The sequence below is a fragment of the Urocitellus parryii genome, chromosome 3, assembly GCF_045843805.1.
Source record: "Urocitellus parryii isolate mUroPar1 chromosome 3, mUroPar1.hap1, whole genome shotgun sequence".
NCBI lineage: Eukaryota > Metazoa > Chordata > Mammalia > Rodentia > Sciuridae > Urocitellus > Urocitellus parryii.
Genome location: NC_135533.1, coordinates 152,754,460 through 152,898,638, shown reverse-complemented (window position 1 = coordinate 152,898,638; position 144,179 = coordinate 152,754,460). Strand labels below are relative to the sequence as shown.

General features: G+C 40.9%; 1 protein-coding gene and 4 pseudogenes across 1 annotated transcript; 1 reads left to right on the top strand and 4 right to left on the bottom strand.

Moving 5' to 3' along the window:
- Positions 1-51,851: 51,851 nt before the first annotated feature.
- Positions 51,852-52,700, bottom strand: LOC144253795 (KH domain-containing RNA-binding protein QKI pseudogene; annotated as a pseudogene).
- A 25,395-nt stretch (positions 52,701-78,095) lies between these two features.
- On the bottom strand, positions 78,096-78,987 carry LOC113178301 (SH3 domain-binding protein 5 pseudogene; annotated as a pseudogene).
- An 11,593-nt stretch (positions 78,988-90,580) lies between these two features.
- Positions 90,581-118,027, top strand: LOC144253794 (piwi-like protein 3). The gene is made up of 17 exons (XM_077796466.1): positions 90,581-90,604; positions 91,098-91,225; positions 92,776-92,884; positions 95,782-95,903; positions 97,812-97,997; positions 100,119-100,230; positions 102,784-102,910; positions 104,211-104,254; positions 105,046-105,224; positions 109,260-109,335; positions 111,570-111,770; positions 111,897-112,000; positions 113,851-113,921; positions 114,339-114,489; positions 115,131-115,256; positions 117,599-117,746; positions 117,911-118,027. The coding sequence occupies exons 1-17, from the start codon at positions 90,581-90,583 to the stop codon at positions 118,025-118,027; spliced, it is 2,025 nt and encodes a 674-aa protein (XP_077652592.1).
- Positions 118,028-124,871: 6,844 nt separating this feature from the next.
- On the bottom strand, positions 124,872-125,738 carry LOC144253793 (R3H domain-containing protein 2 pseudogene; annotated as a pseudogene).
- A 493-nt stretch (positions 125,739-126,231) lies between these two features.
- Positions 126,232-139,113, bottom strand: LOC144253792 (R3H domain-containing protein 2 pseudogene; annotated as a pseudogene).
- Positions 139,114-144,179: the final 5,066 nt, after the last annotated feature.

Genomic DNA, 144,179 nt, shown 5'->3' with positions numbered 1-144,179 from the left:
TTGACCACCTGAATGTCCTTCAATAAGGACATATGACTGTGAACAACTGTGATTGTATAGAAGTCGGTGACGAAATCCTACTGAAAAGATTTATTTCAAGTGACACAAAACCACAATATTTTAACTTCACATCCTTCACAAGATACATGTGCACAACTAAAAGAACTTTAAAATAATATTAAAAGGTAGCATAATTTTAGTATTAACAGTATTGTTTTAAAAGAAATTTATGTGACTATATAGTATAATGAAACAAATTATTATCAGAAACCAAAATCTCTCACATAAGTAAGAAGTTAAAAATCCTATAGACCTAAATCTGAGTTGAAAATATTAGTATAAACACCTGCCTTATATCTCTCATTTTATAGAAGTATATAAATAACATAAAGCTGTGAACACCAGAGCAATGACTGTGCAGTAAAATTAAACATCTTTGCAATACAAATTGCCATTTGCCATCAAAAAAGAAGAACCAGAAACATTGGATGATTACAGGGCTGGGACAAAAACTGTAAAAACAAACAAACGAAAACATAAACAGAAATCCTGAGGCTTCTTTATGTTCCAGAAAGCAAGTAAGCTATTAGAGACTAACAGGACTATGCCAAAAGGACTTTGGATGCCAGGCACAGTGGCACATGCCTGTATTACCAGTGAGGCAGGAGGATCAAAGTTCAAGGCCAGTTTTAGCAATACAGGGAGACCCTAAGCAATTTAATCATACCCTGTCTCAAAATAAAAAATAAAAAAGACTGGGAATGTAGCTCAGTGGTAAAGCCCCAGAACAACAACAACAACAACAACAAAAATAGATATCAGAGCCAACCTGAGGCCTAAGAAGAATAACTGATTCACAGAAAGTAAAACAGCTCTTGATATAACTTTATCTATGTCTATATTCAACATTTTATTATAACACTTAAGAATTTTAAAATAAAAGCATTTTAACACCCCCCCACCCCCACACACACCCAGTTACTATTAGAAATTACAAGGGTACCAACACTTTACTATTAAATCTGACAACAAAATGAATCACACATTTAACTTGCCTTTCTTGTGTGAATTGTTTTTCAGGCTAACTATGTAGATGATGAAAGAAAATTCTTCTTCACAGGAAAAAACAGAGAAGAAATGTAAAAAACAAACAACAACAACAAAATTTCATAATTCACTATAAAATAATGGAACTGGGAAATGGTCAATCCTGAAAACACAACAACAAAAATAAAGATTTTAGGTAAAAGATTGGCAGAGGTCTTCATAATGGAGGGATCAGCTGAATAATCTCTAAAAGATAAATCTTAGCATTATCAAACATGGGACAACCCTCTGACATGATATGACAGTACCATGTGAAGTTCACAGTACCTGTGACATGTTCTTCCCTCAAAAGTTAAGCTAGTTTCTTAGTCCAATTTGTGTTGCTATAAAAATAAAAACATGGAGACTGCTGATTTACTTTTTTTATTTTTTTTATTGGTTGTTCAAAACATTACAGAGCTCTTGACATATCATGTTTCATATATTAGATTCAAGTTAGTTATGAACTCCCATTTTTACTCCAAATACAGATTGCAGCATCACATCTGTTACACGTCCACATTTTTACATAATGCCCTATTAGTAACTGTTGTATTCTGCTACCTTTCCTATCCTCTACTATCCCCCCTCTCCTCCCCTCCCATCTTCTCTCTCTACCCCATCTACTGTATTTCATTTCTCTCCTTGTTTATTTTCCTGGTCCCCTTACAACCTCTTATGTGTAATTTTGTATTACAATGAGGGTCTCCCTCCATTACCATGCACTTTCCCTTTTCTCTCCCTTTCCCTCCCACCTAGTGTATCTGTTTAATGTTGATCTTTTCTTCCTGCTCTTCCTCCCTGCTATGTTCTTAGTTGTTCTCATTATATCAAAGAAGATATTTGGTATTTGTTTTTTTAGGGATTGGCTAGCTTCACTAAGCATAATCTGCTCTAGTGCCATCCATTTCCCTGCAAAATCCATGATTTTGTCATTTTTTAGTGCTGCGTAATATTCCATGGTGTATAGATGCCACATTTTTTTATACATTCATCTATTGAAGGGCATCTGGGTTGGTTCCACAGTCTAGCAATTGTGAATTGTGCTGCTATGAACATCGATGTGGGAGTATCCCTGTAGTAAGCTCTTCTAAGGTCTTCAGGGAATAGTCCCAGAAGGGCAATAGCTGGGTCAAATGGTGGTTCCATTCCCAGCTTTCCCAGGAATCTACATATTGCTTTCCAAATTGGCCGCACCAGTTTGCAGTCCCACCAGCAATGTACAAGAGTACCCTTTTCCCCACATCCTCTCTAGCAATTGTTGTTGTTTGACTTCATAATGGCTGCCAATCTTACTGGAGTGAGATGGTATCTCAGGGTGGTTTTGATTTGCATTTCTCTGACTGCTAGAGATGGTGAGCATTTTTTCATGTACTTGTTGATTGATTGTATGTCCTCCTCTGATAAGTGTCTGTTCAGGTCTTTGGCCCATTTGTTGATTGGGTTATTTGTTTTCTTATTGTTTAATTTTTTGAGTTCTTTGTATACTCTGGATATTAGGGCTCTATCTGAAGTGTGAGGAGTAAAAATTTGTTCCCATGATGTAGGCTCCCTATTTACCTCTCTTATTGTTTCTCTTGCTGAGAAAAAACTTTTCAGTTTAAGTAAGTCCCATTTATTGATTCTTGTTATTAACTCTTGTGCTATGGGTGTCCTATTAAGGAATTTGGAACCTGACCCCACAATATGTAGATTGAAGCCAACTTTTTCTTCTATCAGACGCAGAGTCTCTGATTTGATATCTAGCTCCTTGATCCACTTTGAGTTAACTTTTGTGCATGGCGAAAGGAGGGGATTCAATTTCATTTTGTTGAAAATGGATTTCCAGTTTTCCCAGCACCATTTGTTGAAGATGCTATCCTTCCTCCATTGCATGCTTTTAGCTCCTTTATCAAATATAAGATAGTTGTAGCTTTGTGGATTAGTCTCTGTGTCCTCTATTCTATACCATTGGTCCACCCGCCTGTTTTGGTACCAGTACCATGCTGTTTTTGTTACTATTGCTCTGTAATATAGTTTGAAATCTGGTATCACTGTACCGCCTGATTCACGCTTCCTGCTTAGAAGTGCTTTTCCTATTCTGGGTCTTTTATTTTTCCATATGAATTTCATGATTGCTTTATCTATTTCTACAAGAAATGCCGTTGGGATTTGATTGGGATTGCATTAAACCTATAGAGAACTTTTGGTAATATCTCCATTTTGATGATGTTAGTTCTGCCTATCCATGAACAGTTTATATTTTTTCATCTTCTAAGATCTTCTTCTACTTCTCTCTTTAGGGTTCTGTAGATTTCATTGTATAAATCTTTCACCTCTTTTGTTAGGTTGATTCCCAAGTATTTTATTTTTTTTGAGGATATTGTGAATGGAACGGTTTTCCTCATTTCCATTTCAGAAGTTTTGTCGCTGATATACAGAAATGCCTTTGATTTATGCGTGTTGATTTTATATCCTGCCACTTTGCTGAATTCATTTATTAGTTCTAGTACTTTTTTTGTAGACCCTTTTGGGTCTTCTAGGTATAGAATCATGTCATCCAAAAATAGTGATAATTTAAGTTCTTCTTTTCCTATTTTTATGCCTTTAGTTTCTTTCATCTGTCTAATTGCTCTGGCCAGTGTTTCCAGAACTATATTGAACAGAAGTGGTGATAGAGGGCATCCCTGTCTTGTTCCAGATTTTAGGGGGAATGCCTTCAATTTTTCTCCATTGAGAATGATGCTAGCCTGAGGCTTGGCATAAATAGCTTTTACAATATTGAGGTAAGTTCCTGTTATCCCTAGTTTTTCTAATGTTTTGAACATAAAGGGATGCTGTACTTTGTCGAATGCTTTTTCTGTGTCTACTGAGATGATCATATGGTTCTTATCTTTAAGTCTATTGATGTGGTGAATAACATCTATTGATTTCCGTATATTGAACCAGCCTTGCATCCCAGGGATGAATCCTACTTGATCATGGTGCACAATTTTTTTGATGTGCCTTTGTATCCGATTCGCCAGAATTTTATTGAGGATTTTTGCATCTAGGTTCATGAAAGATATTGGTCTGTAGTTTTCTTTCCTTGAGGTGTCTTTGTCTGGTTTCGGAATCAGGGTGATGTTGGCCTCACAGAATGAATTTGGCAGAGCTCCCTCTTTTTCTATTTCCTGAAATAACTTGAAAAGTATTGGTATTAATTCTTCTTTAAAAGTTTTGTAAAACTCCGCTGTATACCCATCAGGTCCTGGGCTTTTCTTGGTTGGAAGTCTTTTGATTGCTTCTTCTATTTCATCCATTGATATTGGTCTGTTCAAATTGTGTGTATCCTCCTGACTCCATCTGGGCAAATCATATGACCTAAGAAATTTATCTATGTCTTCACTATCTTCTATTTTATTGGAATATAGGTTTTCAAAATAATTTCTAATTGTCTTCTGTATTACTGTAACGTCTGTTGTAATATTGCCTTTTTCATCCCGTATGTTAGTAATTTGAGTTCTCTGTCTTCTTCTCTTCGTTAGCATGGCTAGGGGTCTGTGGATCTTATTTATTTTTTCGAAGAACCAACTTTTAGTTTTGTTAATTTTTTCAATAGTTTCTTTTGTTTCAATTTCTTTGATTTCCGCTCTGATTTTAATTATTTCTTGCCTTCTGCTACATTTGCTGTTGTTTTGCTCTTCCTTTTCTAGGTCTTTGAGATGAAGTGTGAGCTCATTTATTTGTTGGTTTTTCCTTTTTTTGAGGTATGACCTCCACGCAATGAATTTCCCTCTTAAAACTGCTTTCATTGTGTCCCATAGATTCCGATATGTTGTGTCTGTATTTTCATTTATCTCTAAGAATTTTTTGATTTCCTCCTTTATGTCTTCTGTAACCCATTGATCATTCAGTAACATATTGTTCATTTTCCATGTGATGTAGGATTTTTCCTTCCTTCTTTTATCATTGATTTCCATTTTCATTCCATTATGATCAGATAAAATGCATGGTATTTTCTCCACCCCTGTATATTTACTGACGGATGCCCTATGGCATAGTATATGGTCTATTTTTGAGAAGGATCCATGTGCTGTTGAGAAAAAAGTATAGCCACTTGATGTTGGATGATATATTCTATATATGTCAGTTAAGTCTAGGTTGTTGATTGTGATATTGAGTTCTATAGTTTCTTTATTTAACTTTTGTTTGGAAGATCTGTCCAATGGTGAGAGAGGTGTGTAGAAGTCACCTATAATTATTGTATTGTGGTCTATTTGATTCTTGAACTTGAGGAGAATTTCTTTTATGAACGTCGCAGCACCATTATTTGGTGCATAAATATTGATAATTGTTATGTCTTGTTGGTGAATGGTTCCTTTTAACAGTATATAATGACCTTCCTTATCCCTTTTGATTAATTTAGTCTTGAAGTCGATTTTATTCGATATGAGGATGGCCACTCCTGCCTGCTTACGAGGACCATGTGCGTGGTATATTTTTTCCCAACCTTTCACCTTCAGCCTGTGTATGTCTTTTCCAATCAGATGTGTCTCCTGGAGGCAGCATATTGTTGGATCTGTTTTTTTAATCCATGTTACCAGCCTATGTCACTTTATTGGAGAGTTTAAGCCATTACGTTTAGAGTTACTATTGATGTATGGTTTGTACTTCCAGCCATGTTTGATTATTTATCTTCTTTTAGTTTATTTCTCCAATATTAGCTTTCCTCCCGCCCTCTGACTTTATAGAGGCACTTCCCACTGATGGTTTTGGTCATTGTTTTTCATTTCTTCCTCATGTAATGTTTTGCTCAAAATGCTTTTCAATGCTGGTTTTCTGGCTGCAAATTCTTTTAGCTTTTGTTTATCATGAAAGATTTTTATTTCGTTGTCATACCTGAAGCTTAATTTTGCTGGATACAGAATTCTTGGTTGGCATCCATTGTATTTCAGTGTTTGAAATACATTGTTCCAGGATCTTCTCGCTTTCAGCGTCTGTGATGAAAAATCCATTGTTAACCTTATTGGTTTACCCCTGAATGTAATCTGTCTCCTTTCTCTTGTAGCTTTTAATATTTTCTGTTTGTTCTGTATATTGGATATCTTCATAACAATGTGTCTTGGCATTGGTCTACTGTGATTTTGTGTGCTTGGTGTCCTGTATGCATCTACAATTTGTATACCCGTTTCCTTTTTTATTTCTGGAAAGTTTTCTGTAATTATTTCATTCAGCAAGTTACTCATTCCCTTGGTATGAATCTCTGTGCCTTCTTCTATCCCGATGACTCATAAGCTTGTTTTTTTTAATGTTATCCCAAATCTCTTGGATGTTTTTCTCGTGATTTTTTACCAGCCTATCTGAGTTGGCTAGACTCCTGTCAAGATGATATATTTTGTCTTCATTATCTGAGAATCTGGCTTCTACTTGCTCCACTCTGTTGGTTATACTCTTGATTGAGATTTTAATTTGGTTTATTGTTTCCTTCATTTCTAGAATTATTGTTTGATTTTTTTTAGAATCTCTATCTCCTGATAAAGATGCTTAACTTCTTCTTTTATCTGTTTATGTAATTCGTTTTCAATGTGATCTTTAAGGTTCCTTTCCATCTGTCTAAGGTGTTCCTTGAGTTCTTTATATGACCATTTTTCTGATGACTCTAGGTTCTCCTGAATCTTTAGGCTGTCCTTCATTGTTTGTACTCCTTTTCTTCCTTGCTTTTTTATTCTCATGTTACTTCTTGTTCTGTTTGACTGCTGATTTACTGTGTACTCTTATAAATTTATTTGATGCTCGGGAGGAGAGATATTAGAAGGGAAGGGAAGAAGTCACTAAACAGAATGAGGGTAAGCAGGTAGAATTTAAGAAAGGGGAAATAAGAAAATTGAAAAGAAATGAAAAGACAAAAGAAAAAAAGTGAAAAGAAAGAAAGAAAAAACAAAAAAATAAAAATTTAAAACAAAAAAAATTACAGTGATAATAAAAAAATGGAAATCAAAGTTTAAAAAATAATAGTAATAATAATAGAATAAAAAGAATTTAAAAAAATTGAAACCATTAATAAGAAAGTTAAAGAACAACAACTACATCAACAACAAAAACTGATAATTAAAAAAATACTAATAATAATCATTAAAAAAATAATAATAATAATAAATGCAGTCATGGAGCTTGATTAACTTCTCTTCCAGTAGGTGGATCTATGCCCACTGGGCCAGGCTTCTCTTCTTGATCGGTGGGAACCAATCACTGTGCCTCAGCTCTTCTTCCCAGACTGTGTGGGTCTCCAATCCTGAGTGCCTAGGGCCTTCTCTTGTGGTTCCTCAATCCAGGCCCCGCTCACCTGTGACGCTTACCACAATACTGGCTACACGCTGGATCTGCTGCTCCTGGGAGCCCTGTTTTCATGGATGTCTGGGCACTCCCTTTCTGTTTGCCTCCCTCAGACCCTAAGTTTGTATGGCTTGGGGCTGAGGACCCCCAGCAAATTTGTTTGCCCTCAGGTAGCAACTCCTCTGGTCGCTGGTGCAAGGGACCTCTGATGTCAACACTGGTGGAAGCGATAGCTGGGATTTCTGCGCCGCTGGTCCCACGTCACTCCTGATTCCATGGGTCTGGCTATGATGCTCAGTTGGCTTTTACCTCTGTGAGTTCAGGTGGGCCAACTAATTATTTCAGCGGGATCGTTAGTGCTGAGTCATGAGTAGCAGGCAAACCAGAGCTTGAATGCAGGTGATTCATGCTCAGCGTGTGTTTTCTGAGGGGCCCAGACTGTACGCCCTCGCTCCACGTCAGCTCAGCATTGCCTAGTGATCCTGAGCAAACAGGCTTTAGATAGTTTACAGCTCCCTATGCCCGCGCAGTTGAAGAGGTCAGAGACTTGATCTCTCCGCACCTGCTGCCATGTTAGACCTCCTCAATGATATTCATGTTACCCTTACAGTTTCCTGGCATAAGCAAGATCTTGGGATTATACAAACTGCTACTTCTGTTTCCAGTCCAGCTTTCTATAACTGAAACCCTGCTGCTGTCGCCTCCACCTCTGGGCCTCGCTCAGGGGTGCCGCGCTTGTCTGCGACCTTATCAGCGCCGCCGCGACCTCTGTCGCTCCTTGGCTCGGTGACTGGCTCCCAGGGCCCAAGCGGCTGCCGCCGCAGCTCTCCAGCCCCCTCCTCGGGAGCACGGGTCCCCTCTCAGGGGGATGCCTAAGGACCCCAGAGCAGGCTCGGTCCAAAGGTGCAGCTGGGAACAGGCGACCAAGGCGCTCGAGGCCGTGGTCCCGCCTTCGGAGGATAGGGCTCGGCACGCAGCCCAGTTCCAGTCTCTAGATGCGGCAGCTGGACCATGTAGGCAGAGCCATTAAGACAGCATGCAGAAAGCAAATGGCGGCTCCTGCGGAGTGGATTTTCGGCCCCGAAACCACAGCCCAGCCAACAATCCCAATCCACTAACTCTCCCTGTATAGAAAATATTCAAAAAAGAAAAAGAAAAAAAAAGGCGGGGTGTACTGAGCTTTCTTTGTCTCAGGTACTTACAATCCGCTACTGATTACGCATTCAGCTTCTCTGCCGGGAGCGAAGTGAAAGAGGAAGCCGATGGGCGCAAAGCGCCCGCGGCTCTGAGCAGGAAAGCTTCCGGGAGCCAAGCGTCTCTCTTTCAATCTCTTTGTTTTTTTCTGCTGCTTGGCAAGGTGGTCCGCTACAGATTAATGGTGAAAGGAGCTCTAACAAACTGCGTGAAATCTCGATTAAAGCCGGTGCTCAGAGCACCACGCTCAGCACTTCAGCAACCCCCATACGCAGCGGCCATCTTTCACTAGGTACTTTGAGACTGCTGATTTATAAAGAAAAGAGATTAATTTGGCTCATAATTCTGGCAGCTGGAAGGCCCAAATAGCATGGTGCCAATATATATCTGGAGCAAGCCCTCTGGCTAAGTCACAACATAAAAAGTGGCAGAAGAGAATAGGAGGGAGTTCACATAGCAAGAAAGTGAACTAAGAAAGTTAAACTCACTTAATAACAACCCATTCTTACAAGACTTGACCCATTCTTGTGAGTCAGCATAAGTTCCTTCGTGAGTGTAGCATCCAAATGACCAAATTAATTCCCGCTCTCCCCCACCTCTTAAAGTTTCCACCACCTTGATTGCCACACTGGGATTCACACTTTCAGCAAGTGAAAAAAAAAACACATCTAAGCCATAGTAGCTGGAATCAAAATCAAGCCTGTTTACAGAAAATTAGGTAAAGGGGAGGAAGAAAGGCAAGGAATGACACAATAAAAATAGAAAAATGGCAGCATTAGATGATACCATAAGGAAACAATCAGCCACTTAAGAATGCAGTGTGTGTGTATGTGTGTGTGTGTGTGTGTGTGTGTGTGTGTGTGTGTGTGTTTATCTGATGAAGATGGCTTTGCAGAATGGTTGGAAGAGTATGGACTTTCGAATAAATGGTGCTGGGACAGGGAAATATGTATGCAAGGAAATGATATTGTATGTCTAATTCACAGTCCACTGAAAAGTCATCTTCCAGTGGATTATAAACCTAAGGTGAAAAGCAAAGCAATGAAATTTAAAGAGCAAGTATAGGAAATTAATATTATAACCATAAGGTGGTAAAGATTTCTTAAGTGATACCAGATAGTCAGAAATAAGAAAACAAATCTGCAGGGAGTTGAAATTTGTCCTGGGATTATATTCTGGTCCCTGTTGGTCTATAGCAGTGTCTTTCTAACTTTTTATGTGTTGATCTAATGTACATATATACAAATGCGCATACACACACAAAAAAAACACCCACATATGCATGCATGCACAAACACTCATGCATGCACATTGATACAAAACAACTTTATCTGTGATGTGTTCAAATGTTTTGTTTTTACAATATATCATTCTGATCTATTTATTAAAATACTCTTTGTAATCCATTAAAATAAATATGAGCAATAAAAGGAGGTATAACAGTCTATTTGAAAAGCATTGACCTGGGCTGGGGCTGGGGCTCAGTGATAGAGTGCTTGCCTGGCATGTGTGAGGTACTGGGTTTGATCATCAGCATTACATAAAAATAAATAAATAAAGGTATTGTGTCCATCTACAACTAAAAAAAATTAAAAAAAGAAAATCATTGACATAAAACAAGAATTTTAACATGCAACTCCAGAGCAGAAAAATAGAGGTAGCCTGCATACAAGGATGAGGGGGAGGCTGGTTGAAAACCACCTCGTTGATATGCACCAGAATGGGTGAAATGTGGCTCTCTCAAGCTCAGCTCAGGAGAGACTACCAAAAAAAGATATCTCTACAAGTCCTTTCTGTAATAATATGCCCTGAATACAGGCCTAAAAATTCTCACAAATTACTAAATCTCTCAGGGTAAAAACTATTATGAATGCATATCAATAGAAACAATGAACTTCAGAATCAGATTCATCAAGCCTGAGATACTGAAATTATTCTTCAGAATAGAGAATACATATTTAATATATGTAAAGACATAAAAAGGGGGTGGAAAGTAGGATAAAGGAAGATGAAACTGTAAAAAATAGAGCCCATTTTAAAGTAACAAACGATTTCCTAGAAATGAAAATCTAATAATAGAAATTAGAAACCCTATGGATGACTTAAGCAACAGATTAAGCTCAGATGAAGTAAAAGCCAGAGAATTGGAAAAAAATCTATAAATAGTCCAGATTGCAACATAGAGAGACAAAGACATACAAAATAAAAAAGAAATGGAAGAGGTAGAAGTGAAAAAGTCTTAACATATTTCAGAATTTGTTAGATAATCTGCTACCAAAATTACCAAAGGTAATTTTGAAAGTTAGATATATCTCCAGAAGTTATTTTAACAAAAGAAAAGAAAGAAGTGATGGCCAGGGGAAACATTTAAATTGAGGTGATAAAATATTAAGATATTCTAAAATATTAGACAATATTTGCAAACCACTAAGAAAGGAGATAATTGATTAGAGCTAAAGAATTCTAAGGTATTTTTGTTGTTCCACAATAGGATAAAGATAATGGTTAATTTTATACTTTGATCATTAAATATTCATTTTTAGGACTTCTGAAGTATCTACTTAACAGAAACAGATTCAAATGAGGGAAATTTTGCAAGAGGGGAAATCTCAATGAACTTTAAAAATTGCAAGAAATGAGGTGGGTAGAATAATGGGGAGGAAATAAATACTTCAAAATAATATTGTAGAAGTGACTCCAATATAGAAAAATTCAATCCTAAATACAAAGAATCTTCCAGTTTTTAAAAAAGGATTTCAAGACTTGACTAAGAATCAAAATTCCAAAATATGTGTCAGTAGGGGATAAGTAAGAAACACTATATTAATAGTAGACAAATGAAACTAATTTTAAAGGCAGAAGTAAATATAATAATATTATATATTATAGGGACAGTAATAAAATAGCTTTAGAATATTGAGTACAAAAATTAAGAATGGATGAAAAAGAAGAAAAATCAATCATCAAAATAAAATATTTTGATATACCTCTGTCTGAAGGTAACAGAGCTTCTCAAAAGTAAAACAAAAAAAAAATATGAAAAGAATAAAATAGTGATTAAAAATAAACTTCATCTAACCCACACATTAAGAAAGTGCTCCATCCATCTACTTTTAAACACAAAGCATGTATCAACCTATGAAAGCAGTCTTATGTCAGCTCACAGAACTGTTATAATGAAGAACATTTCTCTTTTCTCAGTCACTTAAGTTAGAAAAATAAATAAGAAGGAAGAGGAGGAGAACATGGTATGTTAGCCAATTTTCCAAAACTGTAACAAAATAACTGAGAATCTCAACTTTTAAGGAGGAAGTTTGATTTTGGCTTATGATTTTCAGTTCATGGTCACTAGTTTGGGGACCTGTAGTAAGACAGAACATTATGGCAGGGAGCTCATGACAGAGCAAAACTGTCCACCTCATGGTGGTAAGGAAGGGGGGGGTAGAGAGAGGAGGGTGAAGAGGAGCAGAGGTCCCAATGTGCCTTTCAACAACACACCCCTGATGACTAATTTCCTCCAATCAGGGCTCTCTACTTAAAAGTTTTTAACATCTCCCAATTGTGTCATCAATAGGGGACCAAGTTTCCAACACACAAGCTTTGGGGGGACTTTTAAGATCTAAACCACAGCCCAAAGTAATTTACCTCCTGATGTGAGACACATGGTTCAAACTGTGTCATTGGAGACTGAACAAAGCAACTGTATAAAAAAGTACAGGCAGAGTATATGTGGGAAAACAACAACCCCATGACACATCCATCACTGTCACCACTTCTCTTCTTTTTTAACTTTTTAGTACCAGGGATTGAACACAGGGGAGCTTAACCACAGAGCCACATTCCCAGGCCTCCCCCTTTTTAATTTAATTTTTTTGAGACAGGGTCTTGGTAAGTTTCTAAAAGCCTTACTAAGTTGCTGAGGCTGAACTTGCAATCATCCTGCCTCTGCCTCCCAAGCCACTGGGATTACAGGCCTGTGCCACCACGCCTGGCTACCACTGCTCTTTTTCACAGGGAGATAGATAATGCTCTCATTATACAAACATAGAACAGGGTTCAGAAAGTCTCATAAAAGCTAAGTGTTTTGCTCAGCATCAACTGTATGCTCATCGTTAACTGTGACATTCGGGGGCATAGAGTGTTTAAATATCCAAATAAATGATTAATGTAGATAAATTATATATAATTAATAGGTTAGCATGTCATGTATTAGTACAGTATGCATATTAGTTTATTTATATTTTCATATACATTACTATTTCCTTGACAACAACAAAACCAAATGAGAGGAGATAAAGAGACAAAGTCCTCAGCATATGAAGTATAATACACGGGCCCAATGTTATGTGCCCTAATAAAAAGAGGAGATTAGGACATGAGCACACTCAGAAGAAGACCATGTAAGGACACAGGAAAGACAGCCATCTTCAGGCAAAAGAGAGGTTGCCAAAGAAATCTACCCTGTGGACATCTTTATCTCAGACTTTCGGTCTCCTGAGTTGTGAGACAGTAAGCTTCTGTTGTTTAAGGCATCCAATCTGTGGTCATGGCTGTCCTTGCAAACAAACACAATGACCATATTCAATTTAATGTCCTGTACCTTAGTAAAGTAGAAATTAGACTTCTATTTGGATAATATAGTACTTAGCAATAATTTGATGTTAATGATCATAATGATGATGTTAATCTGATATTAATTTTAGCAGTGGTTTCATCATGTTCATAGCAGATCCTTTGATTAAATCCATACCAACAAAATGCAAAATAGTGACACAACATTCTGTCAGAATAAGAAAACAAGCAAGTTCCAGATCTGCTAACAATTTACTTTGGACATTCCCTGGGGAATTTTCTATCCTGAACTTCAGTTCCCTTTACAGAAAATGAGAGCATATGAGGCCTGATGCTGGATATTTTATAACTCTGTTAAGTACTTGAAATGAAAAATGACCTTTGATTTTACTCAATGAAACTAGTCACTGTTTTCATCTGAAACCAAAATGGAAATGTCTTGAAGGCTTACATTCTGGCACTAATCTCCTCTTCCATATTGATCTGCTATTTGAATCTTTCACTGTATAACCTGCATTATATCTTGTTTCATAAAGAAGAAAAAACTTATTTTAAAGGAAACGGTAGATCTTACAATTTTTTGAGCCTCTTCATGTAGCATTGCTCTATGATCATTCTATGGATTTAAATAATATATATGTAATGAGTTACCATAGTTCCCCCCTAGGTACCTAAAACCACAAATAGTACAAAACCTTACATGTTATGTTTTTTCCTATATGTATAAAATTACAAAGAAAAATCTTAATTTATAAATTAGTCACAGTAAGATTATAAGAATAAAGATTTGCTGCAATGAAATGTACTTAAACTTAAAGATTGTAGTTATTTCTGGAGTATTTCATTTAATATTTTGGGGCCACAGTTGACCTCAGAAAACCAAAACCATAGAGAATAAAACCATAAATAAGAGGGGCTACTGTAGTAGGATGTGTTGTTAGTGAGCACGTGTGTGTGCACCTGAGCTTGCATTACAATACCCTGGATTCTTGTGTGAAAAAAATTGAGAGGAAACTAACTTGAGTTGAGAAAGGATATTGGTTATTAAATCTGAGAGGTCCAGGAGTCAGGCAGCTCCAATTGTCATCGGAAAGCAGAGAGTTGAAACTCCAAACTTCTGTTCTTGTATTCTTATGAGAGAAGATTTAAAGTCAGACACAAAAAGCCAGGCAAGGGAACTTTATTACAGGTATAAGTAAAGTAAAAGTAAAGTGAAGCTTAAACAGAAAGCACTCACTCTCAAGAGAGAGAGGGGCCATCTCTGAGCAGAGAACAACAAAGGAGACAATGCTGTCTCCAAATTTATTACTTTACTGTTTACTAGTGAGGTGTTTACCAGGAGAACTGGGGACCACCTTCTGTACTGTTTGCCAATCAGGTGTTCAACTCCAGAACTCTCATGGTAGCCATCCCATTTAGGGGGGCTTCCTCGCATGACCACTGCTACTTGCATTTTCTGAAGAAGGGAGGTGGCAGGTCCTACCAAGATGTAGCTGTTGAGAGTCAAGTCACATTTGGTTAGGAACTTGACCTTAAACAGATCCCAATCTCCATTGGGATCCAGCACCTGACTCCATCTTGGGGACACCATTCTGTGAGCCTGGGCTGAACTCATTTGGCTTTGTCTTCAACTGCTTTTGGTCATGAAAAATAAAGGAGAACTCCATGCCAAATGGTGATGGATAACACAACTTTGGACAGTGAGAATTTGTTGTGATGCCTCCAAATGATGGGATGGTAGAATGGGGCTGAATTTGAAGTTTCATTCAAAGTAATCATAGCCTTTAATTACCATGTTAGGTCTAGTTAATGTAAAAAACAAAAATGAGTGAGACCTAGTTCTGGTTCTTTAATAAATTTAATAATTTTTTTAAAAAATTAATGTAATTGTTTATTTTTAAAACACCTGAAGCTGATTTCGTAGTTTTACTTGACTTACCTGAAGCTACTCTTGATGCAAATGGCCAGTAGTGAATGAGTAGTGTATGAGCTTTGTGTGCCACACCTTGGGCAGCCTTTGTGTGGCCTCTATTTCCTTGCTTCCCTGTGAACAGGGGATAAAGTCATTTGCATTTGGAGTGGTGTCGTGAAATTTAAATGAAATAAAGTATGAGAAATGGATAGCACCCTGTCCAGTATATAGCAGATAATTGATAAATTTTCAATTTTCATAAATATTGAGAACTACAGAGGGTAAATATCTGCAATGGAAAGAATATGACCTTTAGGGTTACCAAAATTAGGTTTATTTTCTGTTCTACCACTGTGTTTCATAACATCAATTTTTTCATCTATGAAAAGAGAAACAGCTCACAACATTCTTGTACATCTTAATAATAATGATTATAAAAATCTCTAATATTCATCAAACAGTGTGTTACAGTATTATCTCCTTAAATCCGTATAACTAACTTGATGTTAGGTAACATACATAAAATATCTAATATTGTAAGAGTCCGGCGAAAAGTAGGAGGAAGAGACCACCAAGAGACTGACTCATGTAATTGCAGAAGAGGATTTGTTGAGGATCCAATTCAGCTCGCTGAGGCTCCAGGCTCACTCAAGAAGAGGGAGCAGCCCAGAGCCCAGAGCACAGGTTAAGCAGTGCTTAAGTACACTTTTTGGGGAGGGCGGGGGAGGGGAGCTTTGTATACATCAGAACAAATCAGCATGAGGCACGAGAAAATTGAACAACAACTCTCATACATGATTAGCACATTCATTGGCGGGAACAGGTCGGGCGGGGGTGATTGGTCACTCCTAAGCGGGGTACAAATTCAAACTGATTGGTTCAGGCCCTGTATGCCTACGTGACAAGCTGCATAGGGCCCTAGGCTAAATGGCCAGTAGGGCGTTGTCTAAACTGCCTCAGGAATTTCAGGTTCTGGGTGTAGCAGAGGAACTTAATACCTGGTCCTTCACTTTTTAACTCAGGCCTTGCAGCTTAGAAACTTTACCCTTTCAATATGGTGTTGGTTATATCGCAAATTCTCTCTAAATGTCAATCTCTTCTGCATTTCTTTTTCTCTGTGATTAACCACTGAGTCAGAGATAAGGCAATGCCATTCTCTGATATATTTCCTCCTTTAAATGTCATGCATTAAAAAAATGAAAAGACAGGCAATGTAGAATATTGCACTGTATTTCCAGAAAGTTAATGGAAAATTACTCAGCATTTCAGAACTCTCAGCTTCATTGACTTTGCATAACAATGACTTATGTTATAAAGAAGAAATCTGACTGAATTTGATTGGTGGCCCACGGGTATCCATAGGACCAATGAGTTGTGAGCTTGGATTAGTTATTGTTTGGGCTCCTCTACTAAGTGAAGACAGAAGGCCATGGTTGGTCTGATGGATTGACAGACAATTCCCATTTTGATGTATATGTACTTGGTCCCCAGAGGAGTTAATTTGGATATCAGTGTAAATGTTGAGCCCAGACTGTCTCCATCTTCCCTCCATGTGAGAAAAATCATGCCAGTGAGTCCTTCAGGTCTCATATTTCTTGTAGGATAAAAACACGAAAGCTTCCTGAATGACTTTGCTGGGTCTTAAAATTTGTTACTTGAAACTTCATTTTCACCAGCATCATCACCATCTGGGTATAGAGTTCAAATACAGCTTGGACTGATTTCTTTGGTTCATCTGGTTTTAGATTTAAAAAAGAGATTTGTCCTCAGCAGACCCTGTTTCTTAGCACTGACCTTTTGTTTGTTTTTTTTTCCTGATTAGGGTAAAATTCTCAACAGAAAAGGATGCTGTCCTATTTGCACTGAAAGTATGTTCATCTCTTTGAAAATGTGCTATTAATATTTGTTTGACTTTTTATGATACAACAAGAAAAATAGTGGTGTGAGTTTTCTGCACATTTTAATTCTGTAGGTATAGGATGGGATTATCCTCTCTCCCTACAGACACTTTAAATCAATTGTAATACTCTCACAGAAGCACAATTGAGACAAATGTGGATATTTCCATCAGAATTTGTTGCTATGAGAAATCAAGAAGATAAATGATCTGATGAGGTTTTAAAAAACACCAGATAACTTAATGCACATTTTAACTGCTAATAGCATTTGCAGTCATAGCGGCTACGATACGATAATGATATCCAGTAAAACCAAACATACATAATCTAGGAAGGATTTTCCTTCTCTCAGTATAAAACCAAACAGCTGCACTTGCTCTTCCTTCACCCCTACCCCCACCTCTTCACCATTTCACCTGGCTGCACACACAGTTGCTGTTGGCAAAGAGATCACAAGAGGTCATCAGGCTGACAATGGGTTTGCAGTTGTTATATTTAACTGAGTTCTTGAAGGTTCTATCTAAACATGGCCTATTCCGAAAGCTGCTGGAGACAGCACTACTGATCACAGGGACAGAGCATAGCAACAGGTGTCATGTTTTCCCCACATGTAGATATATGCCTACATCTATTAGCAAATTGCCATTTTAGTCCTCCTCAAATTCATGTGATTTTGAGATAGCTTTTGGAAGTATTTCATTGAAAGAGGGGGATTAGTAATGCCTTGTCAAATTAGTTCTGATATATGATAAGCAAGATTAACAAAGCCAGAAAATCTATTAGAAAGTATTTAATGAGCCAGTTAGACTTAGAGAAGTGAACATTCATGGCAGTTGAAACCAGTTTTCACATGGAAACCGGTTTGTTTCTTCCATTTATCTAAATATCAGTGTTTACATTGCTAAGAGTAAATTTGTTTTTTGATTGGCTAGTGTCTTTGGACAATAGATAGGCAGAGTCTTTATATATATATATATATATATATATATATATATATATATATATATATACACATACATGAATATTATATATAATTGTTATTTACAATATATCTACTATGTATATTACTATTTTTAGAAATAGCTATAAAACAATTATGTGCTGGATAAAAGTGCTGGTTGAATTAACATAAAATAAATTATAGATTTAATAAAAGAGCCTCCCTTTGAAGATAATGAAGTACATAAAATAATCCAAAGGAGGCCAGTGAAATATGACTTTTAGAGTTCAGAAATTAATGCAGGAAGAATAATTCACTATGATTAACACATCAGTTGATTTAAAAGCATGTATATAAACTATTAGATTTAATCACCGCCCCCCCCCAAAAAAAAAAAAACTGCTTACACATGGCTCACAGGCTGCCTTTAGCTTAATTCTTTCTGGATGAGCAATCTTAAGCCTATGTTGAGGAAGATTTTCTCTGTATTCAGGCCCAAAGTTTGGTTTGCATTTCCCTATAAAGTGTCTCCTAATTGAAGCAGAAAGATCTCATCAGGACTCCTAATATTTTCTAATTCACCCTTTCAATGTGCCTGAGCACAATCATATTCTACTTGCCATTATGTGGCTGCTAGGCAAGATCACTGCTTATCAGCTTCGCAAGAACATATGGTGACCTCATATGGAAATAGCCCAAATCTTAAATTTCCTGACTTTCTGTTGCAAGGATCACTGACTATTGAGATAGTTGAGAGCAAAGCTAAGTTTCATTATTATTCTCTCCATTATGAGCTGGCCTTTGCATATCTAGAAGACTGGTGACTTAGAAAAAAAGAAAAGAAGAAGAATAGAAACATGGGCCTGATCAAATAGAACTGAGTCTGTGACCTGTTCTATTACATCATGTGTGGCATAACACATGTAAATGAGCCCATACCTTCCATCACTAAGAGAGGCAACTGGCAAGGGAGAAAGCCACCCAGCTGGAGGGGCACTGGGAGGCCACCGGCTGCACCTGCATCTAGCAGGCCAGAGCTGGAAGAGCCCAGGCATGCAAGTTCTCTGTCCAAATCTAAATTATATCATCAGATGGCTATTTCTCAATTTCCTTTGGTGTTCTTTCCATCTGTTTACTCTCACTTGCTCTCCAGCACTTCTTCCATCATTGCTGTAAAACACATTCTATTTGGCGAGGCTCATTTTTGCAGATTCAGTTAAGAGATGGGATGGCTTCCAGTTTTTTAAGCAATGCCCAACTTTTTCCTAACACATTCAGGTAGACTTAGTCTGCTGCCCTTTATATATGATTAAAGACCTCCTACTTTGAAATTCCTCTATCATTATACTTAGGATCCTGAACAAACCTGAGGACTAATTTTTTTCCTCCTCTGTCAATTATGAAATCTCTTCTGAGATATGGATTTCTACAATAGAGAAACCGAGGCTGAAACTATAAATTAAGGCCAATGTTTTCTATAACCAGGATAATGCTTTATATTTTATAAAAACAAAAAATTCTCTCTTGCAAGGGCACATACACACACACACACACACACACACACACACACACACACACTTCTCCAGGATTTCAACCTCAATCTTATCAGCAATTTGGACAGATAATTCTTTTGAACAGTCACATTTCTGAACTCTACCAACTACATGGTAGTAGTAACCACCTCCCCAAGTTTATGACAATTCAAACTGTGTTCTTGGGACAAAATTGCCCTGGTTGAGAACCGAAGACACTCCCAAACAGTGGAAAGGGTGTGGATGAATAAAAACTAAATCCCCCTGAGGTTAGTGGCAATGATTTACTCTCTTTGTTTGAGGATTAGATACAGCAGAAGGGTAAAGTACCCTTTTTATGATGTAAAAATTGAAAGACCAGCCAGGTGCAGTGGCTCATACCTCTAATCTCAGTGAGTTGGGAGGTTAAAGAAGGAGGAGCACAAGTTCCAGGCCAACCTAGGCAACTTAGCAAGGCCTTAAGCAACTTAATGAGACTCTGTCTTAGAAACTAAAAAAATTAAATTAAATTAAATTAAATTAAAAAAATAAAAAATTTTAAAAAGGGGCTGGGGATATGGCTCGGTGGTTAAATGCCCCTGATTTCAATCCCAGTACCCAAACCCAAACCAAACCAAAACAACATTAACAAAAAAGAAAGAATAAAAGCCTCTGAGTTATTTGTATGCTTTTGTGTTTTAATTCTCTAGCCCTATGAATTCATAATTAAAACTTGATTGATTAAAAGTGGCTGTCTTTGCTTTCATGGCTAGGAAATTAAACAAATGTGTGGCCCACCTAATGGCATGCAGTTTTTGAATAATAAGCTTAATCTGACTTCATTGTATTTATCCACTTTTAAGTATTTTGAATTATTAGTAAATATGCCTCTGCATTTCTTTAATCCTTTTTTTTGAGAGGAGGCAATAACCTATACATACACACAAAACTGAAATAGATTGGTTACAGAGCTCAAATACCCTAACATTTATTTTGATCATCTTTAGTGGTTAAATGAAGGCTCCATCATTTCTAGTAGAGGTGCCATTGCACTGTTTCTAAACTCTCACAGAATTTGTTTCTGCCTGGGTTCTTCTTAGTCTTGGGAGTGTTTGGAGGCCCTGTCAGATCTCTGAAAGGAGTAGCAAAGAGGAAACTGGGAGTAAATGGAATCACATTTCAATAGGCCCCTCTCTGCAGTAGTCAGTGATGACGGTAATTTGCAATTCTGTGGGTAGGGCCCAATAAGGGAGGCACAAAGCTGTGGTAGTCCCCATAATAGGACAGTCTTTTTAGGGTTGTTCTGGGGGGTCAATGAGGATTTTCTCAACACTGGGGGAAAAATCCTCTTAAAATCAGACCTGAAAAAAGTGTGAAAAGCATTGCTGTCTTTTAGTAACTTGGGGCCTACTCTCTTTCTCCCTTTCTAACAGAAAAGAATTAAATTTGGTTTGGATGATTTATTTAAAATAAAATATGTGAAGTGAGCTAAACAAACTTTATAAAGCTTTCAGCAACTAGGTCTCTGCCAAGGTATGAGGCTATCGCCTGAAGCAACTTGGCTTTGCCTTGACTGAGTGTCACGTGACCATGAATTAGGTGTCAGGAGGGCCACTTTTGTTGTGTGAGTGTAGCTTTTGGTTTATGGAAATGTTCTTTTATTGTGTGTTAGCAAATACTAGATGGAATCTTGATCTAACCACCCCACGGGGACCTGAATCTGAATAGTTCTTTGTTGGCAGAATGTGGGTTTTCAGACTTGGAAATAACACTTAGTGTCAAAGAGAGTTGTGTGTGTGTGTGTGGGTGTAGAGAAAGAGAGAGAGAAAGAGAGAGAGAGAGAGAGAGAGAGAGAGAGAGAGAGAGAGAGAGAGAGAGAGGTATTTTGATTATATGAGAGAATTTAATCTCTTAATTATTTATAAGACCAGGGGCAACCAAAGGCAGCCCAGAAGTGGATAGCCACCCCAGGTCTCTCAGATTGCTTCAGCTATACTTAGAGCTACCTAAAACCAAAGTTCACAGATTACATAACACTGAAGCTGGTAGGGTATGCTGAGCCCAGATGTGCATTTAATTGAAATAACCTCAACTGCACATCCCACAAGTAACAGGAAATATCAAATTTCAGCAACTCAGGGTACAAGGAGTCTCACAGTTGCCAGGTGATTTTTTAAACCCTCCAAGGGTTAGTTTCCAGCTGTGCACAACTTGGTGCATCTGTGTGAGCACTGGCAAGGACCCCATGCCTGCTGCCTGCACCCATGGCAGAGGTGGAACAGGTCCCAGCTAGTTTGGGCAGGTCTTACTTAAGCCCCTGGGATGCCTGCAGGTATCCTCAGTTAAATAGGGTAGATGTAGGAGGGGGAATAGAACAACAATTTCATTTATTCCTCTGGAAAAAAAGCATAATTTAAACAATGACCTTGAGGCCTATTTTATGAGAAATCTCCACTGACAAGAGGTTCTGCAAATTAGTGATTCTGTGTTTGAGCAAGGTTTCTGGCCTCAGAGTCTGTAAGCGACTCCAGGTTCCTTAACCCCGAAAGTCTGTCCTTAACTCAGGAAAGCAAGGAAAGTTTAAACCAGAGCTCAAGATGCTTGTAGAATAAGAATTTGTGGTGTTGACTTTAGCCCTGCCATGGAGGTGTTAAGCTAAGTGTCCACTGAAGTTTCTGCTTGTGCATCTGGAGTTGGGGTTTGATACTTCTCCTGAGGCCAGTGGCAGACAGAGGTGGCAAATGAAACCTGACCCGTGCCACACGCAGCGACCAGGAGATCCCACAGTGGGTGAAACAACACTGGGGAGTGTAAGGAAATCAGTTTGTTTTCTGTGTTATGTGCTGTACTGCTCTAAAGGATACTTTTCCTTCAGATTTTCTTGCTGTAAATGGGGGCAGAGTTGATGGAGGAGATTCATAACTTCAGTGGATCATCTTTTAACCACCACCTAGTGTCACTTTCTTTAGGGTGTACTAGATAATACCATTTACAGAGTTTTAGCACCTTGTAAAATTATAGATAGTTTACTGGTACTAGCAGGAGTTAGTACTGGGTAAATATTCAATATGTTAGTATTCTGTTAGAGTGTTACCATTTCAGTGCAGTGAAAAAAAAACCCAACAAGAACAATTTAGAGAAGGAAACGTTTATTTTGGGCTTACAGTTTCAGAGGTTTAGTCTGTGATGGGCCAACTCCATCCATGGCTTTGGGCCTGAGGTGAAGCAGAACATCGTGGCAGAAGGATGTGGTAGTGGAAACCTGCCCCGCTCATGGCAGCCAGGAAGCAGAGAGAGCAGATGAGAAGGGGTTCAGAAGATGAACCCTTCTAGGTCACATCCCCAGTGATCCACCTCCTCAGCCATGTCACCTTCCGGCCCCAACTTAGTTACATTCTATTTAGTCCATTCAAACTAGGATGAACTAATCAGGTTTGCAGCTATCATAATCCAATCATTCCACCTCCAAATATTCTAGCATTAACATAGGAGCATTTGGGGGACACCTCGTATCCAAACCATACATTTAGCAATGACTATCATCATCATCACATTGTCTTCATCATCATCCAATAACAATGACAGCAATAATTGTAGCAAGGGTAGCTGCACCAGTAGTTAGTATTTATTTAGCATCTGCTACATATCTAAACTTTGTGTGGGTTTTTCCATTTGATCTCATTTGAATCTCATAGCCATCTCATAGCTGTGAAATCTCAACTTGAACAAATGAAAGATAGGAAAGTCAGATAAATTAAAAGCATGAGTTCAGCTAACTCCTTCTTCTTTGAGATGCCAAGACTCAGACTTCTCAGTGTTCTATTCTGTGTTCTCTCTTAACTGTATTTTTACTCATTTGGGAGGTTTGCTTCAAAATATACATTGGATTTTTCCAATTTCCTTCTTTATATTCAGGAATGGAGACTTCTCTTTGAAAGCTGTTGTATTTGCTTACCTTTAAAAACATCTGCATTTATGAAGTCACTTCAGTCTCTGTGGTTACAAATCGTATGTTGTCCCCTATGCTGAGAGTATGGAGACATGACTCATCGGCTGCACTATTTCTCTTTGCTATGAAATTAATATTTATGCATGCTTTCCTTCTTTCTCCTACCACTGTCCCTTTCTCTGTTAGTACCCTCTGCTCTCAATCACTGTTCCCCTCCTCTGCTCTACCCTTCAGATCTCATTTGAGTACATAGATCTCTTCTTCATTAATTACATCTTGGGTAAATGAACAGCTCCACCTTCACAGTCCCTCTTCCATAGTTCTTTTCTCATTCTGGCTTCAAATTTATCCAAACTTAGAGGTCCTTAACATTTATCTCTTCTTCATAAGATGCTAATATGGTAGATCTCAACTTCTAATCTTTTGGAGGAACATGTTCTTCTAGAAAAGCACTGCATTTGAATTCTATTACAAGTTGCTAGCTTTGAGTCACCAAAGTCTGAGTTGGAAATTTGGATGGAGGGGTTAATGGCTGTTTCCAACCCCTATTTATTGACTGAATTCTGGCATCCACATGATCCCAGCTGCAGAGGTTTTGAGCCTTAATGTTATTTCTCATACTTCTGGCATTTCTTTCCCATGTTGGTAATCAGCCATCAAGTCTAGCTGATTGTCTCTTTCTGTTGTTTTCCTAATAAATAATTTCTTTCTCCTTCCCACAACAGCCAGACCCTCATCCTATTGCCGGCAACTCACCCCGTCTACTCTCCTTCAGCTCTTTTCGCATCCCACTGTCAGAACCCAAACTTGGCTTTCACAAGAGCCTTCTCCATCTTCCTTTTCTGTTGCAGTTTCCCCACATTTGTTTTATAAAACACTAGAGTTGAGGGATAGTTTTGAGTAATATTTTCAAAACAAGGTCCTGTGATTAAATACATTAGGGAAATGCGGGGTCAAGTAAACATAAATATGGGTCCTTGCTGCAGAATCCTCAGTGCCCTTTCCATGCCAGTGGGCATGAGAAACTTTTAGGAGGGTGATGGAGTAGAAAGTGCCTCCCAAACTAATTTGAGCTGCAGAGCTTTTAAAATTTATACTTATTTTGGCAGTGTAAGAGGCAGGATTGATGTTTCAGAGGAAACACGTTAAGAAATGGTGGTTCTTTGGAATATATTTAAACTTCTCAGGCTGGCCATAAATCTCAGGCCAACTTATTTAGACAGCATGAGTACCTGACATCTACTAAAGGTCTACAAGTGCCAATTCTGGTCAGACTGGTCTCCTCTTCCTCTTGTACAAACTCTCTTCCTTTCTATGTCTGTGACTAACATTCTTCTTTTGGTTTAGAAGGCTAACTTCATTTTAGCTCCTAATTGATACTTCATATGTCTTTATAGACTAGTTCAACTCACATTACATCTTCAATGTGTCTATTATAGTCTTATTCAACCTTACCTTTCCCAGCCATAGATATCTATTTGCTGGATTTGCATAACACTTAAAATGTATTTTTCATAATACAACTAATAATGGGCTTCTACCTGCAAGGTGATTGTCCTTGAATACATGTTATCCATGAACAAAATGAGGTATACAGGGAGTTGGTACATGATTTAACAGTCAGTACATGACAAGACCAGGATTCAAACAAAAGACTATCTTTAAAACAATAAACTCAATGTTGGCAATGCTCAAAGGGGGATTTAATTCTGTGAGCCAGTTTAATTTAGAGATGTGAAATCCAATTCTAGCTCAGGTACACAGGTTTCTTAATTGATAAATACAAAGTTCTAGTGCAAAGAGAAAGAAATTTTAAGCTAAGCATGGTGGCATGAACCTGCAATCCCCAGTAACTCAGGAGGCTGAGGCTGAAGGATCACAAATTTGAAGCTAGCTGGTCTCAAAATAAAAAATGAAAAGGGGACTGGGGACATAGTTCAGTGATAAAGCTCCCCTGGGTTCTATTCCCAATACTGGGGATAAAAGGAGAATTTAAGGTCAGAACTTGGATGATGAGGGTGGAAAAATACATCTTCCATAACAAGTTTATATTAATATTTGCTGACATTTTAGCATTTTAGAAGGTGCTCTTGGAGCTCACAGATAAAAAGCTGAAACTGACCCTGACCTTAGGGTTTATAGTTGGAAAGAAGAGATAGGAACATGTTATAATAGTTTATAATTAACTTCTAGATACATATTCTTTTTTCTAATGCTTATTTCTTTCATTTATTTTTTTTTAATTTTATTTTTTTATTGGTTATTCACAACATTACAAAGCTCTTGACATCTCATATTTCATACATTAGATTGAAGTGGGTTATGAACTCCCAATTTTACCCCAAATGCAGATTGCAGAATCACGTTGGTTACACATCCACAACTTTACATAATGCCCTATTAGTAATTGTTGTATTCTGGAATCTTTCCTATCCCCTATTATCCCCCCTCCCCTCCCCTCCCATCTTCTCTCTCTACCCCATGTATTGTAACTCATTTCTCTCCTTGTTTATTTTCCCATTCCCCTTACAACCTCTTATATGTAATTTTGTATAACAATGAGGGTCTCCCTTCATTTCCATTCAATTTCCCTTTTCTCCCTTTCCCTCCCATCTCATGTCTCTGTTTAATGTTAATCTTTTCTTCCTGCTCTTCCTCCCTGCTCTGTTCATAGTTGCTCTCTTTATATCAAACAAGACATTTGGTATTTGTTTTTTAGGGATTGGCTAGCTTCACTAAGCATAATCTGCTCTAGTGCCTTCCATTTCCCTGCAAATTCTATGATTTTGTCATTTTTTATTGCTGCATAGTACTCCATTGTGTATAGATGCCACAATTTTTTATCCATTCATCTATTGAAGGGCATCTGGGTTGGTTCCACAGTCTAGCTATTGTGAATTGTGCTGCTATGAACAGCGATGTGGCAGTATCCCTGTAGCATGTTCTTTTAAGATCTTCAGGGAATAGTCCTAGAAGGGCAATAGCAGGGTCAAATGGTGGTTCCATTCCAAGCTTTCTCAGGAATCTCCAAACTACTTTGCAAATTGGCCGCACCAATTTGCAGTCCCACCAGCAATGTACAAGTGTACCCTTTTCTCCACATCCTCGCCAGCACTTGTTGTTGTTTGACTTCATAGTGGCTGCCAATCTTACTGGAGTGAGATGGTATCTAAGGGTGGTTTTGATTTGCATTTCTCTGACAGCTAGAGATGGTGAGCATTTTTTCATGTACTTGTTGATTGATTGTATATCCTCCTCTGAGAAGTGTCTGTTCAGGTCCTTGGCCCATTTGTTGATTGGGTTATTTGTTATCTTATTGTCTAATTTTTTGAGTTCTTTGTATACTCTGTATATTAGGGCTGTATCTGAAGTATGAGGGGTAAAAATTTGTTCCCAGGATGTAGGCTCCCTATTTACCTCTCTTATTGTTTCTCTTGCTGAGAAAAAACTTTTTAGTTTATGCAAGTCCCATTTGTTGATTCTTGTTTTTAACTCTTGTGCTATGGGTGTCCTATTAAGGAATTTGGAGTCCGACCTCACAATATGTAGATCAGAGCCAACTTTTTCTTCTATAAGACACAGAGTCTCTGATTTGATATCTAGCTCCTTGATCCACTTTGAGTTAACTTTTGTGCATGGCGAGAGAAAGGGATTCAGTTTCATTTTATTGCATGTGGATTTCCAGTTGTCCCAACACCATTTGTTGAAGATGCTATCCTTCCTCCATTGCATGCTTTTAGCTCCTTTATCAAATATAAGATAGTTGTAGCTTTGTGGGTTAGTCTCTGTGTCCTCTATTCTATACCATTGGTCCACCTGCCTGTTTTGGTACCAGTACCATGTTGTTTTTGTCACTATTGCTCTGTAATATAGTTTGAAATCTGGTATCGCTATACGGCCTGATTCACACTTCGTGTTTAGAATTGCTTTTGCTATTCTGGGTCTTTTATTTTTCCATATGAATTTCATGATTGCTTTATCTATTTCTACAAGAAATGCTGTTGGGATTTTGATTGCCATTGTATTAAACCTATAGAGAACTTTTGGTAATATCGCCATTTTGATAATGTTAGTTCTGCCTATCCATGAAAAGGGTATATTTTTCCATCTTCTAAGATCTTCTTCTACTTCTCTCTTTAGGGTTCTGTAGTTTTCATTGTATAAATCTTTCACCTCTTTTGTTAGGTTGATTCCCAAGTATTTTTTTTTTTGAGGATATTGTGAATGGAGCGGTTTTTCCTCATTTCAATTTCAGAAGTTTTGTCGCTGATATACAGAAATGCCTTTGATTTATGCGTGTTGATTTTATATCCTGCCACTTTGCTGAATTCACTTATTAGTTCTAGTAGTTTTTTTGTAGACCCTTTTGGGTCTTCTAGGTATAGAATCATGTCACCTGCAAGTAGTGATAACTATATTGAATAGAAGTGGTGATAGAGGGCATCCCTGTCTTGTTCCAGATTTTAGAGGGAATGCCTTTAACTTTTGTCCATTCAGAATGATGCTAGCCTGAGGCTTAGCATAGATAGCTTTTACAATGTCAAGGTAAGTTCCTGTTATCCCTAGTTTTTCTAATGTTTTGAACATAAAGGGATGCTGTACTTTGTCGAATGCTTTCTTTGCGTCTATTGAGATGATCATATGGTTCTTATCTTTAAGTCTATTGATGTGGTGAATAACATCTATTGATTTCCGTATATTGAACCATCCTTGCATCCCAGGGATGAATCCTACTTGGTCATGGTGCACAATTTTTTTCATGTGTTTTTGTATTCGATTCACCAGAATTTTATTGAGGATTTTTGCATCTAGGTTTATTCGAGATATTGGTCTGTAGTTTTCTTTCTTTGAGGTGTCTCTGTCTGGTTTCGGAATCAGGGTGATGTTGGCCTCATAGAATGAATTTGGCAGAGCTCCCTCTTTTTCTATTTTCTGAAATAACTTGAAAAGTATTGGTATTAATTCTTCTTTAAAGGTTTTGTAAAACTCCGCTGTATACCCATCCGGTCCTGGGCTTTTCTTGGTTGGTAGTCTTTTGATGGCTTCTTCAATTTCATCCATTGATATCGGTCTGTTCAAATTGTGTGTATCCTCCTGACTCAGTCTGGGCAAATAATATGACTTAAGAAATTTATCGATGTCTTCACTATCTTCTATTTTATTGGAATATAGGTTTACAAAATAATTTCTAATTGTCTTCTGTATTTCTGTAGCATCTGTTTTGATATTGACTTTTTCATCCTCTATGTTAGTAATTTGAGTTCTCTGTCTTCTTCTCTTCGTTAGCATGGCTAGGGGTCTGTGGATCTTATTTATTTTTTCGAAGAACCAACTTTTAGTTTTGTTAATTTTTTCAATAGTTTCTTTTGTTTCAATTTCGTTGATTTCCGCTCTGATTTTAATTATTTCTTGCCTTCTGCTACATTTGCTGCTGTTTTGCTCTTCCTTTTCTAGGGCTTTGAGATGAAGTGTGAGCTCATGTATTTGTTGGTTTTTTCTTTTTTTGAGGAAAGACCTCCAAGAAATGAATTTCCCTCTTAAAACTGCTTTCATTGTGTCCCATAGATTTCGATATGTTGTGTCCGTATTTTCATTTATCTCTAAGAATTTTTTGGTTTCCTCCTTTATGTCTTCTGCAACCCATTGATCATTCAGTAACATATTGTTCATTTTCCATGTTATGTACGATTTTTCCTTCCTTCTTTTATCATTGATTTCCAATTTCTTCCATTATGATCAGATAAAATGCATGGTGTTATCTCCACCCCTGTATATTTACTGACGGATGCCCTATGGCATAGTATATGGTCTATTTTTGAGAAGGATCCATGTGCTGTTGAGAAAAAAGTATAGCCACTTGATGTTGGATGATATATTCTATATATGTCAGTTAAGTCTAGGTTTTTGATTGTGATATTGAGTTCTATAGTTTCTTTATTTAACTTTTGTTTGGAGGATCTGTCCAATGGTGAGAGAGGTGTGTTGAAGTCACCCATAATTATTGTGTTGTGGTCTATTTGGTTCTTGAACTTGAGGAGAATTTGTTTTATGAATGTCGCAGCACCATTATTTGGTGCATAAATATTGATAATTGTTATGTCTTGTTGGTGAATGGTTCCTTTTAACAGTATATAATGTACTTCTTTATCCCTTTTGATTAACTTAGTCTTGAAGTCGATTTTATTCAATATGAGGATGGCCACCCCTGCTTGCTTATGAGAACCGTGTGCGTGGTATATTTTTTCCCATCCTTTAACCTTCAGCCTGTGTATGTCTTTTATAATCAGATGTGTCTCCTAGAGGTACCATATTGTTGGATTTGTTTTTTTAATCCAAGATACCAGCCTATGTCGCTTTATTGGAGAGTTTAAGCCATTCACATTCAGAGTTACTATTGATATATGGTTTTTACTTCCATCCATGTTTGATTATTTATGCTTTTTTAAAAAAATTTAGTTTGTTTCTCCATGATTATCTTTCCCCTCGCCCTCTGTCTTTACCGAGGCTCTTCCCATTGATGGTTTTGGTTATTGTTTTTCATTTCTTCCTCGTGTAGTATTTTGCTCAAAATGCTTTGCAATGCTGGTTTTCTGGCTGCAAATTCTTTTAACTTTTGTTTATCATGAAAGATTTTTATTTCGTTGTCATACCTGAAGCTTAATTTTGCTGGATACAGAATTCTTGGTTGGCATCCATTGCCTTTCAGTCTTTGAAATATATTGTTCCATGACCTTCTTGCTTTCAGAGTCTGTGATGAAAAATTCGTTGTTAACCTTATTGGTTTACCCCTGAATGTAATCTGTCTCCTTTCTCTTGTAGCTTTTAATATTTTCTCTTTGTTCTGTATATTGGATATCTTCATAACAATGTGTCTTGGCGTTGGTCTACTGTGATTTTGTGTGCTCGGTGTCCTGTATGCATCTTCAATTTGTATATCTGTTTCCTGTTTTATTTCTGGAAAGTTTTCTGTAATTATTTCATTCAGCAGGTTACTCATTCCCTTGGTTTGAATCTCTGTACCTTCTTCTATCCCGATGACTCGTAAGTTTGGTTTTTTTATGTTATCCCATAACTCTTGGATGTTTTTCTCGTGATTTTTTACCAGCCTTTCTGAGTTGGCTACACTCTTTTCAAGATGATATATTTTGTCTTCATTATCTGACATTCTGGCTTCTACTTGCTCCACTCTGTTAGCGATACTCTCAATTGAGTTTTTAATTTGGTTTATCGTTTCCTTCATTTCTAGAATCATTGTTTGATTATTTTTTATAATCTCTATCTCCTGATAAAGATGCTTAACTTCTTCTTTTATCTGTTTATGTAATTCATTCTCAATGTGTTCTTTCACTGCTTGAATTTGCTGTCTCGTATCCTCTTTAAGGTTCCATTCCATCTGTCTAAGGGGTTCCTTGAGTTCTTTATATGACAATTTTTCTGATGACTCTAGGTCCTTCTGAATATTTAGGCTGTTCTGCATTGTTTGTACTCCTTTTCTTCCTTGCTTTTTGAAGCTGCTCATGTTACTTCTTGTTCTGTTTGACTGCTGAGTTACTGTTTACTCCTATAAATTTATTTGATGCTTGGGAGGAAAGGTATTAGAAGGGAAGTGAAGAAGTCACTAAAGAGAATGAAAGTAAGCAGGTAGAATTCAAGGAAGGGGGGATAAGATAATTGAAAAGAAATGAAAAGACAAAAGAAGAAAAAATAGGAAAAAATAATAAAAAAAGAAAAAAAATTATAAAAAATAATAAAAAAAATTAAAATTAAAATTGGAAGAAAAAAATTAAAAAAAATTGTAATAAAAATGAAAAAACAAGAAAGAAAAATGAAAATGAAAGAAAAACCCAAATCAAAAAAAAAAGAGAAAAAAAAACTAATAAATGCAGTCTTAGAGTTTGATTAACTTCTCTTCCAGTAGGTGGCGCTGTGTCCACCAAGCCAAGTTTCTCCTGTCAATACGCGGGAACCAATCACTGTGCAACAGCTCCTTCCAGACTGGGCGAGTCTCCAATCCTGAGTGCCTAGGGCCTCCTCTTGTGTCTAGTCACTTCCCCACTTTTCCTCTAGCCAGGCCCCTCTCATGGGTGCTGCTTACCACAATACTGGGTACACGACAGGTCTGCTGCTCCCGGGAGCCCTGTTGTCATGAATGACTGGGCACACTCTTCCAGTTTGCCATTCCCTCAGACCCTAAGTTTGTAGAGCTTGGGTCTGAGAATCCTCAATAAATTTTACTTGCTCTCCGGTAGCCACGCCCCCGGTAGCTGGTGCAAGAGACCTCAGCTGTCAGCACTGGTGGGAGCAGTAGTTCCATGCCACGGGTCCCGCGCCACCTCTAATTCCCTGGGTCTGGCTACGGCACTCACGGGAGAGCTGGGAGGGGCCCTTAAGGTTTCCCCAATATGTGGAGAGGGAAGGTAGGGAATTACACAGCTGTAGCCGCAGGTTTCAATGAAGTTATCTCCTCTGCCGCAGTCTGGTGACGTCAGTTCTCTGCCATGGTGGTATCTCTTGCAAATGGCGACAGTTCGTTTCCCTTTACCGGGTGACCAATGCAACGGGTGGGTCCTTACTGTCTTTCCCAAGCCCCGTTTCAAACCTGTGGCCACTACCTATGAAGGCTCGGTTGGCATTACCTCCATAGGATCAGAAGGGCTGACCAGTTGTTTCAGCCGGCTGGATTAGTGCTGAGTCGCAGCTGTTTGTCTGCGGGAAGCAGGCGAACGGGAGCTTGAATTCAGCCGATCCAGGCTCAGTGTGTGTTCTGAGAGGCCCAGACTGTTCGCCCCAGATCCACGTCAGCTCAGCATTGCCTAGTGATCCTGAGCAAACAGATTTAGACTGTTTACGACTCCCTATGCCTGCACAGCTGAAGAGGTCAGAGACTTGATCTCTCCGCAACCGCCGCCATGTTGGAATCTCTATAGTTTTCATTGTAGAGGTCTTGTACTTCTTTTGTTAGATTGATTCCCAATAATTCGGATTATTTGAGTCTAGAGTCAATGGGGAGGTTTTCCTACTTTTTCTTGCTGTGGATTCATCGCTTATATATAGAAATGCATTTGATTCGTTGGTATTGATTTTATATCCTAATTTGATGAATGTATTTATTGGTTCTAGAAGCTTTCTGGAGGAATTTTTTGGATCTTCTAAATATAGAAGTATGTCATCAGCAAATAGTGATGATTTGAGTTCTTATTCTATGCAAATCACTTTAATTACATTCATCTGTCTGATTGCTCTGACTAGAGTTTCAAAGAGGGCATCCCTGTCTTGTTTCTGTCCTTAGAGGGAATGTTTTCTCTTTTTCTCATTTAGTAATAATATTGGCCTTGGATTTAGCATAGATAGCTTTTACAATGTGAAGGCATGGCATACATTGTTTGTATAGACCTCGCCATGTGCATGTTCAACCATGAGTTTTTGTGGTATGAGATGACAGGATAGGATGAGAAGCAAAAGAATGAATTCCACAGCAGGAGTCATGGAAGAGGAAGATTAATTCAAATGACTGGATTAAATCCTACTAAATAGAAAATAGTTTTGTTTTCAAATTTAAAATAAGGGGGATGTGATCTTAAAATTTCTCCTTCCTGAAAATTTCTTCAACTCTTAAAGGATAATACTTTGTATATATTTTCATTCTGAATCAAAAAGACATTTTAATTTTTACTATCTACAAATGTTTGGAGGTACAGAAAGATTGAGACATGTATAGGTTTAGAATTAAAAACCAAGAATGGAATCTTCTTTGATTCTCAAAACTATAGCTATGCGTCCCTTTCATCCCATGATTTTTTGATCAATGAAATAATTTTAGGAGTAAATCCTTTTTTCCTAATTTAACTTATTTTCATAAACAAGAAATATTAATATGTGGGACTAGGTTTCAGTTTTTGAAGCAATTCACAAACTATTCAACAACACACTTGGACATGAAAATACACTTACTAAGAGAACAGTAGCAGCTCAAAATGTAGCATGTGCTCACAATGAAAGTTCCATGTTGTCCAGTCACCATGGTAATGTGGGATGCACATCTTACCTTCCATTTCCACTCAGTTGGCCTGGTGAGCGAGGTGGTGTCAGTTAAGGTTGGAGAAGACTAGGGAGGTTTTGAGTTCTTGGTTGACAATGGGAAATCTGAACTGCTGCGGGGAAGGTATGTTGTCAGTGATATTTTCAAGGCTGTTTCTTCAAAGGGCAGTTAATGTTTACTGAATATATTTTCCTCTTGATTTTTTCATCTTCAACACTGAATCTTCTCTCCTGAGATTTAAGTATTTGGTGATATTATTTTATCACTCAACTCATATATTTGCTTGTTCTATTGACCTGGTTACAGCAAATGTTTTTCTAAATTTAGAAAATAAACCATTCCTAATGCCAATAACATGTGTGCTCTTAAAGTGAATTACAGGAGGAGGACACCCACCTTGCTTTCATGAGATGAAGACATAAAGTGAGAGAGAGTATATGGATGCTAAGTAAGGCAATATATATCCCATGACAGGGCAATTAGAAACCAAACCCATCTCAATGTATATGAACATCTAAAAAGAATGTTAGAGAAGTCTAAATCAAGACATTTGTAAAAGAAAAGAGGACTGAGATTTCAGGAAAAGTTTCCAATTGGTTGATGACTACAGGATCCCAGGGGTTTGGGGACTACTGGGAAGGAGGCAAAAAGGACAGTGCTTTGAGGTCAGTGGAGTGGATGTCTGATAATGGAGGAAATGAGGGCCTCAGTGGTCTACAGGGGGAGGATCCATTGGTGGAGGTTCACAGGTTAGAGCTAGTGGTGGTTCCATCTAGGCAGATAAGTCTCTGGCCCCTGGCCATGCAGGATCTAGGAAAAGGCTTGGAAAGCCAGGAGCAGGAATACGTCTGATCAGAGCTGGTGCATCTGGAGAAATGACATTTCAACCAGGGGTTGTCTGACTGCTCAGATGATGGCTCAGAATATTAGACTGCAGACATGGGGCAGGCCAGCTTCTGACATGGAAACAACAAAGCATCAGCCCAGAGTATCCATTTCCCTGATTAATCACCACTAACAGGCCATCCAGGTGGGAAAAGCACAAGGAAACTTCATTCTGGGCACAGCTATCAAGTGGCAGTTGGTTTAGAATGTCCTAAGTTCTCAAAACAGTTGGTGAGCCCCAGAGAACTCTGATGATTTAGATGGTCAACTGCTCATCAGGAAGGCTCACTGGGAGGCAGCTGGCAGTGAGACGACCCTGGGGGAGGATGGCTTCAAGTGTGGACTCTACCATTGACCTTAAGATAGGCTTCATTTGCATGAAATCATCATTTTTAAGCCAGTAATTGTAATGAAGAGACAGGAGCCCGGGTTATAACTTGAACATTTTTCATGGTGTCTGCTACTGAAACCTCATGCCAAAGAGGCCTGAAGGAAGGAGTATTTGAAAAGAACTGAGAAGAGTTCTGGCTTCCTGGTTCTAGGATATATACTAGAGGACTCAATTGCTCAGGGATTTCTGGTCCCAGGTAAATAGCTACATTCCTGTCCCACATCCACTACTCATCATTCTTGTGAATCTGGGCAAGTCACATAATATCTCTAAATTTCAAACACCTAAACTCAAACTTGTGGTGGACAGACTCTGCTCCACCCATCCCTTTAGGCTGATATGGAGTCACAGGAGGTCACAGATATTCTCCATGAGCTTTACAGATATCCATCTGTAAAGAATGAGGAATAGACTTTCTTGACCCATTGCTCTGGAGGATGACTTCTGTTTGACACCTCTCTGTTCAAACACTGTCAATGATTGAGCTAATTTTTCCACACATTTAATGAAGTGTCCTATTTAATGACAGGACACATTAGCACCCATATGAAGCACGAGTCCTCTTAAGGATGCATGGATGTGATCATTGTCAGCCTTATACCATTACGTGGATCAGTTGCACACTTTTTGCAAACAATTCAGAAGGGGTTTATTTAACTGCACAGGTATTCAATTTTTGAGGTAGGATTTGAACAAAAGCCACATACATAACCACAGCCTCTGCTGATGGTCACTGTTTTCTCGCCTTTCTATGATTCTACCTTAGTAATTCTTTTTGACCACACAATATTGTGTTGGGTTGTAGACCTCACACATTGCAATGTTATCCTAAAGCTCAATCTGACTCAGGTGCTTTGCTGCCCCAATGGTGAAAAATGAACTCAGTAGTGTGAAATCTAATAACATTCAAATTCCTCCTTCAAAATTTATTAAACATAATTTTTGTTATTTTTTTAAAAATTTTTATTAGTTATTCGTGGACCTTTATTTATTTATTTATTTAAATGTGGTGCTTGGAATCAAACCCCATGCCTCACACATGCAAGGCAAGCACTCTCCAAATGAGCCACAACCTGAGACTCAGATTTTATTATTTTTAACTCTGTTAACAGACTGCAAAAAATACATCAGAACTTTTTTTTCTAATATTCAATTGTAACATTGTCTCCCCTGCTCTGCTGACTAATACTCTACTCTCACCTTCTATGATCAATTTTTCAGTTTCCACAAAAGAGTGATATTACGCAGCATTTATCTTTGTGTCCCCGACCTATTTCTAATAACACAATTATCACCTCTTGTTGTTGAAAATGACAGAGCAAAAAAATACAAGAAATATTTAAGTTTCTGAGCATACTGTTACTGTATAAATATATACTTGAATTCAAAGCTCAAATTATACCCCCAGATATTTACAATGATCACTTATCAATTAAAACTGGTTGAACTGTTATTTGAATTATTATTGATGACCCTGTGTTTTCTTGCTAGCATCTCGTCAACAGCTCTGTTTTATCACATTTCCCAGGCCGTTGCCTCCCTTGTTGGAAGAAACCCCCAAACGAAGAAGACATACACAGGCCTTGATACAGAGGAGTCTGCCTCTGGCCACCAAGCAGTGTTGAGCCAAATGAAGAGTCCAACGAAGGTACTGTGGAAATCCTGAAATTGTGTCCATTCTGCAATAATGATTCCAGTTGATTCAAAGTTCCGATTCTTCTTTTACTTAACTTGTACAAATTTACATGCTTTGAGTCATTCAGCAGTGCTATAGCTCCAGAAGTAAAGATCTAGTTACCTTTTAATTTGGTGCACTTGATTCTTTCAAATGTTGATGCACATCTGGGTTGGTCATACAATGTATTTATGGTGAATGCTACAAACATTGAAGTGATTGTATCACTATAGTATGCTGACTTGTAGTTCTATAGAATAAGCAGGGAGGGAGTGTAATAGCTGAGTCCTATGAGTTCCATCTTGGGCTTTTCAGGAATCTGCACATTGCTTTCCAGAGTTGTCATAATAATTTACAGACCCACCAACATTGTGTCAGTGTAACTTCTTTCTCCTATCCTTCCTGGTATTTCTATGCTTATCCAGTTTTCCCAGCAGTATTGGTTTAAATCATAATCTCCTCTCTAACATATATTTTGGTGCTGTTGTATGGTATCAGGTGAATGTAAGTATCAGGTGGGTTGTCTCTGCGTGGTATATTCTATTCAAGGATCTTCATATCTATTTTCAGTTCAATAAGATACTGTTTTTGCTACTCATCTCTGTAGTAAAATATAAGATTGGTTATTACATTTTCTTGCTCAGAATTGCTTTGCCAAATAATTGTTGTTATTATTATTATTATTATAAAATAATAATAATTAATATAATAATAATTATTATTATTACTATTGTTCTCATCATCATCTCAAATGAATTTCAGGGTTGGTTTTTCAATACTGTAAGGAATATCATTTGTAGTTTGAAGGGGATTGTATTGAATTCATTGGACCTGGATATTGCTGTTGATATTATGGCCACTTTGACAATATTAATTCTGCCTATCCAAGAACACAGAACTTCTTTGCCCCTTCTGAGGTCTTCTTCCATTTCTTTTTCAGTGTTCTATAGTTTTTGTTGTAGAGATCTTACATCCTGTTTGGTAGATTTATCCCCAGGGCCTTTTTATATTATTATAAAGGAAATGGTTTTCTTGAATTCTATATCAGTTGCATCAATGTTGGAGTATAGTGACAATATTGATTTATTTGTGTTGATCATTTATCCTGCTACATTGCTAAATTTATTAGTTCTAGAATTCTTCTGGTGAAAATTTCTGGGCCTTCAAAATATAGAATCATGTCACCAGGTAATGTGGACAATTTGAATTTTTCTTATTATATCCTTTTAATTTCCTACTTTTGCCTGATTGTGCTGACATTACTTCAGAAAAATACATTGAATAAAATTGGCAAAAGTAGACATTTTTTTCTTGTTCTTGATATTTGAGGAAGACCATTCATTTTTAACTCTGTTCAGTGTGATGTGCTTTGGATTTCTCATATATGGCTTTTATAATATTGAAACTAAGTTCCTTCTATTCTAGGTTTCTCCTTTGTTTTTGAAATGAATTGTTTCTCCTTTTTATTCATTACCTTTCTACATCTATTTTATGAATCTTGTTCTTAATTCCAACTATGGGTGTGCTAGTCAGCTTCCCCCCCACCCACTCTGCTGCCCATGGATCAACCTTTCCATGCTTCCTGGGCTTATGGTCTGGGCAGCTATTCACAGCAGCCCATTTTTACACCAGCTCCTTCAAATTCTCAATCCCCTTCAGCTGGTCCTGGGAGGCACCAGGCTCAAGGAGGAAAGGACCAGAGCTTTCCTGCCCATCTGCGACTTGAGGTCCTCTGGGGAGAATGCTCTCCATGCCTTTTGCTCTAGCTCAGCCAGGCAAAGCCTAGGTGCTGTGGCAGGTGCCTTTCAGGTCCATGTGTGCCTACCTGCTCAGATCTCCCAGCTCCTGGCTCCTGCAGTGGCAGCATCAGCTTGGCTGTGTCAAGGTGGCTCCTGCCTTGCTTCTTGGGACAGCAGGAATCACAGATCTCCCTTCATGTACAGTGTGCAGTGCAAAGAAGCCTCTTCTTCAGCCAAGAAAACGTTGCCTCTATGATCTCAGGATTTTCACACTGAATCTGTCTATTTTGTTTCTGTGCATTTTCCCTCTTTCTGTGATCTAGCTGTGCTACTATTCCTGCTGCTGCTGCTGCTGCTGCCACAATCAGCTTGGATCCAATGTACTTTCTTTTTTTGTCTTTGTTTAATATAGCCAAGTTTCTGATTCTCTAAGACTCCCTGAGTGTCCACTATTGAGTTTTAGTGAAACCCCTCTTTTGCCCACCTGAGAGGAAGGAGTATTCAAGCTGTTTGCATTACAGGTTGTGGAGCTGCAAGAAATAAAGGTTCTCTATATCTTAAATTTGCTTCTGTCTTGTAATGTATTATTTCTTTTGCTTGAGTTTTTGACTTTATATGCCTGTATGATTTTTTTCCATTCACGATTAAATTTTGGTGACTTCCTTTAGTTCCCCTCTCACTGAGAAGCAGTCTTCTTGCCTTCTAAGTCTGGCACTGAAGAACTGTCGTGGGTGCATCCTTCCTCCAATTTGCCAACTTCTCTTCTCCTGACAGCAAATTTGCACAATTTCTCAACATGCCAAGAAATGATTGGGACCAAAATATATTTTATCTTGATGAATACCTCATGTTAACTTGAAAACAAATTTTATTCTCTCACTGTTGTATGAAGTATTTGTACAAATGCCAAATAGATCTATGTGATTGATCATGGTTTTGGTAAATTCCTAGGGTTGCCATGTCTAAGTACCAGCTTTCTTGGGTTGAAGTATTGCAAGTGTACTATCTTAGAGCTCTATTCCCTAGGAATCCCACATTGACCTGTTAGCAGAAACATGCTACTTCTGAAAACTTTAAGGAAGGATTTTTCCTGCCCATTCTTAACTGTTACTGGTTTGGTGGCCATCCTTGATATGCTTGGTTTTCAACTGCAGCACTTTACGTTCTGCTTGCATCATCACATGGCATTAGTCTCTCATGAATGAGCCCCATCTTCATGAGAACAGATGCCCTATTTGGAGAATGGGTCCACCCTGTTCAAAGAGGATACTTTTAATTGCTAAGATCACAATGACTCTCATTTCAAACCCAGTAAAATTTGGAGGTACTGTTTAAGTTCTAACTTAACCATGTTTAGAAGTTAAACATGTATTTGCGTGGAAGTAATTTGACCCATAACAGAAATGATTGATTCAAAAGTATACTTTTTCTTTACTTCTTGATGGATCTGTCAAGTGTTATAAAGGAATGCTGAAACCTTCTAGTGTAACAGTAGAATATTTAATTTCTCATTGTAGTTCCTTCCATTTTTAGTCTATTTTGTTTTTTTTCCTGGTATGCTCCTTCTCTTGCCATTCAAAAACCATCATGTTCCAGCAATAATTGAGCCTGTGTGTGTTAAACAACCATCTCCATACACTCTAGACCCATGTCCACAGTTAGGAAGCCCCTGGAGTGTTTCTTCAGCAAACCAATATACTGACAGTTACTCTATATTTCCCTAGATTGCTATCAAGTCATAATAGAGGTGGTATCCGTTGATTTGGGAGGAGACCAAATACATCGCATTGCTGAGGTAATGTGACCCTTCTTTGTCTAAGATATAAGTGTTATTTTATTCCTTTTAATTCAAATTCCTGCATGAAAATATGACAGTGTTCATTATAGGTGACTCATAGGTGGTGGAATTACAACTGCTCATCTATTCCCTGTGAGAATGATTCAAGATGACATTCACATATGAGAACAACCATTGTCAAATGATGGTAGTGAGCATTTTCTTCAGTGGCACTTTTCCTTGATAGAAAAAGAATTTTGTGCATATCATCAAATTGTACCTGAGAAATCCCTCATGCAAAGCTCATGTCTTTTCACAGATGCCCTCTGCCTTACTTTGTGATCTTTGCCCCAACTGCTGTTTCCCATCTAGTTAACTAATGTCACCAGAGCCAACAGTAGACTTGTGAAAATGATCTCCTGCTCACACTGTCTTCCTTTCTGTAACTACAGGTAGCCTCTGCAACAAATGAGCAAAGTAAGTATTCTCAGCTCCCTAACATGCTGAGGAAAACCTCTGTATTTAGATAGGTCAGACATTCCTTCCTGTTTCTGTGTAAAAAGTTATCCTGGATTTAGATTTTGTTTGGAAATGAGGATTGGGATATGGTGACAAAGTGATAATCCAGTGAAGGATTGTGGCCATCTACCATGATCCTGAAACAGCTGTCTTTTGGGTGGTGTGCATTTATGTGAATGAGCATGGGGCGGTATCTCTGAGCATGTCCATGTGTAATAATTGTGTATGTGTTTGTGAGGCTATGGGAGCTTCTTCAGAAATTCTCTTCTAACATGCCCAGAACAAGCATCCATTTTCTAAAAATAAAAACCCACACTAATGCATGATATGTTGGATATAATTTCTTCCCACTTCATGACACCCAAATGTAAAGTTGTGGTTACTAGGCCCTCTCTGTAGATAGAGATGTTGCTGAGCCAAAAGTACAGGTTCTTCACTCTGTAAGTGAAAGAAGCTTTAAGAATTCAGGAAATTATCCTGATGTTGATGCTTTGGGATAGGGAACTGTATACATCACTTCACGATATAACACATTGCAGGTGATTACAATATATTAGTAATAACTAATCTCCTACAGAGATGTGAAATATTTTGCATACTTTTAAAGTGTCCTCAGTGGTCATCTCTAGAGACAAACATACCTCTAAAGGTACAAAATAAGAAACACACATATCACACCTGGTTCCAATCTACTGCAAACCCAAAGGCTGTGCTTCTCATTCATTCTTGTTCTTATCTTTGCTGTATATTTTCACTGATGTCCATATCAAGAAATGCCCTGAACTATTCATAAGCAATAAATCAGTATACTAATCGTTATTCTGCATCCTCCTAGTTCCCCCAAATAGCATGGTGGAGTTCACTCCTGAAGAAAGCATGACTCGAGAGACCCCATCAAAAGCCATAGTAAGGTTGCTTATCTTCCTCTGAAATCCAAGTGTTGCTCTTTAGTTTCTCTTTCTCTTGTAATATGATATGGTTTCCTTGAGATGACATACACAATTTCCTGAGTGTGCAGATTCTCACTGGGGTGTCTGATGCCAAATGAGACCTCACTGAAGGCAACATTAACAAGAAACAGTATCAACTACACACTGTATGATAACAAGCTTTGTGCCTGGCTGTGGTTTTCCCTCCTGGCCATCGAATTCCTGAATTATCACCTAATATAGATCTGTGACACAAATCCCCTAGAAAAGCTTGTGTCAATTGGTGAGAGTGCATTAGCTATGTGTTCCCTTGATTTTCCCACATTCTCATTGGATTTTCTAATGTCACCAAGTAAACAAAAGATTTGAGCACACAGGACAGAGCATGGCTTGATCTTCATAGTGACTCCTTTTCGTATTTACAGGAGGATTCAAGAGGATCCATAGTTGGTATGTATCCTGGCCTCACTCTCTTCCTGTTGCAAAATATAGATGATGCCAAGAGTCGGAGAGTCTTCCTTCCTTTTGAGTGCAGAGTCTCAGTGATTCCACTACCTCCTTGAGAATGAGACGTGAGGGAGTTGTGGTCCAAATTAATTTTAAAAAAATCTATGGCATTCTGCATATTTCCTTGAAGCACCTGAGTAAGTTGAGCAAAGTGGTTAGGTCAATGAGAGTTTTATACATGTGTCTCTGTGTGCATTCATGCAACATGATTCTGAGTGTGCCTTTGTGTTTGTTTTTGCACATTTGTTTTTTCTCTAGATATATACATGCCAAGATGCCAATGTCCACATGTTTAAACAAAAAAAGCCATCTCCATTAGATCATGATTTTGTATATGTGTAAAGAGATCAAACTGTAAACTTTCCATGTGTGCAGTTCATTCCACACCAATACCTCAATTAACATGCAAAACATATCCCACCAAAACCCAGAAAATTTTCACCACACTCTATAAGGAAAAAGCTCGGGTTCATTCCTGTCACTGCACCAGTAGCAACTTAGTTTAATAGCAAACCTCCCCTGTCAGTGGGCCCTGTGTTTAGTCAGTGCATGTGATTGTTCACAACACTTTACTCATGAAAAATTTTCATGTTCATATACATTTTCTGTGAGAGGTGTCAGAATTCATCTTCCAATCCCCATTCTAGGCACAAGTTTCTGGACAGGGCCAATCCTTAACAGTGACCCCCAGGTCCACCAATACACTATGCTCACTTATGGTGGGTATCTGAGACAGAGGAGATACACAGGCCAGAGGTTACTGTAGCTAAGGAAGGGCTTACTTTGCATGTTCCAACTGACACTGAAAGCTACCTTATTGGGTCTTTTTGTAGACATTTCTTTGTAGAAACATGTTTTAACTGGATGGATTTTCATGGGGCCTGATTAGCACAACTGCAGCTCATCTAGTTACAGAGCAAAAGGTGGGCTCTAGTGAAGGTCCAGCTCAGCACAGCAGTGTTGTCTGATCCCTAGTTTAGATCTGTGCTGCCCCCTGTGTGTCCTGCAGGATATCACCTTGACAGTATATATGATAGGTCTTCATACTGTCACTCTCAAATGCTGTCTAGGTCCTTCTATTCATACATACATGGATACTGACACTGACTGGTCACCGTGAGGGTAGAACCACTGTGGTCATCATTCCTTCTCATCCCTGAACCCCTCCCTGGGCAGAGTGTCTTCATCTTAGTCCATGGCATCATTTGATAAATGCAACTCTATGCTAAGATCTCACTTGTCAAGCATGTGGGGCTCTACAATGAACCAGGTATCCACCTGGGATCTGACCAGGACCAGCCAGAATCAGTAGGTAAGTTAAGAAGATAGCATTGTGTCCAAGCTTTTCACACACATATCTCATGAGCTCTAGGTGGGACGTGCTTGACCTTGTGCAGAGCCATCTGGATCTTAATGTTGACTTTGTTTATGTAGATTCCTCAGGCCCTCAGAGAGTTCCTGGCACTTTTCACTTTTGCATGACTCCACAGACTACTTATAAATGAGGAGTATGAGGAGTGAGAACATGCTGGCAAACTGCTGTCCAAGGAAACCCAGGGGAAGGAAATTATTGCCTGCTTCATCTTTGAACTCCAGGTCTTGGCCATCCAAAGTAACAGTATTTTAAATTTTATTTTAATTTTAAAACAAAACTTTCAAAGTGGTTAGTAGACCCATGTGCATAACGCAGAGAACATTTCCTTTTGTCTTGTGAGCAACTGGTCTGATGCTGGCACAGTATATATTCTGCGTGTTTATATTCCTGAAACTGTTGGCATTACAGTTTGCATGTCAGCTTGGTCTGTTTCAAGGAGACAGTGAAAATGTTCCAGTGGAAGAAAGTAGTTAAAATTTGACTCCTTACAGCAACACTCTCTCATTAGAAGGTTTGCAATTGTTTGCAGCATCCTGTTTGAGGCCTCTGACTCCCCAGAACTCAGAGAGGGTCTGAGAACCCAGAACAGAGATGAGGATGTTCCTGACTATTAATATTAGTATCACTATGTTTTTCTTTCTAATAAGGAAACCCAGAAACTGAATAAATTATACAGTTGGGTGTGTTTAGCTTACAGTTCTGGAGATACAAAAGCATGGCACTGGCAAACACTTGGCTTTAGTCAATACCCTCTTACGTGCATTGCATGATTGGTGGTGTCAGCAGGGATGCAGGTGCAGGAGGGAGACATCACATGGGGAGACAGGAAGCCAGCAAGGATCAGATGATTCATTTGCTCTTCTTATATAACAGGATCTAACAAGGGTTTGAGAAATCTATATTCTTACTTCTGACTCTCATACCGTCAAATGTCCTCAACACCTCCAAGCAGACCCTTCCTCATACAGATTTCACAAATCTCATTGTGGCCATACTGAGAACCAAGCCTCAATCACACAATCCAGTGTGGGATAAAAAACATCCAACCCTAGCAACCATCATAAGCTTAATTGTGTAGAAGAAAGCATGAGTCAGTCTTAAGTAACTCTGTTGATGGTGTCTGTGTCTCTAAAGGTTGGATATGGAACAAGGAATATGATTCCAGCTGTGATGAGGAGGAGCCTGCAGGTAGGAACAGCCCTTGGGGTATGGCAAAATGGGAAAGGTTTCCTGGTAGGATTTGAGTTCACCTACTCATGTGGGAGATGAGAAATTGGAATAAAATAGAAATAAACAGAAATGTGTTATTTTCATAAAAATAAGCGTTAGTAGACCTTCTGACATCCTGTTCATAATAAGACAACTTTTGCTTTGCCAGATAAACACAATCTTCCATGTTAAGTCCCTTTCTGTCCTAAATTCGCCTCTAATAAACATAATAAAGCTTGGCTTTCTTTATTGATTATTTTTTGGCATCATTCATGAAAGAAATAAGATCTGCACTTTAGGTTTGACCGACAATGGAAAGAATCTAGTGGGACATACTTTCTTAGAAGCACTTTGAAAACCTGTAATTGAAGCTCTCACTAGTGATAAGCAGTGAGTATGAAGTCACAATTCCACTCTGAATGTTCTCTTTTTAGAGCAGCACTTTCTCTTCCGTGTTTTGTCTATTTCTGGTTGAGAATAAACTCCCAAATGTGGGAGACTTAAAAGAAAATTGTTTCAGTTCTCCTTGAACAGGCCACTGTGTTCTCCTGTGAAAGAATGGAGAGAAGTTCCTCCTTGAACATGTTTCTCACCTCCAGTCTTCATCTAATTCCCAAGCCCTGGGACTAGGAGGAAAATCTGAATTTGCTTGTATTTAAGAGGCCTAAGTCCAGAAAATCAGGGAGACTGTGGCTGCCTCTTGGAGGAACAGGATGACACAGAATCCCTACCAAGTACAGTGGCAGAATGTGAACTGGAAAAGAGCTCTTGGGATGCTAGATCTATTTCTCATTGCAGAGGTGAGGTGATGGAGGCCAGGAGACAGGAATGCAGACAAGAGGAAGAATGGAGAGCTTTGACTGTGGGTTCTAGAACACCAGGAAAAGGAGCAACTCAAGTTCTCACCTTGACTTTAACTCTGCCTTTCCTTTTTCTAAGGCCACATCATCACTATCAAGGCCATGGTCCACAGAGAAAATATAGAAAGTGACTCAGAGGATGAGGAGGAGGAAAAAAGGACTCAAAATCTGCAAGTAATTGATTTTCTATTGGTTTCTCTTAATTATTCTTTCTTATGTAAAGGCTGTAGATTTTCCATGTTTCATCTTTCCCACATTTTATGACTTTTCTAAAGGTGCTTTCCTCATCCAGATCTTTGAGGTCCTTGGACCTTCAATGTCTGTTAAATCTCTCTGCACTAACATTCTTAGTCTTTCCCTGTTTTTTTTTTCACCACAGGCAACACCACTGAATCATGCTGAGAAATACTGCATACCCATACACAATACTGCATACCCATACACTGAGTTTGAGTTGTAGGGAGCATCAGAAATACTGAGTTGTTGCCTGATGCATGAGACACAAACAATATCGTTCTGTTTTACTGACCACCAAATAGCTGGGTTCTCCTGCCTTTGCTGGCTCTGAGTATGCATGAATTTACCCTTCCTTTCCTAGGTTAAGATTACACAATTTGAATGTTGGTCCTCTAACATGAATTGTTTCCAGGGGCCCTCTTCTGATTTAATATGTGGGCTCAATGCAGCAAAAGTGACAAAGCAGTTTAGGAAAAGGAAATGTGAGTCTGGAAAGAATGGGAAGGAGAGCAAAGGTGAAAATATTCTCCATTGTTTTCTTAAGTTTCTTTGTTGTACTTTATGCAATCCATCAGAACCAATTAGTGCACTGAAGGTTCCATAGTTGCATGTGACCATGGCCATGCAAGGAAGGTACAATTTGGTTAAAATCAGTGCAGGACGCTCTCTGAGGAATGGCACTACAGAGGGTAGGGCTGGAGGAGCCAGGGTCCTTGCTCCACCCTGTGTCATCACAGGTGCTGCTCCTCAGGGTCCCAGATGTGTGCTACTCAGCCTTTACACCCAAATGTCCTAGAGAACCCTTCCCATTGCCTCATGTTCACTCTCTAGGGGAGCAGCTCCAGAAGGTTCTGAAGGTGAATGTCCATGGGAATTTGCTCCTGAGGACATTCATAGACACTCTTCCCACAGACAACACTCTCAGCTGAGGGCAGCATACCAGCCTCAGTGCTCCCTGCCCAGACCCCAGGAGAGATCAGGGCCCAAGTTCATCTTGCATATCCTGAGGACAGTTGTGGTGTTTGCCACTCTCTGTGGCCAGCAACTCATCCCAAGTGACCTTTTTACCTTGTTCTGTTTTATAGACCCCATAAGACACTGGGAGAGCAGAGATTTTGGCCCTGGGAGAAGTGATACCTACAGTGCACAGAAGCTGAAATCAACCTGTAAGACTCGGAGCAGGAGCTTGTTTTTCGGTTCGAAAGACATAACTGTCTATATTGTATAGAATTTGCAGATTTATATGTTCTTTGTTTAATAATTTTAATATTAGTACTTCATGTTAAATTTTTATATTAAATTATATTTACTTGGTAACAGTTGCTTTTTAAATTCAATCTGTAAAATAAAACACACTAGGGTAGAGAGGTGGGAGGGAGAAGGGGAATTTCATGGAAGATGGAAGGGGAGACCCTCATCATTATACAGTATACATGTATGATGATGTGAGGAGAAAAAAAAAGAAGTGTGTCACATTAGATTGGGTAGAGAGAAGTGATGCAAGGGGAGGGGAGGGGGAGGGGGGAAAGGAAGGTCAGCAGAATAAAATAGACATTAGTATTACTGTATGTATATACATGACTGCATGACCAATGTGATTCTGCAACCCGTACACTCAGAAAAATGAGAAATTATACCCCATCTTATTCAAAAATATGATATGTCAAGGTCATTGTACTGTCATGTTTAACTAATTAAAACAAATTTTAAAAACACACACACTAAAAGAGGAATATGTTCCTGAGGCAGATCTTGATCAATTACAAAGCTTTTACCTGGTGACTTCCATCACCATCACTCCTCTCCTCCCATACCCCCCTCAGTTTCCTTTTTTGGTTGTTTTTTAGATTGGTATTATAACATTCACTAAATTATTGATGTGGGTGAATAGATGCAATAAAGAATCAAATAATTTAATTACAAGCTAAGTTAAATCCCAATTAAATTTCATAAGTGTTTAATTAATTTATCCATTCATTATCTAACTGAATCTCAAGTCAAAACACCCAATATAAGAAAGGGCTGGGAAACAATTGGAAATATTCATTGATGAAAAATTGTGGTTTTACATTTTATATCCTTTTTTCAATCAAGAACAATATTTTTTGTAATATCACATACATATAAAACAAGTTGGAAAACTACATTACAAACTTGTAACGAAGGCTTTAAATACATTAACTGACATGTTTCTCATTGGAAATAGGTTGGTTGCTGTATATATAGTGTATGAAAACTACTAATATAATAAAGTGTAGACAAAATATAAATGTCTGCTCTATGGTAACATATGAGCATCACTCTAATCTAACCATGCTAAAAGTTACATAATAATGTAAAAAATGTCTTAAAACTATATATTTTAATAAGAAATAAATTCAATAAAGAATGATAATACAGGTGCATGTTTTTGGCACCTTTTTAAATATAAGATAATTGTAATTTGGGGGGTTAGTCCCTGTGTCCTCTATTCTCTATCACTGGTCTAAAAGACTGATTTGGTGTGAATAGCATGCTGTTTTTGATACTATTGCTCTGTAGTATAGTTTAAGGTCTGGTATAATGATGCCACCTGCTTCACTTATCCTGCTAAGGATTGCTTTACCTATTCTGAGTCTCTTATTTTTCCCTATGAATTTCATGATTGCTTTTTCTATTTCTATGAGGAATGTCATTGGAATTTTGATGAGAAATGCATTAAACCTGTATAGTGCTTTTGGTAGTATAGTCATTTTGATAATATATTTCTGCCTAACCAAGAACAAGGCAGATCTTTCCATTTTCTAAGGTCTTCTTTGATTTCTCTCTTTAGGCTTCTGTAGTTTTTATTATACAAATCTTTCACCTCTTTTGTTGAGTTGATTCCCAATTATCTTATTTTTTTTAGGTTATTGTGAATGGGGTAGTTTTCCTCATTTCCTTCTCAGAGGATTCTCACTGATATACAGAAATGCCTTTGATTTATGGGTTTTGATTTTATATACTGCTACTTTGATGAATTCAATTACTAGTTCTAGAAATTTTCTGGTGGAGTTTTTGGGGTCTTCTAGGTATAGAATCATATTGTCAGCAAATAGTGCTAATTTAAGTTCTTCTTTTCCTATGTGTATCCCTTTAATTTCTTTCATCTGTCCAATTGCTCTGGCCAATGTTTCAAGAACTATGTTGAATAGAAGTGGTGAGAGAGGGCATTCCTGTCTTGTTCCAGATTTTAGAGGAAATGTGTTCAATTTTTGTCTGTTTAGAATGATGTTGGCCTGAGGATTAGCATAGATAGCCTTTAAAACGCTGAGATATGTTCCTGTTATCCCTAGTTTTTCCAGTGTTTTGAACTTAACTGGATATTGTATTTTGTAAAATGCTTTTTCTGTGTCTATTGTGGTAACCATATGATTTTTACCTTTAAGCCTATTGATGTGTTGAGTTATAGTTTTTGATTTCCATATGTTGAACCAAACTTGCATCCCTGGGATGAATCCCACTTGATCATGGTGCACAAACTTTTTGATATGTTTTTGTATTAGATTTGCCAGATTTTTATTGAGAAATTTGCATCTATGTTCATTAGACATATTGGCCTAAAGTTTTCTTTTTTGATTTGTCTTTGCCTTGTTTGGAGATCAGGGTGATATTGGCGTCACAGAATGAGTTTGGAATGACTGCCTATTCTACTATATCCTGAAATAAATTGAAGAGTGTTGGCATTAGTTCTTCTTTAAAGGACTTGTAGAACTTGCTTGTGTAAACATCCGGTCCTGGGCTTTTCGTGGTTGGTAAGCCTCTGATGGCGTCTTCTATTTCCTCCCTTGATATTGGTCTGTTTAAATTGTTTATATCTTCCTGACTCAATCTGGGCAGATCATATGACTTAAGAAATCTGTCAATTCCTTCAATGTTTTTGGAGTTTAAGATTTTAAAATAATTTCTAATTATCCTCTGTATTTCTGTAGTATCAGTTGTGATATTACCTTTTTCATCACATATGCTGGTAATTTGAGCTCTCTCTTCTCTTCATTAGTGTGGCTAAGGGCCTATCAATTTTATTTAGTTTTTCAAAGAACCAACTTTTTGTTTTGTCAATTTTTTCAATTGTTCCTTTTGTTTTGATTTCATTGATTCCAGCTCTCATTTTAATTATTTCTTGTCTTCTTCTGCTTTTGCTACTGATTTGTTCTTCTTTTCCTAGGGCTTTGAGATGTAGTGTGAGGTCATTTATTTTTTAACATTTTTTTAAAGAAATGAACTTCATGCAATGAATTTTCCTTTTAGTATTGCTTTCATAGTGTCCCAGAGATTTTGATATGTTGTGTCTATGTTCTCATTTACTTCTAAGAATTTTTTAATCTCCTCCTTGATGTCTTCTGGAACCCATTGTTCATTAAGTAGCATATTGTTTAGGCTCCAAGTGATGGAGAAAATTTTGTTTTTTAATTTGTTGTTGATTTCCAATTTCATTCCATTATGATCCAATAAAATGCATGGTAGTATCTCTAACTTTTTGTATTTGCTAAGAGTTGCTTTGTGGCATATTATATGGTCTATTTTAGAGAAGGATACATGTGCTGCTGAGAAGAAAGTGTATGCACTTGGTGCAGGTTGAAATATTCTATATATGTCAGTTAAGTCTAAGTTGTTGATTGTGTGATTGAGTTCTATAGTTTCTTTATTCAACTTATGTTTGGAAGATCTATCCAGTGATGAGAGAGGTCTGTTAAAGTCAACCAAGATTATTGTGTTGTAGTCAATTTGACTCTTGAACTTGAAAAGAGTTTGTTTGATGATCATAGCTGCATCAATGTTTGGGGCATATATATTTATGATTGTTATGGTTTATTGGTGTAGGGTTCCTTGAGCAGTATGTAATGTCCATCTTTATCCCTTTGGATTAAATTTGACTTGAAGTCTACTTTATTTGATATGAGTATGGAAACACCTGCTTGCTTACACAGTCCATGTGAGTGGTATGATTTTTTCCAAACCTTTTACCTTCAGTTTGTATATGTCTTTTCATATCAATTGAGTTACCCAGAGGCAGCATATTGTTGGGTCTTTTATTTTGTGCAATCTACAAGCCCAAGTCTTTTTTTTATTGGTGAGTATAAGCCATTAACATTTAGGGTTACTATTGAGACATGGTTTGTATTTCCAGCCATATTTGTTTATTTTTGTTATTTAAGTTGACGTGGTTTTCCTCTTTGATTAGTTTTTTCCTTTACTGCATACCTCCCTCTGTTGATTTTCATTGCTGTTTTTCATTTCCTGATCATGAAATATTTTGCCAAGGATGTTTGGTAGCACCAATTGTCTAGTTATAAATACTTTTAACTTTTGATTATCATGGAAGGTTTTTATTTCATTTTCAAATCTAAAGCTTAATTTTGCTGGATACAAGATTTTTGATTGGCACCAATTATCTTACAGAGCTTGATATATGTTGTTCCAGGATCTTCTGGCTTTCAGGGTCTGGGTGGAAAAATCTGCCATTATCCCAATTGTTTTTCCCCTATATGTAATCTTATTCCTTTTTCTCGTGGCTTTTAAAATTCTCTCCTTATTTTGCATGTTGGGCATATTCATTATACTGTGCCTTGATGTGGATCTGTTGTGATTTTGTACATTTGGCATCCTGTAGGCTTCTTGAATTTGGATTTCCAATTTATTATTCATGTTTGGAAAGATTTTGGTATTATTTCATTGAATAGATTGTATATTCCTGTGATTTGGTCCTCTATGCCTTCTTCTATCCCAATAACTCTTAAATTTTAGCTCTTAAATATTTAACTCTGAAATTTAAAAATCGTTTTTTGGACTTTTCTTCTTTGCATTACTTTTAAAACATCTTCTTAAGTTTTTCTCTCATGGCATAATCTTCGTATACTTCAGATATGAGAGGAAATGTATTTTTAAAAATGCCTTCTGCCCTTGGAGGGCACTATAGTGACTGAACAGTACATGAAATTGTAATACTTTTCAAATCACTTCACCAATGACTTGCCTGACCGAGTTCATGAATGTTGCATCAGCACACAGTTCATTCAGAGAGAGTATGACTTTTCTATGAGAAGAAAAGTTTCCTAGAAGTCTTTCACTGTAACTCCCTCTCTCACTGTGTAGTCAAGGGCCATATGTCTCCCATGGAAGCCTTCTTACCAGTCTCTTGGGGTAGACATTGAAAGATGACCAGTGCTTGGAATGATTTGGTCCCTAATACTTTACTATTATTCAGTACAGGTTCTAGAACCACTTTCATCCACACAGGGGTGGAGTTGGTGGACAAAAAGCTGAGATGGAAGACAATGTTTTATTTGTATTTTGTTTGCCTAGATGGTAAGACAAATGAACAAACAAGTCCCTCATCTTGCTGCACTGACCACAGGCAAGCAAAGGCAATGATCACTTAAATGATCAGCAGGCAGGATGGTCAAGTCATTATTGGGCAAAGAGTTCAGAAATAGAAGTTCATAGGTTAGTTGCCTATGAACTCCACCTTCGGTCACAACCCTTTGGAAAGGATGGAGACACATATTTTGCCTTCAAACTTTAGTAGACACTGCACCTCACACAACATTCAGTTCAATGGGGCACTCAAGGACTGAAGTGGCTGGTGCCAATGTGTCAGGTATTTGTAGGGTGTGTAGATCAACCCAGCCTCTGGCCCTGGAGGGACAATCACAGCAGTAGTGTGAGGAGTTCCTTTTGGCATGACAGAGGTCTGTATTTGTCTGATCAAAGGCATTATGGTAGGGTCAGCTGGAGACGAGTACTCAGGGTCACTGGTGAGAGAAAATGTGCAGCTCCAGGTATGGTCCTAGGAGAAGCTGGGCTGTTGCACCAGAGAAAAGGCAAGGTTGGTGATTTAACGTTGGCATCTCTGTAGGTGTCATTTAGAATCAGAAGCTCATACCTGCTGTCTTTAGTTTTACTTTGCTCTATTCTGAGCATCTTCTACATTGATTAGTACATCTGAATCTTCATGTATATGCCCCCGATTCAGTTTGTTCTATTTCCTCCTCCTTCAATTTAACTTTTACTGAGCCTTTGCCTCAGACTATTGTTTTACATCCATTTTCTGTCTCAATCTCTTTAGCTGTAAATCCTCTGGGGCCAAAGTTCCTACCAAGAAAATTAAAATCTAGATATTTAAATTTTTTGAATTTTTTTACACAAATAGAGCACATCTTTTCATTTCTCTGGTTGTACATGATGCAGAGTCACTCCATTTGTTAAATCATGCCATACAAAGGGTAGTAATGCCTTTCTCATTCCACCATCTCACCCCCACACACCCTCCCCTCAACCTGCTCTCCTCTGCTCAATCCAAAATTTCTACTTCTTTCCTTGAGTCTCCCCCAGAATATTATGGACCTGATCCACTTATCAGAGAATATATTTGGAATTTATTTTATTCCATGATAGTCTCCAACTCTGTCCATTTACCTGCCAATGCTATAATTTCATTCTTCTTTAAGGCTCAGTAATATTCCACTCTGCATATGTACCAGTTTGTTTATACATTCAACTGTTGAAGGGCATCTAGGTTGTTTCCATGAATTACCTACTGTGAATTCAGCTGCTATGATCACTGATGTCACTGCATTACTATGGTGTGCTGATTTTAAGTCTTTTGCATATACACCTAGGAGTGGGAAAGCTGTGTCAAATGGTGGTTCCCTCAAATTTTTCTAAAGAATCTCCAATCTGCTTTCCAAAGTGGCCACACCATTTTTTTAGTGGCAAAAATCTGAATATTCTTTTACAGACACATTCAGTTTCTGTCATAACTGAACAATAGTTCCCCCATAATCAGGCAATTTTGCACTTTTTCTTTTTTGTACTGCCATTTAATGTGTGTACGTGTCTTTAGGTACTCTGCTAATTTCTTCCTCTGTCAACTGCTAGAAGTGGCTGAAGATCCTGCAGAATTTGGACAGGCTGCTCAAGAGCTTCTTGTCCTTCACCAACTGCATCAGGTTATCTGGGATTACCACTTCCCCTGACCATATTCCAGACTCCACAGATCACTTCACCCAATGCTATGACACCAGCACCATACAGGAGGAATGGGCAGGGGCAACCCCTGGGCACTGTCTGCTGAGGACTCAGTGTGTCTCTCTGCACTGGTCCCTGCTCTGGGTCCAGAGCTGAGCCCCATGGAGGCTTGTCTATGCACTACAGTGAAAGTTGAGGAATGTGTATATATTACACTATAAGGAGATATAGCGACATATGCCACAGTGGTTCTGGTGGCCCAGCTGTATGGACAATCTTATGCCCTAGATGTATGCTAATAGAAGAATTGGTGATAGGAGACAAAATCTGCTGTTTAGGGAAAGCCCCACAGAACAATCCTAATGTAGGCCATGGGAGTTTTGGAACAGTCATGTCACCTGATGTAGAGAATTGCACACCTTTTGAATTACAGCTCATGGTGCAAAGCCTGGTAGGTACAAAACAACACCAGTCATCACTTGAACATGAGGCCATAACTGTGTGATTTGCCAGTCAGAAGGTCAAGGAGGCTCAGCATAGTGGATAATTTGCATCTGGGAAGGAGCAAGAGCAGGGCTTGCTCCCAGTACTCTGCATGGGCACATGGTAAAGGCCCCATATCTCCAAGTTTCCAGTACCAGACACTCTCCCAGGAGTCCCATGTATGTTCCATGGGTGGAGATGAGGCTTTGGGTACAAGGTGAGTGTGACACTACTGCTACCTGACGGCTCCAGTTCAACAATGTCTAATAATAATACAGTGAAACCTGATTATGCAACGTCTCCTAACCACATTAAAATTAAAAAGGCATGCATAATTATTTTAATAATGTTATATAACCCACTATATCAAAGAAGTATCATTTCCACAAAGATTGAATGAACATTATTTATGATATAATTTACATTCTTTTTCTCATGTCGTTTCTTTGAAATATGTTACATGTTAATTTGGACAGTGAAATTTTCTCAGAAACGTCTGATTTGTTTTCTATTTTCTCATTTACATTTGTTAAGGTAGACTTACTTAACCAAATAACCAAAGCATGATTGGTAATTTTCTAACCACTGAGTTGTTAACAGAAATAACATTTACCCTTTGATATTTACAAGCACATAATATAAATATGATTCATGATTTTTAGAATGAATTCAACTTTGAAGGAAAATGATGTTTGTTTCAAAACTACAGTTTGATCAACTATCTTATGAAAGTCCAAAAGTTATGTAATATAATAACACAACATTTCTAAATCTACATAGTATAATTGCTTAAGTTTTTATTTTCTTCTTTTTAGATATACATGACAGTAGAGTGGTTTGGGATATATATATATATATATATATATATATATATATATATATATGGAATATAATTGACCATTCTTGTCATTATACATGATGCAGAGTTACACTAGTTGTGTATTCATATATAAAAATAGAAGTTATAAAAATAATCTAATTTGGGGGTATAAAAAAGCAGTCTTTTCACTGTTCACTGTTACAAGTTCCTGCCATTGTTATGTTTGTGTTCATAGAAATGCAATGTTGATTTTAAGTGACTTTTTTGATCATCAAGCTTTTAGAGTAAAAAAAAAAAATAAAACTCTGTGTTTGCAATGTCAAAAACAGCATGAAGGTATTTTGGTGCCAGGTCATATTCAACAAAGAGTGACCTGAGAAGGAAATGATCCTGATGATGAGGTGGATCTTAATTCAATTGGTGTATCTCAGATGGCTTCCATCCCTAGACACAAATATGTTTTCCTATTCAAGATATGAACAAAATGCCCATGCTTTCATGAAGAGAGATTATTCATGTGGTCATGAAAGCAGATTTCCACTCACAGAGGTGACCTGCCTACAGCCAGGTGGCAACAGCCTAATCCAACCCTGAGTTCTAATATGAGATTATTTCCTATGGGAAGCAGCCAGGTACCTCAGAGCAGATTGATGACACTAGACCTTTCATCATGGCAGATTGACATTAGTTCTCAGTGAAACATGCATTTACCCTTGAGGGAGCTTGTTTTCCTTGCCTGCAGTGCTTCTGCCAAAACTGTTATCCATGGACTTAGTGAACACCTTAACCACCATTGTGGTATTCAACATGGGGCTTCTGAGCACAATGCTTATGTCAAGCCAATAAAGGGGAGCAATCAAGCCATATTCCTGCCATTACTACTCTTACATTTCCCCAACATCCTAAAACACCAGGTCTGACAAAAAGGTTGACTGGCTTTTGAAGTGTCAAAGATCAATTTTGGTGACTGGTTTCACCCATATTCAATACATGATGATGTTTGTGGCATAGGGAGGATTCCTGGAGCTGGAATGAGGACCTGGAACTGGGAGTGACTCCACACACTAGTGACCCACTAGCACAATGTTTGCTTCCCATTTCAGTAATTCAACCCTATATTGGTCTAGTGCAGAGGACTTAGCTCCACACATGACACAAGAATGACTGCTCTAACCTGGGTCCAAGCCTCCCTTTTGCAACTCATGACAAGGAATCATTAGACCCAGTTGGGGCTATTGGGACATGATTGGTTTGATAATCAGGGGAATTAGGTTGCCACTGCTGACTCAAAATAAGGAGGCAATGCATGGAAAGAAGCATGTTCTCTATTCCTTCCTTAGACTGCAGTTAAGGTCAGAAAACCAACACAACCCACTTCAGCAGGGCTATTGGTGCACCTATGCTGTCTGCAGTGATGATTTGGGCCATTCCACCTGGCACTACTAGCTAGAGATCAACACTAGCCAAAGCACTCACTTTTTGGTGGTCAAGGGACTTAGAAATGGGGAGTGAAGAAAGTATCAATGATGAACACAGGAATTAGAATTCTATGAGAAAATATTTATTTTAATGTGAATGTGTTTGAATATGATTTACTTCCTCTGTCTGATCCTACTGTCATCTAACATAGGTTCGTTAAAAATAGGTAACTTTAGCCGAGCATGGTGACACATGCCTGTAATTCCAGCTGCTCAGGAGACTGAGGCAAGAGAATCATGAGATCAAAGCCAGCATGAACAAAAGGAAGGCACTAAGCTATTCAGTGAGACCCCATTTTAAAATAAAATACAAGATAGTGCTGGGGACACGGCTCAATGCTCTAGTGATCCTCCTGAGTTCATCTCTAGTACCAAAAAGAAAAAAAATAATTAACTTTATATTTCAATATTTAACTTACAGGATATCAAAATGGAGGGAAATGAACATACTTGAGGTCAAAAAGTATATTTTATTATCTTATTGGGAAAAGATGAGCATTTTTTGTTTGGGCGGTTTGTTGGATAATTTTATCTTAGTGGATGTAGCCTGGATATCATATGGATATAGGAATGAGTTTCTGGTTATCCCAGGTGGGATATGGTGCCTTTTTTAGTTACAAATTTCATAGCTTCAGTTTATTTCTCAAAATTGATTATATGTGTATTTCTGGTAGTAGGAGGAATGCTTTCTGTTATACTAGCCATGGAAAATAAAAGTGAAGCCCTGCAATCCTGTGACTTATGCCTGCATATGTGTATCTGTTGAGCCACTACATAGAGAGGAGAGCTCAGGTTGTTCACATGTCCTTGGATTCACCTCCATCATGGTTCTGATACTTCAATTCTTTCATAATTCACAGTAACTAGAACATCTGACTCTATGTTCATTTTATCTAATGCAAAGAATGAGTAGTACTAGATGGGGCATCTGGATATTTACCACAGAATTTAGCAGCATAGAGCAGCTTTCTGAGTATAGAATGGCTTTCCTGGTCCATGATTAGTCAGATATGTCTGTTGCTGATGTGATGAAAACCCAACAACAACAATTTAGAGGAGGAATTTTTCCCCCTCATGCTTTCAGAAGTGTCAGTCCATATAGGGCCATCTCCATTGCTCTGGGCCCAAAGTGAGGTAGAATATCATGGCCAGATGACATGGAAAAGAAAAGCAACTTTAGTCATGACCATCAGAAAGCAGAGAGACCTCAGCTCACCAAGAACAAAATATAAACTGCAATGTCCCATCCCCAGTGATAACCTCATTCAGCCATAGACTACCTGCATATAGTTACCACCTATATCATTGGATTAACCAGGATTAATTTACACCTCACAACCTCTTCATTTTTCCTCTCAAGATTCTTGCATTGTCTCACACATGAGCTTTTGTGGGACATCTATATCCAAACCATAAGAGTCCCTGAATGCCCATGAGGGAGATCTCTCTTCATTGATTTCTGTCCTCAAATGCACATCACAGCTGGGCTCTCTGAGACCCCTCTCATTCATCTATAGATTTTTAGGGTAAGTGTGTATTTGGTCACCGTGCAAATTATGAATCCTCTGGGCATAATACTAATAGGAAACACTCGAATCAACTGTGGGGTCAAAAGAAGATTCTGAGGAGTTGGAGGTTCAGCATTCAACCTTCTTCAAGCTTCTTTGAGCAAAGTATCATCCTTGACTTCCCTGAACAATGGTTATAGTCAATTTCCAGTTGTTGACACTTTTGCCATTCTTCCAATTCTTCTGAGCTTTTTTTTTTTTTTTTTTAATCTGGGTCTAGTTCAGACAGTCTGTTGCCCTTCCATGTTCCTGTCCATGGGCAAGGTAGCTCCCTGCTGAGAGAACACTGATGACAAGTGACTCAGCATAAGGACACCATGGACCCTCACATTCCTCATAGTTCTCTCAGTAGCTCCCAGATGGACTTTAGTTTCCTCTTTGGCATTTCATTTAATGTTCCTTTTATTGTTGACATACTTTTAAGCATTTCACATGTCATACATTGTTTACTTATTCAACTTATTCATTACTTTTTCATTTACTTATTCATTGTTTACTTATACTTTTGTGGATTTACTAGCAATTTTAGCCTCAAACATTGTGTTTGACACATCTCATTCTGCAATATACCATTAATAGCCACTTTTTTAATCATCCATGTTTTATGTGGCATGTCTAAAAGCACCATAATTCAGCCCTGATGGACAAAACAACTTTAGGTCCTTTATTGTCTGTGAAGCTCATCAGTGTCATAGTTTCTAGGGCTGAGCTCTTAAAGATAATTTGTCAAGGATTCCTCAAGCAGAGATGATCCTGCCTCTGAACCAAGGTGTATTCCAGGTTTAGGGCTATGAATTGAGGCTGATGAGAGTCAGTGTCACTTTGAGAGTCTCCTCAAGGAGACTGTCCATACTCCATGCAGGGAGAAGTGAACAAGTTCCCCCTTCGCTCATGCAAGACCACATAGAAAATTCTTCCTGAGTTAAGAATTTGGCTGGAGGTGGGAGGAAATTCCAGAGAAGTCTGTACAGGCATCATTGGAAGACCCTAGGATAGAGAAGCCTTCCCAGCGTTGACTTCTGGACAGTGGTAAGTAGTTCCCTGAGATTAGCAGGAGGCCCATGCAGTCATGCTGGGAGAAGGAAATAGACCCGAGGAGCCCCATCTTCTCACACTGTGCTCCCTCATCTGAACCTCAGCATATTCTCCATAAGGAAATTCAACCAGCTGGTCTGCCATGCTTACACATACAATCAGCCTCCTTCAGTGCATTTCCCAGGTGAGGTCCTCTGTGCCTTGGCTCTTGCCTGTGTCTTGGGGGTGACCCTGTGTTAGACTGACCCTCAGAATGTGGTCACTGCAGCCCCAGATACAGTTTAAACTCTCCTGATGCCCACTCAGGGACTTAAGTTGGACTCCTCCTTTTCACCCCCTGGGCTGGCCTCACTCTTGAACTCTGCCTATGTAACCCCAGCTTCTCTCTTGGCTTCCTCTGAATGCCCTTCCACTGACACTTGCTGGTTGAGGATTAACAGACTAGCAGCCCTCCTCCAGAGGACCCCAAATCTTCTGTCACTGGAGAGCCTGTTGTCAGGATGCCCAGCCTCACTCTGTGCCAGTTGTGCCAAAACGTACCCTGTCCTATGTCTCAGATTGGTGGCATTCACAATGCACTCGAAGTCATGGCAGGTCAAGTTCCTGTTACCAGGGGCTTTCTTTCTGTTAGAAGACAATCTGTCAAACTCAAGCCTATCTCCCCACATGCAAGAGTTTAGAGAAATTTTGTTAAACCTTGTGCAGATGCTGGCTTCTTAGGTACTGAGAAACCAAGACTCATGTGTTCCATCTAATGTCATCCCAGATAATGACAGATTTCTGCCAATGTGCTGATTTCTACATGTGTTTTACCTTTTCTTAAGATCCTTACTTATTCACTACCATCTCCCATTGTGATTAGTTTATTTTTTCCCCATCATACCAATTTGGTTACCTTTCATAGCCTTTTATCTACATTTTAAATTTATTTTCATAATGGTTTCTACATGCTTTACACCAACTACTTTAAATCAATACCAATACAGTTTGCAATGATGCTACCTGAGTTCTATTACCATGTTCCCTCTCCTCCTCCCCTCATCTATTCTTGCATATGATGCTGTTGTCACAAGTATGATGTGTATACTAACATTTTTGTGCTCATTTCCATTCTTGATTCAAACTATGAGCACTTCTCCTGTCTTTTAATTCATATGGTAAAATGGTAATTATTTCAGGTGTTTGTTAGAATGATGGAAAGCTAACACAACAAGAATGCAGAACCACAGTCTAATCCCTGCATCCCCCCTCTTGTTGCTACCCCTGCAGCCTTCCACTGGATACCAGGACTCCTCCCTGCAGAAGAGATTCAACTCTTTCTGGTCCTCAGTTCCCGGCTGGTCTCTGCTGCCCCCTATTGAACTCTCTCTTTCAGGGAGCATTCTAAGCAGTTGGATGGAGAGTTTGAAGTTAAAGAATTGAAATTGCCCTAAACACCACCATTGGGTTTCAGGCTGACTCCATCCCAAGTATAAAATGCCTGGTTCTCTTAGGTCTCTGCCTTGTACTGGTCAAGTGCCAGGACACAGACTTTACACAAACATGCTCTGTGTCTTAACATGAGAAACCCTCCCTCTCTGTAACCCCACTAACTCATCAATATAAGAAACTAGAAGATCCTTGCCAGGATGGTAAGTCTGGTACCTGAGGGAGAGCCATGAAAGGGTCTACCCACATCACCAAAGATCACCACAGGTGCCAGGGTTCTTAGGTTCTCAGAGGCCGCTCCAAGAGGACTTGGATCTAGAGAGCTAGACCCTAACTGAGAATTGTAAGACTCAGAACCATTGTTATGCCCCCACACAAATACTCAGTCATCCTCTGCCTCAGAAACTGCAATTCTCTACTTTGCAGTGGGACAATCACATGACATGAGAAGAACCATTGGGGATAAAATGGAGCAGGAAGCTGAAGACACCTGGGCCTAGGAAAGATGCATGTCCTATAGCCACAGGCAGAGTCTCTGAGGCCTGTGAGTAGAAATCAGGAAGCATGAGGCTAGAGCAAGTCCTTCTGACAGGGGAGGAACTAGAAGGGCCTACCCATCCCTTTTCCCCAGGAGAGACAAGCCAGGTTCCACTGAGAAAAGGGCCAGCTAGAACAAGACTCCTCTGTCACTGCCAGAATTCAGCTCTCAGTGCATGTCAGTCTGGAGCAGGGGAAGGCATGGGCATCTAGAGCTGCACCTGCAACAGCTGGGGAGATCCCCTGCCCAGTCCCCTGAGAATTTCCCAGGATCCAGCCAGTCGCAGATTTCCAAATTTGAGTGTGGCCACCATGTGAGAATGTGCTCTATGGTGAGACATCTGCTGCAGGTGCAGGAGCTAGAGGTGGGGAGGAGAGTTTTGGCTGGGTGATGGTATAGCTGGCAATGCTATGTTTAGGGACAGTCCCTTTTTTTTTCCCTGAGACCTAGGACAGTCCCTGGGGGAAACCACAGCTTCTGGGTCCTGAGTAGTGAGACAGTCGTGCCCATATGGGGGTGCTGTGGAAGGTCTGTGCAGCCCAGACTCTGATGAGTTAAGCAAAATCATTCAGTCATGATTACCATCCTTCACTTTATCTCTTTCTTCCTTCTCTTCACGATCATCATTGATAATTGTGAAGGTTCTGAGACTTTACCTTATTTTCAAACTAAAATGCTAGCCAGCCATAGTTTCACAGATGCTGCAGAACACAAAAGAATCCTAGATCAGAAACAAAGAACATATTGCCACTCACAGCAATAGCAGGTGCCCAAACAGCAGCATTTTCTTGCACTATTTCCACAAAGCCATGCAAAGAATGTCAAGTGGCATTTGTTCACATGAGTTGATCACCCCAAACCGTTTATTTAGTACATCAAGAATAGCTGTTCTCTGCTCCAAAGGGAAACACACTCTCTACGTTCCAAGGTTGCTCACTCTCAAACATCCTTGGTAATACAGTCCAGAATGAAGGTGTTCAACACTATGGCTCAAGAGAAATGAAGAAATGCAGAGCCCCATTAACATTTTTCCTGACAACCATGATCTATACCAACAATTGGAAATACCATTTCCACTACCACACCCCATGGATATGGCTAGACTGATTTTGACCAAACATAGCAGGTATTTTGTTTGGTTTATAACTCAAAGCACGGACCAAGCAACTCCTCAAAGAAGTCTTTCAGAAAATTTACCTTGGTTGGTCCTAGGAGGCCCCTTTAATAATTGCTAAAACAAAACAAGACAAATTCCCACAGGGCTGCAGTTCTGAACTTCAAGGGATGCATTTAAGATCTTATGGTATAACAAGGTAATTACGGTTGACAACAATTCATTGAATACTTCAAAGTAGCTAATAGAGAGGATTTTAAAAGTTCCTCACACAAGAAATGATAAATGTTTGAGACAATGCATTTGCAATGACCCTGATCCAGTCATTTTAAATATATGTATAAATATGAATACACATACATAAAGATCATACTGTAACCCATAAATGTGTACAGATATTATGTATAAATTAACATTAAATGTTTTTCAATGAATTTCCTGGCAGAAAAAGCATCAGGAAAACAAAAGAACAAATCCACACTGCAGTCCTAAGAGCAGCAGAGCAGGGAGCTTTCTAATCAGGATCTAAAGTCCAAAGTCCTAAGGTACTCAGACATCTGTATACTAGTCTTCAGGGCATCAGAATGCAGAGAGGTGAAGGAGCCCAAATGACACAAGTGCACAAGTAAGGCAGAAGAAAACTCTATTCAATCATGTTCAGGTTGGGCCCATGTTTAACTGAGCAGCTATCATAGGCCTGACTCTGAAATTTGAGTTTTCCATGCACTGAGCAGCCTGACACCATCTGGAGAACAGTGTCATCATCAACAAAGAATGTCCTGGTGCCATTCAAACACCAGGCTTCAAAATACAACCTTTTATTTAGTACATCAAGACTAGCTGTTCTCTGCTCCAAAGGGAAACACTCTCTCTACCTTCCAAGGTTGCTCACTCTACAAACATCCTTGGTCTTGGCCTTATGGCATCACAAAAGTAGGGAAACTGCCTGAACATCAACTTCTTCATCTTCAAATAGGGGAGGGTTAAAGTGTGTAAAGCACTCTGCCAGTGCTAAAGCATCACTATTAACCATTAAATTATGAATAATATAGCTTTCCCTCAATGCACCCCAACTCTAAGCCTGTGCCCATCCCCCTCCTCCTCCTCCATCACTGCCTAACAGAACTCAAACTTTGGCTCTGCAGGGAACCAGGCACAAGTCTTCCAGGTGGACCACGGACTAGAAATGCAAGGAACAAGTTCATTCCTAGTTTCTAGCTCATCCTGCACCCCACATACTGAACAAACTTGGACCCTACATTCATCTTCTCTGGGTCCTAGTTTTCTCACCTGTAAAACAGGGACACTTGCCCCAAGGGTACCCCAAGAGTTGTTCTGAAACCCAAAGTGAGACAGCAAACAAGGAAACCAGCGTTCATCAGACACCTGCTGGTCTCACTAACCCTCATAACCTCCCTGATGCAGAATAACATTCTCCCCATTTTACAGGCAAGAAAACTGAAGCCCAGAAGTGACCTATGCCTGAAGGGACTCAACATCTTGATTTCACCACCTGCTTGTCTGGGGGGTACAGAATCATGCCCTGCAGGAGGATCCTTTCCTGATTCAAGAGAGAGCCAGACAGGAGCAGGCCAGGCTTGGCCAACCCAGCCAAGGTAGAGTTGGTCTAAACTGGCCAGAGTGCAAAGTGTAGGAGTCTAGCCTGGGGCCTGATCAGAAAAGCCACAACCTTGTCCCCTCCTCCTGACATCAAGTCTTCTGGGGCTCCTGTTCCAATGAGCACTCAGCCAATTTCCACATCCTCTCTATGCCCCTGGGTGACAGTCCACAAACCTATGACACCCTTGGAGGAACTAAGGAAAGATGCAAAATGTGGTTCAGGAAGGCCCCACCCAGGGCTCCAGGGATGGGGCCAGACAGGTGGCTGCCCTGAGGAGCAGTTGGGCCCTGGATCCTTATCATAGCAGGGCAGTTGGCAGTTGTCTCTCTGCAGGAGACCCCCAGGGGTAACAGCTATGGGCCCTGGATCAGGCCAACTGAGGACAGGGACCAGAACCAGTCCAGGGTGAGGAAAGGGCCAAGGGCCTCATGGAACTGTATATACTGTAGCAGCCACTGACATCAGGAGGACCAGGACTATCCCCTCTACAGACCCTATACCACAAGGGCCTCTGACCCTGAGAGCAGACAAGGCCCAGGGTAGACCACTGGGTACTGGACCCTCCTGCTGCTGCTGGACCTGGCAGTAGATGCCCATGATAGAGGCCCCAACGGCAGCAACTAGGAGCAGGCCTTGAGCCCAGTAGCCTGACCACGAAGCAGTCTGTCCAACCTGCAGAGCCCTTGGAGCAGGTAAGGAGTCTTGGGGGAACATGAGAGTCTCAGTTGAAGCTGGGAATGGGTGGTAGAGGAGGAGGGCAGCAGATGTAGTAAAAGTGGTAAGAAAGGATCAGCCTGAGACACTGGCCTAAAGTGCTGATTTTTGTCCATTGTGGGTTTGTTTGAATAAATTTTCAACATTCTATTGAAGTATTATTTATCTTGGTTCTTCAGTCTTTTTGCACTAAGGATAGTGCCTCACTCACTCCCCCTAGTCCATTATTAGTATCTCCCATTTGCACAGGGTTCAGCCTTTCCACTCCTCCTTCTCCCTGCTTCCTCTTGGCTGTACTCTACACCCTTATGGTTTGGCTGAACCACTGAAGGTGGGAATCAGGGATCCAGTCATCAGACCCTTAGCCTAGGATTCTCAACCAGGGCTGAATTTGGGGGTTGCTTCCTCCCCAGAGCTGTAGATGCATGATTATGTCTTGTATTTTGTGACAAAAAAGGGATGTGCTGGGGAGTGCGCCCAGTGATTGGCCCATGATAAGCACATCTGCCACTGAGCTACAACCCCAGCTCTGTCCTATGATGGTCTAAGAGAAGGGGTGTTCTGCAGAGCCCTCTCCTGAGAATGAAGTATGGATTTCACTTGATTTCCCCCAAGCATGTGCCCTCACTGCCTTGTTCATTAACATTTCCTGCATACCAGGCCTGGAGACAACAGAGAGTGCTGGCCTGCACCAAGGGACCTGTCTAGTCATGGGGACAGACTCATGGTCCTTTCTAGAAGCCATAGAAGTAGAGAAGAGGTGCTCCCTCTGTGGGTTGATGCCTAATCTGGTCTCACAGATGAATGGGTGCTGGCTAGTGATGCTACAGCCCAGCAGAGACACTAGAGTTCCATGGAGAGGGAAGCAGGTGGGCACCAAGGGAAGCAGGGAGCTTCTGGGATGAAGCAGGTGGAACACCTAGGTCTGGTGCCCCACACTAGGTTCTACTGTCTGGGTGCAGGCTCTGGGGGATTTAAGTCTGAGTCAAACTTGTGTTTTGGAAAAAACAGCTCAGGTCTGGAGTCTGTGTGAGGCCAGAATTGAGTCCAGGGACAGAGACAGAAGACAGAGATGGGGCAGCAGTGGGGGATCTGGAAGGTGGTGAACTGGGACCACAGACTGCTCCTGGGCATGGGGAGAATGCACCGGTCCACAAGCCAAAATTGCTATGAATAAATTCATATGATGAATGAATTCAGAGCAATGATACCTGGGAGGAATGGGCACTTTCATGGACTGTTTATAAGGGTTTCAATGTACAACAAATTCAGAAATAGGCAGCAAGTCATGAAAGAAACTGGGTTTATCTAAAGTGTGTAATTACATTTCTCAAAATTTTTCTGAAGGGGGAAAATAAAGCCATAACCAAAGATTTATAAACAAGGCCGTCTACCTAGCTCAATGTTATTGATAATGGGAAAAATTGGAGATAACCCAAATAACCATGAGAAAAGGTGTGACATAGCAGTGTGGCACATCATAATAAAGCATCTTTCACAAACTTCAAAACTATATTTGAAAGATTGAAACTGGCAACAAGTTACTGCTTATTAATAATGTTATTTTAATAATATCATGAGAAAGGAATCAATCTCATAAAAACTGTTTCTAAAGCATCTTTAGTAATAAGAAAACTCATTTTTAAATGATAATTTGGTAATTTATAGAATGTTACCAATGATGTTCTTAATATATGTGTGCATTTTGAAAAGCCAGTCTTTTAAATTTGAAGATTTTTTTTAATTTTTTTTTTAATTTTCATAGTTTGTCTCCAGCTGGTGTAGTTTCACTTCATTTAAATTTTAGTTTTTAGTTTTCTGATGTTATGAAAATGTTCTCAAGGAGAAATATTTCATTTTTTCTAAGATAATTCTAATAAAATAGTAACAGTTTTTGTAAATATATTAGTACTTTCCTTTTAAAAAAGTAGGGGCTGGATTGTGGCTCAGTGGTAGGGCACTTGCCTCCCACATGTGAGTCACTGGGTGCAATCCTCAGAACCACATAAAAATAAATAAATAAATAAAATGAAGGTATATGTGCATGTAAAACTCAAAAATATATAAAAAAGAAAAGAAAGAAGTATATTATATACAGAAGTATAAAAATAAACAGCAGACATTTTCTGTTACCCTCTCTCTTCTAACATTTTTCCCTGAAAACCTATTCCACTTTCCATGGACACTGTCTTGTTGTTCTGTATAGTTCAACTCTTTCACTGTATGTGCATTCTTGAAAACACACACACACACACACACACACACACACACACACATGCTCAGTGGAAGAGAGTTGGTGTTGATATTTTATTTTTTGAAAATAAAGTCATACTCTTTATATTACCTTGCAGTTAGCTTTCTAAGCTATCTATGATTGATTTTTCTAGGTTAGTTCCTATGTATCTATGGTATTAGTATAAATAGCTATCTAGGGAAAGTGTACCAGAATTTTGTAATAATTCCCCTTTTAAAGATCATGTAGATTGTTTCCACTAGAAAATACGCAAGTGATGATGCATTGAAAATTTGGGGTTTGAAGGTGAGCTTAGTGTACTTCTGTATCTCTAAAGATTAAATGCCTAAAAGTGGAAATTCTGGATCTCAGAAGAACTCTTTTGAAATTTTTCAGGTAGTTCCAAACTACTTCCAAAAGGCTGTTCCAATTTATACTCACTACAGTGAATTAGAGTGCCCTTTCTCCTACCTCCTTGCCAATAATGTGATATTGTTGATCTTTCTTTATTTTACCCTTGTGTAGAGAATAAAGGGAATGTGTTTGATTTATTATTTATTTGCATTATTGGTTAAATGTTTATCTTTTTTATTTTTTACTTAGTGTATTCCTCCTGTGAATTAAGAAGTCATAAAGTTGCCTGCTTTTTTACTCCATTGCTTGTATCTGCTTATATTATCTATAGAAACTTAACCTTTGTTTAGAAAATGTGTTCTAAATATTTTTCCCTTGGTCTATTTTAGAACTTTGGTTTATGAGGTCTTCCACCATAAAGTGGTTGTTAATCTTATTGTGTCACGTTGGTTTAGCATTATGTTGATGGTTTCTGTGATCCATGTCAAATTTAGGAAGGTGATTTTTATTTGGATATGATAAAATCACTCTTCTATTTTGATCTATTACTTTTGTTGTTTTTGTGCATGTGTGTTTAACTTTATCTGGAGTTCATGCTATAGGCATATAACTTTGTTTATTTGCTAAATGGAAAGACATCTGTGAATATAAATGAGACTTTTATCAAATGATAAATAATGACTTATCACATCCTTTATGTGCTTCTCTTGAAGTATTGGTTTATTCCTGTATCCTTCTATTTTGTTTTGATTATTTTAGTTTTATTTTTTTTATTGTTGGTCGTTCAAAACATTACATAGTTCTTAATACATCATATTTCACAGTTTGATTCAAGTGGGTTATGAACTCCCAATTTTACCCCGTATAAAGATTGCTGTATCACATCAGTTACCCTTCCATTGATTGACATATTGCCTTTCTAGTGTCTGATGTATTCTGTTGTCTGTCCTATTCTCTACTATCCCCCCTCCCCTCCCCTCCCCTCCCCTCCCCTTTTCTCTCTCTACCCCTTCTACTGTAAATCATTTCTTCCATTTGTATTATCTTGTCTTACCCCTCCTTTCCTCTTATATGTCATTTTGTATAACCCTGAGGATCGCCTTCCATTTCCATGCGATTTCCCTTCTCACTTCCTTTCCCTCCCACCTCTCACCCCTGTTAATGTAAATCTTCTTCTCAAGCTCTTCGTCCCTACCCTGTCCTTGTTTCCTCCCCTTATATCAAAGGAGTCATTTGGTATTTGTTTTTTAAAGATTGACTAGCTTCACTTAGCATAATCTGCTCTAATGCCATCCATTTCCCTCCAAATTCTATGATTTTGTCATTTTTTAATGCAGAGTAATACTCCATTGTGTATAAATGCCACATTTTTTTTATCCATTCATCTATTGAAGGGCATCTAGGCTGATTCCACAATCTTGCTATCGTGAATTGTGCTGCTATGAACATCGATGTAGCAGTGTCCCTGTAGCATGCTCTTGTTAGGTCTTTAGGGAATAGACCGAGAAGGGGAATAGCTGGGTCAAATGGTGGTTCCATTCCCAGCTTTCCAAGAAATCTCCATACTGCTTTCCAAATTGGCTGCACCAATTTGCAGTCCCACCAGCAATGAACAAGAGTGCCCTTTTCCCCGCATCCTCTCCAGCACTTATTGTTGTTTGACTTCCTAATGGCTGCCAATCTTACTGGAGTGAGATGGTATCTTAGGGTAGTTTTGATTTGCATTTCTCTGACTGCTAGCGATGGTGAGCATTTTTTCATGTCTTATTGATTGATTGTATGTCCTCCTCTGAGAAGTGTCTGTTCAGGTCCTTTGCCCACTTATTGATTGGGTTATTTGTTATCTTATTGTCTAATTTTTTGAGTTCTTTATATATTCTGGTTATTAGGGCTCTATCTGAAGTGTGTGGAGTAAAGATTTGTTCCCAGGATGTAGGCTCCCTGTTTATCTCTCTTATTGTTTCTTTTGCTGAGAAAAAACTTTTTAGTTTGAGTAAGTCCCATTTGTTGATTCTAGTTGTTAACTTTTGCGCTATGGGTGTCCTATTGAGGAATTTGGAGCCCGATCCCACAGTATGTAGATCATAACCAACTTTTTCTTCTATCAGATGCCGTGTCTCTGATTTAATATCAAGCTCCTTGATCCATTTTGAGTTAACTTTTGTGCATGGCGAGAGATAGGGATTCAGATTCATTTTGATGCAAATGGATTTCCAGTTTTCCCAGCACCATTTGTTGAAGGTGCTATCCTTCCTCCATTGCATGCTTTTAGCCCCTTTATCAAATATAAGATAGTTGTAGTTTTGTGGATTGGTTACTGTGTCCTCTATTCTGTACCATTGGTCCACCCGCCTGTTTTGGTACCAGTACCATGCTGTTTTTGTGACTATTGCTCTGTAGTATAGTTTGAAGTCTGGAATCGCTATACCGCCTGATTCACACTTCCTGCTTAGTATTGTTTTTGCTATTCTGGGTCTTTTATTATTCCATATGAATTTCATGATTCTTTTATCTATTTCTACAAGAAGTGCTGTTGGGATTTTGATTGGCATTGCATTGAACTTATAGAGAACTTTTGGTAATATCGCCATTTTGATGATGTTAGTTCTGCCTATCCATGAGCAGGGTATATTTTTCCATCTTCTAAGGTCTTCTTCTATATATTTCTTTAGGGATCTGTAATTTTCATTGTATAAATCTTTCACCTCTTTTGTTAGGTTGATTCCCAAGTATTTTATTTTTTGGGGGGATATTGTGAATGGAGTACTTGTCCTCATTTCCGTTTCAGAGTGTTTGTCGCTGATATATAGGAATGCCTTTGATTTATGCGTGTTGATCTTATATCCTGCCACTTTGCTGAATTCATTTATTAGCTCTAATAGCTTCTTTGTGGACCCTTTTGGGTCTGCTAGGTATAGAATCATATCATCTGCTTTTATGTTCTCCAGTCAAGTAGTCTTGTATTTAATTCATTGAAAATCTAGAGTTATTAATTTATAAATCTTAGTTATTTATTTGAAAGATAGGTTAAGGAGTCAAATATATTTTTTTAATTGAAAATTTCCCAAAATTTTATATTCTAAAGTGTTACTGCTTATGCAGCAAAGAAACCTGATCATTTTTACATGTCACTCTTACGCTCAGCCACTTTAAATCTTGTATGGATTCTAACAGTTCAAATAATTATCTTAAGTAGGTTGGTTTGCTTTTTAGCAGACAACACATCATTTTCAGAAAACATTTTCACTCTCTTTTCTTAATACTTATAACTTTTCCCCCTTCATCTCATTACATTGTGTAGAATCTGTTGAATATTGAAAATTGTGGGTGAGGGGCTGGGTTTGTGGCTCCGTGGTAGAGTGCTTGTCTAGAATGCACAAGGCACTGGGTTTGATTCTCAGCACCACATAAATGTAAAATAAAGATATCATGTCCACCTAAACCTTTAGAATAAACATTGAAAATTTTTTTTAAAAAAGAAAAGTTTGAGTGAGCAACTTTCCTAGTTTCTGACACAAATGTCTTTTTTTTCCCCATTACATATGAATGTTGTTGTAAGTTTTGGAAGACATCATTTAATAAGTTGAGGAAATTTCCTTGAATAAGTTTTTGCAAGGATAAATGTTTCCTTTCTTATTTAGAAACAAGAGTTGGATTCATATTAATATTACACTAAATTCTGAGTTGCCAAAGATAGGAGGGTATTGGGACAGTTTGAGCAAAGTCACTTACCTAGAATGGCGAGCTGGGTCCCAGCACCAAAGATATACCACAGTGATTGAGGTATGACTTGCACACAAATTCTACACTAATTTCAAAAAACCTAGGTGCATGTCTGTCATACATCCATTGTCAAATAGTCCTGATGCTAAGGTTAGAATCATGGTGATCCCAATGCCTTGCATAATCTTCCAATGTACTTTATTTTTAAAGATAAAATCACACTTGGTAAAGACACCATCAATTCTTAGAGTATAACTTCTGTAATTTCCTTTTTATTTTTCTTTTGACTATCTTAATGGTCTATTGTGTTGTGGTATAAGGTCTAGGAGACACAAGGTGATTCAATCAGGGAAAGCATTCTAAGATGACCCCAGGCCACTGACTTGGAGACAAATTGCTGAAATGAGGACACTGCAGGGGATTAGATTTTCAAGGAAATGTATTTAGTTGAAAGCTGTTGAGTTCAAGGTGCCTGCCAGACATTCAAGCAAAGATAGGTTCAGGAATCAAAATAAATGTAGATCTGGATCTGAGAAGAAATGTCAGAGCAAGAAATAGAGATCTGAGACCCCTGGGCAATTGTGGAGTGCATCATAAGAGTCAAATCAAAGACAGTGGGAAGAGTACAGAGGAAAACCATGTGGTCATGGTTTAGGGTCATCAGCTATGCATGGGTCAGAAAGAAAAGAAAGCTATAGGGACAAGAGACTGGACCATCTCCATAACCAAGGAGAAAGGAAAGTCCAGAAAAAGGGAACTCCTGCAGAGACCCCAGGTTACTGGGAAAGACCTACAGATTGAGACAATGGCCTTTTAGACCAAGACTTGAGAAGTTTCAGGAAAATATGAGGGTGAGAGCCAAGGGAATCCTACCATGTTCTAGAATGCAAAACAGTTCCTGGTGTATCTGGGTGTTTCCTAGACATTTTGGATGGATTAATAGATGGATGGATGGATGGATGGATGGATGGATGGATGGATGCATGGATGCATGGATGAATAGATGGATGCATGGATTAATAAGTGGAAGTATGAATGAATACAAAGAGTGGTCTGAGAGATCAGGGAAGGTTTCATGAATGTGGCGGGACTGCACTATGTCTTCATGGAGAGAAATGCAAGTAGAAGAGTCTCCATATGGAAGTTCCTTAAGTCAGGCATGACCCAGTGTCTGTGGGTCCAGCAAAGAAACTTTCAGGATTGGAGGACTGGGTATTTGTCTAAAGGAGATTAAGAAGTTCTAAAACGAGGCCAGGAAAGGTTGAACAGGTCCAAGCCAGCTCAGGACTCTCTCCCACATCACATAGCCACTTCAGAATACGCTCCACTATGGGATTCTTGGCAGTAACTATGCTTAGCTTTTCTGTCAGCACTGAGAACCTCAGAGATAGGGGACACACATGGGGTATCTCCAAGGCCATGTGCAAAGCATGCCTGGGACCGGGCGATGAGTGTCTGGAGAACAGTCAACAACCTGCAGTATGACAAGGACACAACCCCACCCATCACACCCAATAGTTTCCACTCTTGCCCAGCCCCTAGGGGGCAGACCCCAGGTGCTGACGCTGTGGGTTTTAGTCAAAGCCTCAATCACTGTGGTATGTCTTCGGTAGTGGGACCGGCTCACTGTTCTGGGTAAGTGGCTCTTCTGACTTTTCTCACTCTGTCATATACCCCTCCTGTCTTGGGAAAGTCTATTTTCTCTCCTTAAGGGCTTCCTACCTTCTTCCCTACCCTGTCTTAAGGAAAGACCACTTACCTTTCTCCATGGGGTATAGGGGAGGTTGGTGGTCATGTGGTAGCCAGCAGGAAGGATTGATCAACAGAAGAAGCCACCTTCAGATTCCAACAGTTGGATATGGCCTTGTCCTGGAAGCTTGGGCTGAAGACAGGGAGAGGGGTCTCTTTCCCTCCTCTGAGGCTGAAGACCAAGTGGGGATCAGGGTCCAGGTCTAATCAGGGAGCACTAGGCCATAGTGAGAGTTCACAGGACCTCAGAATCTAGGCTGAGGGCTGAATGTTCATCCAGTTTTGGAAGGCTTCACATAATACTCAGTGACAAGACTGGAGTAGAAACCCTAGCCCCTGGGCACTCAAGAGGTTATCCCAAATAGACACCAACACAAGACAGATAGAGAGAGATCTGGCTCACTCTAGGGTGCACCTATCTGGTCCTCTAATGGGCCATGTGGGCAGAGGGATTCAGAGCCAGATCAGACTAAGCAAGATGACCAGAGTCCAGCCCTGGGAGGGTGGTCCTCAGAAAAAAGCAAAGACTCCTCTGTCCTTGGAGCCCCTTTACCACAGGGAATGACACCTTGATTATTCTTGCATCAGACTCCTGCCTTCCTCAAAGCACAAGTTAAATTCAGGAGATGATAAATGAGAAAGCAATTGGAAGTCTCAGAGATCTATTTGGCTGCTAGGTGAATTCAAGGGTCCTCTTGGGGCTGGAGAAGGTGGGGACTGGGATGATACACGCAGGTGTTTGGCTGGCAATATCTGTGCCACAGGTACAGGGCCATGCCCGTGCCTCCTCAGGGGCACTCTTCTCTGGAAAGGCAGGCATTGGCACGGCCCCCATACAAACGCCCCACATACCACCAAGTTTGGAGCAGGGTGGTAGCCTCCCTGGGCCTCTGAAGGGGAAAGCAAGGGCATTAGATAGGGGGTGCACCAGCAGGTGAGCAAGTGCGGATGGCATCTCTAGGATCTCGCTTGCTGGGGCTGGGTAAGAACACCCTGTCCTCTATTAAAGACCAGTGTTTGTATCTAGTTTTGCATCCTCCTGAGCCTGGTTGGAGGTGCTACCTGGTAGGCTGCAGTGAGCACCAGGACCCTGGAAGAAGCAGGATCACCAGATGGGCCAATGCAGCCACAGACCAGTGCTCCTCTCCCAGTGGGTGATAAAGTTGGGGTTGGGTTGCCAAGTACATGGTCCTGGGGCTCAGTGTCTAGGTCCTCCCCCATGCCACACTGCTGAATTGGCACTTATCTTGAACCTTCCTCTGGAGTGGCCAGGACCCGAAGCTCCTCCACTTCCTCAGTTTACTGAAATCATAGTGCTTTTGGGAAAATGGCAGGGAGATGGGTTTATGTCCCCCACCATAGGCCTTCACACAGGTTCTCAAGCTGGGAAATTCTCAGCGTCCTCTTTCAGTTCCCATTTCCTGCTACATGGGAAAGAAAAATGGACACCCTGCTAGATCATGCCTGCCTCTAGAGTCAGGGTACTGACTGCCTGGTCCTGGAGCCTGGGATTGGCCAAGCTCTTTATTTTCTAATAACAAAGGTAAACAGTCTTTATTGCTTATTTTATCTCTTATTAAATAAACAATTCACAAAAAAAGCAATTCATGCTTATGATAGATAAGTTAGAAAGTACAGATCTGCAAACAAAATTAAAAACAGCCCATAACAAAGGATTCCAGCAACCAAGGGACCCTCACCATTGTCGTGGTGCACCATCTTTATGTTTTACTTCTAGGTGGGCTCTGCCTCCCACCTTCCTATACAAGAGACAGCTTAGGAATGCTTAGGGGGTGAGGGATTCTCAAGAACTTAATTTTGACATGCTATGGACAATTAGGGTGAGAACATATTAGCTTTAAAAGATTTCAGATTTCTTAAGATTTGGAGGTCTTAAGAGATGACATGGTGAACTCAGGAAATAAATATTAAAAAATGTGAACTCAGATTTGGCCAGGATTCCTTGGAAGGTAACCTTATATTTGAATGTATGGATGGTGTTGTGCACAAGTGTTGTGCAGTCATTTAAAAGAAATGTTGTGGTGGTCACAAATAAACACCTATAGGATGAACTTGCAAATACACTAAGCCACATGAAAGCCTCATTTGGTTTGTCAAGATAATGCTAATTCACAAAGACCCATCTTTCCCTCTCCTTAGAGGGAACAGAACCTGAGTTCTGGAAACTGCCTTTGAAGACTCAAAATTCGCTTTGCACGTTAAAAAAAAATGTTATTGAATTTTACTGAAGAATTTTAGTTAAAAATTGACTTGTAAATGTGGAAGCACAATATAGTAATATGTATTTCTCATATTATGCATAATATAAATATGTAATTGCTTCTAAATTATCAAGTTAAATTTCATAAGTGTGTATTTGAACTCATTAAAAAGTTTACATCATCAGGACAAACTCCCATTTTTATTTTCTAGCTGGGAAATATTTTTTATGCCCACACTGAAAATTTCTCTTAGAATTGGGTTCAGCTTTTATTTGGATAGTAATGGTTTTATATACATTTTTTTAAAAAATCTAGAGTTACTTGCACATATCATCTAATCAACCTGTTTTTAAATTGAAAGTAATGATACACACACACACACACACACACACTCACACACATACATGGATCAGGTGTTATTTTTGCCCATTTTCAGCATGGGGAAACAGAAGCACAGAGAAGATATAAAACATGCCCAGGACCCATGGTGGCATATCCTACTGAATGTTTGTGTCTCCTCCAAATTTATATATTGAAGCCCTAATGCCAGTGTGATGGCATGAAAAGTGGGACCATTGGGAGGTAATCAGGTTTAGATAGGCCAGGGGGGCGTGGCTCCCAAGATGAGATTAGTCTTCTCAGAAGATGAAAAACAGACCAGAACTTACTAGCTCGCTGCCAAGTGAGGACACAGTGAAAAGGCGGCCAGCTATGAGCAAGAAGAGGGTCTTTTCAAGAACTCAGTCTATCAGTACCTTGACCGTGAACTTCCAACCCTCCCAGATGGGGAGAAATAAATAATTGTTTCTTAACCTTCCCAGTTTAGAGTATTTTGTTGTAGCAGCAAGAACTGACTAGGACAGCCAGTGAAGGGAATTTGTGAATATTAAAATGAAATACTATATGTAAAGTGGTCCATGAATATTAGCTATTGCATTACCTTCATCATCATTACCATTTTCATAACCAAATGGCACAGGAGCTATTTTCACACCTAATTCAATTCCAAAGGAAGCCACTGAACTTTGATCCAGCAGATAGAGGCGACTGACTGCTCCAGATGAGATTTGCAGGTAGCTTGTGGCTATTTTAAGATGAAGATGACTTCTAAATTTTAGTTAAAAATTGACTTCTACCTAGAGCTTTGGCTGCTCTATAAGTGAGTTTTCTGGGCCATCATGAGATTTATACCCCTTGTCCAGTCAATACCACCCCCCCCTTTAGAGTGGCCAAGTCAATCTTGACCAGTCATTTACATCTTGAGCCATTCTGAAATCCATGTGGATTTTCTCTTCCTCCGAGGCCTGTAAAAACGTGAATGACAGGTGATGTCACTGAACAGGATTGGAGAGCTCAAAGAGCCTGGGAAGGAGACAATCAATCAGAGGAAAGATGATGCCAAGGGTGGAGGAGGCCGACCTGTGTCCAGGAGGCTGTGAGCAGAGCCAGCCAGAGTTCCTTCTGGGACTTGCTCAGGATGGAGTCTCGTAAGAGAGTAGATGTGGTCAGCCATGAGCTGTGTGGAAGGAGGATGGATTTTGGATTCTGGTAGAACTAGATTTATATTTCAGCTTTACAAATTTATAGTTAAGAAAACTGAAGAATTAGGTTCAATTCCCCGAGATTCAGTCTTCTCAATGAACCCTCTCCACAAAGATAAGGTGAAGATGTCATGAGGTTACATTTACAAAGTACCTTTTTTTCTTTCTTTTTTTTTTTTTTTTTTGGCAATAGGAGGCTGGAAAGCACAAGAAAAAAGGGTTGTGGAGCCAGGAGGAGCCAGTTGGAATTCTGTCTTTTGGGCCTCTTACCTGATTGACTTGAGCTCAGTTTCTTTGTATTGGAATAAAAACAGAACATCCAGCCCCGATTGGTTTTAGTCGCTACATGAGGTTCCACACGCAGAGAGCTGAGCACAGGGCACAGAGCAGAGTATGAGCTCGGCAAAGAGAAGGTGTTGCTTTGTAAATCTGGTTCTTATCCACCCCAAACTGCGCCCAGAGGAGAAGTGTTCAGTCCTGTTGACTCAGTTCCATGATGGAGTGTTGGATTCTTCAGGGTCCTAGCAAGAAACCGTTGTCATCGTCACAGTGGGTAAGATGAGGAATGTGGAATAAGTGATAACACAAATATATGAAAGTAATGCAATATCAAATAAAAATAACGCATGCATGAATTATTTACAGGTGCAGGCAGTACCTGACTGAAGACAGTTTGACTTAGGATTTTTTTTCCTTAAGCAGTTTTCATTATACTCAAGATATTAAGACAAGTACAAAATAAGCTTGCAATCTGGATACTGTATCAGTCAATAAAAAAGGAGAAACCACTACAGTGTGACGAGATATATACAAAGGACCAAAATATAGAGCTCTGACAGCTAACAGACAATTTGAAATGAGGAGGTTGTTTTCTTTTAGAAACGCTAAATTTTCTTGAAACAGGACAAATAAAATATAGGGCTCTAAATTTACATAATCATGAAAATAAAGAAGAGCCTCTTAACACTTATATTATTAGCATAACAAACTCCATTGCTTCTATTTAACAACCTTAGCCAACACAGGCCACTTCCTTTCCTAGTTTAAAGGACAATCTCCTCTCAGGAATACTGGTGCAGCAAAACCTTGCATAATTTATTTTTAAAGTTACAACCTACAGAGAAATTAACACCTTGTCAATCTAGATATAACAATGGCACCCATTCTTCACGTGAACTTCTGCCGGAATGAAAGTCCTTGGCTGGCAGGATAAGGTTATGCTATAGAACCTTCTCCCCAAAGCCACAAATCCCCTTCTATGACCTGTCCCTGCTACCCCTATCTCCCCTTCCCCACCTTACATTCACCCTCCCCTCAAGACAGGGCAGTGCATGGTAGCCCTCCTAGAAAATTGTTTTGGCGAATGTCCCAGCACAATATGCTTTTTAAAAACCCACCTCTGAACACCACAAGTAATGGAAATGAATTGTGTTCTTGCACTTCATTTTAAGCCTTCACTAAGTCAAAAAGGTGTGCTCCAAGTATTAAGTTTTTGTTGTGTGTTTGTGTTTTTTAATATATATATATATATATATATATATATATATATATATATCTTTAGATGCTCTGAGATATAAGGAGAGAGAACAACTCAGTTTCCCCTAACAGACGGTCAAAAGGGAAAGAGATACAAACTGGGCCCCTCAGTTTGGCTAAACTTCCAGCCCTCTTCTTGGCTTGTTTCTTTCACAGGAACTAATTATTGCTCCTCAGCACTGATACAGGGACTGCCCTGCAAAGCCTGTGACCCTGGTCAGAGTCCATCTGCAACAACCCTGCTCTGTAAAACCAGCCCAAGAGTTTTTACCACATGGAAATTCTTCAGCCCTCAAGTTCACTCAAACTTCCTTAGTGTATTTTAGTGTAGGTGCTTAAAATTTGGCATCTGTTAAGTGATAATTAGCACAGTTTCATGTATAAATATTGATTTGCATGTGGACCACAGCCCTGGATGTGTCAGCCAACCTGCACCATTTTTAGGCCAGCATTACTCCCACAAAGAAGCTATAGAAGCAGCATCTGGCTGAGGCTGGCTCCCCACCAGGTCCTCCACAGATGTGCTGCTGCCCTCTGTCCCCCATGCAGCAGACCCAGGCCCCAAGGTGCTGGAGTGTGGCACTCATGGATCTAGTTCAAGATCCTCTCCAGGTTCTTCAGGGCTGCCTGTACTCGCCCTTTGCCAGGGCCTGTTCGGCCTGCAGATCATCCACAGTCTTCTCCAGTAGTGCAGGCTGCACAGAGTAAGGTTTGGGCTTATCAAGGGCCCTCTTGAGTTTCTCCTCCAGCTGTCGCATTCAGCCTCTGGCAGCGTCCAACCTGGCTGCAGTCTCCTGATGAGCCAGCTCGCTCCTCCTCTTGGCCTGTTCCACCTCCAAGATTCACCGTCTCCTGCCAGGAGGAGTGGAACTGCTCCTGGTCATCCTCCAGCAGCACTGCTTGGCCAGGGAGAGGGTCTCTTTGGCAACAGGGAGCACTTCTGTGGCCCTCTGGAAACCCCATGTGGCTGCTGAGCTTCCAGCTGAGCCAGCCTCCCAGTCTGGCTGCGAGTTCTCCCTGGCTTGGCCAATTTTCTTCAGCAGTTTCATCCAGTTTCAATGTTGCCTCAACCAGAACAGAGCAGAACTTGTGACCGCATCCTCAAGTTCAGCCTCCCATCTGTTGACGGCATCTGTGGATTCATGTAAGTGCTCAAGTTCTCCCTGGATCCGGGGGTCCACCTCTTCCTCCTCTTCCAGTCCCCGCTCCATTCCCTTCTCCTCCCCCTCTTCCACGCTCCCTCCTTCTTGCCCATCAGGTGGCAGTAGCTCCTCCAAGCAGCTCTGCTTCAGTGCCCTGTCCACAGCTAGTGTTCTAGTGTTTCTTTCTGAACCATGTGACATTGAGGTAGGTGTCTCCCAGAAGAACAGACAGAGGGTACATCTTCACCTTACTGGTTTAGGACAGGGCCAAAGGACTTGCTCAGATCAACAGAACTCAGTGAAGGGTGTGATATGAGCAGGTGCCAGACCTGGCCTGGCATGCCACACTCTTCCTTTTGTGCTTCTGTCATTTGCCATGAGAAGAACATGCTCTGATGGATCCAGAAAGAGGAGACCCACGAGGGAAATCTAAACCCAGCTGGCCGCCTGGACCAAGTTTAGCCAAGACCAAGAGAAAGGCAAAGCCCACCTGCAAAGTCACAAAATGTCTGTTCTAGAAGCCACTGAGATGTTGAGGTTGTTGGCTACTCCATGAAATTGACAATACAACCCTGGGATCACAGGGGACAAGCAGAGGTGTGTTCCTGGACTGCACTGTCTTGACAGGAGCTGTGACATCAGCACAGGGGGCTCAGCACTATTACCCCACTCTCCTCGTCTCCCTTGCAGGTGACTCTCTGACTGATCCCAGTTAGAAGTCAAGAGCAAAGGAGGCACTGACAGGGTTAGGAAAGCTCAGCACTCACCCTCAGGGACCCAGAGTAGGATGCAGAGGTGTGGTCAGAGGGTACAGATGGGCAAATGGAATTTGCCCAGCACAATTAAGAAGGTACAGAGAAACTTGGGGCTCTTGGGCCAGTAACACCCCTTTGGATGTGTTCTTCTCAAGCGTTTATTTCCTCAGTGTTCCTGGTGTTACCACATTCAGGCCTATGCTTGGGAACATTGGGGGAATGGAGTTCAGTGGAGTTAGCCAGAATGGTCTCTTGAACAATCCTACAATTATTTTGTAACCAAGTTACAGATTTTTTTTTAATTGCAGTGGAAAATATCATGCTTGTTATGGACTGAGTATCTGTGTCCTCCCATAAAACTAGTATGTGGAAGCCCCAATGCCCTGCTAGTGATGAGGTCATGAGGATCAGGGCCTCATGAGGAGGATTAGGAACCCCAGAGAGCTCTCCAGCCCTCTTTGCACTGTTGGAGGATGCAAGGAGAAATGGGGACTCTGAAACTTAAAAGACAGCCCTCACCAGAATCCACATCCTGGCATCTTGATGGCAGACTTCCAGGTTCCCAAACTGTGAGAAATAAAGTCCTATTGTTGACAGGCTTCCCATTCTATTGTACTTTGTTGGAGTCTGTACCCAAGTTAGACAGTGCTGATCCATACTGTTCCCCTCCATGTAAATCCACACAATTCTCCAGGCACACAAACTGAAAAGTAATCGATCTGCTTCTTCACATAAAAAGCAAACACTTCCCATGTCAATAAACAGAGAAAGATCATTGATCTCCCTATCTACAAAAGGATTTCATGAGTATGAATGCTCTGTAACTTATATGATCTTCTATTATTGAATATTTGGGTTGATCGCAATTTTGCTATTAAGGATCATTTTGCTTCTTAACATCCTTCATTTCCTTAAGATTCAATCCCAAAGGTCAGTGCTTGATTTACAATGATAGTAGAATAAATTGTGGTGATGAAAACAAATGCATTAACTTGGATTGGAGTCACACCTCATCTCAAAACCACACATTGCAATCCATCCCCCCTGGGCAGGCCTGGAGGAGAATGGAGAGGTGCAGGTGGTGACGGTGTGAAAAGACGGTTGGGCAAAGAGAGGAGCTGATTGGGTGCTGTGCCCTGGCAGACTCTTTGGAATGGGATTGAGTCCTGAAGGACATGAAGAGAGGGTCAGAAGATGATGGTCACTTAATGACCACTTATCAGTATGGCAGTCTCAAGCAGAGCTGCTCCTGGACCCTGATAGCAAAGTGTGGTACAGAACCGGAGAGAGAGGGAAAGCCCTTCTCACATGCAGCAGGTAGGAATGCTTTGGCTACAAGTAATGGAAAACAGTCTAAGCAAATAAAGGTTTGTTATGCCATCTAAATCTGGAGGCTGACATTAGGGGACGGCATTATGACTTTCATGGACCTTAGGCACTTTTTTCTTTGTAGGGATCTTCCTCCACAAAATATTAAAATCATATTTTATAAGTATGTTGGTGTATGGAAGAGCATATTCAGATTAGATAGTGAATTATTTTCTGTGACCAAAGAATCCAGAGGTGGAATTACTGGATCATATTCTTCTATTTTTAATTTTTTTGAGGAACCTCCATACTCTTTTCTGTAGTGGCTGCACCAACTCACTTCCCACCCACCATGGGAGGCTAGGCAGCGCATGGCAAGGTCAGAGTCCCTTCAGGAGAGCCCCTGCCAGGGTGAGTGTGGAGCTGTGAGAGTGAAGGGACCTTGTTATAGCAGGGGAGAGCTGGCAGGCAAAGCATTTTACCCAAACAAAAGGAACTGCCAGCTGTCCCGTTATCCTCTCCCCGTTAGTGAGCCTCAAGGAACCCAATTCTAGACAGTAAGGAATTCTTTTTCATTCTTCTGGTCATGGGAACCTAATCCACCCCCTTTCAATCCCATTGCCTACTGATCTTAAGTTTAGGAAAGAAAGGGGATCTCTGGAGTAGGCACAGATGACAGAACCACAGCTGAGGGGTGGGGCCTTTGCACCACTTGTTCCTCAGGTACACTGATAAGGTCACATTTTCAGATTCAGGAATTTGGGACCAAAGGATAGCTTTGAGCTCTTGTGTGGCTGCAGGATTGGGTGAGCCTTGCTTGTTCCAACAAAGCAATAACAAAATGAACACCTCAGTGAAAACTGATGTCCAGTGTGCTGATCATTGTTGTCCACTTAAATTACTCTGCCCAGATTCTTACCCAATCTCCATTAATGCCCCTAAGTACGTAGACCATGTATCAGCACATCTGTTGAAGAAGCTCTTATTTAGTACCTCTGTGTATGCAAACCAGGGCTGCCATCATATGCTTCAGAGAAGGCACCTCTTCTGATGAAATGAAGGTGAAGAGGGAAACAAGAACACATCCCCCTTCCCAGTGTTTCCTTTATTCTTTTTATGAAAAGGAAATTTATTTCTAGGAGTCTCTTGACACATTGGCCACCAGGCCACATCTTGAGCAGCCATGAAGCCTCCAACAGTGCCCTGGCGGGTCCTCAGCATCATGTGAACAGAAAGGAAGACACAGGAGGGGTTAGATCCCAGGGGACACCCCCAACACGCCCCAGGTGCTCTGGCCATGGTGCTGACATGAGCACCAGTTTTGTGATAGAAAGGGAGGTGGACAGGTTCCCATGACCAGAAGAATGGAGAATTCTTTACCATCTAGGGTTCCTTGAGGCTCACTAATGGGGAGAGGATAAAGGGACATCTGGCAGTTCCTTTTTTCAGGTAAAATGTTTCACAGAATCATTTCCTGAAGTTGTGATTCAGCATCCTTCTACGAAAGATTTCAAAACCCATAATTTTATTTTAAGAATGAGATCTGGAAGGAACACGAGACATCAGGCTCCTTGGCTTCAGTCCCACCTGTTCTGTTTATTTTCATGCACTCACTGTGAAGTGAGTGAAAATTTCTGTGCTCACTAGAAATTCCACAGCCCTGCAAGCCCATTACTAAAATGAATGAATGAACACAAAAGATTAAGTGTGCACCAAAAAAAAGGAAAATAAAATAAATGAGATAATAAAATTGAGGCTTTCTTCCTTTGTGCCAGGGGCTAGAGAGGTCGAACAGGATAACTGGATAACAGGATAGCTGGCTCTGCTCCCTGATGGTGCTGTGATGATGTTAACTCTGCAAATATTATCCATGTCACACATGAGAAAATGACTCTGGTAGAAAGACAGTGACATTTGTGCACATACTTACTGTTCTCTGTGTTATGCCACGCCTCTGTCACTTGAAGATGCTTTTTTCTTCTAACCTTCATGTCCATGTGAAAACCCTTTAGGCTTTCACGTGCTCTCAGCCCAAAGGTCATCACCATTACCCAACAGACAGCAAAGACAGAATATCAGCAATTTTAGATAATATAGGGGTCCCAGCTCTGGTGCTGAGGCTTAACATGCTGGCCATGGCTGCAGGCACTGCTGTCCCAGGATTGGCCACCTGTTTATATAGCAGTGGGTTATTGATCAGCCTTGGGCAATGACGTGAGCCAGTGAAGCTGGATCCTAGGCATGGGAAACTTTAACCCTCTCCTCTGAAGCCTGGCTCTGAGATCCTGGCCCTTCAGCAGTCAGTTTGGCTCTGGGTAGACTGTGAGCATGAGGGATGAGGGGCCAGAAATGGGGAGAGACTTGGAAGGGGAGAATGGGGGGTCCACTGAGTGCAAAGTTAGTTGAGTCAATAGACTGAGTAAGGAAAACCCATCCTCACCCAATGAGGGCAGGCAAGGGGTAATCAGCCAAGATCCTCAATAGAACAAAAAGGAGGAGGAGGAGGAGACATTCTATTTCCTGGAGCTAGGACACACTTCTGCCTTTGGACATTACTCTCCAGGTTCTTCAGTCTTTGGACTCTGGGACCTGCACCAGTGGCCCCACAGGTTCTCAGGTCTTTGGCCTCAGACTAAGAGGGACACCATCTGCCTTTCTGGTTCTGTGGCTTCAGACTTGGACTGAGCTACGCTACTGGCTTCCCTGGCTCTACAGCTCACAGAGACTTTGCCAAGTTCCCCAATATATCCCCTCTCATGCATCCACAGACAGTTGGTCCTCCATATCTGCAGGTCCTGCTACAGCAGATTCAATCAACCACAGGTCCAAATATTCTAAAAAAATAAAATAAAATTGTGTCTGTACAGAATGTACACATATTTTTATTGTCATTGTCTCTGCATCACATCGGGTATTTGAAGTAGGCTAGATTTAGAATAAACTAGATCCCTATCTCACCAATTACAAAGCTCAACCCAAAATGGATTCAAAGCTTAAATGTAAAATCAAAAACTATAAAACTATTAGAAGAAAACTTGGAGAAAGACTGTGAGGTGTTAGAATGGGCAAAGATTTGAAGGGGACCCCAAAATCAGCACAGGGAACAAAAGCAAAAACAGATGAATGATAATACATCGAACTACAAAACTAGAAAAGGAAACAATCAACGGAGTCTAGACACAACCTATGGAATGAGAAAAGGAAACAGAAAAGGAAACAATCAATGGAGTCTAGACACAACCTATGGAATGAGAAAAGGAAACAGAAAAGGAAACAATCAACGGAGTCTAGACACACCTATGGAATGAGAAGATATTTGCAAAGTAGACATTTAATAAGGGTTGCATCCAGAATATATAAGGAACTCTAAAAGTTCAATAGCAAAAATACAAATTACCTGATTTTAAAATGGGCCATGGACCTAAATAGACTTTTCTCAAAAGAAAGCATACAAATAATCAATAATTATATGAAAAATTCTCTACATCACTAATAATCAGGGAACCACAAATCAAAACCACCATGAGACATCACCTCACCCCAGGAAGAAAGGTTATTGCCAAAATGATCAACAAAAACGCATATTGGTGGAGATGTGGAGGAAGTAGAACACTTGCACAGTGTTGATGGGAATGTAAATTAGTACAGCCACTATGGAAAACAGGATAGAGGTTCCTCAGAAAACCAGAAATAGAACTACCCCATGATCCAGAAATCCCACTATTGGGTCCAAAAGAAATGAAGCCAGTAGTTCAGAGAAGCACCTGAATTCCTATGTTCCTTGCTACTCACAATAGCCAAGAAATTGCAGCAACCCAGGTGTACATTCACTGATGAATGGATAAAGAAAACATGGTACATATACACCCGGCATGCAATTCAGTCACAAAAAAGAATGGAATCCTATCATTTGCAACAAGCATGGATGGAATCAGAGGTCATTGTTTTAGTGAAGTGAGCCAGAGAGACAGGCACAGAGAGACAGCATGGCGGGGCTGTTGTGGAGCACTTCCTAGATCAGGTTGTAGCAGATATGGTGGTTTTTATCTTGGTTGCTTCTGGCCCTCATTGGATGATCTCCATCTCTGAATCAGGAACTAGGAGGAACAGGACCTGGGAATCTGTTCTTACCCAAGCCTTCTGGGTAATGGTTATTATTATCACAATTGCTATGTATTCCAGTTGGAGACCTGTTGGAATAGCTAGTCACATTCTACTCACAGCTTTCCTGTGATCAGAAGAGCAGTGCACTGCCTGGCATTTGAGGGCTTGCAACTATGAGACCCAGAGTGAGGTACTCAATATGAAGAGAAAGTTGATCTCACAGAAGTTGAGAGGAGAATGGTGGTTACCAGAGACCATAGAGAGAAGTAGGTAGGGAGGGGTGGGGAATAAAGGATCAATGAGTTTTAGATCACAGTTAGATGGGCACAAGAGCTGCTGGTGTGCCACCATCTAGCAGTGTGACTATAGAAAGTAGCCACACTCTTCCATTCCAAAGAGCTAGAAGAAAGGAGTTTGAAGGTTTTTACTATAAAGAAATAATCAGGAGCTGCGGTTGTAGCTCAGAGGTAGAGTGCTTGCCTAGCTTGTGTGAGGCACTGGGTTTGAGCCTCAGCACTACATACAAATAAATAAAATAAAGGTATTGTGTCCATCTACAACTTACAAAATTGAAAAATAGAAATGATCATTTCTTGAGTTGATGGATATGTTTAATCTGATTTAAACATTTCATTATGCATACATATATCAACATAATTAACATGTAAGTTAATTAATATGTACAGTTTTGGGGGGGTTGTATCAGTTAAAAAATAAACCAATTTCAAAGTAGATGGGAGGCGTGGGTAGGAAATACACTGTTTTATGTAACAGTTGAGCATTTGTGATATCTGCAATAAGTCCTGGAGCCAACACTCCCTGGAGACCCAGGGATGACCATGTATTATCTTATTGGTTTGTTCTCTCTGGAGAACTCTGATTAACACAGGGATGCATGGACATAGGGGCAGTTTCCTAATTGTCCCTTAAAGGGTCCATTCCCCTGGTGATCACACCCTGTGCAATCTCCTCTCACGCTGAACTGGGGTTGGCCTGCATGGCTAGTACAGCATGGCGGGGCTATTGTGGAGCACTTCCTAGATCAGGTTGTAGCAGATATGGTGGTTTTTATCTTGGTTGCTTCGTGGCCCTCACTGGATGATCTCCATCTCTGAATCAGGAACTAGGAGGAACAGGACCTGGGAATCTGTTCTTACCCAAGCCTTCTGGGTAATGGTTATTATTATCACAATTGCTATGTATTCAAGTTGGAGACCTGTTGGAATAGCTAGTCACATTCTCCTCACAGCTTTCCTGTGATCAGAAGAGCAGTGCACTGCCTGGCATTTGAGGGCTGTCAACTATGAGACCCAGAGTCAAGGTCAGGGCCAGTGGTACCTCTGATTCACCCATAACAATGGATTCATCCCAGTTTCTACAGTTAATTCAATGTTTTCCCCCTTGGGCCAGGCATCAGAATCATCTGTGGGGTTCCAGAAATGCAAGTGGCTAGCTTTACCTCATGCCAGTTAAGGCAGGAGCTCTGCAGAATGAGTACTGAGAAGGGGGGTGTGGAATAAATCCAAGGCCTAAACTCATGCTAGCTAAGTTAGCTAAGTGTTTTACCACGAAGCTGCACCCTTAGCTCCAGGAATTTGTATTTTTATAAGCTACCAGGTGATGCCAATGTAGAGCCAGGGTCGAAAATCACTGGTGGCCATTATTTCAGAAGTTCTCATCCTTATGTTTAATAATGAGGGTGCTAATCAACATGCTGACACATGAGGGTCTCAGTCTCCTCTTCTTAAATTCAAACACCATAGACAAGAGCCAGCCCTGACCAGTGCTCTTTCCCTGAGTGTCCTCCACCTGGTCACCACTATGGTGAGTCCTAGGGATGTGGTGGAGGAATCTCTCTGCCCACAGATCAGGACAATCACCTCTCATAATGACTTTCAATACTTCACCTGGTGAGGAGGTGCGACAGGAAGCAGGGAATGGGAGAGAGTTGTGGGTGTACTTTTCTCAGGAAGGTCAGCCAAGGCTTATTCTTTGTAGCCTATTTGGTAGCATGCCCTTCATTTCGCCCAGGTTTCTCCATTAACTGGCAGACATGTACTCATTATCCTCTGATAATTTTTCCTTGGTGATAATTTCTTCCTTCTCTATTCAACTTTGTGGAATCTCCTTTTTGTCTTAATTAGGCTACCTGGTGGTTTAGTGACTACATTAGTTTCTTAAAGAAACATCATTTCATTTTATTTATTGCTTCCATGCATTTTCACCTTCAATTTCATTATTCTTCTCCATTGGGTGGCTTTTATTAGGGTTATTTGGTATTTAAATATGTTTTCTAATTAGAAGTATAAATAAATTTTTGTGTGCATATAGTTGACCTAGTTCTGATACCTGCTTGAGTTGTATTTAGTCATCTGCCATTTGTTTCCATGTATTCATAATTTTTCCAGCTTAAATGACACTTTTGCTCCCACTGTTCTCTCCCCATTCATTTTTTTCCAGACAGAAGACTAAGAGCATTTTGGGGGTGGGGGGCTGTTAATTCATTCAGAAATAACAATAATCAGAACTTCATGACATATGGGGTTGTATATGAGAATTATAATGTAGACTGCTTTCCTGTTTGATTCCATATTAAGTTTAATCATCCATCTATTTATTCTCTCTCAACTTATTAATGGAGTGTCTACTGCTTGCCAAAGACTGTGAGATGAGATACCAGGTTCCCTCCAAGGTGACCCTTGCATTCTATTGGTGAAAGACTAATAATAAATAGATATAGAAATGTGTGGTTCCCAGGAATGACTCTGTACCATGACCTGAAATACCAGTGAGCAGCAAAACTGAACCACTTTTCTCAAAAACATTAAAGAAGGCTATTGGAGAGTGACCCAGGTATCATAAGGAGGTAAGTACTTACTGAAAGAGGCAGACCAGTTGTGATTAATGCAGGTTCTGGCAACATGTACTGAGAACGGGCTCCATCTCTGCCCTTGGCTGGATACTGGGATGGAGGCTGCACTGGATACTGTGATATCTGGGAGTGTCTCATCCAACCCAATGCACTAGCATTTTATCCTCTTCTCCTCATCTTCTTTCCATTTTCTCCTTCCTGGCTTACTCTCCACCAGATGAATCAGAATCTTAAATTAGAACATTCAATGAGAAATGTCACTATGCAGCAGACTCCCAAGGCTGGTTTCTCAGCAGAAACTTGACACCATGGACAGCTTTCTTATAATCACTTCTGAGCACAGGCATTTTTCTGGAAAATCAGAGAGAGGACTCTGAAATGTAGAGGAACAAAACCAATGTCTAAATTCAATAAAGCCCCAAATTAAGAGGACACCATAAATGATTGTACTTTGCAACCCAATGCAATAATTCTGAAGTCAACTTCAAGAAGAGTTAGGTTTTCCTAGTTTTTAGAATATTTTCAAGATATGATAAACAGAACAATGTGTTGTCAGACAGTACAGTGCATAGTTGACATCAGAATTAGACCTATAGAAGTTTTCTATAGGACATTGGTGGAATATCGAAGTAGTGGGTAATATAAAGATTACTTTAAAAAATAACAAATGCTAAAGAGGACATGAAGAAAAGAAAACTCATACTGCAGGAACATAAATTAGTACAGCCATTATGGAAAACAGTATGTTGATTCTTTAGAAAACTAAAAATAGAACCACCATGTGATCCAGCAACCCAACTACTAGGTATAGAGCCAAAGGAGAGGGACTCATTATACCAAAAAAAAAAAAAAAATACTTGAACTCCCATGTCTATTGGAGGACAATTGATAATAGCTAAAACATGGAACCTACCTGGATGCCCTCTAGTGGATGAATGGATAAAGAAAATTATATATATACACACACACACACATATACACACACACACACATATACACACACACACACACACATATATACACACACACACATACACACACATACACACAATGAACCATTATTCAGCCATAAAAATCCTGTCATTTTCATTAACATGGATGGAACTAGAGATGATCATGTTAAATAAAATAAGCCAGACACTGAAAGAGAAATGCCACAAGTTCTCAGTCATTTGTGGAAACTAATGAATCAGTCTCAAAAAGAACAAAAAGGGATAGTGGTACCAGAGACTGGGAAGGAAAGGAGACAGGGGGATGCGGAGAAATTCAAGTAGGGGTAACAAAACATAGAGAGGAAGAATTAGTTCTGGTTCTTCTTTAGCAGAGTAGGTAACTGTAGGTTAAAACAATCTGGTATGTTCCAAGCACAGAAAAATTAATGGTTGAAGAGATGGTGTAGTACAGCTGCTTCAATCTGAGGCAGGTTCAGGCAGCCTAAGAAGGTACACGGAGCAGAAGGGCGATCTGACATGCTTTTATTTGATGGGTGGGTGGGAATCCATGAAGTGGAAAGTCCCATTTAGTTTATATACAGGATTAAAATGAAGCTAGCAGCTTGCCAAGTATGATATCAAGGGCTATATAAGAAAACACGTGCACCCTTGTTCCTGACTTTAATCTTGACCATTGCTTCCTGGACATCAGGGTGAGGGAGCCTGACTCACGCCATTCTCCCTATAGATGGAAATGCTCATTACCTTGATCATCACACATTCTGTATATGTACTGAATCACCACATGTACCAATACAGATACAAAAAACCTATGTCTCAATATAACATAAATAAAATGGCTGTATGATTAAAATGAGTATCTGATGTGTGGGTGTCAAGGCTTTAAATGCAGACAATGCAGCTGTAAAAATGTTAGAAGAAAGGATTGGTGGTTAAAAAAAATAATAATAAAGCAGCAAAGCCAAAGAATGACAGAAACCCGGAAACAGCCAGTAAGGCTGATACTACAGGTATATTTTTAAGGGACACAAAATACTAAAAGCTTGCAGATCCACTCACAGGGATCAGTGCCCGAGTGGATTTGGGCTATCTTCTTTGAATCCAAGGAGGTCGGAGCAGCTGCATTCAGTTGTGCTGGCCACTGCAGGGATTAGGTTAAAGCTCTTCAGTGCTAAGGGCTAAGTTTCTGGGGCCCATGTGCATACGGTTTTGTAAAGTTACCTGGCAGGTAAATCCGGGGATCCTTAATAGGCGAGACAAGGTGGGGCAGGTAAGCGGGGAGAGCCATCCCCTCTCCCATCCACTAGACTCAGCACCTGGGAGTCCTCCAGGTGCAGCTCCTGTGCGGGCTTCGTGTGGAGGCGGTTCCGGAAGAGGCCAGCCCCGCAGGGTTGAAATTGAAGCTGAGCCAGCGAGCCAGGGCCGGCGGCTGCCCTGCTGCGTGGGTCATCTCCCCGGGAGGCCAGGCAGGTCCCCCATTTCCCGCCACCGCCGGCCATTTTTCTGACCGCTGCCCGGAACAGGGCTGACCCTGGACAGGCTGGGAGCCAAGTGTGCGCCTCTCCTGGAGAGGAGCTTTGCGCCCCTCAATCGACCCAGATCAGAGGTGCTCAGACGCTGCAGGTTCAGGCAAGGAAACCTGGGCAGGTTTGCATAGTGCACAGGTTGGACCTCTTCCGGCCCAGGTGAGTTTCAGGGTGAGGGCCAAAGGGCCAGGGGAGAGGATGCCTGGGTGCAGGGCCAACTCGGGGTGCAGCAGCTCAAGTGTATGTGTCGGGTACAGAGGATGTTGTGCTATGCCAATGTGTGGTAAGTGGGAAGAACCGGTATTGACTTGTACCAAAAAAAGCACAGTGACAGGCACCATCTTGGGAATCTGTATGAGAAAAAGAATCCTGTCCATTGGGATTGAACCCAGAGGCACTTGACCACTGAACCACATTCCTAGCCTTTTTTTTTTTTTTTTTTGAGACAGGGTATCGCTCAATTGCTTAGGGCCTCACTAAATTGCTGAGACTGGCTTTGAACTTGAGATTCTCCAGCCTCAGCAGCGCAAGTCACCAGGATTACAAACTGGGCCACCATGCCAGGTGTGATTCTTCAATTTCCAGCAGTGTTTTAGCAGGTTCTCTGTCACTTCTCTGCCAACTCGGGAGCAATCCGTCTCATTGGTGTGATTGGAAAACGTGTGTAGTTAGTTACCCCATGCCTCGTTTTTCTTTACCTAGTTAATCGCTTTTGTTTTTTGTTTTAGATTACCAGGAGACTTTCCAATGATATCTGTTACAATCGTGTTCTTTCAGGGCTTTTCTCCTTCAGGGTCATCGCCCTCAGGACCACAATGCCTGGCAGGGGCAGGGGCAGGGGCAGGGGCACAATGCCTGGCAGGGCCAGGAACACAATGCCCGGCAGAGCCAGGAGGAGGGCCGATCAGCCTATCCCCCAACGTGAGGCACCTGGAGCTGCTGCAGTGAGTGCTGTAAAGTTAATTGTTTCTTTTATGCAAGAGATCCCTGCCGGAGGTGAAAAGAATTTAAAAGCCCAGGTTCTACCACTCTAGTCCAGTATAGAGTTCTTTCCTGTTAAGTGAGAACTGATAGATTTCTAAGGAAAGTCAGATTTCTTGGCTGAGGGGATGCAGAGCTCTCACCTACTTCCTCTCTGCTGTTTCCCTGCCTGGTTTTTACCACATGCAAATGGATTTTTCCTTTCAACCCAGAGGGATCACAAAGGTTTCTAAAGTTCTTGACTTGAGCCCAGGATACCTCTTTGGAAATGAGTTGGAAACAAGCATCTTCATTAAAGTCCTCAACCACCTGAACCAGATAGAATTTGCAGTCTTGTTTAACACTTGCTATCCCTGCTAAAGGAGAACCCTACCCCTATTGATGGTGACTCTAGTGGGACTGGGTACTGCTTGGCATTGGCAGGACACATCTGAACCTGCCCATTCTGTGTTATTCCTCTCCTCTTCTGCTGCCCTCAAGCCTCACCATCTCCTCTCTAGTCCTAATTTCAAGTCTTTGACATTGACTCCCAGGTCATTGAGACAGAGCATTGACCTCAATGTCAATGACCTCCTAACTTTGTCTCCTCAACCAGGAGCATCAAAACCCCTGGTCTCAGCCCCTTCCCTGAGGCCCTAGGCACTAGCTCTGCTTTCATGGGGGATCCTTCAGCAGTCCTTGATCCCAGGAATCCCTCCAGCAACTCCCCTGTCAGCTACTCAAGGCAGCTGGGTATTGCTCATCTAAAGCATTTGCATACAAATGAGATTCCTCCAGTTCAGGTAATCTCCCCAACAGTCCCGCCTTCACCACCCACTTCCCGCTGCAGAACTGTCTCCATTCTGACCCCCAGTTCTTCTCTTTTCTCTCTCTCCTCCTGCTGGGCTCTCCTGGGAGCTCTACTGAGTCTGCTCTTAGGCTCCATGGTGCCCTCTGCCTCCCCGAATCCGCAGATTGTTTCTGTCCTGCCTCCTTGATGAACTCCCTCTAGCCACCATACACACCATTGTTTTCCTCCTCCAACCCTGCCACCCCTGCTAAACTGTTCTTGGCAGGCTTCTCCTCCTTGCTCCCATGACATGCCCTGGGTCCTCTTCTCTCTCCCATTTAGACTCACTCCCTTGCGATATTAGCCAGTGTCATGGCTTGAAATGTCTGTGTGGACAGTCCTCATATCTACATCTCCAGCCAGAACCTCTCCTGCACTGCCCGACAATCCTCACAGATGTTCATGGACACTCCACCCTCCCAATTTCCCCTACCAAACATGTCAGAACCCCCCCCCAATTCTGTTCTGCTCTGCATTTTTTTCATTTTCATAATAACTGCAAGGTGCAACAGAAGTTATTTTTTCAACATTCACTTTTTACTGGAATGTTAGCTTTTCCAAGGGAGAGGCTTTCTTTGGGTCCCGAGCATATATCATCTGGATGATGATTGAACACACAGGGCAGCACTACTTTCTATTTCTATCTCCTGAAATCCTGCAGGCCCCTCAGGCTGCTGCGTGGCAGCGTGGCCCCTACCCACCACGAGAGGAGGTCCAAGCAGCTGCACCTGGGCAGCCAAGAGGTGCAGAAGGAGGGGTCCAGGCTCCAGGTGAGATGAGGGAAGGAGAGTGTGTGAGGGGCAGGGGAGGATTGTCAGGGGAAGGTGCACACACCAACAGAAAGCTCCAATATTCCCATGATGCTTGGCAGGATGGGGAGCATGGGCAGCTTATAACAATCTCCCTTCCTGCAGTGAATTATTTGACTGTTTTATTTGCCTCACATTTGAAAAGCTAATGAAAAAGAAGCAGAGAACATTATTCATGAGCAATTCAATATTGTTCTCCAGGTTAGATAATATATTTGTACAGATAACCCTAAGTTAGCCAGGAGTTCTGGGAACATGATTCTTGTCTGTTTAAATCGCTGTGTTGAGAAGGTTGAGCAGCTCTTTAACCACTGGGTGTTTTCCTGCCTTCCAGCATCCTTGCAGGTGACAGGTTTCGTCATTATACAGGTGAGCCCTCAGGCTCAGCTGTCATTTGCCAAGGGTGTGGCTAATGAGATCAAACTTCAGACCCCATTCTCTGCCTCGCTTCTTATAGCCAAATAACTTGTGATAGGCTAAACCTATGAACATTAAATAAAAAACAGAAAAAATGTTTTAATATACCAACACAAAATCCAGAACCAAGACAGTGAAGTTTGAATACAATCACATTAAAACACACTTGTATCCCCCATCACAGTTCTGCATTTGTGACTAAATATCATGTATAAAGTTCGTGGTGTGTAGCAAATGCCAATAATTGATAACTGCTGCTTTCTTCCACTGAAAATGAATTTGATTGCTGGATGTGTCAGGAGCTAGTTCTAAATTCTATACGTAAAATATAGTGAATAGTCATTCTCCTGTAGAAATACAGACTCTTAATACTGTGTAAGAGGACCATAAACTAAGAATAATAGTTTTCAGAAGTAACATTTCAGAAGTAAAACACTTTGGTCATCCAAACTATGGACTCTTGGCCATTCAAGAAAACAGGATTTACAGATATCTTTCACAATGCACTATTCTCACTTTCATTCAAATCTTGCCTATGTGGAATATTTAAATAAATCCTAGAAGGTAATGAAATAGGCTGAGGTCCTTTCCAGTTTTTCTACATAGAAAGGTCAGTTCCTCCATACTAAAAGGGAATTGCCTGGATAGATATCTATTTTTTTTTTTACCTCATTCATTCATTCATTTGGCACTTTCTGCTGCCCACTAGAGGGCAGCACATAGTGCCAGGAGCTGAGCTATGAAGCTCTGCCACCAGAAATCAGGGTATTTTCCAAATCTTGTGAGGGTGAACAAATCGTGTAACAGGAATAAATCAAGTACCAATAAAAGAGATTATTGGGAAACTTTCTTAGTAAACTTCTTGCAACCTGTCCATGAAATGACGTTTGGATCTTCAGTGGCATCATTTTAAACCTTGATTGTTTTGCTTGATAGTTGGGGTTACATTGTTCTTTTCCCTTTTTGCTGTATAAATTTGCAGCCTTTGCATGTATTCATATGTAGGAGAACCTCAACTGGAAGCTGGACTTCAGGCATTATCTGTGAGGCCTATGAGGCGTGCTGGAGTTTTTCAAGATCTTGTGGTGGATACCAGGCAGAACATGGAGCATGTTAGACACTCAAAAACAGGTGTGTTGGCCTATAACCATTACATTTTATGGAGCTGTTCATTTTAAGCTCTTGATTACCAATAATGTGTGTGTAAGAGATTCTACACAGCTTCACCCCATCACTCTACGTAGACATATCTCACTCGGGCTGCCACTCGCCTTTCATTCAATTTTGCAGAAATGACAATTCATTGTAGAGTTTGGGTAGACTACTTATCTTTCCTTAAAAGCCCATAAAATAGAATGACTCAGTTCTTTGGCTGTCCTGAGCTTTAAAAAATTACAACTGTTATCCATAGTGGCTTATTTTTCCTTTTGGTAGCTGTAGAGATTTAGTTTGGGGTTTGATTTATATAATATTTTAATCTTAAAGTTAAAGCTCTCTAAATTTATATTTACATCAGTTCTCACCAAATTGACAGGCACTCTGGAGATCAGGTGTGTACAAATGTCTGTTTACTCTTTATCTCCGTGATTTACCTAAGTTTGTTTCCGAATATCATAGTGTCCAGACTATTTGGGGTCAAATCAGTCACTTTGTCCCATTTTTGACATGTGCATTATTTTTTCAGGTTCAGAAGGTAGAGTGGTAAGACTCATAACAAACCATTTCCGATTGACATGTTCCCAGTGTACTGCATATAAGTACAACGTTGACTTCAAACCAGATGTAGACGATACAAATCTGCGTTCACAGTTACTTTTTCAACATGAAAGAGTTTTTGGAATAAGCCATATATTTGATGGAAACTCTTTATTGTTAACTCGAAGGCTACCAAATCAGGTTAAGTAATATCTGACGTTTTCTTTTCTTTCTCTTGCATTTACACTTTGCTATCACAAAACTGTTTCTGTACAAGAGCGTGTAAGAGAAGTTCTGAGGATCTGTTGCCCACAGGACTTGTAACTAACCTGCGTGTCACATTTCATCAATATGAATGATCAATAACGCTTCTGATGTTAGTGCTTAAGGGGAATTTAAATGGAATTGAAGCACAATGTGGCTGGAAAATGCTGATTAATTTTTTTTTCATTTACTCTCAAACTTTAGCAAAAAAAAATGTTTGGATAAGGACATTTTCCTTTTATGCATTTTCATTATCTTCTTTGAACTTCATCATCAATAAATTTTGATATTAGTTAACCAAATAAATTATTTATAGGAGCTTAAGTTAAAAATTCTAAAGCTTGGCTTTTGTGAACCGTGTTTTCTACACACAGGCATCACAGTGGAGTGTTGGATATCTAAGGGTCATGTTGGCTTGTTATTCAATGAAACTTTTCTTTCTTGAAAGAACATCTGGAACTTTTTTGTTTCCTACTCCTTAGGAGATGGAATTTGACAGCTATACCCCAAGCCGTAGCACTGTGAAGATCACACTCCAGCTTTCCAAGGAACTGCCGCCCAACCACCCTGACTGTGTGCGCTATTACAACGTTCTCTTCAGAAGGTGTGTTGGCAAGATTGAGTTCCCATGAGCTGCGCTCATGGTTCACTTAGGCATCAGTGCTGGTGACAGAGCTGTGTGCTTCTCACACTTCGTAAATTGACAGCCTCCATGTATTGAAACGGTGAGAAGTCTTGGGGAAGAAGTGACACTGGGGCAAGCTCTGTGGCTCATCTCCAACACTCATTCTCCCTACCCACACCCATTTCCAGTGTTTGGTACCTGCCGGAGTATCAGATGCATAATGGGTGTTTTTCTCTGAAGCACCTGCTTGCCCCTTCTTCTGGAGTCACTATGTTGACCAGATGTTCAGAATTACAAACTATGTGTCCCAAGTTTTAAGATGTTTAAGTTCAGTTCTGGGAATGAAGGACATTCTGCTGAGATTCATATAATTTATCTTTTAAAAAGAGCCAGAAAAATTGAGGTTACATGAGCCTTTATATCTTCCCTGGGAGCATTGGCACATGTAGCTCTGGAGGCTGAGGCAGGAGGACTGAGTTCAAAGCCAGCCTCAGCACTTTAGAGAGGCCCTGTCCCTAAATAAAATATTAAAAAGGGCTGGGGATGTGGTTCAGTGGCTAAGCACCCCTGGGTTCAATCCCTGCTATCAAAAATGTGTAATATATAATTTGTGTGTGTGTATAAAACCAATATATATTTTTTGTATTTATATACACATTTTTGAGATATATATGCATGTGTGAGAATATGAATATATAATCTTCATGTAATTTATTATCGGGTGCTTTGTCTTAATTGATAATAGAACCAAAACCATTGGCAGACTGTTTTCCTAATGTATCTTACGTATGACCAAATGCTTAGTAACATTCACTCTTTTCAATAAATTCTATTGTTTCAACTTCTAGAACTCTGAGGCAGATGAATTTGAAACAAATCGGCCGCCACTATTATGACTACAGGAAGAAATGTGTTATGTTGGACCATAGGTTTGTATAAAGTAGAAAATACAATGTTCTATAGACTTAATATATTGTTTTTAGAAAGTTGCTCTATTTGAACTGGTATGATTTTAAAGTGATATACCCTTTAAATTATACCACCCACCCACCATGATCAACTAAAGTTCAATTTAGTATAAATTAAAAAGAAAAATTAAAGTAACCTTAAAAAACCCAGCATGATGCTCTGCCACTGAGGCTTATTTTAAAATGAACCTTTTTTTTCTCTTCTCCCTCTCTACCTCCCTAACCTGGGGTCGGGGGGACAGGTTTACTCTTGGTCCCCATCCAGTTATCTGTCCTTGAGTGTATACCCACCACAGGAGTGAAGAAATTCAGACTTGGGGATAGCACCGGAAGAGCTAAGAAATGATTATCTCCCAAAATAACAAGTGAAGTAGGACCAGGAACACCTGGAATTGCCTCTGTCAAAACCCTGTGTTTCCTATGATGGGCAGAATTGGTCTCTGGGACAGGAGCCCCCTGTGTTTCTCCTTTGCTAGCAAAGCAATTAAACTTTTGGTTTTATTAGGAAAGGGGGGGGAACCTAGTATGAAAAACATAAACCTAAAAAGTATTCAGTTATTGTATAAACAATACAGGATGCCTAAATCAATTAAAAATTGAGTGATAAATGTCTGAAATTTAGTAGCAGTTATATATTACATGCATCTCTATTGTTGGGATATGTGTGTCTATAAATTTATTTTAAAAATTAGAGATGATGCATTAAGCCTGTATGTAGTAATAACAATTACCAAAGAGATGTGCTACTTATAAGTCATCTTTATTTGAAGGTCCTTGGAAAGATCAATTATTGCTAAAATTAAGGGATCAAAACCAGTTGACTTGTACCTATTTTAGACCCAGAGCTCAGGCCTTGAACACTTTGCTTCCTGCGCAGTGGCTGACCATCATACTGTCATGCGGTTTCTTGTGCCTGCAGGTTGGAAGTCTTGCCTGGTTATATTACTTCCATTCTTCCATATGAAAACAGCCTTACTCTGTGTGCTGACCTGAGCCATAAACTACTCCGATTGGAAACTGCTTATGATTTAATGATGAGACTAAAGGAGAAAAATGAATTTGCCAAAATCGAAGAAGAATTAGTTGGGTCAATTGTTTTTACAAGGTAAGTCTACTTTTTAAACAAATTTATATAATCATCAATTTGATTACTCCCTTCACCCCACACAGAAGATGTTCCTGTACTTCTTGAATCACTGAAGGTGGACATTTAGGACTAGAAATAGCATGAAAATCATAAGAACCATCTGCTCTTCCCATCTGGTTACAGCCTGGGAGAGGGTCTCTAGGCTCTTGTTGTCCCCCAGTCCCTGACGCCCATTCAATGGGTCTGCTTGCCCAGAGCAGCATGTTTTTTTTTCTGCATTTCTTCCCTTTTATTTTTTTGGGTGAATGATAAGCTATTTTAAAAATTAGCTCTTACATATAATCCATTGGCTACATTTTATTGGAAGTTTTTATCTTAATTTTCCTTCTACACAGAAGTATTAACTTGATAAGACAGTGGAAAACAATCTTAAAAAGAAAGCTAGAGAACTCGAATTTCCCAACTGCAACCTTATTAAAAAGTGACAACAATTGAGACAGGGTGATACTGGCACAAATAGAGACCCGCAGACCACTGTTACAGAGCTGACTCCAGAAGCCGGCCCTCACCCTTGCAGTTTCTTATTTTTACAGGGATGTCAAGTTAATTCAACAAGAGGGAAAAGCCTTCTCAGTTATATGCTGGGGTGACTGGATATCCACCTGACCCCTCACACAATGCACAAAGTTCACCCAAATTTAATTCAAGAACTAACTCAAAATAGACCATGTGTACACACGTATATAAGAGCTAGTAGGAGTGAATTTTGAGTTTGGATTAGGCAAACTCTTCTTGGACAGGACATCAAGAGCACAGAGATAAAGAACATTATAGGTAGATGGGACTTCAACAAATTTTATTCTAAGTACATTGTCAAAAAAGTGAAAGGACAACTGACAGACAAGGAGAAAATACATGCAAGTCACATGTGTTAGAAGTAGTAGTATCTAGAATATATAAAGGACACAACCCAACAAGGAAGCCCACCATTTTTTTTTTTTAAATGGACACATCGGAGTAGACCTTTCTATGGAGACCTTTCTCCAAAGCAGATATCCTGGCCAGGGAGCACATGAGAAAATGCTCAACATCGTCAGCCAGTGAGACTCAAAATCAGGTACTACTTCACTTCCATGATGGTGGCTAATATGAAAGCGGATATCAACAACTTGGTAAGGATCTGGGAAATGTAGAACCCACTGTCTACATTGAGGTAGAAATGTAAAATAATATAATTTCTTTGTAAAATGTCATTTGAGGAAATGTCAGACTAAAGATGGCATACCACATGACCCAGAAACCCCACTCCTAGTTATAAACCTAAGGGAACTGAGAACTTATCTGCCAGAATTCATACTTGCATGTTCATAACATAATTCATAATAACCCAACTATAAACAAACAACCCTAAGGTCCCTCAACTGGTGTATGAATAAACAAAATGTTTATCCATCCAACTGAAAATGTGTTTGTGCATATACATATGTATTGTGTGAGTGTGTGTGTGTGTGTGTGTGTGTGTGTGTATATTATAAAGATTTTGGAACCCAGGGCCTCACCCATGCTAGGCAAGTGCTCTAGCACTGAGCTACAGTCCCAGCCCTTTGTTTTCTTTTGTGACGGGGTCTTGCTAAGTTTCCCAGGCTGGCCTGGAACCTGCCATCCCCCTGACTCAGCCTTTCTAGTAACTGGGATTATAGGCACAGGCCACTGCTTCTGATTCCAGTAGAATATTATTTGGAAATTTTTAAAAAAATCAATTACCAACACTTTCTACAGCCTAAATGAACCTTGAAAACATTAAGCCAAGTGAAAGCCAGGAAAGACTACATGCTGTACAGAGGCAGGAAGTTGATTTTTGGCTGTGTTAGGGCTGGGAGACTAGGGTGGAAATGAATGGTTGCTTATGGTTATGATGCTCTTTCTGGGGAGGTAGAAATATACTAAGATTGTTGATTGTACGACTCTGCAGATACAATGAAAACCATTGGCTCATTCACTTAAATGGGTGAGTTGTACAGTATGTGAATCAAATCTTGTTAGTATTGGTATATCCTACAATTACTTGGAGGATTAAAAATACTTTCGTGTGCAATGACCAAGTCAGGAATACCCTCTTACGTTGTGGTTCCACCACAGATACAACAACAGAACCTACAGGGTGGATGCTATCGATTGGTATCAGACTCCCAGAGATACATTTCTAAAATTGGATGGTGGCCAAATCACCTATGTGCAATACTACAAACAGGTAGGAAATCTTATTTTAAAAATTTTGAATCTTAAAATTTTTCAAACTTAGTAGAATCAACTTCTCAGAAATCTTACTTGGGAACCTTAGATATACAGTATTAACATACTCCCCTTTGGGGACTAGGGCTGCCTTATCTATTATCCATGTGTTCAAGTGCCTGTGTAGGGGGCAAAGTGACATCATTAGACAGCTCTAGCAGGGCCACTCTGTCAGCCTTAGAAGTGGCTAGAGTAGTTTACAACATGTAGATGGACTATTGGATAAAAATAAAATATGGTCAGTCTTCAGATAGAAAAATGTACTTGTCTAGAAGTCTCAACTCTGTAGTACTTGGTGCAAAAAGAATAAAAATGATCAATTACACTTGATGTGATGTCTCAGTGATGTGCTAAGGCACATCATGGGTTCCACAATCTCAAATGTGAGTGTTCACAAAGAAATAAGTAAACTTGGTAAACCAGGGAGCACCAGTTGATACAATCGACTTCCTAGTTTTGGCAGATGAAGAATGATCATTTAAAGAATGCCAGATACTTATGGCAACTAGAAACAAGTTGCAGATGGATGATAAAGAAAAGCTTATATTTGTATATAAGAACCCAGAATGTAGCCACGTGGAGCCATTGATAATGACTGCACTCTGGGGGGTGTCCAAGGGAACGACAGTACCCTGGAGTGTATGCCACCCTCAGCCTTGTGTCTTCCACCCAGAAAGCAGTCAGTGCCTCAGTTGCCTCTTGGCTGTGCATGCCAGGACAGTGGAGCCTCCTGATCTTGAGGAACTCGGGTTCTCACAGCAGGCAGACGAGAAAAACGATTCTGATCCTCTTAAATATATGGGGCCTCTCTCATGGCTACGTGGATGAGTGGTCATGGAAGCTCCTGAGAAGCTGAAATGTGCATGTCATAAGGGAGTGCGCTGTGTGCAGATCAGGGAGAAGAAAAGGAAGGGGACAGTGAAGGCCCCCTCTTCACGGTGTGTCCCTCTCTCAGGGCTGGTGTGTTCTCTGGAGAATTAAGGTGGTTCACAAAGGGAGCTGTGTGAACAGGGCTGGGGCTGCACCCTTATTGGAGGGTGAGGTAGGGGACGCCCTGTATAGAATTTTGAGCCCTGGGAAAACTTGAAGATTATTGTGATCAAATGGTAATATGTAGATGGATCAAGTGATCTGGGGTTGGTTGGTTTGTTTTGTTTTTTTTTTGGGGGGGGGGGGCTTTTGGTATTTTGTTTGTGGCCCTGGGATTGAACCTGGGTCCTTGAGCATGCTAAGCAAGCACTCTACCACTGAGCCCCATTCCCAGCTCAAGTGATCTGTTTTTAAATACTATTTCATCTATATATACAGAGAGCACAGGCAGCGTCTAGGTAAAAATGGAGGCAAGGAATCCAGCGAGGAGTTTATTAAAGGGACTCACGTAAATGATGGTGTCCTGGGTTGGAGAGGTGAATAGGAATGGGCAGGACTTGTGGATGGTGTGGATCTTATGGGTGCCAGAAAAAGGAGACAAAAATGGGTGGATGATGGCATCATCCTCTGGGATGGGGGAGCCTGGAAGAAGCTGGCTTGGGTGGGCTGGAGGTATGAGAGGCTCTGATGGAGTGGCAAACTGCAAAATCAGTGAACTGCATACCATGAGAAAGTTCTGGGACAGGCACACAGGTAAATCCCAGGTGCGTTTTAAATAACTACAGGCCTCTTTAAGGAAAAGACATCTATATCTTCTGTATCAATGTCTTAAGCTAGCCTCCTAGTTTCAATTCTTAAGAGTAGTCACAAAAAGCTGAATTTGAGGTTGTCTTCTTCGGAGTGTGGGAACTTTCTTGAAATTCCCAGGTGCTTGAGAAACACCTGATGCCAGAATCCATGTGACAGATTGTCATCAGCCAGGACCTTGCTGATAAGTGGTGTGGAAGGCTCTAGCAGCATCAGTGTAAGAAGTTGTTTGTGACATCTTGTTTTTAAAATGTCTTTTCCTCCTGGAAACAGGAACTATGAGCTTAGGGGAGAAGACTGAGAAGAAATGTTGGATGTAGAAATTCTTAAAAGGGGTCAGGATTTGCCCTTCCCCATTAGTGTGAGTCTTCTTAAAAGTTCTTGGTGTGTGTGAGGAGTTTTCAAGGCAAAGTTAGTGATCACTATATACTCCTTTAAGTAGCCCTAAGCAGAGACTGGCGAAAAACATTTTCATTGAAAGGGGTTGCCAAGCTTCCATAAACTACGAGTTTCCTGAAATTTCAGCAAATATTTTTTCACCCAATCTTGATGATACTTTCAGGTAATGATCAGTACACCAATCCCACTTGGCTCACCAAATTTCATGTCTGCTTATAGGAACCATATCGACGTGATCCCTGGGACATCAACATTAAGAAAACTTAAAAAGTCCTTTTCATGCATTCTTAACAGCTAATGGAAAAGTAATCACCGGCACACCTCCAGGCATCCATGTGATCAAAAACATGTGCTTTTGTATCTCTTTGTCAGGTTTTCTATGTGTTTTTTTTTTTTTCTGATAGTCACACCTGTCTTCCTTGCTTCTCTTGAGCAGAAGTACAATGAATGTATCACTGACGTCCAACAGCCACTCTTGGTCAGCCAAGGAAGATGGAAAAAGGGCCGGAGGCTCATGCCACGTTCTCCTATACGTCTGGTCCCTCAGCTGTGCTACCTGACAGGTAATGCTGACTGATGGAGTCTCCGTAGAAGACAACCCAAGTCTTTAAAAGTCAGATTTATCTGGTGCCGTGGTGTGCACCTATAATCCCAGCAGCACAGGCCAAGGCAGGAGGATGACAAATCTGAGGCCAGTTGAAGCAACTTGGTGAAACCCTCCCTAAAAATAAAAAGGGTAGGGATGTAGCTCAGTGGTAGAGCACTTGCCCAGTTCAGTCTCTGAATTTTTAATACCAGAGAAAAAGTCACTGATTGAATGATGTAGAAATAGTCTTTTTCCAGAAGCCTATGACCCAGAATTGCAACCCCTAAGTTGGTCAGGTGTGGTTCCCACTACCTCCACTACCTAGGTCTTCTCTAATATAAATTTATTCTTGCTTGTGTAGCTGTATTTTAATCTTTTTTTAAAGGTCTAACAGGTACCATACAGAGAGGATCTTTAATAATGAGAGAGTTGTCAGCAAAAATGAGACCAGATCCCATGAACAGGTCAAGAGTATTGAAGGAGTTCAGGAACTCTCTACAAGTGTAAGTGCTAATTTTCTGACTGTGCTTTGCTTGAGTGTCCTGTGCACTGAGTTTGAGCTCTGTGTGTATATCCCTTGACATCTCAGATTGTTCTATTAAAAAATGACTATTGCAGAAAAAAATGCTATTCTTTGGGGGAGAGGGGGAGCAATTCCAGTTTTTCTGATTGGGCAATGTTGGAGGACCAAGATACAGGAATAATGAAAGAGGCGCTAAATTGCCTATAGACATGTGAGTCCAGGGGCAAGATGATTTCAGAGTTCTATCTGCAATATTGTTAAGATCCAGCTGCTTGCCCCTTGCTTGACCAATTAAGTTGACACCTAAGGAGTTGAGGCAAGGCAAATGACTTTATTCAAAAAGTCTCAGTGAGGAAAAAAGGGGGAATTCTCTGCCCAAAGCCCTTTCTCTTAGGAAGCTGATCCTGGGGTCTTATGTTAGTGATTGACGGGTGTCCCAGACAGTCGGGCATCCTGCAGCAGGAAGGCTGGATAATGGATATCCAAATCATGATGTTTTCCAGTTTCTAAAATCTCAACAACTCCCACCATGAACAGAAACACCTCCACTGCTGAATTTCAATATTTCAACCCTGAGAACAGGCAGTAATGGATTCAAGGAAAATAGTCCTGATTTGCATATATCTAATTGCCATTGCTTATTTTCCTTGATCTGATCACAATGGGAATATTTATATTTTCAGAGACCGGAATGCACAAAGAGAACTTGGTCGCTGGGGGTTTGTGCTTGACCCAGACTTTTTGTCTATCTCAGGAAGAACTTTGAAAGAAGAAAGAATCTTCCAATATAAAGATTCGGTAAGATGAATTGTCAGGATTTGCATGTCATGGTGGAGTCAAATAGAGTAATACACAAAGGAACCAACTCAGTCATGTTTATAGCTATGCCTGTTGCTCTTTTCAGTACACCTATTCTTTCAGTGAGATGACAGGCAAACACTGCATAAGGATATGTGTAAAGCACTTGGCTATAGTGACCTCTCTCATCTCTTTATCTAAATCTGTGGACATTTGCTCCTGGCAGTTGGAAGACTGATCTTCCAAGTATATTCTTAAGGACCAGATACATAGAATCGAAATGATGCAGAGGAACCTGTAATAAAGGAAAAGACTGAAGTTTTAACAGTATTAGAGCAAAGAAGGATTAATGAATCCGGCAGCACTCTGAACCAGAAGAGGTTCAGAGTTTCATGGCAGCAGTGTGGGCAGTGAGCTGCCACAGGCTGATGTAGAAGTACAATGAAAACAATATATTTGACTAGAGTAGAAAGACCCTACATAGATGTTGGTTGGCAGTTTCTGCTTGGTAAAGTTCCTAGTTTTATTTTACTTTAGGTCTCCACGTACCTCTGAGGAAACTGAAATCCTGGAATCATCTTAGTCTAATGAACTCTCAACTAAAACTTCATAATACCCAAGATAGAATCCAAGTTTTGCTAATCTACATCTTAAATATGTAATCCACACATTATTTAAGCTAAGAATTGAGAGATTTCAATAGAAATTGCACAGATATACAATGGAAATGTCCTTGGATAATGTTGATGTCAATAAAAAGTAATTTTTGTCTTATTCTTTTCTAATTTGAGGCTATTCCAGTAGCAGACTGGTTAAAAGGATCACAAAGTACATCCTTACTTAGAGCGGTGTCACTAAAACATTGGGTAATACTTCATACTCAGAACTGTGTTTCTGAGGCCAAGATCTTAGAGGAGAATCTAAACTTGGTCACCCCTGCCATGGGCATTACATTAGAAAAAGCACAAATGTAAGTAGAGTGGCAATTTCCAATTTAGAAATCGGTTGTTAACAATCTGAAAGTAGAGTCTCTGAAATATCAACTGGGAGGAATCATTTTCTTTATCAAAACTCTGAAACCCTATAAGTAAATGTTAATTTCTTATAGACAACAAACACTAGAACAGACTTTTGTGACATGCTTTGTGGCTGTTAGGATACATGTTGAGGAAGGCATGGGAATGAGCAACTTGGTGTGAATGGGGAATACTTTTTAAATTTGTTTACTTATACATGACAGGAGAATGTATTTTGGCAGAATATACATACATAGAGTTGAACTTATTCTATTTAGGATCCTACTCTTGTGGTTGTACACGAGGTGAAGTTACACTGGTCATGTATACAAATACAAGGTTAGCAAAGTGAGGACTGATTAAATTGTACTGTCTTCCCCCACCCACCCCTTTGTTTGCCTTTGTCTAATCCAATGGGTTATTGTTATTCCCCTCCCCAGCCTCCTTTGTTTGGGTTAGCATCCACAAAGCAGAGAGAACATTCAGCTTTTGGTTTGGGGGATTGGCTTATTTCATTTAGCATGATAGTCTCCAGTTCTGGATGGGGACTGTTAAGAACTAGGTCCCACTGGATGCAGAGGCACAGCATGTCATCCTTGTGGTCAGGAAGCTGAGGCAGGAGACTCACAAGTTCAAAGTCAGCCTCAGAAACTTAGTGAGCCTCTGAGCAACTTAGCAAGACCCTGTCTCTAAATAAAATATAAAAAGGGCTGGGCCTGTGGCTCAGGGGTTTAGTGCCCCTGGGTTCAATCCCCAGTACAAAAAAAGAACAAGAACAAGGGGCTGGGGTTGTGGCTCATTGTTAGTACTTGTCTTGCATGTATGGGGCACTAGGTTTGATCCTCAGCACCACATAAAAATATATAGATGAAATAAAGGCATTGTATCCATCTACAACTTAAAAAGAATTTTTTAAAAGAACCAAGGTCCCAATCATGTTTCTAAAAATTGAACTTATTTTTAAATGGTTTAATCTTTTTGTAGCAATTTTGGGTTCACAGAAAAATGGAGAATGTATGGAGACTTCCCATGTACTCCCTACCTCCTCCATTATCAATATCTCCCACTAAAGCAGTGCATTTAAAATAATTGATGAAACTATATTAATAAACCTATATTAATCCATTACAATTGCTCAATCTATAGTTTACATTGTATAAAATCAAGAATGAAATTCATTCTATGGATTTGGACAAATGTGACATATATCCACCATTATAATACCAAGCAGAGTAGTCTCAACTAATTTTTTTTCACTATGTCCATAGTTTTCACTTTTCCAGAATTTCATACAGTTGAAGCATATGGTATGTAGATTTTTCAGATTAGCTTTTTTCAGTGAGTAATAACGTACATAAAGTTCTTCTTTTTATGGCTTGATAGCTCATGTCTTTTTAGTGCTAAATGTTATTATGTTGTCTAGATGTACCACAGTTTTTTTTTCATTCCCCTACTGAAGGACATCGTTTTCTTCCAAGGTTTGACAATTATGCATAAAGCTGCTCTAAATATTTATGTGCCAGTTTTTGTGTGGACACAAGGGTTTAACAACTTTGGATAGATACCAGGAAACACAATTACTGGATCATATCATAAAAAAGTGTTAGTTTTTAACAAACCAACAACTGTTTTCCAAAGTGTCTGTACCTTTTGCATTCCCCTTGGCAATGATCAGAGTTCCTACTGCTCCAATTTCTCACCAGCATTTGGTGTTACAGGTGTTCTGGGATCAGGTGATTCTAGGGTGACATTGACTCTAAGTTGTTTATATTTGCATTTTCTCAATAGCATAATATGGAGCATCTTTTCACATGCTTATTTGTTAGATCTTTCCATATTTATCTTCCTTGGTGAGGTCATATATGTTTGGCTCATTTTAAAATCAGCTTGTTTTCTTATTGGTGAATTGTGAGAGTGCTTGGTATATTTGAGATAACAGCTCTTTGTTAGATATCTTTTGCAAATATTTTGTTTTAGTCTGTGGCTTGTCTTATCTCTTTTGACAGTTTCCTTCACAAGGCACAAGTTTTTAATTTTAATGAAGTCTTACTAATCTACTTTTTTTCATGAATTTTGCCCTTGATGTTGTATCAACTTGTTGTCATAACCAAGGTCATGGAAATTTTCTCCTATAAAACTTTAGGAGTTTTTAATTTTGAGGTTGTACATTTAGGTCTGTGATCCACTTTTGCATTAGTTTTGGGAAGGGTGTAAGGTCTGTCTAGACTGATTTTTCTTTCTAGCACATGGATGTCTATTTGTTCCAGGATCATCTGTTGAAAAGATTCCTTATTGTGTTGGTTTTTTCCTCTGTCTGATTATTGACCTAAGTCTATTTCTGGCTATATAATTTCCATTGACCAATTTGTCTATGCTGTCCCCCAAACCACACACTGTCTTCATTACTGTAGGTTTCTATTAAGTCTTGATGTTGGATAGGTCATTCCTCCACCTTTGTTCTTTTTCAATATTGTATTGGTTAGCTGTGATGCTCCAATTTAAAAAAAAAAAAAATTTGCTTCTCATAAGTTTTAAAAATCAGTTTGCCAATATTCACAAAATTATTCACTGTTTGATTAGCATTGCATCGACTCTAAGTTGAGTCTTTCTATCTATGAACATGGAATACTGCTCCATTTTATTTGTTTATTTATTTATTGGAATTTTAGTTTCCCTTACGTAGGTTTTAGGCATATTTTGTCAGATTTATACCTAAGTATTTCATTTTGAGGTGCGAATATTGTTGTTTTTTCATTTCAAATTCTACTTTTGTTGCTGGTATTTTTTTTTTTAAAAGCATTTAGCTCTTATATATTAAGCCTTGTATCCTGAAACCTTACTGTAACCTCTTATTCATTTCGGGATTTTGTTGATTCAGATTTTCTTCACAGATATCATCTACAAAAAGAGGTTTATTGCTTTGACTTTCTTCTATAATCACATTAGTAAGAAACTTTGAGTAAAATGTTAAAGGAGTTTTATGTGTGGGGACACATCTGATTTTTAAGTTTTTTTTTAATCACTCCTTTTAGTTATGAAAAATTGTGCTCAATTTCTGATCTGAGAGTTTTGTCTGTTTGCTGTCTCTCTCTTGTGCTTTTGCATTTTGGTGTGCCTAATTTTTCCTTGATGGCTGGATATGATGCTTTGGGTCAGTGTGTGCTATAAATGGTCATGTGGTAGTAAGTTAAAGGGAAACTAGACTCCTATAATGAGGTGTCATTCTGTGGTGAGGTTGAGCCTGTGGATTGTGAATTTCACAGGTGCTTAAGTTCTTCTCTCCTTGGTCAGGCAGGACCAGATGGCTAGAGTGTGCTAGAGTTGCTATTTCGCTTATCTCGTGCAGATTAGCTGATACTTCCCAAAAGATCAGGCTCTGGTAATTGGTTTTCCCTGCAGGCTAGCCTTGCTGGGAAGAAGAGTTTTCTAAAATATTTCAGAAGGATTCTTCTTCCCCTCCTCTTTTGGAATCACCAGGGGATTTTTCTGATATTTTAGAGAACCTGTTGATCTCCTAGAAGTGAGTCTTCCAAATTATGGGGTCCTCCCTGGGCCTGAGTACACCTGCAGTTTTTTAATTTTCCCCAGGTGTCCACACTGAGCATCCACCAATTTCAATAAATTGTCAATGACAATTTAGGTCTCTGCTTTGCCTTGGGCCTGTTTGCTCTGAGCCTCTCCGGCAAGCTCTGATTCTTGGGATCACCTGTGTTTTGTCCTTGGGGGCAGCCATTTGCCCTGTGTCCTCACCTCTCTTGGGATCCTAGAATGATTTTTTTTCAGTCTATTTAGCTTTTTACTTCTGATGACCAAATGGTGACATCCCAGCTCATTACAAAGGAAACCAGACCTACAAATTAGTTTGAAAAACAACTAAAATGGAAATCTTGACATTTTTATCATGGCTTATTTTTATTCATTGCATGCAATATTTGTTGTGTTTCACTATTCATTTCCACTGGAGGATTGATGATATGTTTATTTTCTAGGAGAGAAGTACCTGGTAACACTATCTCTAGTTATATAGACATTTTAAAGACGCTTATCAAAGATGGCCCAGAAATGGTAAGTGTCTAGTTGGTGTGTGTTCTTTAGTTCTGAATCTGCATTTACATGTACTTTAAAATTTAGAAGGTTTTTGCACTATCAGGGCTTAGCTAATCCTTTTGCTAATGTTCTCAGGCTTTTGTTTAAATAGTCTTATACTTGGACATTTACATTTTTCCAGTTTTCAATTATTTTGTTAAAATATTTATTTTTTAGTTGTAGTTGGACACAATATCTTCATTTTATTTTTATGGGGTGCTGAGGATCGAACCCAGGGCCTTGCACGTGCTAGGCAAGTGCTCTACCGCTAAGCCACAATCCTAGCCCCTTCTCAGGCTTTTGAATTTGGAATTATTTTATAAAGTGAGACACATAAATTTAATGTAAATGGGTTATAAAAATCATCATGATTTTCATCTCCAGTTATGATCTAAGTAAATGTTTATTTAGTATAGTATTTCTTCTAGCTCGAGTCCTTCCTCTTGTTCAATGATTCTTCCATCCATTGTTTTAGACCAAGTTGTCATTACCTGGTGTTCTGTATTACTACAGAAATATCCCATCTTTCTTTCTTCCTTGAATTCTTTTCCTTAATTCATCTTACATCCTCCTCCTTCCCTCAGGATGATCTTTCACCAGGGAGGCTTTCTTAATCATGAGGCCAGTATGTTTTTCTTCCTTTTATATGAAGCCTAGACTTTTTTTAATTGCTATAGGGAATCTTGGGAGGCAAACACCTTTTCTGAGCCAATATCCATTTTCAAATGAAATGTCTTAGCTCTTCAGAAAAAGAGGTAAATCAATAAATGGAGATATATATATTTATTGGATACCACATGTTTTAAAGTATGTCTCCATTGTGGAATGGTTAATTCTAGCTAATTAACATGCATTACCTAATAGTTGTGTCTATGGTGAGAACACTTAATATCTACTCTCGTGACATTTTTTTCAAGAATATTATATACACCATTAACTATAGTCAACGTGCTGCCTGCTAGATTTCTGGAACTCATTCCTTCTACCTAACTATAATTATGTGTTATTTGACCAACACCCCTACAGGCTCCACATTCTTGGTAACCAACCCCACCTGTGGTAAACACTGTCCTACTTTCCACTTCTGAGATCAACATTTTTAGATTACACACACAAGTGAAGTTTATATGATGCTTTTTGTTTCTGTACCTGGCTTATTTCATTTAATATCCTCCAGGTTCATCCGTGGTATCACAAATGACTAGATTTCTCTCTTTATAGTGAGTAGCATTCACTATGTGTATATATACTACTTTCTTTGGCCATTCATCTCTTGGACATGTTAGTTGATGCCATATCTTGGCTATTGTGAATAGCACTGAGTAAACATAGGAGCACAGATACTTCTTTCATGAACTTCTTTCCTTTACATATATACCCAGCATGGGATCATTGGATCAAAGGGAAGTTCTGCTTTTAGTTTTCATGGAACTTCCCCTCTGTCTCCAATGATAGACTGTACTAGTTGACATTCCCACTGGCAGAGTGCAAGGGTGCCCAACTCCACACCTTTGATCACAGTCATCCTCAATGGAGTGAGGTGATGCCTCATATGACTTTGATCTGCATTTCCCTGATGATTAGTCATGTTGAACACATACCATGTACACCTGTGAAACATGCATAAGTACATACACAAAATCTTATGCCTGCATTTTAGGATTTTAATTGTAAGACAGAAATAATATTTGTCTAATCCACTGACTAATCCATTTGTCTAATCTCTCTCAATTTGGATTTGCTCATTTCCTCATAATTAGATTCAAGTCATGCATTCTTGCAAAATACCATAGATGTGGTAGTGGGTTTTTCTCAATCCATGATATCAGGAAGCACAGGATGTTGATTTAAATGAACTGGGACAAGTAGAGCACCTAGTAAGCACCCGATCTATAAAGATCATCCTGCAAATGGTGACTTTCCTGATCCTGGTATCCTTCTGTGGACACTTTCAACCCATCCTTGTTAACTTCACCCTAAATTCTTGGAAATCGAGTCAATGGAACAAAGGATTTTTCAAGCCTAAGCATTGGATGCACACTTCCCAGTTTGACAATTCTGCAGCCTTTTCCTTGTGATGTGATTCTACACTCTCTACTTCCTTAGACTTAGTCACTTGGTAGACTCTAGTTTATCAGTGTTCTGCCTTGAAATGGCTTTCATTTCTCTTATCATTACTGTCTTAAAGAGTTTCATGTCTGCTTGCGTTTAAGGTGGTTTGCATATTGCCTGATGATAGGAAAAACAGGTATGATGAAATAAAAAAATACTTGTGTGTTAAATCTCCAATTCCAAGCCAGTGTGTGGTGGCACATACCCTGACTAAAGCCCGGACATTAAAAACCATGGCCACAAAGATTGCCCAGCAGATGAATTGCAAGATGGGAGGAGCCCTCTGGAAGGTGGAGACAGGAGTATGTAGGATTTCATTACCTTCTTTTATTTGTGAATCGTGAAATTTAAGAGTCTGTTTTTTAATCTAACCATTAAGTTTTGTTCACATTCTGTTCTAAATTTACTTTTTTTATTAAAAAAAAAAGTTGAAAAAGACAATGTTCGTCGGTATTGATTGTTTCCACGATATTGTAAGTCGTCAGAAGTCAATTGCAGGATTTGTGGCAAGCACCGATGAGGAATTAACCAAGTGAGTAAGCTTTGGTAGACATTTGATTGGTAGCTGTCTGTGCACCCAACCGAAGAGGTGACCTGACTCATATTTATTGGGAGTTCAGACGAGTAGTTCTTAGCCATGAGCTGTCCCAGTTTTCTGGCAAAATTATGCTCCCAAAATATTTTGCATGAATGGTTGAGTTTGTGGGGGGATGTTTTTGTTTGTTTTTCATCTAACAGAGCAAAAAGTAGCAGATGACAATACCTGCTTATATTTAGTTCTTTGGGTGAGACTGAAATCGTGAGATAGAAATTATAAATCTCAGCCGAGCCACATTCTCCTCTTCAGGCTCTCGTGGGTGTGGCAGAAGCCATTTCCTAGTGGTGGTAGCACAGAGGTCCCGATGCTTTGCTGCCTGTCAGTTGCAGGCCAGTCTAGCCTCTTGGAGGTTGTGCACATTCCTTTCCACATGCCCGGCCCCCATCTTCCAACCAGAGGCCTGGAGGTCTAGAATCTTGGCTTCTTCAGGCCTTTCTATGTAATGTACCCACAAAAGGAGATGTATATCTGTATTTCCACAACTCCCCTTTTCTTCTGGAGCCATGTTCCCCCCATCCTTAGAGTAGAAAACACACCACACCTTAAAATGAGTTTGTAGCCCTTGTGTATTACATGATATGTGGCCCTCAGATTACCCCTGCCCCCATGATTGATGTTTGTGGCCCACTAGAGGATGATTTCAGAGTGTTCTTTAGAGAAAATCCACCCTCATTTCCACAGATGACATCACTTCCCCCAGTGATTCTCTATTTCCACACAGTAACATTTTATACTGCTTTTTCTTTTAATTAGAAAATGTTGCAATAATGGGAAGACAGTGTCACTCAGTGGACATTCTGAAGTAATTTCTAGATCTAAATACTGGCAGTACAGCAGGGAAAACAGAGAACCAAATGCTGATGGTAACTCATGGAGGTTAATAAAGAGGCAGACAAATAAGTAGAGCACATAATGTCAGGTGGTCAGGTGAGCTCATTCTGAAGTAAACAGTAAAGAGAGAGCAACTTGAGACATTTTATGAATTTTTTTTGTGGGTGGGTGGTAACGGGTTGATCACAGCCACTGAGTCACATCCTCAGCCCTATTTTGTATTTTATTTAGAGACAGGGTCTCACTGAGTTACTTAGCACCTCGCTTTTGCTAAGATGGCTTTCTACCCATGATCCTCCTACCTCAGCCTCCTGAGCCACTTGGATTACAGGTGTACACCACAGTACCCAGCCATTTTGATTTTACTGGACATGTTGAAGTTGTCATAATGGCTGTCAGTCTTGCAAATCAAATTGCTTCCTCAGATGATTATTATGGGTGAGCCCTTTGCCTAAGACATTGACCCCAAAGCAGAAATCTCCAGGAGAAGAGTTTTCACTTGGTCACATTTCCCAGCAGGTGAAACTAGAGTAGTCATGTATGTGGACAACATGAGTAATTTTTTAAAATAATTTTTTAGTTGCAGATGGGCATAATACCTTTATTTTTATGTGGTGCTGAGGATCAAACCCAGTGCCTCACAATTGCTGGGCAAGTGCTGTACAACTGAGCCATAACCTCAGCCCCAAAATGAGTAATTCATAATAATTTTAACAGTTCTTATTTGTATGTATTCAAAAACCCTTATAAGATGCCTAAGATATCAAAAGAGACTAATACTGGATCATTGTAGATATGTGAAGGGATTGTTCCTTAATTGGATCCTTTGGCTACTGGTGTGTGTGTCTGTGCGCGCATATATACATGTGTATATATTCTTGTCGTAGATTAACTCAGAATCCAAATGATGAAATTTTAAGATTCCAGTTAATTCATTTTTTTTCTGAAAACAGGTGGTACTCTCAATGTATCTTCCAGGCACCAGGAGAGGAGCTTGTGGATGGATTGAAGAACTGTTTGCAAGGTCAGCCTTGGGGTTGGTGTGCCAACATTCTACATCAGTAGTTCTTCACAAGTAGAGATAGTGCCCCCAGAGACCATGCATTCATGACCGAAAACACTTTTTTGTTGCCACACTGGGATGGTGGTGTGCTGGCATGTAGTCCAGCAGGTAGAGACAAGAAATGCTGCAAAACACCCCAATGTGTATGACATGACCACACACGCCCATACCACTCAAATTTCAATGGTACTGCTATTGTAGAACCCCTGGACTAAAATAAATGAAAGAAACCCCTGGACTATTCTGAAGTTGGAGTCTGTGAGCGAAACTGTCCTGAAAGCTACAGTGTTGAAAGGTGAACCCTGACATTGTCAAAAATAGCAGAGGCCAGTTTGTCCCAAGTTGAGGTGTGCTTACATGTTTCTGGGTTACTTTCAGGTGCCTTGAATTCCTGGCTTAGAAATGTACCACATGCCCCAGAATCTATTGTGGTCTATCGGGATGGAGTGGGAGATGGTCAGCTTCAGGCCTTGCTTGACCATGAAATATCTCAGCTCGTGGGCTACTTAGAAAATGAGTGCCCATATAGGTGAGTACATAAATTGTCCAGTTCAGATCATGTAAGAAAAAGCTGTTCTCAGGAAGGAAAAAGAATCTAAGTGACATGTGAAGAGAAAAAAAAGGGGCTTGATTCACACAGTGGGCTTCAGTGGCTGGGTGGGCAGTTAGCAGCCCCAGCCCTTGGACTTTGTGGTTCACACGGAGTCAGGGTGCAGAGGGTGGTGGCAGCCTGTTTCCCTTCATGGAGCACTGTGTGGATGCTCATCTGCCTTACAGAGTCACAGATGTCCATGAACACTGTGTCCATGGCTCTCAGATGTCACTCCTTTGATCCTGGAGTTTTTAAGTCTCTGTGCTGGGGCTCCCTCCTAGCTGTGTCCGCAGCCTCTTCTGACTGTGGGGCCTGCTGCCCAGCAGAGACAGCAGGACTGGTTCTAAGGTTCAGAGGAAGGGTCCCTTCACCTAGGATGTGGGTGGCTCTAAAGAGACTCCTCCTCCTCCTCCTGCCCCACTTGGGTACATGCAACCAAGTGTTTAAACTGGGCTGTATGGAGGGGGGGCTGCTGTCCACAGGCTTTTAAATAGGTCCTAAGCGTGTGAGGTTCTAGCACCCTGAATGCTTCTGAGATGAGATTGAGTAAACATCCTAATTTATCCTAATTTTTCAAGTATCAAGTTAACTTTCATTGTGGTGAAGAAACGAATAAACACCAGGTTTTTTCTTCAACACAATCGAAAACTTGGAAATCCAGCTCCGGGAACTGTTGTTGACATGATGGTAACCAGGCAGCAATGGTAAGAGTTTTACTTTTATATCTGCATCTATAACGTTCTCAGTTCACCTTGGCAAAATCCCTTCATCCCAGTAACTTCACCTTAGAAGCATTTTCTCCTCCTTGATAACTAATTTGATCTATATATTTGTTCACACTTGACCAGGGACTCTTCATTTGGATTTAGAAATTGTGATTGGTCTTATGGTTAAGTTTCTTAAGTATTTTTTGTCTGTGGCAAAATAAAAGTAATTTTGTGGCCTAAAATGCCTTCATTTAAAGTCGTAAATGGGCTGGGGCTCAGTGGCAGAGCACTTGCCTAGCATGCATGAGGCACTGGGTTTAAGCCTCAGCAGCACATAAAAATGAATAAATGAAATAAAGGTATTGTGTCCATCTACAACTAAAAAAAAATTTGTTTTAAAGAATAGCAAATTGTGTTTGACAGCTGGGAGTCGTCACAAATATGAAATATGCCCCATGAGAATGTCTATTTAAGTAATAACCTGAAGAGGTTTTCAGTTTTTAAAAAATGTCTTGATGCTTTTAAAGGGGGCAATGTAAAAAAAAGTTTCTCTTATGACACTTATCCTGTAAGAACATGGACAAATAATACATTATAAAGTAATATTGGATAAGCCACAAAATAGTTTAGTTTCATATTGTCAGTTCTATTATCCTTTTATATTGTCAGCTCTATTATCCATGAACATCTGCAATAAATCAGAGCAGTCACTTATGATTTTTTTTCATGTAAGGAAGCAACCCACCATGAGTGAGAATCAGACAAAATGACAACAGGATCAGACATCCAAAACTTTTAGACAATGAAATGATTGCAATCATTCCATAGTAAAGTACGCTTAAAAGGGAAGATGGAATGAAGTCATGGAATAAAAGTCATAAGAAAAGTAACTAAGAAATGTTGAATTAAAAGGTCAATTTGGACTTGGATAGTTAACAATGATAAGCTTTACAAAAATAAAGAAATTGGAGGAAGTATCAAAGTGAAGTTTACCTGGAAAGAAAATGGTTAATTAGAAAATACATTAAGTATCCATGATGCAGTAGTGAGCCTTAAAATATGGAAGCTAAGAAAGAAATGCTCAGGAAATGATGAGGCAAAATAAGACTTGCTGTATATAAAATAGAAGGTTCTATAGGAAAAACATGGGTAGAAGTAATAAGCGCAGACAGACTGAGATTCTGAATCTTCATGTTTGAAAATAATAAAATCTGAGCAACAACAATAAAAACGAGTCTCCATTTAGTTGAAATTTAAGAACAGCAAGAATAAGAAATTTTAAAAGCAGTCAGAATACTATTTATTTATATTTATAAACAATAATTATTCAGTACCAGTAATACAAACAATACAGTGATATTGTATCTTCAAACTGCCTCCAAAATATCAAACTAGAATTTGATAGCCCCCTAAGCTATCAACAAGCGTGCCTAAAATACAAACATGCTTAGGTAAACATATGGTGTCCACATGAGCAGATCTACCCAGCTCTCACTGAAAGCCTTGACTTCCTAAGTAATGAATAACTGCTAGGTATATTAAAACATTGTAGAGTTCTATTCTTAATGGAAGTCTGTGTGTGTGTTTTTAAATATTAGATCTATAAAACTATAATCATATTTAATTAAAACATTTTAAGGTTCTCAGTTACTGGGGAAAACAAGAGCTTCTGGTTAACTTTAGATGTAGATGTTTCATTTCCATAATTGAGTTATATGAAATTGGAATGGGAAATAAAACATATGAATAGAGGGAAGAAATGAAGTTACATTAAGGAAGGGCAGAAACATTGATCAATATAGCCTAATACAGGAAAGAACTAATTCAAAAGGCAAAAGTATAATAAAGCATTACATAGGACTGTACACATAAAAATAAAATTCAGTATTTACAACAAATGGAAATAGATTAACCTTGCCAGTTGTCATTTACAGAGTCTGAGTGTTTTCCAACAATTCTTTTTTTTTTCATCTTCACCTCTTTTTTTTTTTTTTCTTCCAACAATTCTTAAGAAGCCTGTATCCCCGGCCCAAGAAGCCTCATCTTTAAATTTCTGCATCTAATTACCTATTGCCACCCAATGTGCCAATTCTGTTTCTTTCCCTGGGCATCAGTACCTCCATTTCAAGTCTCCATCTCAGGAAAGTTATTATCTACCTGCACTTAATGGTCCTTTATGGATTTGCTTTATCAAGTCATTGTTAGACAGGCTTCTAAATTGAAAGGAAACTGTCTATAGAACAGATTTCTGTAAATTAGTAAATGAAATATTTTCATCTGATACTAGGGTTATATTCTTCTCTAAAATAAGTGGAGACCCCCGTGTTCTGTAATTGCAGGTATGACTTTTACATTGTGAGCCAGTCTTCTACAGTTGGTACTGTGACTCCCACTCATTATAATGTTATCTATGACACCGTCTGCTTGGACCCGGATACAGTCCAGCGTTTAACTTACAAACTGTGCCACATGTACTACAATTTCTCAGTGAGTATTTTATTGTGATTTCCCTTCAAATCTGTAAAATGTGTTGTTCAAAACTGAGCAACTTTTCAACCTCTGAATTGATATCTATGACAGTGTAAACTTAGAGATAGTAAATGTCCATTTGAGTGTAAAGTAAAAAAAAAAAAATTTTCTTTCTACTAAAGGGCATCATCCGAGTTCCTGCTCCTTGCCACTATGCCCATAAACTGGCTTACCTTGTGGGCCAGAGTCTTCACGATCAGCCAAGTAGCTTACTAGCTAACTCTCTCTATTACCTTTGAGCTGCAGAAGATGTGATATTGAAAACCACAATTCGTACTTTAAAAAAAAAAAAGAACTTTTGAAGCTGGATATCTGAAATGGATTCATAGCTAAATTGTAATCATTTTTTATTGCACATGGGAAAATGTTGAACAGCATCAGAGATGGCAAAGAAGAAAACAAAACCAATATCTAGCAGAAAGAAATTTAGAAATATTAACTCTGGTATTTGGGATTGCTTATTATACCACAAATGCCACAGGAGGCAATTGAGTGAGAAGTTGAATTTATGTTGACAGATTGATGGGTCCAAATCAGTGGTGCTTTCTACTTAAAATACTACCCCTGACTTGACCCAAGGCTGCCTCTCCAGCCTGCAAAGAAGTGACAGAGGATTGTCTTGCAATTTCCCTTTCAAATGTTGCAAAGCTTAAGTAATTAAATGTGCCCAAACACTGTGCATTCCAAGTGGTGTGCTGATAATTGAAAAGAACGGGGCATTAGTCATCTATGGATTATATCTTTGAACAGAGGTAATAAAGAGAACCTGGTGATTTAAATTGGCAATTTGGGAACATGGACAGCTTTTGCCACTTCTACCACAAAGGATATTAACATCTCTAGGCCTTTCTTTTGCTTGCTGTCCAAGTGTGATACCATATTAACTGCACCATCATCAGAGTTTTCAATCTGTTGTTTAACCTTACCAATGATGGCACATGCTTTCTCGGGAACCACACAGGTTGCTCTTTCCATTTAACAGGATTCTTTGAATAGACCCAGGAAAACAAATGTAAACAAACGTATGAGAACTTTTTCTCATACTCCTTTAAACACAATGGTACTTGGACAAGGCAGGGCGGGCAGAGATTAGTTTCTAATATAACAGAAAGTATGCTAGGAAATAACTTGCCTTAATTATATGGTAATTGATTTTGTTTTGCGATTTGTGCCTGTCTTATTAAAAATAATGAATCATTTAAGAATTTTTTGTAATATAGGTAAAATTCTACTGAGATACACAGCCAACCATGATAAATAGAGGAGATAGGCCCATAATTAAACAAGGGCTACGGCAAATGTTCTTTTTTTGAAGTTAGAATTTGGTTTATGTTGTTTCTAGAAATCTAAGATTAATTTGGAAAGAAAGAGTAGAACACTGTTATTAATTTATAGGAAAAAGTTTGCATATATACAAATGTCATTCCTAATGCTATTAAACTTAAAATGATATCAATAAAGCTATTCAGATTAAAGTCATTGAGTGCCTTAATATGTTCTACTGATTAATTTCAAAGATGAATGGAAATATTACTGAAACTGGGGCATATCTCATTTCACTAGCCTATTAGTCTTTTATAAAATTGTGTGAAATGCAAGTTGGGCATGGTGGTATATGCCCAGTTACTCTGGAGGCCAAGTAGGATTGCATATTTGAGGCCAGCCTAGGAAATTTAATGAGATCTTGTCATAAAAATATAAAAGGGCTGGGGATGTAGCTCAATAGTAGAGCCCCTCTGGCTTCAAATCCCTAGTATTGGCAGGGGGGAACATTAGGTGAAGGAAGTTGGGTATTCAGTATGTGCAAAAAGGAAATCTTACCATTCCAAAGGCTTATAAAAATTTCTGTAAATGTGTCATACACATCAATGTCTGTGGAGAAGGGGCTGGAGCGTGCAAATTAAAGGCCTATCAGGAATGCATCCTGTGTAGCAATACAGTAACAACTTAGGAGAAAATGCACTCCCTGATTCTGGCAATAGTGAATAACATACAGTTGGGCACCCCAGATCTCTGAGTTCTGCATCTGTGGTTCAGACAACCTCAGACTGAAAATAAGTGTGTGGGGGGGAAGGCATCCTCTCTACAGAACATGAACAGACTTAAAAATTCTTTGTCAGTAGAACCAAAATAATCCAATATGTTTGTTTACACTGTATTCGGTATTTGTAATCTGGAGGTAAAATATACGAAGAAAAGGTTATATGCAAATTAACACTTTTATATAAGAGACTGAGCATCTGCAAACTTTTGTGTCCTGGGAGATCTTGGATCCAATCTCCCATAGATATAGAGGGATGGCTGTATATCAGCTATTTCCCTAAATACTGATGAAAAAGCTGGACAAATCATATGTTCAAAGAGATGGCAAAGCAAACTGTACCAGTATTTAGAAGGAAATCTGGAAAAATGCTATTTTTTATACCCAAAGTCCACAGTAGGCAATTGAAAAGTTGGATTTATTTTGATAGATGTGTGGGTATATATTGCACGGAGGGTTGGTTATTGGTGACTTATACAATCTTTGGTTTAAAATACTGTGGCCTATACCCTAGGGGAATCTTGAAGTAGATAAGACCATCCAGGAACAGAAACCAGACTAATACCTCACAGTCATCCACCACAGACAGTCTCTCTCTGCAGGATAACATCTTTAACACCAGTCTCTTATATTTTCCATAAATAATACTCAATGAAAAATAACTGGATATAAGAGGGAAATCAGAAACAATGTAAATGGAATTGTAGGGGCTAAAATGACACAAGTTATCAACCCAGAATAACAGGAGAGGTAAAATTAAAAGGAATCTCGAGGAAATTGTGGAAAAGAACTTGCCAATTCTAAGACTAAAAAGCGGTATCTAGAATAACTCAGGATGGTTGTAGCAGCACATTTGACACAGCTTAAGAGAACTCATAAAATGGTAGGCGGATCAGAAGAAACTAAAGCAGTGAAATGAAAAGATAGGAAATGTAGAATATAAAGAGGGAATCATTTTTTTTCTAGAAATTTGCTGGATATAGTTGTTCCCACAATGAGAATAGATGGGACCAAAGTGCTGAGAAGTGGTATTAGCCTTATTATATTGTTGGTATTGCATGCAGGGAAGAACATGGAACAACAAATATCAGTACGTACAATTGTAACGCACCAACCAAAAGGGGGGAAATAAAAATGGTAAGAGATTAACAATAAAATTATATTTTAATAAAGGTTATATAAATGTAAAAAAAAAGGACAGGCTGGAAATCATATTTTTAAAAACACATCATAGAGCTATGATTAAATCCATGCTTTGTATTTTTGGTAGAAATAGCGCAGAAGTGATGCCATATCTTCCTATTGGGAAGTACATGGTGTTACTGTATCCCATTAGTCATGACGGCTTGGATCACTTTAAGTTTTCTGAAGTTACTATTTCCATTTATAGTAAGTATCCTGTAGGAAGATATTTTAAGCCCAAGTGTTCTGTTCCTTCTTATACTCACTGGTGTGTCACCCACGGAGTATTCTTAAAACAATGATGGCAGTTACCAAGTCTTGTACACTGTTGAAGAGTGAAAAGGAAATACGTTTTTTTATAATTAAACGTGTGGTTCACTATATTCTTTGTGCCTTTCACCAGGTTGACAAGGTCCTTTTTAATTCTCAGTTTTTTATCATGTGTAGATGCCAAAATTTTTGCCAAATGCTTTCTCTGCCTCTATTGAAATGACCATGATTTGACTTAAGTCTGTTTCTATGATGGAGTGCTGTTTTATTGGCATCCCATACCTGGTGTAACCATTCCTGCAAACCTGTCACCTTCAACTGGTGTCCATGTAGTATCTTACAAGGTTACAGGTCTGACATGGATCTGGAGGAGCTAAAAAGTCAAGGTGCTGGTGAGGCTGCATTCTTGGGGGCACTACAAGAAAATCCACATCCTTGCCCTCTCCAGCTTCTCAGGGGCCTTGCTCATCCTCAAAGCCAGCAAGGACCCACTGACCAGTCTCGCATTCTGTCACCCTGACAGTGGCTCTCCTTCTGCCGTCCACTTCCACTCACTGGTGTTCACATTCATGCCATCTGGATAATCCAGGACAGTGTCCCTATTTTAAGGGCAGGTGGCTAGTTCCATCTGCAACCTTCCCAAAGTAAGGCAACATTGTAACCGATTCCAAGGACTCGGACTCGGACATCTTTTGGTGAGTAGTTTGCTACCGCAATTATAAAGTTGGATTCTTTTTTTTTTTAATAAAAGGATAATTTTTTACTCAAGTAACTGCAAATAGGAAGCCAGAGGGGGGAGTCCTAGGCTGGGACAAATCTCCCAGACAAGAACAGTGGGGAAAGTAGCCCCTACAGCCTTCATAGACAACACCCTCTCCCTCTCCTCTGCTGGGGCTGGGCAGTGGGTACTCCAGCCTGCTGCACCCCATGGAGAGGGGGACGGGTAGCAGCAGCCACTGATGAAACACTGAGCCAAACGACAACTGGTCAGAGGCAGCCTAGTCTGTGAGCAGAGGAACCTTGCCAGTTGGGGAGGGGTTGGAAAGGCAGGAGCGGGCGGAGCTGTCCTGGTCAGCGCCCATCGGAGGAAGGGAGCAGCCTGGAGTGGAAGTGGGCAGGAGGTGTGAGGGGTGAGTGGGCCGCTGGCCTGCCTTAGAGGGCTGCTCAGGGACCTGGGCCTTACCTGGGAAGTGGGTGACTTCATCACCACCACCGAAGGAGACACTCGGATCCCAGGGGGAAGGCCAGGTGTGCAGGACCTCTGACTCCAGCCTGCCCTCCTGTACCCAACCAAGTGCAGAATCGGATGGAGCAAGGAGGCAAGAGACGTGGCTACGAGCCCCACCTGAGGAAGGAGTTTGGTTGGAGCCACCTGGGGGCTGAGAACTTCTCCTCCATTGGCCACTCCACCTACTTCCGGTCCAGCAAAGAGGGGCATACGCAAAGGGAGACCAGGTTTGTGCCCTTTTTAAGGCCAGAGGAGCCCTCCTAGGCCTCTGTAGGGGAAGCCATAGGGAACAGGAGAATAGCCCAGACAGCAATGTCCCCCACCAAGGGAATGGGGATGCAGGAGGCACAGGATGTGAGAGGGACACAGATAGACAGACAGACAGACAGACAGACATGGCTGGGAACAGAAGCTGGAGGAAAATCGCTCCCCACTGGAGCCACAGAGGCCCTGGAGCAGCTGCTAGGCTGTGTCCCATGGTGGTGAGGGCCCAGGTGTCTGGCCGGGGGCCATGTCTGTGCATCTGGGGTTAGAGGTGGGCAGTACAAGAGGAGCCCAGCAGTCCAGTCCCAGAAGGGAACTGCTCCTGGAGACAGGGGACACTGCACAGTCCCTGCTCCTCCTGGAAGGACTCCTGCGAGGTGCCCTCTCGGGTCCATGGGTCTGCCCCTGGGCTTCCTTCCTCCCAGAACCGTGCTGGTCTTCCGGGCCTTGGCAGAGCCCCTGTTTTTCTTCCCTTTGGTTGGACCTGAGCTCTCTCTGAGGTGAGCACTGAGCAAGGCTCCCTTGGAGACTGCCTGCCCGGCCTCGCTTCTCATGCTCTTCGAGCTCAACATGCTCATCTCCCTTCTCCACCGGGCAGATGAGGAGCAATTGCGGGGAGGTGAGAGCTCTCAGGCTTTGGGGGCAACAGTGCTGGACACTGGGGACCTGCCTGGCCCTGCCGCAGCCCCTGCCAGTAATGTGGCTGCCTTCTTGGAGCCCCGACAGCCCCAGAAACAGTCCCCTTTAAGTCCCAATCAGAGGAACAGCCCCAGATCAAGGGGCACTTAACCACTGAGCCACATCCAAGCCCTTTTTAAATATTTTTTTATTTGAAGACAGGGTCTTGCTGAGTTGCTTAGGCCTTGCTAAGTAGCTGAGGCTGACTTTGAACTCATGATCCTCCTGCCTCAGGCTCCTGATGGATTCTTTTTTAATGGATGTTGAATGACTCTTGCATTTCTGGGATAAGTCCTAATTGCATTTTTAAATTTTGTTAGATTTGATTTTACTTATTTAGTATTTTTGTGCCTATGTTCATAAAGGGTGTGTCCATGTGGTCTGTTTTCATGTTTTGTTTTGTTTTTCTGACTTTGCACTTGATTTGGGAAGCCTTCTGTTTTATGGAAGAGTTTGGTAGAATTAGTACCTTGAATGTTTGGTGTGATTCACAAAGACAGCCAGATCTTCTTCTTCCTCCCAGTGACAGATTTTTAAAAAAATATTTAAAAGCAAAAATTCAACCTTTCCCCCAATAATCTCCCAAATAAACAGAAAACAATTTAGAGTGCATCCGAGGTAGGGTTTGACTCTGTGTGGTCTGGGGGACCAAGATGGAGGGAGGAAGAAAGCAGGGAAACCAATTTTGTTTTTCTTAATTCTATCCATATAAATGTATTCATAAAGACTACAACAAAGGAAAAACCTTGGACTGTTGAGAAATAAGAGCCCAGAAGGGCTGGGGATGTGGCTCAAGCGGTAGCGCGCTCGCCTGGCATGCGTGCGGCCTGGGTTCGATCCTCAGCACCACATACAGACAAAGATGTTGTGTCCACCGAGAACTAAAAAATATTTTAAAAAATTCTCTCTCTCTCTCTCTCGCTCTCTCTCGCTCTCTCTCGCTCTTAAAAAAAAAAAAAAAAAAAAGAGCCTAGGAGATTGTGGGACCCTCCCAATTCTACCAGACCAGAAAATGAGAAAGAAATTTCATGGTGGGAGAAGAGATTAAAGATGGGAGAAGAGGATGGGAAGCAGAAGGGGACAAGTCAGGGGGAAATGGGGACCCTGGCAGGAGGGTGGAGAGTCGAGTGCCAGTGTGAGAATCTGTCTCTCTCCATCCCTCATCGTTGGGCTCCAGCGTGGCATCTCCAACGTACTCCTCTTCCCCTTGGTCAGCCACGATCCTCGGGCCTTCTCTACCCTGTCTGAACCTCTGCCTGCTCCTCTTCAAGGGAGGTGGCTGGCTCTAGGACCCTCGGGCCTTTGTTCTTTGGGGATCACTTGAACTTTGAAGTTATTCCTGGAGTTGTTGAGGTGAAGGGAAACGTGGAGCTGGGGGGAGGGGACATGGCCACAATAGTGTACAAAGAAGCAGGAACATCTATCTGAGTGACAGCGGGTTCTCAGCAACCCCCACCTCCACCTCAGCATCCTGGAGTCGCTGGATCGTGGTTCCAGACCTGGTGAACTGAGTGAAGTGTGTCCGCCTCAGTAAGGGAGGTGCCCCGTGGAGATCAGTCACCTCCAGCACCCACCTCGGGGCAACACCTGCCATCCCCAGGTCACTGGAGGCAGAATTGTGTGTTTGTCTCTGATTCCGGTTTCCATGTTCTATCTCACTCTGTCCATGGTAAGTCCACTGACCTTGGAGCAACGGAGGGCAGATGGGCTGACCCAAAAGAGAGTAGTGCCCACCATCCTGTGCTGGACCCCCAGGTGGGGAGACTGAGAACAGGAAGGGACTGAGTCCTGTGCTGAGGCCGCTGAGGCTGATCAAGGAAAGGGTGCTAGAGACTGGCTAGGAGGTATGACAGGGGTACCACTCATTTGAGCACTGGCCTGGGGGCTCCCGTCAGGATGATACAGGCCTCCAGGTGTCTGACCCCACTAGTCCAAGCTGTAATATTTCCAGTGAGCCCAGTAGACCATGGTTCTGGAGGAGTCTAGGGTCTGTCAGATGTTTGGCTCCATGACCAGCACGCCTGGCCCAGAGGGTGGTACTCTTGAGTATCTGAGCTCTGGCATGTGTAAGGGACCACAGAGAGAGAGGGGAGACTGAGGCGTCCTGGGGCTGCTCAAAGCAGGGAGGTCACAGAAACCCCACAGAATGGCTCATGCCATTCTGCTGAGCTGGAGGACCCTGCTGGGCCACGGATACAGCCACTTCCCAGAGGCCTTCTTGCATAGACTGGCTCTCAGAGGCCAGCATGGGTTGCTGGAAAGGCATCTGGACCACATATTGTGTCATCACCCACTAGGATGGACCTTAGGAAGAAGGTGCTGACGAATACCAAACCACAAGCCTCATCTGCCTGCTCCCATGCTGCCCCTTGGGTTGCTGAGCAGGACTGGCATTGTCATCCCCAGTCACGCCGGGGTTAATCCACTCTGGGCCTCATGGGCCACTAAGCAGCTACCAGGATGGCCGAGGCAGCTCTTTCTCACTTTGGGGGCGGTAGACTAGTGAGTGAATGTGAGGGAGAGGTTGAAATTGCTGGTTTGGGTTAGGATACTATCCAGGGGAACAGCAAGAAACCCAGACCTGTTCAGACAGGGGTCTTCACGGACTGCAACAGGTGGCGCAAGGCGAGAGGCAGAAGAGGCAGAAGTGGGAGGAGCTTTCTTGCAGGAGCCACAATGAAGCTTGCCTGCTGAGGATGCTGGGAGATAGTAGGGGCTGGGACAGAGCCAAGCGTAAGTGGGCGGGCTGCTTCAATCGCACCCTGGTGGCTAAGGCTCATTTATCTAGGGAGGTTGCTGAGGCCATCTGCCTGTGAGATCATGAGATTATTCCAAGATGACTTACTGAGAGGCCTGGATGGAAAAACATGAGGGAGAAGGCCCCAGATAGACTGGGCAGAGGCAACTGGGCTGCATGCTTCTGGGGCACCTGGTGCCACGCGGGCCTGGAGGTCATTCCTGCACTACCACCTTGACTGCTTGCCAATGCTGTCACCCTGGGTGAGGACAGAGATTCCACTGCAGCTTCTGGCGACAATGACAGAACCATCAGTCAATGCTGCTCCAAGGTGGTGGCTCCAGGGACCTGAGTTCCCATGTCTACTGTGCTCCAGTGGCTGCTTGAGGTGCAGCTCAGCCCCTGCCTGATGTCATTTAGACACCTGTTCTGGCTGCCTTCATCGTCATCTCAGCCCACCCGGGTACCATCTTTCTTGAGAATGAATCTCTCCGCAGGTCTCTGTGTTCTTCTTTTCATCCTTTATATGTTCTGAGAGCCGCTGATCAGGGATTTGTATGTCACTGGCTTTGTGGATGGAAACTGCTTTCCCAGTTTGGTCAACATCGTGGCCATCCCCAAATAGGTGGTTTAATCGCACTCAGGGTTGTGAGGCCATCTGAGGGACTTCCTGAATTGCTCGTGGATGTCATTAATTTCAGAGTCCCCTGTTCTAGTTTTAGCAAGAGGATTCTGTCTCTTTTTCTTTTTCAGTGTTTGCAATAAATACCTGTCAGTCTACTCCAGTGGAGTCCGCACAGTCTTGGCTGGAGTCTCTGGATGGCATCTTCTTTGGCAACTTTTGTTTTTGTCCTTGTCTTCTTTTTCAGAAACATCTTTTGCAGACTTGCAGCTGTTGCGTAATTCAATTACATCCTGAGTATTTAGTGGTTCATTCGCAAATGAGGTGGGGACCCTCCACAATGGCAGGCTGCGCCCAATGCTTAGAGTTAGATCCACCCCTTCTCCAGACAGGATCGTGGCTCAACATCCACTTCTGTCGTCTCCTGATGCAAACTGGTATCTCCACCCCCCTTCTCAGTTTCTTCCTTACTTGGAGTCTTAGGTATAAGCTTGTTTTTCCAGCAGTTTCTTTTTCTTTCTTCTGATTCTTGCACTGTTTCCAGGGTCTCTCTGAGTAGTGGGACTGTCCAGATGTTCTTCAAAAGGATTCAGTCACCTCTACGGATTCCTGGATAAAGGCTTGGCCTCCCTGAATCCAGTCCTGTGATGGCGTCCCCTGTAAGCAACACATCTCACTCATGGTGCTGGGTGCAGCTCGGTCCTGCCAGCCAGTGGGGGGCTCTTCTTGGCAGGGCATGGGGAGAAAAAAAGTGGCTTGACAGAGGGGAAGGAGAGGGAGTACCTGATCCAGAAAGATAAGGGGAGGACCGGGGGTGTAGCTCAGCTGGTAGAGCACTTGCCTAGTATGTGCAAGGCCCTGGGTTCAATTTCTAATACTGCCTAAAAAGAACCAGAAAGAGAGAAGAGAGAGGGAAGAGGGGGGAATCAGAAACAGCTGGGCTTTCATGGGCATGATTTTAACTCCCAAGTGTGAGTTTTATTTATATATATATATATATATATATATATATATATATATATCACATTATATATACATATATATATATATATATGTATTTTAATGTTTTGATTGACATGATATTTGTACATATTTAAGAGGTGCAATGTGATGTTTTAATTCATGTATGCATTGAACAATTATCAGCACAGAGCAATTACCATGCCCATCCCTAATTTTTATTATTTAATAAGCATGTTCAAAATTTTTATATGGATTGAGCTTCTTATATGGATTGAGTTTTTTGATGGTTTTGTGTTACAAGGAACTTGATTGTTCATCTAAATCATCAAATTTATGGATATAGTTGTTCCTCACATTTCCTTTTTAATTATTATTTTTTTAGGAATGGAACCCAGGGCTCCACACATGCTGGACAAGTGCTCTATCACTGGGCTTCCTCCCCAGCCCTCTCAAATCTCAATCTTTCTCAATCAGCATAGCCAGAGGTCTGTCAATTTTTATAATTTTTTCTGAAAGTATCAGCAATTGGCTTCATTGATTCTCCTTTTACCATTTTCTTATTTTTTTTATTTTTTTAACTTATACATGACAGTACAATCCTTTTTGATAAAATTATACATGCATATTTATACCTTCTTCTAATTAGGACCCCATTCTTGTAGATGTACACAACGGTAGGATTCGTTTAGGTATTTTTATATATGGACATAGGAAATTATGTCAGGGTCTTTCCACTGTCTTTCCTATTCCAACCCCACTCCCTTCCCTTCTTTCACTTTTGTCTAAAGTACTGAACTTCTTTTCTTCCCTGACCCCTTATTGTGGTTTAGCTTCCACATATCAGCAAAAACGCTCAACTTTGATCTTTTGAGATTGGTTTATTTCACTTAGCGTGATAGTCTCCAGGTCTGTCCACTTACTTACTAGCCAGCATGCTGCCCTGATGAAAATAGGAAACTAATGAGGCTGCAATTTCATTGATTGATGCTTTTCTCTATCATTTCCTCCATCTGGTTTTCCTGGCTCCGATATGTTCTTGCTCTTCTTAGCACTTTCTTAAGGTTGAAACCTAGATGGTTGATTCAAAGAATTTAATATTAAAACTCCCCATACATACTGCTTTGGTTTCAATCTACAAACTTTGATATGTATTTTATATATATATATATAATCTGCAATATTGTCCACATTTTCATGTGACTTTCTCTTTGATCCACGAGGTCTTAGTCAGCTGTTTCACCACTGTGACTAAAAGATTTGACCACGACAATTTTAGGGGAGGAAAAGTTTATTTGAGGGCTCATGGTTTCAGAGGTCTCAGTCCATATACATCTGGCTCCATTCCTTGGGGCTCAAGATGAGGCAGAATATCATGGCAGAAGAGTGTGGCAGAGGGAAGCAGCTCACATGACGGTATAATATATATACCCCATAGCCATATCCACAATGAGCCACTTCTTCCAGCTACACCCCACCTGCCTCCAGTTACCACTCAGTTAATCCCATCAGGATTGATCTGCTGGTCGGATTAAGGCTATAACCCAATCATTTCTCCTCCAAACCTCCTTGCATTGTCTCACACATGAGCTTTTGAAGGACATCATATCTAAACCTTAACAACAGGTTGTTTCAAAGTGTGTCGGTTTCTTTTATTTTAAAATATTTGGGAATTTTTCAGGTGTCTTTTCCTTATATATTTCTATTTTAAAATCACGGTGGTCAGAGAACACATACCTTGTTTAATTTCACTTATGTTAAATGTGTTCATGTAAGTTGTTCTGTATATGGTATCCTGGTGCCCTGGTAAAGAAAGTGTGATCTCTGTTTCAAGTGTGGGGTGCTCTAAGTGTGACTGAGGTCAAGCTGTTCTAGTTTGTTTGCATTTCTATATTCTAACTAATTTTCTACCTACTTTTTTCCTGTGATTACCTGAAGGAGAAATATGGAAGTGTTCAGTTATTATCATTGACTTGGCTACTTTGCTTTCCTGTCTTGCATCTTGAAGCTGTGTTATTTGGTCCACATGCATTTAGAATTATATTGATGGATCAACCTGTGTATCATAGTGAGATGTCACTCCTCATAGGTCATGATATTTTTCTGAAATCTACTTTGTCTTGCACTGTAGTTTACATCTTAAAAGATCCTTCCAAAGCTTCTGTGTTGGCAGGTTGATCCCAGCCCATGGAGCTAATTGGAAGAGATGGAACTTTTAAGAGGTGGGGCCTAACAGGAGGTCTCAAGGTCATCAGTGGGCATACCCACAAAGGAGATGGGGAGACTGCAGCCCTTCCTTTTCACCTCTTTTTGGTTTCCTTACTATGGGGTGAGTGGTTTTGCTCTGCTCTATGCTTCCATCATAACATGCTGCCTCATCAAAGCCCAAAGCAATGTGAGCAACTGATCATGGATTGGAGCCTCCAAAACTATAAGCCAAAATAAACCTCCTGTCTTTATAAGTTGATTATCTCAGGCATTTGTTACAGTACTACAAAGCTGACAAACATCTTTCCACCAGCTCTTGCACATGCTGTATCATTTCTTTCATTCTTTAATTTTACATTATCTATTTACCTAAAATGGAATCTTATAAGTTCTTGGTTACTGTTGCTTTTTGATTAACTTGTGATTATGGTGCTCCTTAGATTCTAGGCCATACCAGATGCCATATTTCACAATAGTCAAAGTCTCTGTTAGTGGCCTCCCATGGTGTCTTTCTTGTCAGGACCCAAACACCACTCTTAGAATCCATTACGAGCTTGCCCAGCCATGTGAGGCTTCTCTGGGGAGAATCTAATAGTATCTTACATTGATCTTTATCCAACCATCCATCTTTGTGCCAAACCTAAAAGCCTTGATCAAGGCTTTCCTATTTTAAACAGGTCACAAGGATCAAAATGTTCTTGACTTCCTGGGATACATATTAATATACAGCCAGGATTGCAGGAGCACTGCTGCCTCATGGAAAGCCTTATCATCTTGTTTGCATGACTTCAATATCAGGAATGATCATGTTCAGCCATGGGCAATTATCACAAGAACCAAGTCTCACTCACTACCAGCCACAGATGCTCTCATGGTCCATGAAAATTCTGCTGCTCCCTCCCCATCTTTTCATCATACATGGGACTGCCTCAGGCACATGCAAAGATCCTTTCCTTGCGGTCACCTTCCTCCCCCTCTTCTCTTCTGCAGGTTCCATACTCCATCCACGTGTGCCCCCAACCCTCTCATTCTTGAAACATCCTTGCCTCTGGAGTCTCTCTTCACAGTGCTTTTGTAAGTGGCACAGTTATTACACAAAATCTATGTGGGAGACAATGTGCAGAGGGATGTGGTTTTCTAATTCTATGCACCTTCACATTGGATGAAGTTTTATGAGTATTTATTTATGCAGAACAAATGATCTCAAATGCTGCCAAATCATCATTCATAGATCTGTGAAGTGATATAATCAAAAGTGACTTGGAGACACACAAATCTCACCCGAAAGAGATTAGTCTCCAGTGCTCTCAGAATAGTTCTACTGTAAAAGACCTTCTGGGGATTCCCTAGGGGGTTCACCTGCAGACACCAGATTCCTGGATTAGTTCCTCTGACTGTCCTTAGACGTGACACTTTTTCCTGATCCTGGTGACCCCTAATTCTCATCTAGGTGAATTTTTTTTTGCTATAACCTCATCATGAAAGAAAACATAACTTTCCTAATTCATACTGGAAACAATTTATATGATTCAACACTCATTTCTGATTTTTTAAACTTAAAAAATAAGAACAACAAAGTAGAGTGGTATGCCACATAAGATTTCAGTCAACAACAGACTGCATATATAATAGTGGTCCCATAAAACTATATTACCTAGCGACATTGAAACTATCTTAGTTTGTGTAAATAAACTCTGATATTTTCACAATGATGATGTTGCCTAACCATATTCTCAGAACATGTTCCCATACCTAAGTGAGGTAACTGTGTGTGGATGTTTCCATACACTAGCAATGGATAGTCCAAAATGAAGTTAAGAAAACAATTTAACTTACAGTAGCATCCAAAAGACTAAAACACTTAAGAATGAATTTAACCAAGGAGGTACAAGTCTGACACACTAGGCACATTGAAAATAAAGAAGACCTAAGTAATTGGAAAGATGTGGTATACTCATGGATTGGAAGACTTCCCTTCAAAATGATCTGTAGATTCAGTGACATTCCTCAGTACTGAGCCAGGGGTGTAGCTCAGTGGTAGAGTGCCTGCCTAGCATGCATGAGGCCATGGCTTCAATCCCCAGTGCACACACTAAAAATTCTGACGCTGTTTTTGCAATTAAAAAAGCTAATCCTGAAAATCATATGGAATTATAAGAAATCCCAAATAGCCAAAACAATCTTGAAAAAAGAGGAAGAAAGTTGGGTCTGGAATGCCCACCAAAGACCCAGGTGTTGGAGGGTCGACCTCAGCTTGGTGCTGTTGGCAGGTGGTGAAAGCCTGTTATGGGAAGGAGCCTGTGGGAGGTCGTAGGTCACTGGGAGCATGCCCTTGCATGGGATTGCAGGACCACAGTCTCTTTCTCTTCCTCTCTTTATTCTTGACCATGATGAGGCAAATGAGCTTCCTTTTCCAAGCTTTCCCACCATGATGGTCTAAAAACATCAGCCACGGACTGAAACCTCCAAAATTGTGGGCCAGAAGAAAGCTTTTTCTTTTTTATTGGCTTTTTAAAATTATATGTAACATTAGGATTCGTTTTGACATAATTATAAAAATATTGAATATAATTTGCTCTAATTCAGTCCCCAGCACTCTCCCCCCACCCTCCTTTCCACTGTTCCATTCCCTTCCCTCCACTCACTGATCTGTATTTTACTCCTACGGTTTTTAGTGCCTTGTGGATATACACAATGGTGAGATTCACTGTGGTGTCTCCATTATGTACATAGGAAAATTAGGTCAGATTCATTTCACTCTTCTTCCCTTATCCTGTCCCCCCTCCCCTTCCCCTAAATCCCCTACCTCTACTCCACTGATCTTATCTTGATGGAACCTAGTCCCCCCCTAATTTCCACCCCCCACACTCTCTCTTATTTTGGACTAGTTTCTTCATATCAGATAAAATATTTGATCTTGGGCTTTCTGGATCTGTCTTATTTAACAGCAAATGCTGTGAGATTCCATTCTTTCTGGGGGAATGATACTCCATTGGATAGACATACCGTATTTTCTTTATCCATTCATCTATTGAAGAGCACCTTATGTTGATTTCATGGCTTGGGTATTGTTCATTGTGCTGCTATAAATGTTTATGTAGCTATATTCCTGTGTTATGCAAATGTTAGATTAAAATTAGGAATGGAATCACCATATTTCCAGCTGTCCCATTCCTTGGTATATATATATCCAAAAGACCTAGAAACTTTTGATCTTTTTATGCCTGTTATCATGGGTATTTGTTAGAAGTAACAGAAAGCTGATTACACAAAGGTCCACATTTTACCATTTCAATACTTAAGTACAAAGGTGTAGTGATCAAACAACGTGATTCTATATTACTATATTAGGAAAGATACTATATTAGGAAAGATACATAAATAAGTATGTGTCCTGTTGCCTTATAAATTATTGAGAGTCTAACAATAAATTTTCTATCTCTGGTCAATTTACTTTCCAAAGGATGCCAAGACTATGCATGGAGCAAAGAGTAGTCTTTTCATTTGGGCGTGGTGGTTTATACCTGTCATCCCAGCAGCTCAGGAGGCTGAGGCAAGAGGATCTTGAGTTCAAAGCCAGCCTCAGCAAAAGTGAGGCACTAAGCAACTCAGTGAGACCCTGCCTCTAAATAAAATACAAAATAGGGATGGGGATGGGGCTCAGTGGCAGAGTGCCTCTGAGTTCAATCCCCAGTGCCAAAAAAAAAAAAGAATAGTCTTTTCAGCAAATATTGCTAGGACTATTGGATATTCATGGACAACAAATTAGACCCATACCTCACACTACCTACAAAATTTAACTCTGAAAGCATTAAAACAGTTAAATGTAATAGCTTAAACTGGGAAAAATTCTTAGAATATAGGAGTAAATTTTTATAACCTTGAATTTGTCAATGTGTCATTAGAAATGACATCAAAAGCATAAGCAACACTTTTAAGAAAAAACTTTTACATCTGACTTAGAAAAAAATTAACTTGGGAGCATCAAATAGCCACTATAAAGAACAGTAAAACAACATACAAAATGGGAGAAAATATTTACAAGTCATATTATCTAATATGCAATTATAAACTTCTTTATCAAACAAAAACTTTGTCAACTATATCTTTACCACTCTGTGTTTGCTTGTTTTTACCAGCCACCAAATAGGCACTATGGGAGAATAGTAAAGATGAAACAGGAATTAACTGGACGTGGAGATCATTTTATGTGGCTCTTTCTAAGAACTCCCATGTTTATGACAGGGAATGTGGGAATATGGATGGAAAGTTCCAATATAAGAGTAGAAACCTGGGGCTGGGTTGTGGCTCAGTGGTAGAGCACTTGCCTAGCATGTGTGAGGCACTGGGTTCAATCCTCAGCACCGCATAAAAATAAATAAATGTATGTGCCCATCTACAACTAAAATTTTTTTTAAAAGAGAGTAAAAACCCTGAAATGTTTTCAACCATATTTGCCCATAGGTTTGAGCAGGTAAATGTTCATAGTTTTTTCTTTTTTGTATTCACTTTTTTGTTCAAATATACTTTTTGAACAACTACTAAATGTCATCACTCTCCAGGGTTTTAGTCCCATAATGAAGAAACAAAAATCAAGATTATGGGCAACTTTGGGTTTTAGTCTGTCAGACACATTGAACTTTTTATGAAATCACTCAGGTAGATATATGAAGCATTTTCAAAAACACATTATGCAGCTCTGAAACTAAACAGCTTGACTAGAAATACATGTAGAGATGTATAATCTATTTCATTCCATTAATACCAATGTAACTATAATTATGGATTACGTCACCAGAAGAGAGAATTATATTCATAAAGTGAGCAATGCCTGATGCCTAGTGAGTGACACAGAAGGATCTGAATCACTGTCATGAAACAGAAGCATCTCCTGCAACTCAGTAGAGAAAACTCAATTTAAAAATGAACAAAGGAGGGCTGGGGGCGTAGCTCAGTTGGTAGAGTGCTTGCCTCACATGCACAAGGCCATGAGTTCAATCCAAGCACACCACACACACACACACACACACACACACACACACACAATGAGCAAAGGACTTGAAAAGACATTTCTCCAAAAGTACCACCATTATCTATGAGAAGGTGTTCAACCTCACTGGTTATCAAGAGAATGCAGACCAAAACATCATGAGGTATCTCATACTTGTTGAAACGGCATCTTCTCAAAGATGGAGAAGTGCTGCAAGGTGTGGAGAAAAGGGAACACTTGAGTGCAGTTGGCTGCAATGTGAATTAGTAGAGCCATTACAGAAAACAGTATGGAGGTTCCTCAAAAAATTAAAAACTCCCTCTTATGTTTTCACAATGCAGCACTCTCTACTCGGTATACATACAAAATAATCAAAACTAGTATGTCAAGAAGAAATCTGCAATTCCACGTTAATCTCATTATTCACAATTGCCAAGGTGTGGAAACAACCTATGTGTCAATAGATGAATGGAATAAAGAAAATGGGACAGATCGCTTTATATGTGCATTATATATAGATATATATGATGGAATATTATTCACCCTTAATAGAGAATGAGATCCTGCTACTTGTGAGAACATGGATGAGCCTAGGGAACATTATACTAAGTGAGCCAGCCACAGAGGGACACATAGTGCACGATGGTGCACACCTGTAATCCCAGCTACTTGGGAGGTTGAGGCGGGAGCATCACAAGTTCAAGGCCAGCCTGGACAACTTAGCAAGACTCTCAGCAACTTAGCAAGACCCTGGCTCAAAGTAAAGGGCTGGGGGTGTAACTCAGTGGTAGAGTATGCGTGAGGCCCTGGGTTTGATCCCCAGCACCACCAACTTGTCTAACTAGGTAACTAAAACCATCAAAGACATAGAATCAATTAATACCATAGTAATTGCCAGTGGCTGGAAGGAGGAGGAAATGGGGGATTGTTCTTCAGTGGGTATAAAGTTTGTTAAGTGACATGAATTAAGCTCTAGAGTTCAACTGTACAACATTGTACCTGTAATGAACAGTACCGCACTGTACACCTTCAAAGGTTTTTTGTGTTTTTTTAAGTTTTGAAAAAAACTGTTTTGGAAAATTAAAGCACTAAGACATTTTTGGACTTGATGGATATATTTGATATCTCAGTTATGGTGATAGAATTGCAATCATATACACATGTTCAAACTCACCAATATGTTTACATTAAATGTGTGTAATTTATGTAAAATTGTGAGGTATTAATTATACCTCAGTAAGGTTTAAAATTGTAAGTAAATGCAAAGGAATACATGTTCATAGAATTGAATATTTCTGTTTAGGTGCTATGCTCTACTAATCATTTTACAGATTCAAATTTCTACAAAAATTCTAGCCTCCTTTTTTGCAAAAAGTGATAGTCACAAAATTCCTATGGAAACGCATGGGACCAGACACATAAAAATAACAAAGATGACATAATCACACTTTCCAATTTAAAACCTTACTCTAAAGTTCCCATATTCAAGGTCACAGGGTACTGTTGTAAGAATAGACATAAAGATCAAGAGAGTAGAATCCAGAGTCCAGAAAGAAACCCTCCCATTGATGGTGGATTGATTTTTGGAAGAGGACACAAAGCACATTCAGTGGGGAAAGAACAGTCTTTTCAACAAATGTTGTGCGACAACTGGATATCTACAGGCAAAGAATGAAGTTGGACCTCTACCTCACACCAAACACAGAAGTTAGAAATAGATCAGAGACTTAAATGTAACCTCTAAACTATCAAAATCTTAGACACAGAAATAAGAAGAGTAAAATCTTAAGTGATCTTGGGTTTGGCTATGACTTCTTAGATAGGATGGGTCTTTCCTTTTCTGGCACACTCCAGGAAAGCAAAAACAGATCCATTAGATTTCATTGAAAACACTTGTTTCCTGGTACATGGATGTTCACACATCAGCCAAAGAGCCAAAATAACAGTCAAAAATGAGAACAGCCCAACTATCCATCAACCAGTACATAGGGACGTGGTGTTATATCCATACAATGGAGATTATTCAGCTATGAAAAGGGTGAAGTACGGATGCATTACAAAGGATGGTGAATCTTGAAAAACCTTTGGCTTCTGGAAGACACAAAAGGCAGCCCACATCATGTAATTCAATTTATATAAAATGTTGAGGGGTGAAAAGTCTATAGAACCAAAGTAGAACAGAGGTTTCCAGGACTGAGAGGTGGGTGGAGAGAAAAGACTAACTGGTACTAAGTATAGGGTTTTCTTTTCAGGGTGATGAAAGTTACTGGAACTGTGTAGTGATGATAATTGCAAAACCTGTATAGATTCTAAAAGAAAAAAAGTTACTGAATTATACGCTTTTAAAAAATGAATTTTATGGAATGTGAGTTATATCTCAATTACAAAATATGGCATGACATTTTTATAGCTTGCTCTAAATATGAAGCACCAAATAAACTACAATTACTACTCTTTGAGTCAGCTTCTTGACTGAATGTTCCCACAGGGACTTTAATGGAGTGGGTTGCGTGGGATGGATACTTCCCTGTTATTTGCCAGTTGCTCATTTTGATGCTGCTGAACAACTCCTGGAGACACCACCCAGGATCAATCCCTGTGTGCAACTTTTATCTCAATGTATTATCTTTTTTTTCTTCTTCTTTTTTAATATTCGGCAATATTTTTTTTCAAAAGGGAGAGCTGTTGACATCTCCCCGATAAAAGTATTATTAATAATTTAATCCCAAATCAAACTTTAGACCTTCTTAACATTTAGCTGGTATCCAGTTCAAAATAGGACTTGGTTCAGATGGAGCTTGCATTCTTGGTGTGCATTGAAAACAACCAAAGACTCTGCAGGAAGAGTCAATTTATTTAGATGAGGCAATGTAGAAATCAAGGACAAAACAGTGACTAAGAGCGTGGGTGCTGGTACCTGAAGCCCTGGAATCAAAGTCACATGGAGCTGGGACTGTTCCTTAGCTCCTGGGGCTGTTTCCTGTTCTGTGATGTCAGAAATGTTAATAGGATGTGCTTCATAGTTTTTAGGAGGCTGAAATAATACAGAAAAAACCTGAAGAAAAATCACTGGTGCTTCACAAGTTCACCTACACAAGTGTTCGATTATTACATGTCTGAAAGAACAAGCAGGATCTGCAATCCTGGTGGGCTTCAGAGAGGATACCTGGAAGGCAACAAGTCAGGGGAGTCCAGAGCCTTCCCCCCTTCCCCACACTGGCATGGGTATGATGCTTTATGGCTCACAGAACAATCTCTTATCTCATGTGATGTAGGGTGGGCACAGTAGGAGCTCCTGGTCTGTTTTATGGCTTAAGGCACTAAAGTTTTTGAGATGTTAACTCACCCAGTGTCACGTCTCTGAGGAGCAAATGAACCTAAGGCAGGGAATATAGTTGGTTTCCTGGGGATAGAGATCCTTCAACACCTGAGACCACCAGCTCATGCCCTGGACACTGAATCAAGGGCTCACCTCACTCTCTTTCCCAAATCCTCCTACCCCAATGTAGCTACAGGGAGATAACTTGGTGTCCTACAGGAAGTGCTTGGCCCCAGAGAATGACCCAAATTCTGACTCAGCGCCTGGCTCTACCTTTCAGTCTCTGACACAAAGGGCAAGTCAATTCCTTTGTCTGTGATAAAACCCTCTTGTAGGCTCAGGGTGGGGCGGGGGGAAGAGGTGTCCAAATTTCCCCCTACCCCCAGGATTGGCTCCTCTCTGGTCATGTGGCCACCCTAACCCCCAGGGGTCTGCCTGGCTCCTAACTGACTCGGAACTCGGAACACTCCAAGCCAACTGCCCCCGCGACAGTTGCAGAATAATCAGCTTTGCCCTCACTGACCACACCCAGGTGGTGAGCAGTTAGTTCAGATGAGGAGCTGCTGGGGAGGTGGCCTGCTGGTGCGGGGGCCTAGTGGGTTCTGTCAAGGTCTCCAGGCTCCCAGGGTCTTACAGACAAGATCTGTCTCACTGGCTGAGAAAGGGCCGGGCTGCCCTGCTCTGGTGTGCACTCCTGCTCCTGGCCTTCCTTGCCCAAACTCAGCCCCTGCTGTGCAGACGCAGCCACCACGGGTCCCCTGTAGGGCCTCAGTGCAGAAGTCAGAGGGACAGTGCCTGCCGCTCCCTCGTTTGGCCAGATGCCCATTTCGTGCTGCAGAACCTCTGCGGGACACGGGCAGGGGGTCTCCATGACTTGGGTCCCTTGTGTGCTATATTATGCATTTGAAAACTTTTTGTGATCTTCTCGGTCCCTTGAACCCTAATCCTAGAAAATGTGTCCAGAAGGGACGGCTATTGACGCCTGGTGGCAGAAGAGCATGGGAAAGGGTCAGCTTTTCCCGGGTTCCACTTCTGTTCTCAGGCTCCCCCGCTGTCTTGGGGTGGGGGCAGCTGTGGTGCCCCCTGGGCTGGTGGGGGACACAGCTCTACTGAGACGGGGGTACAGTGACCAAGCGCCCACACTGGGGCCAGTGGCTGAACTCAGATCCACTTAGAAGCTTGAGAACCCGGGAAAGGGTTGTCCGTCCTGGGAGGTCCCCTGCTCCGTTACAGGGGACTTCCACAGGGCCTGCCTATCAGATAGAAGCAAAAACAGAAATAAAATAAAACCTGAAGGAAAATGACCGGTGCTTTGTAAGCGAGCAGAGAATGCAGACAGTAACCGGAGGCCCAGGGCAGCCGCGCACGGCGGCCTCCAGTGAGGAGACTCGGGTGGCTACAAGTCCTGGAAGACGGGAAGTTCCTGTCCAGCCCTCACCTGGGCAGGCTGCTGTGGGGTGGGCGACTGACCCCTACCTTCTCCTGCGACCCCCCGTCAGCCCCGTGGGCGGCAGGGCAAGGGCTCTGCCCCGCAGCTCTTGGTCAGGGAAGTGACTTGCCCAGAGTCACACACTGAGGGGTGATGGACCCGAGACAGGGAAATGTCGTTGGTTTCCTGGCGACAGAAATCCTGAACCCAAGTCGGCCGTGGTCTACATGCTCTGGACTCCTGAACCAAGGGCTTCCCTCACTTCATTCCCAATTCTCCTCACCCCAAGGTTGCTGCAGGCTGGCCCAGGGAGGCACCCAGCCCAGGGCAGCCCAGGAGAGGTGCCCAGCCCAGGGGAGGCCCCTGAGCCCAGGGAGGTGCCCAGCCCAGGGGAGGTGCCCAGCCCAGGGGAGGCGCCCAGCCCAGTGGAGGCGCCCAGCCCAGGGGAGGCCCCTGAGCCCAGGGAGGCACCAGAGCCCAGGGGAGGCCCCTGAGCCCAGGGGAGGCCCCTGAGCCAAGGGGAGGCCCCTGAGCCCAGGGGAGGCACCCAGCCCAGGGGAGGCACCCAGCCCAGGGAGGCACCCAGCCCAGGGAGGCACCTGAGTCCAGGGGAGGCCCCTGAGCCCAGGGAGGCACCCAGCCCAGGCGAGGCACCCAGCCCAGGGAGGCACCCAGCCCAGGGAGGCACCTGAGTCCAGGGGAGGCCCCTGAGCCCAGGGGAGGCACCCAGCCCAGGGGAGGCACCCAGCCCAGGGAGGCACCTGAGTCCAGGGGAGGCCCCTGAGCCCAGGGAGGCGCCCAATCCAGGGGAGGCGCCCAATCCAGGGGAGGCACCCAGCCCAGGGGAGGCACCCAGTCCAGGGGAGGCACCCAGCCCAGGGGAGGCCCCTGAGCCCAGGGAGGCACTCGCCTCCGGGTTTCCATCCCTGCAGCAGGCTATGTCATTTTCCTAAAAGGAAGCCCCTGTCCCCTCCTCACACATCAGCTGCCCCCGGTGGCTCAGGACAGGGCCCTTCCTCCTGCCCATGTGGTGCTGCCTGGTGTCCAGCAGCCCAGTCCTGGGGGAGCAGCCAGCAGGGGCACCGTGGCCCACTGGGCTGGGGCTTCAGTGGCTTAGTGGAAGCGTCCAGCCTGCGCCCAGGTCTGCTGACCACTGATCTGAGCCACTGACTGAGCAGGAGGACAAAGGACCTGCTGAGAAGGGGACGTGTCTGCGGCACGACTCAGCATCTCCAACCCTGTCCTCCTGAGGGGCCCCTCCATGGCCACAGCCTGTGGCCACACCCCACACCCCACACCCTCCCCGAGGAGCATCCAGTCTCAGCCACCCTCTGTCACCAAATGTCCACTCCACGGACCCGATGGCACTGTCCCTCTCCCCCTCCCCCCACAGCACCAGCCCAGGGACCCTGCCCTGAAATCCCAGGTCCTTTCCCTTCCTGTCTCTCATGTGACCGCTGCTCGGTGGCAGCCTCGAGCGCCTTCAGGAGCGTTTGGTCTGTAATCCCCTTTCCTGTCTGGTGGCGCCAGGGCTCTCCTGATGGTGCAGAGCTGTGCAGCCACCTGGCCTCCGCAGCGACCTCAGGAGGAGCGGCCAGGGGACGGCCTGATGCCGGCGAATTATTTGGTAGAATTCAGAGGAAGCTCCCTGGGCTTGAATTTGCTTTTCAGAGAGAAAACAAAAACAAAAACAAAAACCTGTATTCCTGGCTTTTAAGTTGATGCTAAGTTTTTAGTAAGGCTCAGTGAGCGCATTAGGAGATGTGGCTCCTCATGAGCATTGCGGTGGCCACCCCAGGCCAGCGTCCCCTGCTTACTCAAGCACCGCAGTCGCCTCCTAGGAGGATCAGGTAATGCCTGACTCAGCAGGTTAAAGAGTGACATCAGTCACTAGTGTCCATTCTGAGCACAGTGATTGCACAAAATTGGCACCTGGAGCGTGGCGGTGCCCTCCTGGGGGAGGAGCTGAGCGGGGACAGGCAGAGTCCAGGGATCTCTGCTAGGAAGTCTGGGGCAGGCCACGAGGCTGAGGGGACTTCTCACTGGGGCAGGCCAGGAGGCTGAGGGGACTTCTCACTGGGGCAGGCCACGAGGCTGAGGGGGCTTCTCACTGGGGCAGGCCACGAGGCTGAGGGGACTTCTCACTGGGGCAGGCCACGAGGCTGAAGGGACTTCTCACTGGGGCAGGCCACGAGGTTGGGGACTTCTCACTGGGGCAGGCCCCGAGGCTGAGGGGACTTCTCACTGGGGCAGGCCCCGAGGCTGAGGGGACTTCTCACTGGGGCAGGCCATGAGGCTGAGGGGACTTCTCACTGGGGCAGGCCATGAGGTTGGGGACTTCTCACTGGGGCAGGCCATGAGGTTGGGGACTTCTCAGGGTGTGGAGCGTGGGCCCCAGGTCCCCTTTGTTTGGGCCGCTTTTCCCCATGAGCTTTAGGTAAAGTTCAAAAAGAGGGGGAGGGGCTGGCAGAAGGTCTAAGATGCAAACCTCCAGCACCGAGTAGGGAGCACATCTCTGAATCTGATCCGAGATCATACAATCCAAAACCAACTGCCTCTAGTTGTCACCAGGACAGGCCCCAGGACAGTTCCTGTCCTTTGACCTCCTGTCTGACTGGAGCAGCTTCCCATTTCAGAACAATGTCTCCATTTCAAATTGAGCGCCCTCTTCAGACGTGGGAGAGGAAGGCAGGAGGCAGCTTCTGTCCTTGGATGTCCTGATTCCAGCCTCCCTCCAGTCACTCAGCAAGCTGCAGCTCCTCTGGGTCCCGTGGCCACGGTCTGTCCTCCCAGGTGTCCAAATGGGAATCTGTAACACAGACCCTGGTGCAGGGTTGCGGGGGGATGGCATGGGTGGGGAGTGGAAGAGGACAGCAGGGAGTAGTGAGAGGTGCTAGCTTGGGAGTATGCAGGACCAGAGGGCTCCTCAGACCCTGCTGGTGACCTCAGACCCTGACCTCCCCAAGGTCTAGGTCAGAGAGCAGCGAGGTCTTTGTGCTGCCCTCTGCTGAGTGTGTCGTCTGTGGGCAGAGAGTCTGTGAATGTCTTCTAGGAGTAAATTCCCCTGGGCATCCCCCTGGGCAGCCTTAGAGGGGCCTGCTCCCCTGGACAGTGACCTGAGGCAGAGGGAAAGGGCGGGGGGTGCAAAGGATAACACAGCTGGGCCCCCTGAGAAGCAGGAGGCCTGAGGACCCAGGGTAGCCAGGACCCTGCCCTGCAGCCCTACCCTCAGCAGCATCCTCCTGAGACCCCCATTTTAAATATGGACAGCTTCCTGGAGCTTTCTTTTATCTGGAAATGATCGTTCTTCTCTCTATCACTCCCAAACCTTGCATATGCCTTTCAACCAAAAGAAGACCATTATGCTGTAGCAAATTTAAAAAATAAATTTTAGGGCGTAATGTAGTCCCGTGTTCTGTTTAAGTTGTAATAATTCAACTATTTCTTTTATCACTATGGAAAATAAAAGGGACAAGCAACTTGTAATCCTGACCTTAACATAGACCCAGTTAGCATGGCATCGAATTTCCTGTGTGTGTGTGTGTGTGTGTGTGTGTGTGTGTGTGCGCGCGTGTGCGCGTGTGCGTGTAGGCACACGCGTGCACGCACGTGCACGCTCTTTTGAGTTTTACATATGAAGAGCGTATGGAAGGCTAAGTCCCATGGAAGCTCAAGTTAAGGTACAGTGCCCTGAGGCCACCCTAGTTCTCTCTAAGGGCTCCCAGGGCTTGGGCAGATCCCAGCTGGTCTTGGACCCTCTCATGTTTTCTACCAGATGCCAGGACCTGCCAAGCTGTGCCTGCAGGAGAAGGAGCCTGTGCTGCCCTTGTCCACCCCACCCTTCTCCCAGGAGGCCAGAAGAGAAGGTGGTCAAGACCAACCTACATTTTTCATCACACACACAGAGAGATGGAGGATTCTAGCACTAACTCTCCTCTTGGATGAAAGTAGTTTGGTGGCTTATTACAGTTGGGTCCTGCAGAGCGAGTCACTGAGTAAATCTGGGAGCACTCTTCACCCCCTGAAGTCATGCATGTGGTAGCCCTGCAGGCACCCATAAGCTCTGTCCTCCAGATTAAGGAGCCGTCGAAGGTGATGGTAGAAGTTCCCACAAGTGGGTTTCCATTTCCTGGCAAATACTCTCCAGGCTCCCTTCAGTTGCCTGAATGGGTTTTCACTGCTCCTCTTATCTCCACTTGGGTGCTCACACACGCTGGTAGCCATGCCAGTCCTCTCCTTGCTTTTGCTGGTTTTCCTGATGTGCCAAAAAGACAGTTAGGCCAGCAATGGAGCACACGCGTCCCCCTGGGCAGCACCCCCCGCCTGCCCCTCCACACTCGTTCTCCCTCCTTTTCATATCCGTTGAAATCCTGGCTCCTCTCTGTGGACTCAAAATTAATTTCTTAATAGCTGGACAGCAGAAAATGACCATGTATGTCCAAAGCCACCCAGTGTAGAACTGC

Coding starts and splice junctions, on each gene's coding strand:
- LOC144253794 (XM_077796466.1), top strand. CDS start 90,581: ATGTGTGGTAAGTGGGAAGAACCG. Junction 97,998..100,118: donor GGGTCAATTGTTTTTACAAG/GTAAGTCTACTT, acceptor GTTCCACCACAG/ATACAACAACAGAACCTACA. Junction 102,911..104,210: donor TCAGCTGTGCTACCTGACAG/GTAATGCTGACT, acceptor TGTCTATCTCAG/GAAGAACTTTGAAAGAAGAA.